At 40.3% G+C, this 122,668-nt stretch overlaps 5 protein-coding genes across 7 annotated transcripts in view; 2 read left to right on the plus strand and 3 right to left on the minus strand.

Annotated features, from left to right (window-relative positions):
- LOC121383927 overlaps positions 1-5,535 on the minus strand; it is a 43,240-nt gene extending 37,705 nt beyond the window's left edge. The window contains exon 1 of one of the 2 annotated variants that reach the window (XM_041514024.1): positions 5,402-5,535. The gene's annotated coding sequence lies outside the window, so the exon portion shown is untranslated. The remainder of the gene's footprint in view (positions 1-5,401) is intronic. The other variant, XM_041514026.1, reaches the window with a different exon arrangement.
- Positions 5,536-15,416: 9,881 nt separating this feature from the next.
- On the plus strand, positions 15,417-20,505 carry LOC121384133 (mannosyl-oligosaccharide glucosidase-like). Of its 2 annotated transcripts, none has more exons than XM_041514378.1 (3): positions 15,417-15,919; positions 16,424-16,650; positions 17,484-20,505. In XM_041514378.1, the coding sequence occupies exons 1-3, from the start codon at positions 15,592-15,594 to the stop codon at positions 19,368-19,370; spliced, it is 2,442 nt and encodes an 813-aa protein (XP_041370312.1). In that variant the 5' UTR covers positions 15,417-15,591; the 3' UTR covers positions 19,371-20,505. The 2 variants fall into 2 exon arrangements, with proteins under 2 accessions (XP_041370312.1, XP_041370313.1); XM_041514379.1 differs by having other exon boundaries at positions 15,417-15,729.
- A 10,077-nt stretch (positions 20,506-30,582) lies between these two features.
- On the minus strand, positions 30,583-50,611 carry LOC121382906 (beta-centractin). The gene is made up of 11 exons (XM_041512588.1): positions 50,474-50,611; positions 44,174-44,238; positions 41,965-42,040; positions 41,132-41,257; positions 38,306-38,430; positions 37,066-37,282; positions 36,603-36,695; positions 33,713-33,887; positions 32,966-33,027; positions 32,594-32,634; positions 30,583-32,214 (listed from the first exon to the last, which is right to left on the minus strand). The coding sequence occupies exons 1-11, from the start codon at positions 50,519-50,521 to the stop codon at positions 32,112-32,114; spliced, it is 1,131 nt and encodes a 376-aa protein (XP_041368522.1). The 5' UTR covers positions 50,522-50,611; the 3' UTR covers positions 30,583-32,111.
- A 1,478-nt stretch (positions 50,612-52,089) lies between these two features.
- Positions 52,090-94,511, plus strand: LOC121382964 (suppressor of fused homolog). Its single transcript, XM_041512657.1, has 12 exons — positions 52,090-52,284; positions 76,450-76,584; positions 77,491-77,630; positions 84,645-84,787; positions 85,563-85,648; positions 87,067-87,139; positions 88,373-88,547; positions 88,703-88,793; positions 89,446-89,589; positions 90,262-90,400; positions 90,913-90,981; positions 93,016-94,511. The coding sequence occupies exons 1-12, from the start codon at positions 52,130-52,132 to the stop codon at positions 93,085-93,087; spliced, it is 1,422 nt and encodes a 473-aa protein (XP_041368591.1). The 5' UTR covers positions 52,090-52,129; the 3' UTR covers positions 93,088-94,511.
- A 1,732-nt stretch (positions 94,512-96,243) lies between these two features.
- On the minus strand, positions 96,244-120,009 carry LOC121382799 (serine/arginine repetitive matrix protein 2-like). Its single transcript, XM_041512416.1, has 11 exons — positions 119,847-120,009; positions 116,652-116,776; positions 116,113-116,345; positions 115,045-115,289; positions 112,017-112,788; positions 111,437-111,762; positions 110,429-110,585; positions 108,182-108,935; positions 107,036-107,179; positions 103,849-105,012; positions 96,244-101,448 (listed from the first exon to the last, which is right to left on the minus strand). The coding sequence occupies exons 1-11, from the start codon at positions 119,973-119,975 to the stop codon at positions 97,785-97,787; spliced, it is 7,713 nt and encodes a 2,570-aa protein (XP_041368350.1). The 5' UTR covers positions 119,976-120,009; the 3' UTR covers positions 96,244-97,784.
- Positions 120,010-122,668: the final 2,659 nt, after the last annotated feature.

Raw genomic sequence — 122,668 nt, forward strand, 5'->3', positions numbered from 1 at the left:
ACGGGCCTGTAATGGTATTGTTTTTCAATTGATTTAGTTATGCTTGCTGGCTAAACAAATGTACCAGCACGCAGCAAGAATTAATATTAGCGACATACGTGAAGAACAACAAATGAACAACAAAGATAGCGCGAAAATCCATTAACGCATTATGTTTAGTTGACTAAACTGTAAACATAATGAAGAACATATGAACCTACAGAAGATGTATCAAACCTGTGATGTGATTAATCGTCAATCTTGACGGTAAATTACAATTCTGTGATATCAGTGTAGTTTGTTTAATATAGAAGAACACGAGCTTTAAAAGATACTTAAATTAATCCTCTTACACTATTTCTGAACTACGAAAATTGGTCGGACACCCCCAACCTAAAACTCCATATATAAGCTACTCCGGTTTTGTGTGCATTTGTACGGTTTCAGGTGGGTCCAAAAACACTGTATGTAAACTACTTCAGTATCACGTAGGTCCCAAAACACAACATACGTAAACCAGTTCGGTTTCATGTGGATATGTACGATTTCATCTGGGTGATTACGGCTGTGGCATGGTGAAGTTTTAGTTTCAGTAGCTATAACCAATAACATTGTGGATGGCATCATGTGCAGTTCCTGTCTTATTTCTGGTATTTGATAATCTTACAATAAGCATACTCTTCACAGATGGTTAACGTAGACTAACACTTGTAAGGATTGTCTAACAGGTGAAACTGTTCAAACTTTATCTAAAGACCAGCAAATGCTTACCAACAAGAGTGATCCGAATTAACAAACATCCTGACGTGTGAACAGGATCTATTTTTAATAGGTATGCGACTTATACCTCCCCCTCCCCAAACCATCATCATCATGACCATCATCATCATCATCATCATTAATATATTACTGTGTGTGGCTTGCCCCAACAACCACACCACAACATTGTTTGACCTTCAGTAGACATTGGGGGCGGGATCTAGCTCAGTCGGTAGACATTGGGGGCGGGATCTAGCTCAGTCGGTAGACATTGGGGGCGGGATCTAGCTCAGTCGGTAGACATTGGGGGCGGGATCTAGCTCAGTCGGTAGACATTGGGGGCGGGATCTAGCTCAGTCGGTAGACATTGGGGGCGGGATCTAGCTCAGTCGGTAGTTTTCGCCCGAGGTGCTTGCGTCGTAGGATCGAATCACCTCAGTGGTCATAATATCTGACTGGGTTTTGCCCCGTCCCAACCGGTGCATCACGACTGGTATATCAAAAGTTGTGGATTGTGCTGTCCTCTCTGTGGGAAAGTGCATATAAAAGATCCATTGATACTAATGGAAAAATATAGTGTGTTTCCTCTCTAAGACTATATGTCATGATTAACAAACGTTTGACATCCAATAGCCTCCCCCCACCCCAGCTTTAATATTGTCTTTGTAACCATCAAACATGTTTTCAATGAACGCAGCCTTTTAAAACTAATGGCAATATTGTTAAAATATACTGACATTTTCTTGTTATAAACATCTCATGAATTTCACATCAACCTGATGTTTTAGGGCTGTAAGGGAACTTTTTAACTAGATTTAAAAACGATATATTTTTATGGGTAGTGGTGGTGGTCCGACTACCCCCACTGCGCCCTCCCTACTCCCTTGGGTGCGGCTCTGTATTTGTAATAATTCTATGTTTTTCTTCTTCCTAAAATAGCCAATCAAAATTTTAAATTATTGTGCTGAAGAAAATCTCAAATGTTTTATCTAAACAACTCTTTTTATTTCAAACTTTTAATTAAATAGGTTTAATTATCATTTTATCTTCGTTGACATTAGTTCAACATTATAACAATCATAATGTCATTTTATATGTTAATTATATCATTTTATATGTTAGTACATATATAACACTTGTCTGTTAGTGTTCACGGAGATATAAACGTAAAGTAGCGAATCCACCAGCGTGTATGGTTTCTAGTCATCCTAATGTTTGGAGTCATTCAAACAGGATTTTAGCTCTTAATATTTTGTTTAACACGTATGGAATAGAGGTATTTCACATTCCTATTGCGCATGCGCGCCAAGATAACGTCCCTTGACAAAATAGACTGAAACTAGTCTATTTACAAATTGAGGGGCGTGACAGACAGGTTGTTATGGGCGACTTGAGTAGCTTCGTAGGAGACTTTTAAACTTTGGCAACTAACATGTACATATTTCGAATTAGATGGTATAATGGCCGTAGAAAACGGTCCGCTGAAATTTACAGCGGAATGGTTCAAATTAAAAAGCAGTGCAACAACTTGGACAAAGTCTCTGCGACTCGTACCCGAGGGTTTTGATAACGCCAGATTAAAAGACTATCTCGTAAAAAGTATAAACAAAACATTTGACAGATTCCATAGGTTATGGCATCGATCGATATATATATATATATATATATATATATATTTGAGAGAGAGAGAGAGAGAGAGAGAGAGAGAGAGAGAGAGAGAGACAGAGAGAGAGAGAGAGAGAGATTGAGAGAGAGAGAGAGTATATATATATATATATATATATATATATATATATATATATATATATAGTCAAACCTGTCTTAAGCGGCCACACAGGGGAGTAGATAAACGTGGCCGCTTAAGACAGGTGGCCGCTGAGTACAGGTTGCCACATATATAGTCTTTAAAACATTTTTTGTTGTTTCTTGTTTTACCGTCTGTACTGCTAATTAACGGATGTGTGCTTCACAGTTGACTATAAATCAACTTTTGACATGTTGTCTCCTTCAGAAATAATGCAAATAGAATACATTAAATTAACCGTTCTCCACAAGTTTGTTTTCTTTTTCCATTTAATTATTTAATTCCGACTTCATGCGATGTATTGTTATAGTAAGTGAATCTACAAATGTCAAGCGTAGCCTGCCCAGAGGCAATTAGATGCATGTCAGATTCATACTTCCTTCGTTGATACACAGTGGAGATTTCGGGACTGAATGGGTACTAGTATTTCTGAAGGTGTGAAGATCGGTTATTTGCTGCACCTTATCGCTGTTGTTAAAATATCCCTTTTATAGAAGAGTAAAACTTTACTGTGGCCGCTTAATGCAGGTATGTGTCATTAAATAACTGAACTGTTGGTAGTAGTTTTATTATTATTATTATTATTTTTTTAAATGTAATTTTGTAATTTTGTTCCGTCACACACACGTTATATATTTTATTGAGTATAATCCGAAATGTACATATATTTTCTTTATATACAAAATATATATTTATTTTCTTTACTGTTAATGTGTTTTCCACCATATCTAAGTATACTAGACCGCCCTGTGTAGGAACGTCCTGTACAGAACCGGTAAGGTTTTGGTCCCTTATGCGTTCACTGGCTTCCCTCCTACAAAATGTGCCAAACAAACCCTCGTACTTAGAGCAACATTAAAATCGTTTTCTACGTGAAACGATTACCCACAAACGTTTCCGATATCCATTGGCTGGATATCGATAGAAGGATAACGAATTTCCCGAACATATGCGATTGGAACAGTTAATAATTGAACAATGGTCGTGGCCTCCCATTGCTTTTGCCCCCCAATTTGCAGATAGGTCTATTTTGGCGAGATCTCGCGAAATCTCGCGGTTTGCGTCCTCGAGTAACTCCGCAACGGGCACATGTGCAGTGGAATGAGAAAGATGTCTATTGTTGGGAGGCAAGATCCAGGTTAAACTACTACAAATATTACTTGCTATATACACGTGTTCCCATTACCAATAACACTAGTTATATACACGTGTTCCCATTTACAATATCACTAGTTATATACACGTGTTCCCATTTACAATATCACTAGTTATATACACGTGTTCCCATTACCAATATCACTAGTTATATACACGTGTTTCCATTACCAATAACACTAGTTATATACACGTGTTTCCATTACCAATATCACTAGTTATATACACGTGTTCCCATTTACAATACCACTAGATATATACACGTGTTCCCATTACCAATATCACTAGTTATATACACGTGTTCCCATTACCAATATCACTAGTTATATACACGTGTTCACTAGATATATACACGTGTTCCCATTACCAATATCACTAGTTGTATACACGTGTTCACTAGATATATACACGTGTTCCCATTACCAATATCACTAGCTATATACACGTGTTCCCATCACCAATATCACTAGTTATATACACGTGTTCCCATCGCCAATATCACTAGTTATATACACGTGTTCCCATCGCCAATATCACTAGTTATATACACGTGTTCCCATTACCAATATCACTAGATATATACACGTGTTCCCATTACCAATATCACTAGTTATATACACGTGTTCCCATTACCAATATCACTAGATATATACACGTGTTCCCATTACCAATATCACTAGTTATATACACGTGTTTCCAACACCAATATCACTAGCTATATACACGTGTTCCCATCACCAATATCACTAGATATATACACGTGTTCCCATTACCAATATCACTAGTTATATACACGTGTTCCCATTACCAATATCACTAGATATATACACGTGTTCCCATTTACAATATCACTAGTTATATACACGTGTTCCCATTACCAATATCACTAGATATATACACGTGTTCCCATTACCAATATCACTAGTTATATACACGTGTTTCCAACACCAATATCACTAGCTATATACACGTGTTCCCATCACCAATATCACTAGATATATACACGTGTTCCCATTACCAATATCACTAGTTATATACACGTGTTCCCATTACCAATATCACTAGATATATACACGTGTTCCCATTTACAATATCACTAGATATACACACGTGTTCCCATTTACAATATCACTAGATATATACACGTGTTCCCATTACCAATATCACTAGTTATATACACGTGTTCCCATTACCAATATCACTAGATATATAAACGTGTTCCCATTACCAATATCACTAGTTATATACACGTTTTCCCATTACCAATATCACTAGTTATATACACGTGTTCCCCATCATCCACACTTCAAAATGTCCCTAACAAACCTGTCAAATGAATGTTTTTGGTTCTTTTTAAAATACCATTAATGCATTCAGCAGATTTTTTCATTCGTATATAAACACAGTTTGAAACCTCCATTAAATCAATTGACCGCTTGAAGTAGAAACATATATACAGGACTTATTAAGTGTAAAATATTGCGACTGCAAGCGTGCTTTAGACAGCTGAATCATTCGATCAAGTTCGTTTGACGACTTAACCCGATTTACGAGTGCCGAGTAGGGCGCCTGCTATAATTTACACGAGAGAACATATCGGCTAGCGTTGCGCTGCCGTACCATCTTCTGGCAGTGTCTATCGATCGCAGAAACAAGGCCAGCGCTGCCAAACACAAACATGAACATATTTTCACTTCTACTCACAGTAACGATCTTTGCACATATCCTCTTCAAACATACATCTCTGTTTTCATTAAACGTTTATAAGCAGACGTCCATCCGGGTACTGTTAACGTTACCCAGATCATGGTACCACTACTACCAGTTCTGCTAGTAATATTTTTGGTCTACTCTTCAAGTAATCCGCACATGCGCACTGAGCCACGTCAGTGTTGATATGGTTACGGATATAAGGAATAGTAAGAAAAGAAGATAAATACGCATCAAGCAGCGTGAAATTATTTCTCTCTTTTCGAAACGAAGCTTGGCAGTTAAAATATGTTTGTCATGGAAATCATTCTCAATTAGTCATCAGAATATTATATTTTCACAGAAACAGTTGGAACTTGAGTTTAATTGTATCTACTAATAATTAAAGAACATTTTCTGGCTTTCATATATCTAGACTAGAAGATAACATGACCATTGAAATGTCTTTTCGTTAGCGGGCTTATATATGTACGTGTGTACCTGAGACGCTGGCTACACTCTCATGTAAAACTCTTACACTGTTTGCTGCTGTAGAATACTAACATAGCCATCAGTTCAGTAACATCCCGTGTTTTCCGTATCAACTAATTAACATGGTCACTATGTAAAAAAAAAAAGGTCCCCCACCCCCTTCCACCCGCCCATAAAACAACAAAGAAAACAAAACCGACTATTATATTAATGGGTGGACATCGAATCGTCATGCATTTTTTTCAGTGTTGAAATAGAGAATTAAACAGTTTTATGTGACCTTGTTTAGTGACTGTAGCGAAGGGGCCACAATGTACACCCAAGACTACAGCTTTAACCCAGCGTACGTCACCAGCAATGTGCACCCAAGACTACAGCTTTAACCCAGCGTACGTCACCAGCAATGTGCACCCAAGACTACAGCTTTAACCCAGCGTACGTCACCAGCAATGTGCACCCAAGACTACAGCTTTAACCCAGCGTACGTCACCAGCAATGTGCACCCAAGACTACCGCTTTAACCCAGCGTACGTCACCAGCAATGTGAACCCAAGACTACCGCTTTAACCCAGCGTACGTCACCAGCAATGTGCACCCAAGACTACAGCTTTAACCCAGCGTACATTCACCAGCAATGTGCACACAAGACTACAGCTTTAACCCAGCGTACGTCACCAGCAATGTGCACCCAAGACTACAGCTTTAATCCAGCGTACGTCACCAGCAATGTGCACCCAAGACTACAGCTTTAATCCAGCGTACGTCACCAGCAATGTACACCCAATACTACAGCTTTAACCCAGCGTACGTCACCAGCAATGTACACCCAATACTACAGCTTTAACCCAGCGTACGTCACCAGCAATGTACACCCAATACTACAGCTTTAACCCAGCGTACGTTACCAGCGTACGTTACAAGCAATGTACACTCAAGACTACAGCTTTACTCCAGCGTACGTCACCAGCAATGTGCACCCAAGACTACAGCTTTAACCCAGCGTACGTCACCAGCAGTGTGCACCCAAGACTACAGCTTTAATCCAGCGTACGTGACCAGCAATGTGCACCCAAGACTACAGCTTTAACCCAGCGTACGTGACCAGCAATGTGCACCCAAGACTACAGCTTTAACCCAGCGTACGTGACCAGAAATGTGCACCCAAGACCACAGCTTTAACCCAGCGTACGTGACCAGCAATGTGCACCCAAGACCACAGCTTTAATCCAGCGTACGTGACCAGCAATGTGCACCCAAGACCACAGCTTTAATCCAGCGTACGTGACCAGCAATGTGCACCCAAGACCACAGCTTTAATCCAACGTACATCACCAGCAATGTGCACCCAAGACTACAGTTTTAATCCAGCGTACGTTACCAGCAAGTACATCTAGGCACTTCAACAACCATTGTAACACATTTCCAAATGATTAATCATTTTTACAACTATAGTTATGACTTGAATGCAGTTTATTATTGTTGTGGATATCAGATTCTGTGAATCAAAGGTTTCAGGTCACCGTCCTAATGCGTGCAGTAACTAGAATTTAATTTTACGTCCCAATATATTTAGTTTTCGCACGTACGAAGTTATTTGGATGTAAAATCTAGTTTGGGGTACTATAAACATTAGAATACCAAGACATAGGCACCTACTTTGTAAAGCAGACACAATGTACTTAATATGTAATTTGTCTTGTTAAAGTTACTCGGTTACTGGTTCTCTCTCGGGTCCGGTTTCTGGCTATCCAGAGACGGGACCCGGGACGGATATGCTCGAAACCTTAGTGGTATATGAGCATGATAAAAATTATCTGCTCCGCTCCGCTGTTACTGAAAAACATGTTACGATGGCTGCAAACTCTGAACAACGTATCAGAGCAAATATACGCTTAATAAGACGAGTTGTTTCCCTTTACCAAGACCAAGCGTAACTTTTTGTTCACAGTCAATGTCACCATAAGAAATAATAAACAGATGTAAGCGTTTTTCGTTAGAATTACCCAAATTCAAGCACTTTTCAAATCTGTATGAACCTTAAGGGACTTTAGGGAAGGTTTTATTTTAATACTACACCGTCTGGGTACCGATATATCATCTGTTTACGGCAAATTACGGTAATTTTTGTAACATTAGTTTCCTTTATTTGACTCAACAGAGTGCATATTGTAAAATAATTGTGATATTAGCCTGGACTACAAATCAAGTTTGACTTCCATGGAGATTTACTCATTTTTGTCGGAGTTATTGCACTTGAAAATAGGCGATGTGGAAATTTGTTTTCCGGATTTTTCTTTTTTTTTCAGATGTCCCTGGGATACTGAGCTGAAAGTGTGTGTATAGCTTTATCATGTACTGTTAAAGAGCATGTTTAACATTTATGGCAATTTACCCATTTTTGACAGAGTTATGACGCTTGGAATTGTTTTTCGGACTTTTGTTTTGCAATGCCTGAAGATTTTGAGGTGAAATTTGGTATATAGCTTTATCATGTACTGTTACTGATCAAGTTTAACTTTCATGGTGATTTACCTACTTTTCACGAAGGTTTGGCTCTTGGAATTAAAAGATACAAACAACTGTTAGGTCAGGTAGGGGACATGTACTGCTTTAGCAGTACTCTCAAAATGCTTGTTGTCCCTGCGGTCCCCAACCCCGTTACTGGCATCGTCCACACCTATCAGACACTACATGATTATTGTAACGAAAGCCAGTACCTGTTACCGCGTAATTTGCTGATTTAAATTCTATTGTCATAAATCATTAGGAATGAACACAAATTGGCGTTGGCTAATATCTTGATTTACTAACGGGAACCAAGGTGGCGCACTACTAGCCTACTACTAGCCTACTAGTGTTGGCAAGCTGTCGGGTGAATTCACTCACTCGTTTTTCGCTACTAAAGTTTGCTACACTGGTCTTTACGCTTTACACATTAAAAAGAATGACTACTTCTGGAACCAGTCAAAACAGTTTTCAAAGTTTTGTGAAAACAATCTCTCAGTGAAAAGAAAGATGGAATGAATCTCGACACATTTTAAACTATAGCTATATATTAGATGTCCAATACGGTTACTGCGAAACTTAGTTTATAGGTTAATAGGAATACATGAATGGATTAATGAATGAATGAATGAATGAATGAATGAGGTGATGAATGAATGAATGAATAAATAAATAAATGTTGAAATGAATGGATGAATGAATATTTAACGAAACCCCAGCACAGAAAGCATCGACTATTGAGTATTAGGTTGAGAGGAGGCACCCACAAGGAATTTTTATATGCACTTTTCAACGACAGGAGAACACATACCACAACTTTTAGAATACCAGGTGTGGGACACTGCTAAATTTAACCCCAAACAAATATTAGCCCTAACAATCACTGGGATGAACATTCAAAGATGCAACTAAAAATCAAGATGGACTGGTCTAGGACGTTTAATTTGCGACAAATTGACCTAAACGTAAAAATGTAACGTTGGAACTAAACGTGAAAGTTGGCAATGTCGCCGTCGCCGTCCACGCCAAAATCACTATTTTCGTTCCGACTAACACAAGGGACGTAGCCCAGTGGTAAAGCGCTCGCTTCATGCGCAGGCAGTCTAGGATCGATCCCCGTAGCTATTTGGACTATTTCTCGTTCCAGCCAGTGCACCACGACTGGTATATCAAAGGCCGTGGTATGTGCTATCCTTCGCTACAAATGAAAAAATGTTGCGAGTTTTCTCTCTGAGACTATATGTCAAAATTACGACAAAATTCACATGTCATGTTTTAAACCTAATCGCAAGTTTCAGCAACGAAAACTGCATCGCTGAACGAGCTAGTCTACTAAGAGCCACCTCCAGACACGGTGAAATATCTGTAACGTAGGCCCGCTGATTAGATAGAATTAAAGACACGATTCCGTGACCGAGCATGTTGATACCCTCTGCACGTTCGTCTAGATGTCATTGAGTATCGAGTGTGTCCGGACATATGTTCCACTGCACGTTATACGCAAGGATATAAATGTAAACCCCAACGTTCGAATTGAACAAATAAATAATGGCAACCCAGTATATCTGCTGTAATGAAATTACACTGCCCAGTACAGGGGCGATATTTGATCCAATTGATGAAATTACACTGCCCAGTGCTGCGGGGATATTTGATCCAATTAATGAAATTACACTGCCCAGTGCAGCGGGGTTATTTGATCCAATTAATGAAATTACACTGCCCAGTGCAGCGGGGATATTTGATCCAATTAATGAAATTACACTGCCCAGTGCAGCGGGGATATTTGATCCAATTAATGAAATTACACTGCCCAGTGCAGCGGGGATATTTGATCCAATTAATGAAATAATTTATTTACTACGATTACGGTAACTACACATGGCACCGAATATATGGTTGAGGAATCACGCTGCCGCCACATAATGGTATACTCTTTCCGATTAACAGCAAGGGATCATTTATAAGCAGCATCCCACAGACAAGATAGTACATACCACGGCCTTTGTTACACTAGTTCAGGCGCGTGTACAGGAAATTGTACGGGGGAGGGGGTCAAAACTGACGAGCGAAGTTTTTAGGGAGTCTGGTCATGCTTCCCCGGAAAATACATTGAAACAAGAAAATCTTGAAGTAGGTAGGGTGGGGTGGGGGGTCGACCTTTGCACACACGCCTACAGTTGAGGGCATTGGCGGGGGGAAAATAGCCCTCACGTATAGCTTGTTATCTCAGGTCGACAGCAAATTTTATATTTTATACTTTGGTTATTTGTAAGACAGGGCCCCGTTTTACGAAACGATGTTAGCGCTAAGATCACCTTAAATGCATAACTATCGTATACACTTCAGATGGTCTTAGCGCTAAGATCGCTTCGTAAAACGGGACAGGTCGATTTGAATTAAATAATAACGGGCTATTTAACTGCAATAGGTTACGAGACCTAGATAGTGGGAAAAAAAAAGGAAACCCACGTAGGGAAACCAGTGGATCTTTCCATATACAGGACAGCACGTACCACGACCTTTGATATACCAATCGGTGGGAACGGGGATAGGATTAGGCAACATGCCCACCGCAGGTAATCGATCCTTCAACTCCTCGCTTGTGTTGTACGATTAAAAGGCACACTCGTAGTAATACACTAGTCACAACAAGTTACGGGCCACGTAGACACTGCGTTAGAGAGGGACCACACTCGTAGTAATACACTAGTCACAACACGTCAAGGGTCACGTAGACACTGCGTTAGAAAGGGACCACACTCGTAGTAATACACTAGTCACAACAAGTTACGGGTCACGTAGACACTGCGTTAGAGAGGGACCACACTCGTAGTAATACACTAGTCACAACAAGTTACGGGTCACGTAGACACTGCGTTAGAGAGGGACCACACTCGTAGTAATACACTAGTCACAACACGTCAAGGGTCACGTAGACACTGCGTTAGAGAGGGACCACACTCGTAGTAATACACTAGTCACAACAAGTTAAGGGCCACGTAGACACTGCGTTAGAGAGGGACCACACTCGTAGTAATACACTAGTCACAACAAGTTACGGGTCACGTAGACACTGCGTTAGAGAGGGACCACACTCGTAGTAATACACTAGTCACAACACGTCAAGGGTCACGTAGACACTGCGTTAGAGAGGGACCACACTCGTAGTAATACACTAGTCACAACAAGTTACGGGTCACGTAGACACTGCGTTAGAGAGGGACCACACTCGTAGTAATACACTAGTCACAACACGTCAAGGGTCACGTAGACACTGCGTTAGAGAGGGACCACACTCGTAGTAATACACTAGTCACAACAAGTTACGGGCCACGTAGACACTGCGTTAGAGAGGGACCACACTCGTAGTAATACACTAGTCACAACAAGTTAAGGGCCACGTAGACACTGCGTTAGAGAGGGACCACACTCGTAGTAATACACTAGTCACAACAAGTTAAGGGCCACGTAGACACTGCGTTAGAGAGGGACCACACTCGTAGTAATACACTAGTCACAACAAGTTAAGGGTCACGTAGACACTGCGTTAGAGAGGGACCACATTCGTAGTAATACACTAGTCACAACACGTCAAGGGTCACGTAGACACTGCGTTAGAGAGGGACCACACTCGTAGTAATACACTAGTCACAACAAGTTAAGGGTCACGTAGACACTGCGTTAGAGAGGGACCACACTCGTAGTAATACACTAGTCACAACACGTCAAGGGTCACGTAGACACTGCGTTAGAGAGGGACCACACTCGTAGTAATACACTAGTCACAACACGTCAAGGGTCACGTAGACACTGCGTTAGAGAGGGACCACACTCGTAGTAATACACTAGTCACAACACGTCAAGGGTCACGTAGACACTGCGTTAGAGAGGGACCACACTCGTAGTAATACACTAGTCACAACACGTCAAGGGCCACGTAGACACTGCGTTAGAGAGGGACCACACTCGTAGTAATACACTAGTCACAACAAGTCAAGGGCCACGTAGACACTGCGTTAGAGAGGGACCACACTCGTAGTAATACACTAGTCACAACAAGTCAAGGGCCACGTAGACACTGCGTTAGAGAGGGACCACACTCGTAGTAATACACTAGTCACAACACGTCAAGGGCCACGTAGACACTGCGTTAGAGAGGGACCACACTCGTAGTAATACACTAGTCACAACACGTCAAGGGCCACGTAGACACTGCGTTAGAGAGGGACCACACTCGTAGTAATACAGTAGTCACAACACGTCAAGGGTCACGTAGACACTGCGTTAAAGAGGGACCACACTCGTAGTAATACACTAGTCACAACACGTCAAGGGCCACGTAGACACTGCGTTAGAGAGGGACCACACTCGTAGTAATATACTAGTCACAACAAGTTACGGGTCACGTAGACACTGCGTTAGAGAGTGGCACACCATTCGCTGTGTCAGTGGTATGGAAACACTCTTGTAATTAAATGACGGAATGGTTCACTTGCAGGCATCTCGCTACTTGCCTCATGGATATGCTATCATTCAGACATGGCTCGACCACAGTCCAGAATGCTAAATTTACGTTTTGGTGGCATGGTTATCTGAAGCCAGATTGCCAAAAAATTTATACCTTCCCAACCCTAATCAAACTTAAAAAGTGTTATCGTAACAAGGAAATTTACGTGCATCATGCGCCTAGGCATCATATTTGGTAGAAATGGATAATTTATTCAAGCAAAAAGAGACGCTTATATCGCAAGCCAAAAAAGGAATGACTTTGTTAAAGATTAGAACTAGAAATTTAAATTTACCTATAAACTGTCAGTGACGCATTTTTGATAGTACTATTGTTCCAATTCTATTATTTTCTTCAGAAATATGGGGATTTAGCAATAATCAAAATATTGAACAAATACAGTTAATTTTTTTTAAACACTTATTAAAAGTTAGAAAAAGTACCCCACTACCTATGATTTATGGCGAACTGGGTGTTTCCCTCAGGATATTAATCAAAACCAGAATGCTTAGCTTTTGGGCCTCTTTGATTACTGAAAAAGCTTCTAAAATATCCGCAACATTATATAGAATTATGCTATATGAAACTGCCAAGAATGGATACATAGTTCATAGTGTGTCTCAAATGTTAAAAGATCAATACATACAGCTATGGAATGATAATTTAAATATCTATCCAAAATGTATTACCTATAGAATATTCAAATCAACACATTCATGCGAACATTATCTTTTTCACTTACCGGAGAAATTATGGACAGTCTACATTCAATTCCGGACTAGTAGGCATTATTTACCAGTTGAAACTGGCCGATGGCAAAACATTGAAAGACAAGACAGAATATGTCCTTTTTGTAAAATTTCTCTAGGTGACGAATATCATTATTTATTTCAGTGTCCTTATTATACAAATGAAAGATCAACATATCTAAACAAGTACTGCTAAAACAGACCTAACACTTTCAAATTTTATAAGATATTTAATTCTACAAAGTTATCAACCACAAAGAAATTATGTATGTTCCTTAATGCTATTGACACTGTTTTTAAAAACATGTATATGTTATAATTATATCCAGTGTGTTGTTATATCATATGTATCACGTCTAGAGTACAGTGCTGTCTTTAAAATTATTCTTGTCTAATAATTATACCCATTTATGTATTAGTGCTATTATTATATACCATAATTAATTATTATATAACATAAATTGTTAATAGTACACTGCAGCTGTCTACATATATGTTTGTAAACCACCTCAATGCATCACCGTTTGGTGATCGGAGAGAAATAAAGTTCTGTTCTGTTCTGCAGTTTTCAGGCAGGTGCCCTGTTTGGTCAAAAAAAGAAGTTTTAAAAAGTCAAACAATCTTGGATTTGTTTATGCATATGCCATACGCTTTCTACCGGCAACCAAACAAGCTGCGAGTAAAATGTTCATGTATATGTAATCTAAAATGCTTAATTCAAGTATGTAACCTACTTTTCAGTACATATCACCGCCCCTGATTGTTTAAAATAATAATCGAAAAAGTAAGGAAAACATTTGATACTGGCCCTTAACTTGTTGTGACTAGTATACAAAAGCACAAACTACTCTATAATATGTAATACATTCTGTATGTAAACACACCTGTACATTTAGTATTCAATGTATGCAGCATGTCACAAGACCAAATCTTCATGCATCCACACATTATTATCCCTACAAATAAAACTAAGTTAGCTGTATGGCTTTACTCTCACTTCCGCTTCACCTCCATTAGGCTTTGTTCACACTGGATGATGCGCGGCGTGCGGTACGGCTGTTGCGGCTGACACGTGCGTTCGAGTATTTACACCAGTTGCATACCAGCCATATTTAATAAACTTACTGCAATGCACGTTGTTCTGGGCACACACACCTCAGCTATCTAGACTGTCCAGGACAGTGATTAGTGATTAGTGAGAAAGAAGTCAGTGCATTAGCCTTACACCTACCCAATGAGTCGTTAAACTCGCTCTGGATGGGAGCCGGTACCTGGAGGCGAACACAGTACCTACCCAATACCGCATTTCGCAAGGATCGTTTTGCATTCAGGACAAGTCGACTACCGAAACTTGTGCTAATATTTATTATAAAGATGAATTCCATAAATACAACCGTAATGGAGGCAGCCATCTTTGTTACTTAACACAGTTCTAAGTTAATGAGGTCTAACTATATACCCTTCAAAACAGTTTCACGGGTTTCATTTAGCAAGAAATAATATATGCTGCCGGCTACTTCACTGCGACTAACCCATCCAGTGCAAATGTTCTCACTGGAAAGAATAATTATATTTAGCCAGACCGTACACGTCGCGCCTACTTAAATATCAGTTTTAACTTTTATTAGTAAACGTTAACATTATCGGCAATAGGGATTAATTTGGTACATTGGAACCTTACCGAGGTCTTCCGATACTTCTCTGGATGATTCGGAAAACCTCGGCCGATTACGGATTCCCCGGTGATACACTGTCCTTCCGGTTCCTCTTGTAACTTGCTAGGCTCAGTTACCGGTGATATCACGTTGCAATGAATTGGACATACTATGTACTGTAGACTTGATAGATGACTATTTCGTAATATTCGTAGTATAGTTTGTAGATTAGTATCTTTCATCTGTAGTTGCATTACAAGCAAATCCGGTTGTACGTTATTTAAAATCTGTGCCATGACCAAAGATCTCCGGAGAAGAATACGTCATCGAAACGGACCGGCATCTCCGCCAAGACCTGACGGCGCTAAACATCCAAAACACAAAAGTGACGTGGTCGTTAAAATATGTGTTATTGGTGTATTGATCACAGTAGTGAGTTTATTAGCTTATTACAGATACCAATCTTTTCTAAAACATATTGTCATAACTCCACTGAATTCACCGAAAATCGTGTCTGCCAACAGCTCAACCGCGACGGAAAATGCTGCGCGATTCTGGGGAACGTACAGGTCACAAACCTATTTTGGTTTGAAGACCCGGACACCAAGATCGCCAGTTGTAGGTTTGTATTGTTTGGAATATACATCAGCTTAAAGTCGGACATTAATGACCAGTGGTAAAGCACTCGCCTGATGGCCGATCAATCAACAATTCTTTTCTATCGGTGGACCCATTATACAATTTCTCATTTCACTGAGCGCTCTGTAACTGCTGTAACAAAGGCTTTGGTATACACTATCTTGTCACTAAAAGCTCTCTTGTTGCAAATTAAAAAGAGTAGCCCATGCATGGATTGATGGCAGATAGTTGCCTCTCACTATCTGTATGGTCCTTAACCACAATCTGACTCCATATAACTGTAAATAAAATATGTTGAGAGAGTCATTAAAGAATTTTTTTTTTCTTCTTCTGTTATAGATGATATCATTTTGTAAACTGTTTCAATGGGAGATTGGTTGTGAAATGTTTTGATCATGCACATTGCTACTTCTAGTGTGCATATTATTATACATGAATGTATCACTATATTTTGACTTTATTTTAAAATGTTTCTCTTGTATTTCAGGGTTGATGTGGTTGCCACAGTTCACGAGGAAGATGCCACCACCTGTGCGCCACTGGTGTGACCAGGCCGATGAGATTGGTAAATATGGCTGGCTGGCTCATGATGGAGTACATTTTGGTGTGCAGGAAATAGAGGAGAGTGGATTCGTCTTGAAAACAGAGTTTGTCAAGAGACCGGGAGGTGACCATGGTGGGGACTGGACAGCCAGGTTCACTGTGAAACCAAAGGTAACTGTAGAGTGATGTTTAGTGACACCCCGCAGCCGGTTTAATCAGATGTGGGTCTGATACATGATGCTTATCTTGAAAGCAGGCCATGTTGTTTGTAAAATGTAATACATGTATCTGGTGACATAAAACTTGACATACTGTTAACTAATTAATGGTTCTGAAAATACGACTGTTTCTACATACCCAGAGCCCTCAAAAGTACCCGGTCTCCGGCGGCAAATCGCCGCCTGAAACGGCTTTTGCCGCCGCCTACTTTTCGAGTAAAATTGTTCAGTTGCTGCATTTAATGGATGGTGACTATTTTGCGCTAACAGAGGCCATGAGAATGCATCTCAGAGGTTCGATTTTTCAAATGTTTCTAGGGGAGGGCCCCCAGACCCCCCGCTTTGCCCCCTGCTATCATCACTGTTGTAGCCTGCTACTTCTTAAACTATTGAGGGCGCTGCATACCTGTGGGTGAAGGGGTGTACTTCACACAGGAAATTTATACAAAGTAACAAAGTTGTTGGACTGAAAACAGGGTTCATATAGATTATGGAAAGTCAAGGAATTTGCAAATGTCATTTTCAAGGTCTGGAAAGTCATGAAATATTTAGTTGGGTCATGGGAAAATAAATCCATTGAAAATAAGTTTTTCCCACATTTAGAATACCACAGGAAGAGCGGAAATTTGTGTAAAAACTTTGTAATATCATGTCGATGATAGGAGAAAAATAATTAAAATCCTTTTTATAAATCTTAGTGATGAAATGTGTTTGATAAGGGTGTGTATCAGTTTAGTTGATAGATTGTGGCATGTTTATATTACTGTGTCTCTCTTGCTATTTTAGCTTCCTGACCGTCCGGTAGTGTTATCTCTGATGTTCTACATAGCTCTAGACGGTGACGGTCACCTTGAGGAGTCGTCCACTAAGAAGAGGCTGACGGGGATTCGAGGAATCACACCGGAACTTGGACAGTTTGAGCTGAAATTTCCAAAGAGTGTGTCATCAGTCCAGAAGTTCCACCACCTGATAACGCATGCTGACCGCCTGGATGAGCTGAAGGATGTCCTCGTCAAGTCGATGTCCCTCGACAACTGGGAGAAGTCGAGCAAACTGCCCTACTTCATATTCCATGGCCGCTACGTTCCCAGGGACAGGAAGGCCAACTACATAGTTCACCAGGTGACCGCTGTCTTGCCTCTACAGATGGAGGTGATATTCGAGTCTGGTAGCTACCACAACAGACCCAGTATTTTATCTGGTGATGTTTTTACTACTGAGCTGCACAAATACCAGACTGAGTTTGATGCTAAATTTGAGCGACTCTTTCCGCTGCATGTCAAAGGTTATGGAGAAGAAGATATCTCCTTTGCAAAAGCTGCTCTGAGCAACCTAATCGGAAGTATTGGCTATTTTTACGGGTCCTCGCTAGTTCAGTCTGTGTACAACGAAGAACCAGTGAACTACTGGGAAGCTCCACTTTACACCGGTGTGCCGTCCAGACCGTTCTTTCCTCGTGGCTTTCTCTGGGACGAAGGCTTTCACAATCTACTCATTAGCCAGTGGGATGAAAGTATTTCTGTAGACATCATCGGTCACTGGTTTGATCTGATGAATACTGAAGGCTGGATTCCAAGAGAACAAATTCTTGGAGTGGAAGCCCGAGCTAAGGTGCCTACCCAGTTTATTGTGCAGAGAAACAAAAATGCAAATCCTCCGACATTTTTCTTACCATTAAAAAGCATAATCAAACACAAGATAGAATCCAACACAGTAGAAGACAAAGCGTTTCTTAGTGCCTTGTACCCGAGATTAAAGGCTTGGTTCACCTGGTACAATGTGAGCCAGGTGGGCAAAACGTCGACCAGCTATAGATGGCGTGGACGAGACGAGAAAGCCGTCAAGCAGCTGAACCCGCTGACTCTGACGTCGGGACTGGACGATTTCCCGCGAGCATCCCACCCGAGTGACGAGGAATATCACATAGATCTCAGGTGCTGGTTGGCCCTCGCGTCTGGGGTCATGGCTGACATTGCTCGGTCTCTTGACAAGAACTGGCAGGTGTACGATGCCACACATCGGCGCCTGATGGACAACACCGCCCTGGATGAGCTCCACTGGTCGGAGAAAGGACAGCAGTATAGTGACTTTGGTCTGCACACCGAACGAGTGAGGCTGGAGCGACCAAAACGGCCAGAGAACCTCCAGCCTGGACAGAGACCGCCACCACAGGACAAGGTGCGCACTGTTCAGGAAGAGCCGCACTTACAGTTCGTCAATTCACTTGGTTATGTCAGTCTGTTCCCGTTCTTGCTGAAAATTATAGACCCAAAGTCTCCGAAACTGTACACAGTACTCCGCGATTTGAAAGATCCCGCCCTCTTGTGGTCCGACTATGGTTTACGATCGCTGTCGAAGAGTGCGAAGCTATACAACCGATACAACACAGAACACGATCCACCGTACTGGAGAGGGGCCATCTGGATCAACATGAACTACCTGGCACTCGATGCTCTAGACTTCTACTCCAGGGAGTCGGGACCGCACCAAGACACTGCACGTGCCATCTACAAAGAGCTCAGAACTAACATAGTGAATAACATGATAAAACAATACAGGAGAACTGGCTATATTTGGGAAAACTACAGTGACAAGACTGGGGAAGGGAAAGGCAGTCATCCATTCACAGGCTGGTCAGCACTGGTTGTACTCATAATGGGGGAGAAATATTAACGAATCATTCCAGTTCTAGTTTTAATGTCTTGTTTTATATCATGTGGCTGAACGTTTTGTCCTGTTAAAATCAGGGATGAAGGAAGGAAGGAAATGGTTTATTTACCAATGCACTCAACACATTTTATTTACGGTTATAGTGTCGGACATATGGTTAAGAACCACACTGATATTGAGGGAGGAAACCCACTGTCGGCACTTCATGGGCTACTCTTTTCGATTAGCAGCAAGGGATATTTTATATATGCACTACCCCAAAATCAAGGATGAGGTTAGGGTTTGAGTTGGAATATATTTGTAATAGAAAAATCAACCTTCACGGAGAGGATTCGAACCACTGATTCTCAGAGTGAGAGTCCAGCACTCTACCAACTGAGCTAATGGGGAATTTTCCACTAGTTACTGACAGTAGGAGCACTTTATACCAACACTACTACATATTTGTTCAGCGAAACACTTGTCTGCGTATCGTTATGATCATGTTTGAAATATCTAATTGCCATAGAACCCATATGTATCGGTTACCATCCCTCTGCAGTCAGTTGTAAAGTTAGAAAAGGTTAATGTTTGCATCATTGTGTTATATCATCATCGTCTTATCTGTTAAGTTTTGTTGTTTGTTTCTGTAGTTAGTTGTGGAGCTTAAAGTTTATATAAGAATTATGCAGTTTAATTAATTAAAGGCAGGTTTGTACATTTGATCTATTTAGTAACTCAAGAAGTTACAACCTGAAATTAAATCTAATTTGTAAATACAGAATGTCATGTCCTTTATTCAACCAACTGTGTAGTATTTATATCCCACTTGTTATTTTGATATACATGTATTGTAACTGAATTGTGGCTTCATGTATACTCATGAAAAAAAGTTCCTGTGTTCCAAAATAAAATGGTCTCAAACCAAGTAAATCTTGTAAACAGTTCAAATTTGTGACTAATCTGAACATAATTGCAGCAATCATCATGTTTACAAATGACAAATAAATCTTGAAACAATTTGATATATCCTTCAGTACTGATAAATAAATATATACATATATGTATGTGTGTGTGTGTGTGTATATATATATATATATATATATATATGAGAGAGAGAGAGAGGTTATTACCAGTGTTTTTTGTTTTTTTTAATCATCGGTATCGTATATTGGGAATAAAAATTGTATTATACGAGCATAATACATTACTTTTATTCCTAATAAATATATAATATTGACGATACTGAAACACACAAGTAATAATCTCTTTATCATATAATCTGAAACTTAATACATTTTTGTAAACTGTACATGCAACTTTAATTCCAGTCTGCCATTACTAGATATTCAAATGATGTGACGTGTTGTCTTTTTAAATGGAAATGACGTAATTTTGGATATCCTTACATAAAAATAAACTAGTCTCAACGTTTTTTGTTATCTGAACCCTGAACAGCTTTTAATGTAAGGTTGCTGTTCAAATGTTTTTGAATGGTGACCATGAATGCATACATCAATTACGGAGTGTCACTATAGTACATTTGCTTACATGTCAATAAACCTAGTGCCATGATATCAATTAATTTATATCTCCGTATCCGATCTAATATATGATATATACCTTGTGCAATACATGTACAGGAACCTCTTTCAATGAGTATACATCAATATATATTTATATATATTCATGTAAGCCATAAATCAGAAAGTAACCATTTTCATTTTTAGCCGATACTTTGTTTGTCACGTTAATGTATATTTCTGTGAGACTATCTTGAGCTTAACAAAGGTTATAAAATGGCCTCTTTAATGACCAAACATATTGTAATGTGCATATTAATTACCTTTTTTTTAGTATTGATGCATTGAATAAAGGTAATATTAATATAATAATGTACTACATGTATTACTTGCCACTAACTGCACATAATACTTGAGTTTTTACGAAAAATAAATGGCAGCAATCTTTAATTTCAGATTCCTTTTTGTCGTCTTCTTTTTTTCATTTGATACAAGTTTTATTAATTTTAAAATGAATGTTAAAGTTTGTTTTGTTTAACGACACCACTAGAGTACATTGATTTATAAATCATTTGCTATTGAATGGCTATGTTCCATTTTCTCCATTTAAAATTAATGTGGTCGGTACAGGATATCTGGTGTAATGTGGTCGGTACAGGATATCTGGTGTATAATGGTCGGTACAGGATATCTGGTGTATAATGGTCGGTACAGGAGATCTGGTGTAACGTGGTCGGTACAGGAGATCTGGTGTAAAATGATCGGTACAGGAGATCTGGTGTAACGTGGTCGGTACAGGAGATCTGGTGTAACGTGGTCGGTACAGGATAGCTGGTGTAACGTGGTCGGTAAAGGATAACTGGTGTAACGTGGTCGGTACAGGATAGCTGGTGTAACGTGGTCGGTACAGGATAGCTGGTGATCTGGTGTAACGTGGTTGGTACAGGAGATCTGGTGTAACGTGGTCGGTACAGGATAACTGGTGTAACGTGGTCAGTACAGAATAGCTGGTGATCTGGTGTAACGTGGTCGGTACAGGAGATCTGGTGCAACGTGGTCGGTACAGGAGATCTGGTGTAACGTGGTCGGTACAGGAGATCTGGTGTAATGTGGTCGGTACAGGATAGCTGGTGTAACGTGGTCGGTAAAGGATAACTGGTGTAACGTGGTCGGTACAGGATAGCTGGTGATCTGGTGTAACGTGGTCGGTACAGAAGATCTGGTGTAACGTGGTCGGTACAGGAGATCTGGTGCAACGTGGTCGGTACAGGAGATCTGGTGTAACGTGGTCGGTACAGGAGATCTGGTGTAACGTGGTCGGTACAGAAGATCTGGTGTAACGTGGTCGGTAAAGGATAACTGGTGTAACGTGGTCGGTACAGGATAGCTGGTGTAACGTGGTCGGTACAGGATAGCTGGTGATCTGGTGTAACGTGGTCGGTACAGGAGATCTGGTGTAACGTGGTCGGTACAGGAGATCTGGTGTAACGTGGTCGGTACAGGATAACTGGTGTAACGTGGTCAGTACAGAATAGCTGGTGATCTGGTGTAACGTGGTCGGTACAGGAGATCTGGTGTAACGTGGTCGGTACAGGAGATCTGGTGTAACGTGGTCGGTACAGGATAACTGGTGTAACGTGGTCAGTACAGAATAGCTGGTGATCTGGTGTAACGTGGTCGGTACAGGAGATCTGGTGCAACGTGGTCGGTACAGGAGATCTGGTGTAACGTGGTCGGTACAGGAGATCTGGTGTAATGTGGTCGGTACAGGATAGCTGGTGTAACGTGGTCGGTAAAGGATAACTGGTGTAACGTGGTCGGTACAGGATAGCTGGTGATCTGGTGTAACGTGGTCGGTACAGAAGATCTGGTGTAACGTGGTCGGTACAGGAGATCTGGTGCAACGTGGTCGGTACAGGATAGCTGGTGTAACGTGGTCGGTACAGGAGATCTGGTGTAATGTGGTCGGTATAGGATAGCTGGTGTAACGTGGTCGGTACAGGAGATCTGGTGTAACGTGGTCGGTACAGGAGATCTGGTGCAACGTGGTCGGTACAGGATATCTGGTGTATAATGGTCGGTACAGGATATCTGGTGTATAATGGTCGGTACAGGAGATCTGGTGTAACGTGGTCGGTACAGGAGATCTGGTGTAAAATGATCGGTACAGGAGATCTGGTGTAACGTGGTCGGTACAGGAGATCTGGTGTAATGTGGTCGGTACAGGATAGCTGGTGTAACGTGGTCGGTACAGGAGATCTGGTGTAACGTGGTCGGTACAGGAGATCTGGTGTAACGTGGTCGGTACAGGATAACTGGTGTAACGTGGTCAGTACAGAATAGCTGGTGATCTGGTGTAACGTGGTCGGTACAGGAGATCTGGTGCAACGTGGTCGGTACAGGAGATCTGGTGTAACGTGGTCGGTACAGGAGATCTGGTGTAATGTGGTCGGTACAGGATAGCTGGTGTAACGTGGTCGGTAAAGGATAACTGGTGTAACGTGGTCGGTACAGGATAGCTGGTGATCTGGTGTAACGTGGTCGGTACAGAAGATCTGGTGTAACGTGGTCGGTACAGGAGATCTGGTGCAACGTGGTCGGTACAGGATAGCTGGTGTAACGTGGTCGGTACAGGAGATCTGGTGTAATGTGGTCGGTATAGGATAGCTGGTGTAACGTGGTCGGTACAGGAGATCTGGTGTAACGTGGTCGGTACAGGAGATCTGGTGCAACGTGGTCGGTACAGGATATCTGGTGTATAATGGTCGGTACAGGATATCTGGTGTATAATGGTCGGTACAGGAGATCTGGTGTAACGTGGTCGGTACAGGAGATCTGGTGTAAAATGATCGGTACAGGAGATCTGGTGTAACGTGGTCGGTACAGGAGATCTGGTGTAACGTGGTCGGTACAGGAGATCTGGTGTAATGTGGTCGGTACAGGATAGCTGGTGTAACGTGGTCGGTAAAGGATAACTGGTGTAACGTGGTCGGTACAGGATAGCTGGTGTAACGTGGTCGGTACAGGATAGCTGGTGATCTGGTGTAACGTGGTTGGTACAGGAGATCTGGTGTAACGTGGTCGGTACAGGATAACTGGTGTAACGTGGTCAGTACAGAATAGCTGGTGATCTGGTGTAACGTGGTCGGTACAGGAGATCTGGTGCAACGTGGTCGGTACAGGAGATCTGGTGTAACGTGGTCGGTACAGGAGATCTGGTGTAATGTGGTCGGTACAGGATAGCTGGTGTAACGTGGTCGGTAAAGGATAACTGGTGTAACGTGGTCGGTACAGGATAGCTGGTGATCTGGTGTAACGTGGTCGGTACAGAAGATCTGGTGTAACGTGGTCGGTACAGGAGATCTGGTGCAACGTGGTCGGTACAGGAGATCTGGTGTAACGTGGTCGGTACAGGAGATCTGGTGTAACGTGGTCGGTACAGAAGATCTGGTGTAACGTGGTCGGTAAAGGATAACTGGTGTAACGTGGTCGGTACAGGATAGCTGGTGTAACGTGGTCGGTACAGGATAGCTGGTGATCTGGTGTAACGTGGTCGGTACAGGAGATCTGGTGTAACGTGGTCGGTACAGGAGATCTGGTATAACGTGGTCGGTACAGGATAACTGGTGTAACGTGGTCAGTACAGAATAGCTGGTGATCTGGTGTAACGTGGTCGGTACAGGAGATCTGGTGTAACGTGGTCGGTACAGGAGATCTGGTGTAACGTGGTCGGTACAGGATAACTGGTGTAACGTGGTCAGTACAGAATAGCTGGTGATCTGGTGTAACGTGGTCGGTACAGGAGATCTGGTGCAACGTGGTCGGTACAGGAGATCTGGTGTAACGTGGTCGGTACAGGAGATCTGGTGTAATGTGGTCGGTACAGGATAGCTGGTGTAACGTGGTCGGTAAAGGATAACTGGTGTAACGTGGTCGGTACAGGATAGCTGGTGATCTGGTGTAACGTGGTCGGTACAGAAGATCTGGTGTAACGTGGTCGGTACAGGAGATCTGGTGCAACGTGGTCGGTACAGGATAGCTGGTGTAACGTGGTCGGTACAGGAGATCTGGTGTAATGTGGTCGGTACAGGATAGCTGGTGTAACGTGGTCGGTACAGGAGATCTGGTGTAACGTGGTCGGTACAGGAGATCTGGTGCAACGTGGTCGGTACAGGAGATCTGGTGTAACGTGGTCGGTACTATACATCGAGTGAATAGAAAGAAGGAAATGTTTTATTTAATGACACTCTCAACACATTTTATTTATGGTTATATGGATTAAGTGAATGGGTCATTAAAAAAAGGTTGTAACTTGGCTCTACGCGTTCCCCACGGAATGGTTCAAAGTGACACTGGGTAGGTGCTACTGACATCATAGAATGGTTCAAAGTGACTCTGGGTAGGTGCTACTGACATCATAGAATGTTTCAAAGTGACACTGGGTAGGTGCTACCGACATCATAGAATGTTTCAAAGTGACACTGGGTAGGTGCTACTGACATCATAGAATGTTTCAAAGTGACTGGGTAGGTGCTACCGACATCATAGAATGTTTCAAAGTGACACTGGGTAGGTGCTACTGACATCACCAGCTTCAATCTAATGGCTTAACCAATGCACCACCAAGACTTTTCCTCCCCTTTCCATCCAGTGCCCAAACGAGTGTGGTATGCACTGTCTTGCTTCTCTCTCGGCAGTGTTCATATAACAACATTTTAGACACCAAAATAGCCAAAATGTGCTGAGGTATCTGTAAACAAAAATTCCTTTCCTTTAAAATACCAAATGTACAAAGACTGGTTGGAATGGAAAACAACCCAATGTGTCCACCAAAATGAAGGTGGGGGTGGGGTGGGTGTGGAGTGTGTGACAGTCCTGCAACCCACTACACTTAAAAGAATTTTGTGTGTGAGAAATATGGTTAGAAGCACACGAGAAAGCTGCTGCCACTCCAACGGTTATTCTTTTCTGTTAGCAGCAAAGGATCTTTTATTTGCACAAGCAGGATATTACTTACCACTGCCTTTGTCACAGTTGTTGAGAAATATCTCAATGTGTCCACTGACAGGGATCGACTGCATCAAGCAAGTACTTCAGCACTGGGTTCCGTCCCACCTCTCACTTCAAACAAGTGATATACTATTGTACCAGGTTACACCACCTTGTACCTCCATAACAACAAACCACAAATGGGTGTATTCCAATTTATTTTGTGTACAGCTCATAAATATGATACACAATTCAATAAAAGCCGGCTCAACATTTGCGTATGAGATTTGAAAGACCACCAACAGGAGCACAAGATGAAGAGAAAATTGACCTATGAGGAGCATGAAACGAGTATTTGTAGATAACACACAGTATACACATCAACAGAGTTGATTCTGTACGTTATACAGGCAGAATAGGGAAGTGAAAAAGGGTTGCTGAATTTTATTTGGTTTTAACATCACTAGCCCAATGTATTCCTGTTTTGGTTTTGACACTAAAATTATCATGTGAAGAAAACATATCACATTAACCCCCCTCCACTTTGTATACATACCAATGAAACAATATGCATTTATTAATATCTAAATCTTAATTCAAATGGCTTGAACATACTATAAGCTTTATTTTAACTATTCAGTGACAGGTCTATAAATAAAAATCATTGCCATGTTAGTATGTTAAGAACATGAAATGATCAAAATCTATTTCTGAGGTAGAAATGATAATGGTATTGTAATTTAATTAACAAGGGTTTCCCCATTTTATTAAACCCAATCGATTATGGGGACAAATGTCGGTGAACAGCTAAAACAGAATGTTACATGAATGAGATTCCAATGCTCCAATTGACACACAAAAAGAATAATGATCCAAACATGATTATTTGAAGACTAGTAATGTGTACAGGATTCATACAGATGTTCAGCAACTAAGTTCAGGGCCTTTTCAAGTGAGAAATTCAAGGTTTTTTTAATATACATGATGTATAATAATGACTAAACATCTTTACCTGCACCCTGTTCATATTCTGTAAGAAAACAATATTATGAAAAATATATTAATTAGTATAGCAGATAAGCAAGCTACCCAAACCATACTGATAAAATAGGCAATGTTTAGTTTAAAATATTAACATAATAGGCAAACCTTTGAATAAAAAGTGTAAATTCTTGAGTCAAAACTTACATTGACATATTTATGTATAGGGACGTTATCATCAAATGACCTCACAAATAGATTTCAGCAAAGAAACATCACCATCTGGCATCCAGAAATTAACATTTGTGAACACAAAATAGTTAATAAAATTCTTCTTGGGATGAGGACATTAATACAATTATTTTAAAACAAATATAATGTATTTCAATTGGCACAATAATTTTATATAACGATTGCTATTGTGTTCAAAATTAACTATTTAAGATTAACTCAAGTTAACATAATTTAGTGAAATCTTCTGATCCCATCCGAGCCAAGCCAGAGACTAATCAGTTGGCGATAACAAAGACAAGACAGTCTTATTGATATGTGTATGCTCGGCTTTAACACACGTTGCTGTTGACTGCTGAAGTGTTATCAGAGATCCCAAAAGATAGTTTTTCCAACATGCTGGGTTGTTATTTAACAACAAACACACAAGACGTTTCACGGGTAGACTTCTGGCCTCGTGTTTATGAAACTGTTAAAAAGTGTACAATAGAGTCTTGGCAACACCACACAATTTACCTGCATTTTATGTTATTACAGATTTCAGTCTAAGACTGGAGTTTTAAAAGCGTGGACCTTGCTTTGTGCTGCAAATGATGATTCGACTAGAGACAACACAATACACATTTGTAACAACACAACAGATAGCATACACCACTATAATTTTTTCTGTTTCTATTTAAACAGCTTTTCTAGATTTGCTCATCAAATATTACCACACAAGTGTATTATGTATGAAAGAAAAAGCACGATACATACACAGATGGAAGTCTTCAGGTTTTTTCAATCATTTAGGGGCAATTAAACAATTTCAGGTTTTTCTTTTTCATAGCCCACTTTCATCTCTGTACATAAAGTGGTATTAAACTTTGTTCCGACAGCCTTTTGCATAAAATTGTAGTCAATACAATAATTATTTTGCTTTAGTTCCATTTACATTTCAATAATCTTCCATGATCACCAAAATTATAAGGTTAATAACACTATGTCTATTACAATACATACTTATCCTCAACAATAACAAATTAAATTTTTCATATTCATTTTTCTAATACAATAAGAAGAGGTAATTATTACATTTATCTGGTACCGTAAACCGTTGCTATTGACAACACATGATGGTTAAGTAGTTAATGAATGGTAATGTAATACAGGTCACTTGTAAAGCTTGGGTAACAGAAGACGAAGTGGTGCTATATTTCTACAGGTGTAACGGTATGGATAGGTCACAATACGATATGTATTCCAATACCCGGGTCGTGATATACCAATCACCATACTTAATGACACGGATTATGGGCCCAATTTTACAAAACATATTAAGCCTACTTTTGAACATAAACTTAAATCTACGACTAAATGACAATTCTTATTACTATTAAAGAGTACACCAAACCATTTGAAATATACATTTTTCATTTTCTTTTGCCTTTAAAAAACTCCATTTTCCATAATGATGCATTTTCCTGCATGAAATAGATGTCAAACACATGAACGCGTATGACTGGTATATCTGCTAGTACCAAAAGTAAACTTACAATGTTTTGTGAAGTAGACTCCAGGTTATTCGGCAATACAAACACTTCTAGCAATTACATTTTATAAAACCAGTAAACGAAGCCGTTTCTTTTTTTCCCTTAGTCCCCCACAAAAATATTTTAGAATTTTCCCTTGATTAAATAATGTTACTTACACTATTATTAATTTGAGAAAATCCAGTGTTTTTCTGGTTTTAACAGCTTAGAATTAATTTTATGCAAAACAGAAAAAGTCATTACTTTGGGAACTTATTTAAGACATATGTATAGTAATGTAACTGCCCATAATCTATGCATTTATTATCGACTTCATATTACGATATGATAATGTATTGTCATATCATTACACCTCTCGACAAATGGTAAATCAATTTCGATGGAAGTCTACCAAAGTAAAATATAAAAAACACTAATAATCATCTAACAATGTTAAATTTAATACAAAACCAAAATTCCTGAAAAATAAGTTGCAAAAAAGATAAAAGTGTTGTGTGAAAGCTATAAGCTATTAGGTATTCCATCTACATCAACCCTACACCCATGTTGTACCGGTATTGTGGTTAGCAACCAACACAAACTAAACAACAAATATTTAGCACCTTCTATGTTAAAGATGGAACAAAATATATTGCACATAGCATTGTCTAGAATTAACTATACTTTCACAAAGTGTTATTATAATTGGTACGCATTCCACTTAAGACAGTTTGCTCACAAGGTTACGTATGTGTTGTTCAATTTATCTGTTAGTAGGTCATCAATAATCATAGAAAACATGCACATTTATCAAAATGTACTTGTTCTCTTTGAAATGAACAAAGATTTATTACACATATGGTTAAAAATATCTTGGTACATATCAAAGTGATACGTCCCACTAGAATGCCAAGTGTGACGTAACACTTCGACGTCATCGACTGGTGCACTACAACCTTACAGGAACATCAACCAAACGAGTTGAGTGATATAAAATAAGATCCATTATGGGTAATAAATAGGATATTAAACGCGTTACCATTTCGTATCATGTTTATGTCCCTCGTGAAATAATTTTCATTGTCACTCACTAAAGCTCGTGACAACTGAAAATTATTTCACTCAGGACATAAACATGATACGATATAGAAGCTCAATTAATATCCTATAAATATGAAACTTAAGAATAAATGGTCACTACTGGCATTGAATGGTCCATCATAAGAATACAACAGATTTCAAAGTAGAATAAGGGAAATAACTCTTTCTGAATGAACGTAATGTCGGACAGGCATTTTTATTTTCTATTAAATAGGGATATTTGTGCTTGACAAAACACCATATATAATTAGTCAGCAACATGTTCGTATCTTATACAACTACAATGAAGGATATTCTTGTCCACTTCGATATCATACATTCTGTAACAAAATAAAACAAATGTTATTTCATCCACTGGAATGAAAGTTTCTCCTTGCCACTTATTGAGTAGCATTTCAGGCCTTATTTATAGCTCCAACATGCATTGAAACAAGCAGTGTGCACTAATGTACACATAACCACAAAATACGGGCCTGTTAACCTATGGGTAACGTCACATTTATCAACTTTCACCTTACTTTATTTTAATACTTGTTAGTGGATCATATATTCAAATAAAATGCATACAAATGTATGCTGTGATTTCATTTAATAAGATTCTGTTAAGAATGGAGTACCACTCTTGGTTTCACTGACCGATCTCCTGGGCTAATTCACAAAGCTCGCTAAAGCTTTCTTAGTAACATCACATCATCCTTGCACGTCTTTTTGCACTACACTGTAAGATCACAGCATTGCAAGAGCTGCATGAAATAAGACATCTGGTAAATTAAGCAATTCTTAATTTACTTTGATGCCTGTTCGATGAAGTAATCATTAATATTGTTCAAACTGTCTCAGATAGTAAATAGAAAATTTAAGGTCCCCCAAAAACAAGAGATTGTGAAGTAAACATTTATATAAGACAAGTCACTGATAATTTAATACATTATTGAATCATATTAATGTACAATCCTCAACACTAACGTGTTATTTAAAATCACATTCAAGACTATCAAGTCTTGAATTGGGCCCAGACTTAATCTACATATAACACATTACATGCAGACTCAATCGGAGACTTGAGCCAGACTCAAGACATTTAAGAATGAGTTCCAACATTAACCAGTCACTGTTTTCACTCAACACCAGTATTTGCAATAATGTATAACTGGTTTTCAAAACCCGATATCTCCACTTATCATCCATTAAAGGCTTTGGTAGGAGATATCGCTGGCACTATAATTTGCATCTCTCCTAATCTTGATTGGTCAAATTTTAATCACAAGACAATATTTTGTTACGTCACTGTGTTGGTTTCAGAGCTAAACCCATCATTAGTGACGCACTACCATTCTGCTGTTAACGAGTCTACCACTGCCAAATATACTGACATTCAACCCACATTACTGACATTGTTTACAACTGTCGCAAATGAAAAGAATGATAATGGACGATAAAAAGAATACCCCCCTTGTGTCTTGTGATATAATTTATCAGCACTCGGATTTTATCAACTCGTGCTGATAAATTGAGATCACAAGATACTGGAGGAGTATCCTATATTTACAACCTTTTAAGACAATGTGATTTTGCTGCAACAGCATATATCACACGAAGCAGTTTTAAGATTCTGTCTAATTGTGTTTTGAAGGAACGTTATTGTTGTACTGCCAAGGTTTTGCCCATGTCTTAGTCTATCATTACTGTTTTTTGTAGGGTTTTAGTGTAGCAATGCCATCCATATTGAATATCATGACTCCTTGTGAATGCAAGCCCAGTTAATCCCATTAACCAAGCAATCAACTCTTATAGTCTGTGTCCTTATCCCTTCAAGATTCCAGCACATCTGTCATCCGATATGCCAGGGGCTTAGTACAAGAAAAACCAGTCCTCAGATTCAGGTGTCTCCATCATGAGTAGAGTGCCCTAACCCATCCCCCACCCCCACCACAACAATCAGATTCAGAACACATCTGTCATGAGTAGACTATGTAATGTGATCAGGGCTCCTACCATTACATCCCCCCACCTCCCACCCAGAAACAGCGCCCTCTATCCAAATATAATGTATACCCTGTAATCCTAGTTCTTCTTAGCTTGAACTTGCATGTTATATATATGTAATGACACACAGAAATAGGTCATTCCACTTCAAGTGAAGAGAAATCACTTTCATAAATGAAAATCGTCCTGTGTAGTTTCTAGCTTCATCATGATGGCTGCTGTATTATGACAATTATATTCAAACTGCAGCACACACTAACAATCTCCACCAATAGCAGATCGTATTACTGCGTCATGTCCTTTGTAACAAACACAACCATTGGTTGTTGGTATCACATGACTGAAACCATGGATACAAGTGCATGTTGTTGCAGCAGATGAAACATAAATATTATAGCATTAACATGTACAGAGACTGGGATAATTTAAAAAGTGTTTAAGTCCTAGAATGTCTTTCGGTGTATCGCCTTCACCCCTTCTTCATTGTATTCCCGTTTCGACACCCACATTTTCTTAAATGTGTCCAGTGAGGCAAGAATAGAACCACTGAAAATAACAAAGAGTACACTTTAACATATAAAATAATCACTTACAACAAGCATTAATTTGTCCCGTAAAGTTAAGCCAATAAAATATGCTTGACAGTGTTAACCCTGCCTCTTATAAACAGCCAAATAAAGAAATATTTTCAATGCCTGATATAAGCAGGCCGAGTCTTTACCACGAATCAATATGATTTGGGACAATAGTAAGATGACCTCTTCAAGACGATGGTTCCCCAACAATCAAAACACTGCTCTCAAATTGAACAACAATAGTTAATGGATCTCTTATGACTTGCACAATTAAACTACAACTACAAGTTGCAATAAGAAAGTGCTGTATTGTGTTCTATATCTTGAGTGTATCAATAGCCCAAACTCACCCTATCCACGTTGAATATAGCCTTTCTTGTGGTGCCGCTATCTGCAAAACAAATATTTAATTACATTTTAACACACTTACTAGTTAGATACAAAATAAGACCCTACTTGCCTTCTATCAACCATTTATTAAAATTATTCTCATATGTACCTGTCAGCTAGTAATACAAACGTATAATATTTTGAGCTAAATTTTCACCTTTAAGAAACACTTTTCCTAACCTTAGTCATGAAAACATTTCTAAAATAAGACAAAAATAGCGGGTGGTGGGGGCATGAGGTGATGGTGTGGGGAGTGGACTGAATTTGCCAATATAAGACTAAATAAATGTTTAAGAAATGGCTATTCTAAAACCATTGGTTTTTATACAAACCTTAATTTTTATATCTTTAGGAGCTTGTTTCTTAACTTCACTAAGCAGTCTATCACCAAAACCTGCAAACAAAACAAGATGTCCAAAGATATTTTAAAAAGAAACATGGAATTACAGACAAACTTTACTGTCTCTATGTTGATGAGAAGAGCTAAATATCAGTCTTTCAAGATAAACATCAACAGTTGAAGTTTAAAGTTTGTTCTATTAACGATACCACCATAGCATGCTGATTAATTAATTATTACCTATCAAACATCGGTAATTAATTATTACCTATCAAACATCGGTAATTAATTATTACCTATCAAACATCGGTAATTAATTATTACCTATCAAACATCGGTAATTCTGACAGTCTTTTGAGGAAACACTTTTTAAAATTTAGAAGCAACTCATTTATTATATGCACTTTTACACAAACAACATTCACTCATTCATTTCAACGTATTTTCATGCTTAGTTCTAATTATGGTTCAAGCATGCTATCCTGGGCACACCTATCAGCTATTTGTCCAGGATTAGATAGTGGTTAGTGAGAGAAGTGTGTGTGGTGGTCTCACACCTACACATTGAGTCATTAAAACACACTCTGAAAGGGAGACGGTACCGGGCTGTGAAGCCAGTACCTACCAGCTGTATGTCCAATGGGCCCACTGACGGGGATCGATCCCACACCAACCGCGCATCAAGTGAGCGCTGTACCACTGGGCTACGTCCTGCCCCTTGAGACTAATTATAGCCTACCTTTAAATAATGTGGATCCTCCCGATAAAACAATGTTATAATAGAGAATTCTCCTAAGGTCCATGTCGGACTTGTTTATAGAGAAGATGAGGACGTCTTGGATTCCCTCAGCTTCATCTCCTACCAGGTCTGGTCGGAACAACAGCTCAGGGGCGCGGAATCTCGCTGGTCCAATCTGGGAAAGAATTTAAATTAAAGAAATAAATTCTTTCCATGTGTCTTTCTTCTATAGTCCTTCTCACGGGGAACACATTTTTTCAAACTATGGAATTTACTACAAGTTATTTATTTGAGCAGATTGCTTTCTAAATTGCACTCAAAAATAGTATTTTTTTTTTCTTTCTGAAACACTTTTACTTTTCTTTTCACGTCAAACCGAAGTGAAATTATTCACAAAAAGTTTGTTTTTATAGGAGAATGGGACGGACTATAGATGGCAGGGCTAGCTGTGGCACTCTCAAAATTCACCATTTGCGAATTTTAAACACAACTGGCGAATTTTATTTTAATTTGGCAAAAGAATTTCATGCTACGATTGATATTTTGTTAAAAATAATGGTGTGTTTCTGCAATTTATTGGAGTTCATTAAATAATTTGGTGAAATTTTCTACACACACAGAACTAGCCCTAGATGGACATTACATATTTAACGAGTCACATCAGGAATTAAGTCTTAGAATTGAAGAAACAAATATACCTGATTTTTGCACAATGTTTTCTAATAATATCCATCCTAGTAAGCCAGCAATAAGTATATATTATTTTACAATACAGAATAAACCACCATTGTCAGTGTCAAAATAACTGTATCATGTTTTGTCCATGCAATAACCTACATATTGAAATGAAGTGTTTTCTTAGTTAATTAGTCTATATCGGTACTTTCAGTGGCCTCCTTGATTCCTGATTGGCAGATGTATATTTCATAGGTAGACAAGCCATTAATTACTGCCGTCTAGACACAAAATTATGTATAGGTGGTATTTTTATAACATCACAGGGTATTGGGATATACCTGCCATCCCTAAAATGGTAATGGACATTATCAGCCGTCATACTTTATTACTGTAAATCATTCTGTAAAAGTCTTGATTAAGTAGACTTTCCCATCTAAAATCACAGAACTGACCAATTACGTAGTCCCCCAAAAAAGAACATTATCACTTGGGTATCGCAAGTTGTCGTTTTTGCTCTAACGTACCATACCAATAGGCCTAATAGTAAGCATTTTTTCTTTCGATTTTTTAAGAGAAAAAAAATACTATAACCCCATTTTGTTCTGTTAATGCAAACTGAAATATATTTAGTTAAATAGTTTATTTTATTATCAAGTCACAAGTCAGATTGATAAAAGCGAAGCACCTTGTCGTCAATGACTGTGTTTGTTTACACTGTGCAGTTGGTAGGAGCTGACATCACTTCGCCACAAGCTAAAATACCGGACGCAACAAAAACAAAAGAAAATTTCTGCACCCAGTTATCAGGAATAATCATGTTTTTTATTAACTCTAAAATTACGTGTTATTCATTTGTTAAAGTGTCAGTATGTGTTGGTGGTCCGGGTATGTATCTTTCCAACACATAGGCTCCTATTCGAGTTTACCTTATACATACGGGCTACATGTGTAGGCACATACTATATTTCAGCAACTTCTTCAAGCATCTGTTTACTTACGGAGAGTGAAGTGAAATAAGTCCTGTTTGCCTTTACTCAATCTCAAGCCCTGTGGTCCTATCACTAATTTATCTCATATCAAGTTAAGTTTTGTTCTAAAAACATTGCTCATCAATTACTCATAACGTGATAATTTACTGCATAAAACCAAGCGTTGATATTGAAAAGGCTCTATAACATACCTCTATTATATTACCGTCTGGAAGCGTGTACTGATAATCTCCTACATGAAACCAAGCGTTGATACTGAAAAGGCTCTATAACATACCTCTATTATATTACCGTCTGGAAACGTGTACTGATAATCTCCTACATGAAACCAAGCGTTGATACTGAAAAGGCTCTATAACATACCTCTATTATATTACCGTCTGGAAGCGTGTACTGATAATCTCCTACATGAAACCAAGCGTTGATACTGAAAAGGCTCTATAACATACCTCTATTATATTACCGTCTGGAAGCGTGTACTGATAATCTCCTACATGAAACCAAGCGTTGATACTGAAAAGGCTCTATAACATACCTCTATTATATTACCGTCTGGAAGCGTGTACTGATAATCTCCTACATGAAACCAAGCGTTGATACTGAAAAGGCTCTATAACATACCTCTATTATATTACCGTCTGGAAGCGTGTACTGATAATCTCCTACATGAAACCAAGCGTTGATACTGAAAAGGCTCTATAACATACCTCTATTATATTACCGTCTGGAAGCGTGTACTGATAATCTCCTACATGAAACCAAGCGTTGATACTGAAAAGGCTCTATAACATACCTCTATTATATTACCGTCTGGAAGCGTGTACTGATAATCTCCTACATGAAACCAAGCGTTGATACTGAAAAGGCTCTATAACATACCTCTATTATATTACCGTCTGGAAGCGTGTACTGATAATCTCCTACATGAAACCAAGCGTTGATACTGAAAAGGCTCTATAACATACCTCTATTATATTACCGTCTGGAAGCGTGTACTGATAATCTCCTACATGAAACCAAGCGTTGATACTAAAAAGGCTCTATAACATACCTCTATTATATTACCGTCTGGAAGCGTGTACTGATAATCTCCTACATGAAACCAAGCGTTGATACTAAAAAGGCTCTATAACATACCTCTATTATATTACCGTCTGGAAGCGTGTACTGATAATCTCCTACATGAAACCAAGCGTTGATACTAAAAAGGCTCTATAACTTACCTCTATTATATTACCGTCTGGAAGTGTGTACTGGATCTTTTCCGTTTCGGAGCTCTCCTCTTTCAGTGGATTTAAAGACAGATAGCACAGTTTCTGAAATCACAACCATCAAGCAGCTGTTAAAGCAGTCAAAACATCTGCACATAACACACACCTTTAATTAACCAACTGTTATAATGTTAAACAATTCTACCTTTTTCAACCAACATGTCTGTAAACAGCTTCAATCAATCACATTTCGTATTATCTTAATAAAACATTTCAGAATACTGGAACAGACAGTTGCAATCTCACTCAGACATTTTAAACCTGCAATTAGTACTTAAAAACTAATAGTTTGACTTCCAGATTTTATTAAGTCAAAACAATTTGATTTTCATTCTTTTGTTACATTGAGTACATTTTAAAGTAATTTTAAACTATAATAAGCTGCCTGCTCTGAAACCTGATACACATCAATTACCTCTTTAATGACCTTCACTGCCTCAAACTCGGCTGACGTGTGGAAGTTGAAGCCCTCTTTCCTGAGGAGTAGGCGGAGGTATCGCGTGACGTCGCGGCCAGCGATGTCCACCCTCATGATGCTGTGCGGCATCGCGAAGCCCTCGCAGATGGGGACCGCATGGGTGACACCGTCACCAGAGTCCAGCACCACACCTGTCGTCCTGCCCGTCGCGTATCTGTAATACAGTTAAACCAGGCTTCTTTATTACTTTACAAGATGGCCTCAACATATTCAACATCATTTATTCACCCAAAATACAAACACAACTTCAGTCAGTTTCCAAAGTTATTTGTCATTTTGAACTTACATTTTGCAACCTCAAATTATAAAAAAACAACTGACTAACACTTTTTGTGTTTGATAAAGGTATTGGAAAATTAATGTTGTTGGTCTATCCTAAATGGTTATATATAATACAAATATACCCGGAACAATAGCTTTAAAGAAAAAAAGTTACAATCTTATTTTGTTTAATGACACCACTAGAGCACACAAATGTATTAATCACTGGCTAGTACTGGATGTGAAAAACATAGTCTTCAAAGAAAACCCACATTTAATGACACCACTAGAGCACACAAATGTATTAATCACTGGCTAGTACTGGATGTGAAAAACATAGTCTTCAAAGAAAACCCACATTTTTCCACCTGTAGCAAGGGATCTTTTATAAACACTTTTCCATAAGCTTATAAGCAGGACAACAAATACCATGGCCTTTCATATACCAGTTTTGGGCACTGGTTAGGACAGGAATATAATTAAGGAACACTATTAAATGCTATGGTTGGAATGGGAAAACCCCAATCAGACAATGAGTCCACCAAGGGGGTTTGATCCTACTACTAGTTTTAAAACAATGCGATGTTACAATCTACTGGCGACCATCATTTTCAAGTTACGTTTGAACAATAAGACTTCTTAAAAATAAGACTTCTTTGTTATTTTACTCTCAAAATTAATGTGAAAATATTGAACACTTCGTTTTTTGGAAGAAATATTTCATTTAAATATTAATAAACTGAACAAATTAAAAATATACTGTGAAGTTTGTACCCATTTTATTTTTGAGACTAAAAAGGTGTGTGTGTGTGTGTGCGCCCGCGTACTTAATATAATTTGAGTGAAATATATAAATATTTCCATATTAAAGACAATTTAAAACAACAAAGAGAAGAAAAATTATAAACAAACTTACAAACTTAAAACAGCTTGCATTGAAATAAATAAGGCTGGTACATTAAAAGTTTCAAAGAAGATTTCTGCAGCTTTTTCTCGATTTCTTCTTGGGTTGAGAGGTGCTTCTGTTAAAAGAACTGGATGCTGCAACAACGAAAAACACAAAAGTAAATTAATTATTAAGAAATGAGCAAAGACATGACTGATATATCACAAAGACAGTGTGGTATGTGCTATTCTATAACAAATCTATAAAAGATCCCTTGCTGCCGTTTGGTAGAGAAGTCTAATGTCACACTAGCGTGTTTTACATGTCATTATCTAGATCACAATTCAAAATAGCTATGTTAGACAACAACCAACCATTGTGCCGAAATGTCATTGGGAACAAATATTCCTTATCTTTCCTTATGAACACAAATATTCATAACATTTTAATACATATTTCTATGATTAATTTGGAGAGGGGTGTGTATGGTATGGTCATGAACATGAAGCAATGTGTATGCTTATGAATACACCAGTCAGTTGGCTGGATTGGAACCTTTATTTGTTATAAAAAACCCAATCAGTTGGCTGGATTGGAACCTTTATTTGTTGTCATTTAAAATAATAAGTCAGTTGGCAAGATTCGAACATATTACCCAACCTGCATAGCATTTTGACAATCCATTGAATTGCCCCATGCTTATAAACCTTAAAGTCTAGACTTTAATAAAGTCCAGACTTTAACGTCATGGCACCACCATTCAAATAGCATTACGTTAAAGTCTAGACTTTATTAAAGTCTAGATTTTAAGGTTTATAAGCACGGGCCATGGTATAAGAAATGGGTTCCCATAACTTGTTTTCATGGAACCTAAAAACAGCTTCCGATGGGTTCCCATGATCTCAGGGCACGGAACGCAAAAAGTGTTTTCCATGAAATTTGAAATCCTATGGCTTGGAAGTGATGTGTATGGTCATGAATATAAAGTATGTGTATGGTCATGAATATGAAGTATGTGTATGGTCATGAATATGAAGTATGTGTATGGTCATGAATATGAAGTATGTGTATGGTCATGAATATAAAGTATGTGTATGGTCATGAATATAAAGTATGTGTATGGTCATGAATATAAAGTATGTGTATGGTCATGAATATGAAGTGATGTGTATGGTCATGAATATAAAGTGTGTGTATGGTCTATGAATATAAAGTATGTGTATGGTCATGAATATGAAGTGATATGTATGGTCATGAATATAAAGTATGTGTATGGTCATGAACATGAAATGATGTGTATGGTCATGAATATAAAGTATGGATATGGTCATGACTATAAAGAATGTGTATGGTCATGAATATAAAGTGTGTATGGTCATGAATATGAAGTATATGTATGCTCATGAACATGAAGTGATGTGTATGCTCATAAACATGAAGTGATGTATATGCTCATGAACATGAAGTGATGTGTATGGTCATGAATATGAAGCAATGTGTATGATCATGAATATAAAGTATGTGTATGGTCATGAACATGAAGCAATGTGTATGGTCATGAACATGAAGCAATGTGTATGGTCACGAACATTAAGTGATGTGTATGTTCATGAATATGAAGCAATGTGTATGGACATGAACATGAAGCGATGTGTATGGTCATGAACATGAAGCGATGTGTATGGTCATGAACATGAAGAGATGTGTATGGTCATGAACATGAAGCGATGTGTATGTTCATGAAGTGATGTGTATGGTTATGAATATGAAGTGATGTTTATGGTCATGAATATAAAGTATGTGTATGGTCATGAACATGAAGTGATGTGTATGCTCATAAACATGAAGTGATGTGTATGCTCATGAACATGAAGCGATGTGTATGGTCATGAACATGAAGCGATGTGTATGATCATGAATATAAAGTATGTGTATGGTCATGAATATGAAGTGATGTGTATGGTCATGAACATGAAGCAATGTGTATGGTCATGAACATTAAGCGATGTGTATGGTCATGAATATGAAGCGATGTGTATGTTCATGAAGTGATGTGTATGGTTATGAATATGAAGTGATGTTTATGGTCATGAATATAAAGTATGTGTATGGTCATGAACATGAAGTGATGTGTATGCTCATAAACATGAAGTGATGTGTATGCTCATGAACATGAAGTGATGTGTATGGTCATGAACATGAAGCGATGTGTATGATCATGAATATAAAGTATGTGTATGGTCATGAATATGAAGTGATGTGTATGGTCATGAACATGAAGCAATGAGTATGGTCATGAACATTAAGCGATGTATATGGTCATGAACATGAAGCGATGTGTATGGTCATGAACATGAAGCGATGTGCATGGTCATGAACATGAAGCGATGTGTATGGTCATGAAGATGCAGCGATGTGTATGGTCATGAAGATGAAGTGATGTGTATGGTCATGAACATTAAGCGATGTGTATGGTCATGAATATGAAGCGATGTGTATGCTCATGAACATGAAGCAATGTGTATGGTCATGAATATAAAGTGATGTGTATGGTCATGAACATGAAGTGATGTTTATGGTCATGAACATGAAGCGATGTGTATGGTCATGAACATGGAGCGATGTGTATGGTCATGAACATGGAGCGATGTGTATGGTCATGAACATGGAGCGATGTGTATGGTCATCATACTAATGAACATGAAGTGATGTGTATGGTCATGGCCATGAAGTGATGTGTATGGTCATGAACATGAAGCAATGTGTATGGTCATGAACATGAAGCAATGTGTATGGTCATGAACATGAAGTGATGTGTATGGTCATGACTGTGGATTAGAAATGGCTGACAGTTACCTCCTCTGAGAATGTCTGTAGCTGGTCTTTGGAATAAATATACTGCCATATCCTCTCCATGTCATTCCAGTCCGTCACTATCCCGTGCTCCATCGGGTACCGGATAGACAGCAGTCCCTTGTGTTCCTACAGTTCACACATTTACAATTAGTAAGACAGGGTACCGGATAGACAGCAGTCCCTTTGGTTCCTACAGTTCACACATTTACAATTAGTAAGACAGGGTACCGGATAGACAGCAGTCCCTTGTGTTCCTACAGTTCACACATTTACAATTAGGACAGGGTACCGGATAGACAGCAGTCCCTTGTGTTCCTACAGTTCACACATTTACAATTAGTAAGTCACAGTACAAGTCATACACAATACACACAGCTGTTAGCCTAATTCAAATTATGTTGTCACCATACTTGGTTTAAACAATATTTATTACCACAAATCAAATACAGTAGTGTGGGATTGCCAACAGGCATTTATCTATATCAAGGCCTCTCCCTACATTTAAGGAAAACATATATTTTGTAAATCAAGATGACCGTGTGATTGTATTTCATAATACACAGCATTTATTGTGGTATATTTCCGAGTAGATGGCTGTTTTTAGACAATAGACTGATTCTTTTAAGTTTAGCACCTTCTTAACTATGTAATTATTAATCAATAAAGTTTTTAAGACATTTTACTGTAAAAATAAGCCAGAGCAGAAGTTACAATAGCTGATAAAATGTGCTGGTTAATTCAGTAGAACTGACTGACTGCACATCTCTATGACCAACATAAACAGTGATTGTATGAACATAAACACTGATTGTATGAACGTAGTAGAGAAATACCTCAGCTTCTGGTCCTCGGAACACATCCCCTTCAAGAGCTCCCGCCATCACTCGTACATGTTTGGGACGACCAACACTGTTTACAAAAAGAAAATGATACATGCTAGTAAGATATATTTCTTTACATGTCTGTTTTTTTATCCTGGTTGTAAAATTGTCTTTAAAAATTGTACAACGTGCAGATTGCTTCTGCAGTCATTGATTGGATGGCTTGAAAAAAAAAGAGACTTTGGTTGGGCATCCAGAAACCAAATTTTCATATCTCCTAAGTTCAAAAGCCATAACTCTATGAAAAATGGGAACATTGCCATTTAGTTCAAACTAGATCTGTAAAAGAAAATGATAAAGCTATACACAAAATTTCAGCTCAATACTTTGAGGTATTGTAACACCCCCCCCCCCCCCCCCCCCAAAAAAAACAAACCCACAAAACAACCACCACATTTTTGTATTTCCTAAGTTCAAAGGCCATAACTCTGTCAAACATGGGTAACAGAACATAATAAAGTTATACACAAAATGTCAGCTCAGTACCTCAAGGCACTGTCAAAAAACCATCCAGAACACTACGTGGGACAGACAGACAGGAAACCATAGTCCCATCCAGTAGGGGACTAAATACCAGTGGGTAAAAATGAGAATGACCAACTCCCTACATGGATTTAGAAATTATCTGTTACTTGAGAATGAATATTGTAAAACCTTCGCCAAAGGCTCAGATTTACATCATACTTCACTCGGGACAGATAATCTGTAAATAAACCAAATTCACTTTGCAAACTGATCATACTTTATTATTCATTCATATCACGGTTTAAAAAAAAGTATAATACTGTATAGTAACTAGTGATCAGGTATGGACATTAATAACTACTGGTCAGGTATGGACATCAGTAACTAGTGGTCAGGTATGGACATCAGTAACTAGTGGTCAGGTATAGACATCAGTAACTAGTAATCAGGTATGGACATTAGTAACTAGTGGTCAGGTATGGACATCAGTAACAAGTGGTCAGGTATGGACATCAGTAACTAGTGGTCAGGTATAGACATCAGTAACTAGTGGTCAGGTATGGACATCAGTAACTAGTGGTCAGGTATAGACATCAGTAACTAGTGATCAAGTATGGACATCAGTATCAAGTGGTCAAGTGTGGACATTAGTAACTAGTGATCAAGTATGGACATTAGTAACTAGTGATCAAGTGTTGACATTAGTAACTGGTGATCAAGTGTGGACATTAGTAACTGGTGATCAAGTGTGGACATTAGTAACTGGTGATCAAGTGTGGACATTAGTAACTAGTGATCAAGTGTGGACATTAGTAACTAGTGATCAAGTGTGGACATTATTAACTGGTGATCAAGTGTGGACATTAGTAACAAGTGTTAAAGTGTAGACACTGATAAGCGAGTGAACACACAAGTATAATGTGAAACAGCTGTCGGTTTCAGGTGACAATACACTAACAATTCAATAAACAGTTTACGTGTTACAAAGGACCACTGCTCTGCTATGTGAATCAATCAATGTCCTCCACCAACAAACTCGCTCCACAACCAGTTGGGTAATAAGTAACAGATGCTGTTACTTCATTCAAAGCTAAAGTTGTGTAGCTATCTAACACCAGTAAATTTGTATTAAAGCTTGACTGTTATATTCATTATATAAATAATGGACATTTCCAGTACTCATCCATGTCCGATATACCTGTACATCGAGGTTTTCTCTCATTTGTTCACAGTACATACATGTTAATATGTCAGAATATGTCAGAATATCAATCAACTTGCAGCTTTTAGTATTACTAAACGCAGTGAATCAAATATGCAAGAGGCAACATGTTGTCTGTCTATTTACATCTTTTGATGTCCATCACTTTGATATATACGACCCAACAGGCTGAACTGCTGATCTCGCTAGCTACCTGTAAATTCAGGACTAGTTCTTCCTCTTACCAAATTTGCCAGATGCAGATGTTAACAAAAGTACCGGTCAGGTACATGTTCAACCCATCAGGAGTTTGATAGAGAAACATATACATTAAAGAATGTGTTACTTGTACATCCCTGGCAATTAAAAACATTTATCATGGCAAAAAATATGACGTGGAAAAATAATCTGCACTTTATTATAAAGTTCATGAGAAAGAGTTTACTTTGTCAGTATTATACAAAATAAAAAATAATTTAAAAAATCAATACTTACTAGTTCGGAAAGATGTACTTTGGTACTTGGTCCCCTGCAAAACCTGCTTTGATAACACCAGACCCCTAATAAAATTAAACAGAAATACTATTTGTCTTGAGAAATTTAAACAAACTGCCCAACCTTTACAGAGTTGTGATATACAAACTCATGTATGTACCACATTTTACAGACTATACAATGCACCCTTAAATAACCTGCACTTGTGCTTTAACACATTTTACAGGTACCATGAATATAACTTTTAAGACACTCTTGAGGTATTTACAGTGAACTCCGACATTCATTAGCAAACTGGCAAGTTACATGTTACCAAACAGATATTGATATATATTATATATATTGTCATAGATATTTATTTTTCAAAGACAATGGCTTAGGTCTAAATGTGTCTGTATAATAAAATGCTAATTTTATTATAAGTTGACTCTTTTGAATAATTTTCAAGAAAATATTCTACATCAGGGCTTGACCTTAGCAGTAACCTGAGGGTATTTTGACTACAGATAGACTACCAGTTGTCTAAACCAGGTAGTCAGTCGGGCTACTAAATGTTTTGGCATGTCCACAGGGTTGAAAATTAGCAGTCACCCGTGGCGACCTTTATTGGTTACGGGCGACTTAAGAATTTTACAAAGGTAATCCTTTGGGTGACCATCGATTTTAGAGTCAGGCAAGTATGGTACTACCAGTTAAAAAAGAAACGCACTGACACTGAATCGAATGACCAATGTGACAAAAGACACTGCGTCTCTGCTAGTGCGAACAACAGATCTGGCAGGAGATATTATTGCACGTTCTATATTTTGACAGCGCAGGACTGACCAGACTCAGTCTCAGCTTCTACGATTTTGGTCTGAGGCTGTAAACAAATATAGCTCAAACAACTGCAGACAATTGAATTTTGTTTTTTGAATATGTCGGATTATTGTAATGGCCTGGATACGCCATAAATATCTAGTAGACCTACTTTTTGACATTATTAAATGTTATGGAACAAATGAATCCTATTTAATTAGCTCACTAATATTTTATTATAGGACAAAATCAAAATTTATCTTGTAGTTTTAACTCACACTAACAATGAAATTTTCCAGTAAACATAAAATTCATATAAAAACATTAATCTATTAAATTGTAAACCCATACCATCTGAAATAACCTTTTAGTGTAAATAATAATAAAAAAATTATTTATAAAACTGCATAGGTTAAATTTGTTCTGATACAGGTTTTAAGGCAATTGATGGCACATCCAAAGTAATCTAAAGGACAAAACCATAATACGAGATCAGGGCCGTATCTCTGCACGATGCAGAGTCAAATGGCAAAATAGTGGATGATTCCATCAATGTTTATCTAGTGCCTCGTCTATAGGAGGACAGCCATCCCCGAAGAAATCCTTTACTGAAGAATTCATTTCTCTTGCATTGCCATAAAGAGGACTGCCACTCAGAGTAATTTACTAAAACACGTGCAGTTCTATTTTTTAAGGCTTCAGTCTTTGTACTGCATTATCGATTACTTCAGAGACATGGGCTGTTCTAGCATATTTCTTTACACCTGTATTAAAAATTATATTTAATATGTATCATATAATGGTACCGTATTTGACCGGAAATAAGCCCATGTCTTTGAATAAGCCCCCCTCCGTTTTGATAGCATTTAAGAAATTAGGCCCTCATTCGTAAATAAGCCCACCCCAACTTCGTCACCTTATAAATAACATGAAATTGCAAGTTTGCTCAAAGTTCATTTAAAAGGTCATACCTCCTGCAGATAATTAAACACAAATGTAACACAATATTTTACCACCAGTGAGATTTAGCAGTCTAACAATAACAGTGTGTAACATTGTTTTCAATTTCATGCCTGCAGTATTTCTCTGAAGTATCCAAGCCCAAGTATGAACTAAAAACCAATGTCTATTTTTACCACCACACTGGGTTCGCAGTTAATGATAATTAAGCCAATACCGTATTCTGATTGGCTAAGAACAATGACCTTAGATTGACAATTCTTTGTAGTGTAAGCTGGCTGCCTGTGTCAGAAACGTTTGTATACCCTATTGAGTTTGTTGTTAATTGCTGTTGTTTTAAGTCTTCTCAGCATTAAATTTTGGATGTAAATAAACAGCACTGGTAAGTAATTGTAACATAGAAGGTGTGTTTCTGATAATTAGATACTAGTAAAAAACCCACAATATAATTAATAAACAATTATTATTTATTAATAACAAATGGAACACTAATTAACAGATATGCTACTGAACGTTTTTTGTTTTCTTCCTAGTTCATTTAAGTATTGTTATTTATTTTAATTATTATTATTAAAAAAAATTTCAACAAAACTGGCCCCATGTCTGGGAATAAGCCCACCCCATGCTAAGCTCACAATGAGTTGTCTTGGCCCCCTGGGCTTATTTCCGGTCAAACATGGTACTAGTAATTTGTGAAAAAATATTTTTTATTTATAATAGATTTCTTTTTACAAAATGTTTATTTGGGTTGGTATGGGTTTAAAACTTAATATGTTTTTAATATGAACGCCAATTCTTCGTTTTTCTTGACGCAAATGACTATATACATGATTATTATACATGGTTGTTATTCAAGTTTTGATTTTCGCTGTGTAGTTAAGTTGGAGGGCTAGTTGAATTTGAGAAGGGCCAGTAAGATTGTTCGTCAACTGGCCCTGCTGGCGACCATGGTTTTCATGTTAATTTTCAACCCTGTGTTCAGTCACTCCACAATACAAGAAGACGTTTAATTCATTGGTGTCTAAATTCCACCTTTCATGTGTGCACTCTCTGCTGCCAGGAGTCACTGTAACTGCTAATTGCTCCCCTAGTCTGACCCACAGGAGACAATTGCAATATATGATTTAGTGAAATAAAGGAGTATATTTGCCAATGGTAGGATTTTTTAACATAATGGACTAATACAAATAATTTGATTTAATTCAGTGGCTAGATATACAGGGTTTGTAATGGGTCATGGAAATCCTGGAAAGTAATGGAATTTTCATTGGGTCATGGGTTATCTATTCGTAGTCATTTATGACAATCAACAACACAGCCTGTTGTTTTGACGCCTACTTATAACTAATGCCTAAGCCCTTGTATGATCAAGACTATTTGCTGCTAGCTAAAGTCTAAACTAAACCATAACTTAATCGCCATTTATTTCCTTCCAGGCTACCTATGCAAATTGTCAGATTATTGTTTTCAAAATTAATATATTAAGTTAAAGAAATGTATAAATTGACAAATATTTTCAATGTTAAAATTATGAATCTTTCTTACAAATTATTTTTAATTAAATCTCTCATTGTTTACTGTAGCTTTGCACAAGAACCTCGCTCAAAACAGTCCTTGGCTTTGAAAAACAAAGGCGAGTGAAAAATCGCACACCTCAAAATGCTTAGGCGAGTGAAAAATCGCACTCATCAAAATGCTACGGTGAGTGAAAACCAGGTATTATTAATTTATTAATTCATGAAGTAACTGGTACATGTAAATGCAGACATGTTGCAAAAATTAACCAATAAACCAATAATGTTTTTTTCTAATTTTATGTTGTTTGGTTCATTAGTGTAGTCAGACTTCTTTTCCCTTTCAGGAATGGAGTTATAATTTATTAAACAGTTTCAGGAGTAGTACTATAGAAATATAATTATGACATGCATACACTGATGCAGACAATTTAATTTTTAAGTTACAATATGTAATATTCAGATAATTTGATGCACACAATTATTTATATATATATATATATATATATATATATATATATATATATATATATATATATATATATATATATATACCTTTTTAGTGTTAGATGATATAGGAATCAAGTTGTCTTGAATTTCATTATTATGTACAACGAACATGATTAGGATAGTTGGGATGGAAAAAAGTCCCACTGGTTCCGAGGATGTGGTTCATGAACTACGACCCAAGCATCTCAGGTGTGCACTACACTCACATTATTAAAACCTTTTTTTTGGAAGAATTTGTGAAATGTAGGCCTACAATTACTTCAATTGATAGTGTTGGTTGGGACATTGACATTTACGTGGCATTTTTAATTCAACAATTACGCAACCAGTCTCCCTCCCTCAACATTTTGTAACACGTCATTTGACCTACTGCTACAAGTTACGAACAGCTCTGACAGCGTTACGTCATTGATCTAGAATGGCCCCAATATTGTTGATAAAAATATATACAAACTCTGACAAAATCTGTCATTACAAAAGATTTTATTCCAAACGTGGAATGCCAGAATAAAGATAATAAAAAACACCATAATTTTAGACACCATCAATGCGTAATAAGTTGTCAAGTAGACCAGCGTGTGCGTGAAGAATTCCAAGAGTAAAAATAATCTGATCTCGATAGCTCTGATTGGTCAATATGCCACAGAGGACTGCGCATCAAATCATGTTCCAGACACACGGTCTGTGACTTTCTAACATACGAAACAAAAATTAAATAGTATCAATGATCATTGATTAGTTACTGTAGTGTGTACATATATACATATATAAATAACATATGCACATTCATTAACCTCTGGCTGAAATACAAATATTTAAATGAAGTTTTATTTATGGGTTTTTTAAAGATAAAAAAGAAAAATAATAGATGTAAAAAAAATACCTAGGCTTATTCCTACATACCTATTATCATTTCTTTTCCTTCTTTTTGTTATTCCTGTCTAAATTTCATTTTTTTTTTTTTTTTAAAGAAAGTATAAAATTATACGATTGCCATTTTTGCGACCTCACATAACTTTGTATGCTAACAGTTATGAACTAATTGAGGCAATTTTACTGACATCGCTGATTTCTGTAACACGTTCATTTATGTAGGCTACAGAAGCCACTATTTAATTCAATCCCTTTTCTCTTTTTGTCATAACTACATGTATATGAACAGTATAAATGAGTTATTCTTATGAGACGTTGTGATCTATTACCATACGAAAGTGGACTGTTTCTAATTAATAATAAATTAAATAGGCAAAGAAGTTTTGATCGGATTGGTACATCTTCGAAGATGTCTATTAAACCAGTGTTTTCCAATTTGTACAGCAAAGATAAGTACCAGTCATATATTAAAATCTTGCATGTACGCTACCATTCTCGTAAAAAAAAAAACAATTCTGGTATTATTAAATGGATCTTTCTATCAGCTAGCCTACATACGGTAAATAGTGGCAATTAATATACACAATTATTTTATCTGTGCTGTTTGTGAAGTGTAACGTCTGGGGTCGAATTTTACGCTATTCTGTAAATAGTAAATTTCTAAACTGAATAGTAAAACAATTCTTCTAATATTCCGTCATGAAAGTGAAAATAAAGCATGGAATACCGAAAATCGCCTGTGACTATTCCGCATTTTTCTGCAAAAAAAATCCTCGCGCTACTAAGACCTTTCTCATGCACTTACCAGTACAAAATAAACGTCTTTTTGATCGAAACTAATGTTTGGAGCAAGTTCATTTGTAATTCCAGCCAGTACGCAGTAATGCATAGACTGGTATATAAACAATTGTTCGTTACGCAATGTTGTACAGGGCGACGTAGCACAGTCAGGAAAACTAGTGGTACATTAATAATTGAAGGGATAGTACATTTTTAGATGGAATAGTGTTTTTTTAAATTCACTATTCCTTTGGGATAGTAGTAAAAAAAAAAAAAAAATCAAACCCTGAACATGCATTATTTTTCACACTTGCCAGGTTGAAATTACGTGCACTGTACTAGTGCGATCGCACCCACGCACCTTAAAAGGCAAGGTCTATCAAAATGGCATCTAACCTTATCACGTGATAACACACACACACGACATGTGACTTGCATAAAATAACATGACAATAAAATTGTATTTTCCAGTTTAGCATAGAAAAGGGTACTATCACCCCGATTGGGATTTCTCACAAATTCCATTATGTGTTGAGCAAGCCACCAGGTGGTTGCTACCCAATCACCCAATTCCAATCATCCAATGTGACCATCTACAAGCACAACATTGATTAGCCTATGCACCTTCTCACAAGGCAAAGCAGCACATACCACAGATTTTGTGCACAGGTTATTTAATGCAAAATTAGATCCTGCATTGAACCAATCTATCTATCAGAGCTTCGGCCAATGCCCTATGTGTGGCTACTATGAGTCATACATCCCACATTCATTTGGCCACAGAAATGACAGATTGCTCCGGCAGACATCAGACGGAGCCAACGTTACCGTACAAATGCAATATGGTTTTATAAATTAAACTCACATTGTCTATTACAACGGGCTGATTTGCAATTACATCATAGGTCTCCATACAGACAGTAAATCCTGTCTATTTGAATCGATTTTACATAAAGTTATCTATTTCACTTTTGCAACATTAACTACTTCCGGTTTTGGAAAGCATGATGGGAAAATATCAAATAATACCTTCAATATATTATTTATATGTTGCAAAATGAAATAATCCGCTAACGATTTGCTTATTATATATTCATTTAAAAAAAAGAAAAAAGAAGAGAAAACGATTATTGTTAAATGAAAGTGTGCTAATATGATTTACAGGGACCTTTTTATAGTTTGTTTACATTTTGTACTATTAATATAATATTAAAATGGTGTTTTTAAAAAGGAAGCAGATCAACTCTTCTCCTCAAACCCCACCCGACCTCGGCCGGCTTTTCTGTCCAGGACAGGAAAGGTGGAGGTGGGAAGGAGGAGGGACCGCCTGCACTGGCAGGTGCAAGGGAGCACCAGCAGCCCGACCGTGGTCGGTAACAGGCTGATGGGGTGGGGGGGGGGGGGGGGGGGGGGGTTGGGGGGAAGGGGTAATGGTGCTATGGAATTTTGAAGGACCGGTCAGACGTAATTAATGTGCATTTTTTAGCTGTTCAACAGTTCGCAACGCTCTGAGTAGGAAGATCAAGTGATGCGGTACATCAAACGTTTTCTTGCCCTCTGGCACCGGGCTGAATTAGCCAGCTTTTGCACTGTGCTAGATCAATCTGCCTAGCCCCACGTTAGTTCCGTGACGCTTTCAAAACAATGTCTCAGTTTCATTCATAGAATTATTATTACACTTAGAATAAAATGCTGCCATTCGTGAGCATTTTGTTCTTAACTTTTTATCACGGTAGTATAAATTTATTCCAAACAAACATACAAAATCCAATCAGGGTCAATCCTCGTCAGTGGGACCATTGGTTTATTTCTCATTACAGAAGTCTTGAAGCTGAGAAGTGCACTACGACTGGTATATCAAAGGCTGTGGTATACATGTACCATCCAGTCTGTGGGATGGTGCAGATCCTGTGCTACTAACAGAAAAACGTAGCGGGTTTCCTCGGTAAGCGTTAAATAACCAACTGTTTGACATTCAATAGTCGATGTACTCTAGTGGTGCCGTTCAACAAAGGAAACTTTAACTTTCTTCTTCTTTTTTTCTTCTTCTTTTTTTCACACGGCTGAAACGGTATTGGCCTATGAAAGCACATTTTCACACAATGTTCATAACAAAATATTAATAGGTTTATAGAAATCATTATATGAACAAAATATATAATAAAATATGAAAAATAAATGCAATTCATTATACAGACTTAAATACAATATAAGCATGGAAAGTATATAAATATAAAAGATGAAAAATATATTTCAAATTATAAATATCTTCTTGGGTGGTCACCACCGGCGTAAAATGTTTGTGCTGTTACATCTAACTGACACACCCATAACAATTATATAACATGCTAATAATTATTATCTCCCAACATTATTATAAATACATTTCAACATATATGTTATTATGCTTATATTTTTATTGCAGGAAATGAAAATTATCTTCAAATGAAACAAAATCGAGCATGTAACAATTATTGTGGGAGGAAAACGTAATAGCCGTAGATGCCACAGTCAAGAAAACATGGAGGAGCGAAGAAATTTTTACTCTTCTAATTATTCGTCTCAGCCCACAGTTCCCATAACACCGCCCGGATTAGAGGCAATTTATTCAGCATGTCGAAGACTTTATCCCAACCAACCGAACCCGTTACAGGTTACAGCGTTGGTCAAATATTGGTAAGACTGTTTTTAAAGTTGTCAATTTCAGCGGTGAGTTGTCAAAACTAAAATGAAAACAATGGGGATGCTGGTTCAGAACTTCAGTGCTACCCAGAATGGCAGGATCCAGTAGATGACACGAGTCGGTTGTGTGTATTTAAAATATGCATATACAATACTATAGATAATGTATGTTGGAGTTCTAAAGTAGTAATCTGTAATGACATCCAGGGTACTGGGTCTGGCTGATCAACTTCAAGTTATGTGTGATGCCATCATGTCAAAACTGCTCATCCTCAAATAATTATATTTTCCGTATATTCATTACAGTTTAAAGTCATCCTATTATTCTAGCCGCAGCAATGCAAGTTTATTAGTTTTTCGATGAACGTAAAAATGTCATCTGATGACGTCAATTTATTTTGGTACTTTATTATAATGAGCATTATTGTTTATGAACCAAAAGAATATTTTAAAATAAAATATCAGGCCTCGAACTTAAGAATTTATTGTCCATGGCAATTTTATATTTTATTTACTGTAGGTGATTTTGAGCAGTGCCTGCCTATAGCGGCTTGCGGTGAATTCGTATGGAAAACGTACTCGTATTGGGGGAAAATGCAATGAACTCGTATGGAACTTACAAACTGGGGTGGGGGGATTGGGGTGATAATTTATCTATTCAGGCAAAAATTGTCTGGTCATTCGGGCAAGGATGCTCTTAACGTCACATGCCATTTGGGAAAAATGTGCCCATACGCCTATGCACGAAACAAAATATATAAGTATAATAGGTTACAACAGGTGACACGAAAATAGGTGACTGCGGTTGACACGCAAATAGTTGACTGATGGTGACATAAATAAGAAGCATGTATACAAAACAAGTGTCAAAATACACATTTAAGAGAAATATCAAAGTATATATCTGCATATCCATACATCCCCATACGAATTCACCGTTATTTTTTACATACGAGTTCGTTTTCCATACAAGTTTTCCGTTCAAACGAGTTAGTTTCCATACGAATTCACCATATCCCCCTATAGCAGTGTTTTTTAAAGTGATTTTTTGCAGCATTTTTGACTGAAATATTATTTTCTTGTATGTAAACATATTTCATATTTACAAATGTTAAATATTGGCAGATAATGTACATTAGATATAATGCTGTCATTGAGGAGCTTTACCTACAGCAGTAATTTTTATCCAGCGAGACAGACGCATCATCGGTGATGCTTTTGACCTTCGCCAATTTATATCTCAACAACGGCAGTTGCCAGTGGTGCCGTCGTTAAGTTCAAGCCCTGAAATTACCTTTTAGTGTTATTAGTAAGTATGTTTTGAATTTGAACTCTAAGCCTTTAGGACTGGATCATAAAAAAAACCTCTGTATTAATTTACAGATTACGACCAGTAAAGTTGTTTTCAGTGCATTTGGACCCCATAAATGTGACCACAGCATTTACTTGTTATGTCACATAAGCAACAAATAACACAGTAAAATCTTGCCTAGGTTGTCCACACTATGGTGTTAAAGTTAATTGCAGGTATATGTGTTGCACACGCTACAAGGGATAAAAAATCCCATCGTCCGTGCCAAGTGTAATTTTCATGTCATGTTAACTGCATATGCCCGACGACAAGTGTCTAATGTAACACCTAAAACTTATTTTCATTTTGTTACAAATCTCAGTAAATCCTTTGGAAAGAGTTCTGATCATTTGAGCATTTACATAGCTCTAAGAAGAAATAACCCTAAATGCTGGAACGATCGGAACTCTTTTTAACTGGTAAGACACCAAAACGGAAAACAATAATTTCCGCCACTGAATGTTAGATTGAATTCACTGAAGTAATCGGTTTGATGATCTTCAAACTTGGAATTTATAGCATCCAATATGCTTTACAGCTAATATAAAAAGTAAAGTATACCTGACCTGTGTGTGCAATCAAATTGTTAAATCGTTGCATACATGATATATGAGGTGGGATACAGTTTAAAATTGTCATATTAAAATTAAATTAGACGTTATTAATGCACGTAGGGCTAATAAAATCTAACTTGTCATGATTATGCAATGGGGCTAATGAAATCGGACTTCACCGTAGACATTCATATACACGAGTGTATTTCCTGCAGGAAACCCCAATGCCGCAGGCAGAGGGGTTTCCGGTAGGAAATACACGAGTGGAATACAGAAATCAGAAAACCACATATATGTAGTTTTGTATTTATTACATACCCTAAATTGGAAATTTTTTTCCAAATAATAATTCAAAAATTGTAACACTGCTAGCTAATGACGGGGATTTCTAAATTTACACAACTAGGTCAGCTGTGTTACTACACGGACCGAAGAACCACCAATTATTACACATAGGAATATAGTTCTATTTAAACAATGAAAAGTTACCTATAATTTTAATGATATTGTTTGAAATGCCTTTTAAAGACAATGTAATAGCTAAAATTCACGAACAATATAATATTTAATTTGCTCGTAATACGTCAGAAAACCTTCAGCGTGCCAGTTTCATCAACGAAGAAAAATGTCAAGAATTATTCACTCAGTGTCTGAGGAGTTATCGGTTTTATTGCTGTTCATGGAATTATTCGTTGCTGAAAAGTTTAAGTTTATATTAAATGTGCCTCCATAAATCATCGCTCCACTGAATAATCCGGTTGACAGTTCATTCAAGTTTTCTATGTGAGGATACGGTGCATGCGACGGCATTGTTGCTAAAGTCGACGACAGTCACTTTTCGCACCCTTGTTTTGGCTTCATACACAATAAATATAGCATATCTTACCATAATTTCACTAGAAATCCATATTTCATAAAAGGTGCAGTTTTTTAATCACAAGATTTTGTTCAAAACATCCAGGTGCATTAGTAATGTTAAAAAAAATAAAAATTCAATAGCAATTTTACATTGGAATTTTTCGAAAAAGGAAACGTCATGTACCCAGTTTATGGTTATTGTAAGGAGATGCAAAGTGACATCATTGGAATACTGACATCATTTAAATTCAAAATTAGCTGTATTATTACAACGCTGCGCCACATTTAGAGGCACTGATTTTCCGCGATCGCGGAATCGCGGACGGAATCGCAGAAATACCTATCTGAAACAGAATTCCCGATTTTTTTCCAAAACATTATTTAACTTTAAATAGCGCATTTGATTAATTAAAATTAATTTTTTCGAAGTAGAAACTATGGACACCGCTATGACACTAGTACCTTTGTATGTTACGCCAAATGTTTAATGTAGAGTATCTAGACGTTTTACCAGTCGTGTTTTCTTAGCTTATTCCCGGCGCTTTAAACCGAACATTGTGAGCTAAAATTGTCTGATATTTACTCAAGTGAAAGATATATTATGTTATGTTTGCTTATTAATTTTTAACATTTGCGTCATTGCCATATTTCCGATCTCACAAAGGAATGCAGTAATTGCATATTGTATGCCAGGCTTTGTTCAAAATAAATTATACACAGGCAGTGGTTTATAGTGTGATCATTTGTAATTATTTTCCCGATCATATCGTAAAGAAAACCGAAAATGTCTGAAATCTGTGTCGTGGCGTATTCGTGTTTAAATTTAAACCAAAAATAAATACAAACTACTGACATGTTTTGCCTCATTGCATATTTATTTATTTTATACCAGCAATTAATTGTGTGTGTGTGTGAGTGAAACAAAAACAGAATTTGTTTAATACTGAAATGGAAAAAAACGGAATTTGTAACATTATGAAACGGAAAAGGGAAAAATCTGAAACGGAAAATCAGTGCCTCTACACATTAAAATAAAAACTAGTCTACTAACCCAGGCATCGAAATAAGCATTGTGTCTGGTAACAAAATATAACCTGGTAACCTATAGGTTTCCATAACAATATGAAAGTTAGAATTGAATTCCTGTTACTACTACGCGGTCGTTCTGAAATTGTAACGGTGCACGTGAACATCGATACGAGAAACGAAATACGGAAGTAAATTTATCTAGTGGGCGCTGCTTAAACGCGGATTACCAAAATTTGCTTTACAGGTGCGCACAAACATCGGTGCAGTTTTGTATGAGAAAACAAAATGTGGACATAAATTCATCTAGTGGACACTGCTTAAACGCGGAGTGACTTGCGCGCGAACATCAATGCAATTCCTGACGAGATAATGAAACGCATAAGTCCTGAATGCATTGCCGTTCGTTGAAATTTTTGTCTTCTCTAACATGTGGTAACCTCCCGGTAACCTGAACGACCGTTCTTGACTTATTTCGATGCCTGTAACCTTGACTCCTGTCAAATTCCAATAACAATCAGACAACGCTGTTTACAGGTCAGTACTTTTTTTTTTTTTCCCCATAATTCTGGACAAAATATTAATTTGAAGTTTTGAAAGATGAAAGAAATAAAACGTACCTTTTGTCAAATATATCATATCACAAAATTACGGTTGGAGATGTTTTATTTATTGAAAAAGAATAAGAATTGTGTACGATGTAACGAAGCCAAAACAAGGGTCCAAAAAGTGACTGTCGTCGACCTTAAGTTAACTATCGTGGATTAAAAGCTCGTTGGTTAGTAGTGTTCTCGTCTCAAGTTTTGGTATCGCGCTCATTAAATTGTAAATATTTGTCACTGTTTTCGTCTGTTTTCAGTTCAAATTTTCCACAAAATAACATTTTAAACAAACCAAGCACAAACTTTGTTTACATATCGCGAAGGGAATTCCCGGTAACCATGTGCTATAAATAGTAGCGTTGAATACGGTATAGTTCCGGCAGTTGAGTTGAATACTTGACGTCCAATAGCCGATGATAAGATAAAAAATCAATGTGCTCTAGCGGCGTCGTTAAATAAAACAAACTTTACTTTGAGTTGAATACGGAAAGTTGTATTCAAAGCTCTATTTATATAGTAAGATTTAATGGGTATGTAATAAATATATATAAATATATATATATATATATATATATATATATATATATATATATATATATATATATATATAGTGAAACTTCGTTAACTCTACCTTCGATCTCTTGAAAACTTCAATCTCTCGATCTGAAGCGACGATCCCGGCCGAGTTGCTATATAAACTAGTAATAACGGCCTTCGAAAACTCAATAAACTCAATCTCTTGACCTAATTATTTGGTGCCGCCATAATGATTTTAAGAGTATGCACCTCTAAAACTCGACGCTTGTGGATTGATCAGTGTTCGTGATTAACGGTATCCCGATATCCCAGGGATACCAGAATTTAATTTTGGATACCAGACTTCAACAACCCAGAATCCCACTGGGATACCATATAATGGTTTTTTTGTGTTTTTTAATCCTGCGTTTTTATTTTTCGCTGAAACAATGAAAGTCGTCATTTACTGGTGAAGTTAAGTAACAGTATTTTCGATCTCATACCCAGTCTAATGCTATGTCATAACAACATCTACCCCAACTCGTACCCAGTCTAATGCTACACTGGAGCAATAGCGGCGTAGCAACAGACAGAATTGCTAAGTCGCTATTGTTTTTGTTGGATGTTTCCTCCCTTCAAATTTTATTTTGGATATTGATTCCACATCTGCAGAAAATTGATACAGGCAGGTTTATCATTAGTAAAGTCAGAAACACTTATAGATTACTGCTAACTATTAATTTACGTCAGTATTACATAAAAATAGATGCACCAGATCTTTTTGCCAATTCCGCGATTTCGATTGCAGCATAGCAGTATAGACTGGGAACGAGAACAGTGTCATCCAAGTTTGTTACGATGTTATTTGTGAATTTAATTTAAGTGGGATCCTAAATTCTCAGGTGGGATACCAGATTTTGAAATGTTAGTATCCAAATGGGATACTGCCCAAATTTTTAAATCTACAACACTGATTGATCAAACGGTCGTTGCCGATAGTATTTTAAAGACAAATGTATTGTCAATCATGTCAATGAAGTGAAGCGCACCTGTCTCGGGTGGTCTTTGCTGTCGAGGATTAAGGTGATAATTACAAAATAATAGATCACTGACTAAGCGGAACAAAGTGATCCTGTGTTTGGTTGTCGGTGTTCGTAGGTGGTGGAGAGCCTTGCTACATTATACATAATTATAGAGTCTGGTTAACTTCAAAGAGCATTTGTAATATTTGTACTGAGATGTTTCCTCGTGCCAAATCCCATGTTTGTATATGCCATATTAATGACTTGATTGATGTTTCCTTCTTCAGACGGTGAATACAGATTTCGTTATGTGCAGTCCGAACGTGAAAAATGCGATTTAAAAAAAAAAAAAAAATTCCTACATTTTATTTTACATATTTAAATACATCATACCGAGGTGTATCTTTGTGCTAAATATGAACAGTATACACATCGGCTCACTATCTGTTTCTTCTTCGGTATCACTGTTGTAAGTAAATATGTCTTTCTTCATTTACCAACGGCTCATATTGATACGGCAAAACATTTTGCGAATGAACACTCATTGTTTTGGTAAGCTCTGCAAGTCCTAGATTCTTTTTGAGTGGTACCGACTGATGCTTAAGTGTAAGGCTTCAGATCAAGTGATGCGTGACTGACGTCACAGACCACGTGATCGCCCGGCTCATTAAAGATCGGCAGTTTCCGCTAAGAGCTCGTATCTGGGTTTTTTATGGAGCAATTTTAAATAATTAATTTTTATTTATTTATTATTATTTATTAGGTGATTCAATTTATAATTAATTACAGGCCTCGGTGGCGTCGTGGCAGGCCATCGGTCTATAGGCTAGTAGGTACTGGGTTCGGATCCCAGTCGAGGCATGGGATTTTTAATCCAGATACCGACTCCAAACCCTGAGTGAGTGCTCCGTAAGGTTCAATGGGTAGGTGTAAACCACTTGCACTGACCAATGATCCATAACTGGTTCAACAAAGGCCATGGTTTGTGCTATCCTGCCTGTGGGAAGTGCAAATAAAAGATCCCTTGCTGCCTGTCGTAACAAGAGTAGCGGGTTTCCTCTAAAAACAGTGTCAGAATGACCATATGTTTGATGTCCAATAGCCGATGATAAGATAAAAAAAATCAATGTGCTCTAGTGGCGTCGTTAAATAAAACAAACTTTACTTTTATAATTAATTTTACATGGTTGGCGCCAAATATAGGTCATGTGGCATGTTTCCTTTAAATTAACCACATTTTAATAATTTTCAATGAAATACTGTATATATTTGAAAATTGGTTAAAGCAAACAATTTTCCATAATCGTTTTTTGGGGTCAATAAACATTATTAATTTTTTTTTTTATAAAAAATAATAATTCAGACATATTTCTTTAAAAATTATTTAAGGAGTGGCTAATTGAAAGACAATTTTGGTATTCAAATCAAGGTCGAAACTGTTTGAAATTCCTGCTGGATATTTGGTATGGCAAAATACAAATTGTGCCAGACCAAAGATGATTGACTGAAACTGCTGTGTGAATATAAACATAAAATAAGTGTGGTCCAATGGCATGACAGGCAAACAAATCTCCCGGCTCGTGGTGATGTGGCAAAAACCAGTGGGCATGGTAGTATTTTGACCCTGCTAATACTAACTGTGGTAGCCACTTTGTATAAACATTTGGCAGTGGACAGGTTGTCACAAGTGGATTGAGTGGGTGATAGGTTTTCTTGCCTTCTTTATTTAGTAATACAGTAAATAAAGACTGCTCGTGTTTTGGACAACTAAATACATCGATGCAAGTGTTTTGATTTTGTGATACCCCGTGTTTCTTTAATAGTATTTAAATACAGCTGGAGACTGGGTATGTGTGTGCAGTGTTCATGACAGCTAAATACACCGATGCAAGTGGATTGATTTTGTCATTGTTAAGCAGCACTGAAAGCCTCTGTCTGGGCTATTGGCACTATTACTGTTTGTTGAAGTGCTATCATTGAATCCCCCACACAGAGTCTGCATGGGGTGGTCGCACCAACAACTCCTGGGCTAGATCCCAGCAGGTATTGAAGGCACTGCCAGCCCAGTTACCACATGAAAGCTGATCATTATGGGAGTATGTTGGCAGGGGGTGGGTCATTGTTTTCAGCCCTGTCAATGAACACCAAGCCACTTTGCAGGGGGTCTGCAGACCTTGTGTTGAAGATAATGGCCATTAATAAGAAACATAGAGGGGAACTGTTCAATATACACTATACTGGGTCAGGTATACATGCGTATGTAGATAAGGAGGGACTTTATGGATTATCTGTGGAACACTGAGAGGTAAATGTACAAACGGTGATCATTATTATTTCTAAGTGTTTAGGGATGATCTAGGTAATTTGACAAGTAGATTTTGTATTGAAGGTAATCAACATTAATTAGCAATCAGTCAGACTTTATGGCAGAAAATTATTTGAGGGTTTGCAATAAAAACTAAATAGACCGTAAGTACCTTACTAGGTGATGATGGATTTGAAACGTTTTCAAACTGGATACTACATTTTGCAGATTCGCTAGTATTAAAATTTCAGAATTAAAATAAAAACTATTTTCTAAACTTGAATGTTAGTTTGATTAAAGATGTATATTTTAATATAAAATTTTCCCAATATTACATTCCAGAAACCGTATGCCCTCAATTCAAAGAAGGCAGGACTTAGCCCAGTGGTAAAGCAGTCGCCTAATGCACGATTGGTCACGGTCAATCCCTGTCTGTGTGCCCATTGGGCTATTTCTCGTTCCAGCCAGTGCACCATGACTGGTATATCAAAGGTCATGACATGTGCTGTCCTGTCTGTGTAATGGTGCATATAAAAGATCCCTAGCTACTAATGGTGAAATGTAACAGTTTCTTCTCCATGTCTCTATGTCAAAATTACTTGGCTAATTCCAGAAATTAGATATGATGAGTTCTGATTACTTGATTATGGAGAAATGTTTAAGATATTATGTTGAGAATTGATACTTAATCCTTTATTTAAAACTGTCATTGATCCCCATCATTGGGCCAATTGAGCTGTTTCTTGTTCCAGCCAGTGCACCACAACTGGTATATCAAAGGCCATGGTATGTACTACCCTGTCTGTTGGATGGTGCATATAAAAGAACCTTTGCTGCTAATTGAAAAGAGTAGCCCATGAAGTGGCGACAGTGGGTTTCCTTTCTCTGTCTGTGTGGTCCTTAACCACATGTCTGACGCCATATAGCCTTGACTACATTGTTAAATTAAAAAAATAAATCTTTCCACCTGCATGCTAAAAGGAACGTAATAGCTACTTAATCTCTTTGTCTACTGGGAGTGATGGGGAGGTAGAATGATATATGTAGCTCCAATTAAATGATGACATTTGACCTTGGTAGATCTATTGAGTTTTTTCCTGTCCCAACCAGTGCCCTACGACTGGTGTATCAAAAGCTGTGGTATGTGCTGTCCTGTGGAAAAGTAGATATAATGGAAAAATATATTGAGTTTTCTCTTAGATGTTAGAATTAACAAATGTTGACAGCTTAATAAATCCATGTGCTATCACACTAATGATATGGTTAAACCTTAAACTTTACTTTAATTAAAATGTTATTTTGTGATGGTAGGGGTGGAATGTAGCCCAGTGGTATAGTGCTCGTCTGATGTGCAGTTGGTCTAGGATTGGTCCTCATCGGTTGGCCCATTGGGCTATTTCTCATTCCAGCCAGTGCTCGACAACTGGTGTAACAAAAAGCTGTGGTATGCACTGTCATGTCCATGATATTTGTGGAATGATGCATATAAAAGATCTCTTGCTGCTAATAAAAAAAGAGAGCCATGTGGTAACAGAAGGTTTCCTCTCTAATTATCTCTGGTCCTTAACGGTATGTCTGACACGGTAAAACTGTAGTTAAAATATGTAGAGTACATTGCAAGGTTTCATTGTCGTTTGGCAAATCACCAAATGCAATTTAAAGTTTAATTGGTTGTATGATCATTGATGTCATTACCAGTTCGCAGAAAAGCTAATTTGAAAACTATATGTCCTTTGTATACATGTGTATAACTATTTTTAAAAATAATTTTGTTTAGTAAATATTATTTTAATTTGGTTGCAAACTTTTCTGATCAAAATCACCAAATTGCTATTAATCAAGCTTAAACCCTATATGGCTAAATAAAACATTTCTTTGATTCTTTCTCCCGGACTCGTGAGTTTGCCTTCTGCTTTTCCCTGTCAGTCCTAGAACAAGCGCAATGTTGATCCCTTGACAGGCTGCAGTCTATAACAACAATCAAATTCTGTTGGTGATGTTACTGTCGGTGGTGTTACTGTTGATGGTGTTACTGTCGGTGGTGTTACTGTCGGTGGTGTTACTGTCGGTGGTGTTATTGTTGGCAGTGTTACTGTTGGGCGGTGTTACTGTTGGTAGTTTTACTGTTGGTGGTGTTACTGTCGGTGGTATTACTGTTGGGCTCATTCCATGTCAGATCACCCAATGGGTTAAACCCTACCCTCTCCAATTTCAATGAAATTTGGTATATAAGGTTATTTTGGCCAAAAAACCTGAAATTCCAAGTTTCAGCTTAATCGGACCAACAGTTTCCGAGTTATGGCCGTTCCTTTTTTTTTAATTTTGTCAAAAAAGGGCGTGGCCACCCTTTTTTAAATTGCCATAACTCAGCAACCAATGGTCCAATTTTGACAAATGAGGTATCATTGGAAAGGGGGAATTACAAGGAATCCAAATCTGGCATTATTCCTGACACTTGGGTTACTTTTGGGCTGATGACCTTTTGACCTATATTTTGACCTTGAAATTTACCTTGTGAGACAGGTGACTTTGAGATGACCTTTGATTAAAATTATAGCCCAACATGTTATCTACAACATATAAAAAAATTGGAGGTGGAAAATGTTTCATTAGTTAGCAATTTCAGATTGAAATATGTTTACCTGCTGTTGTTCTATGCTCTCTATATAGACTGCATGCATTTCACTATTAAATGTATATGTGTCAACACTGTAAATGTCATGACTGTTAATGATAGTGTGGCAACCAGGCAACCAGTTGATTAAGGAAAATAGAATCTATAAATCACTACTGGTAGTTTCCTTCATCTTTTGTTAATTTTATATATTATTGTATTTCTGTTTATTTGAGGAGTGACTACTTGATTGAAGTCACAAGCTTTCTAGTCTTTAACTATCCATGTTGAACAGACTTTAGAAATTCTGACGAGATAATTTTGGCAGATACTGTAATTCCTGGATGAAGATGATGTCAAGGATGGGGTGTTTATAATACAAAAGTATATCCCTTTCTGGAATCCAACACCTGTCTGCTTTTGAAGGCCAGTGGAACTGCCTTGAAGGTCCATGAGGGTGCATGAACTTGACGTTATAGTCACCAAATTCCTCTGAAACTTCATCCACCAAACCAATCCAAGGAAGACCATCATAGAGGCTGCAGACAAAGTTCTGCGCCTTTATTTCTAGTGGAATTTGTGAATCGTCATTACTATCATCGAAATTGCTAGTATCTTGAATTTGTACCAATTCGGGTGGATTGGATTGTAAACTCAGTTTGAAAACCTGCATTGTAGACTGATAATGGGACAAAACGATGGTACTGCAGGGTTTTGTTTAACGACACCACTAGAGCTCATTGATTTATTAATCATTGGCTATTGGACGTCAAATTTGACATATAGTCTTAGAGAGGAAACCCGTTATGTTTTTCAATTAGTAGCAATTGATCTTTTATATGCACCATCCCAGAGACAGGATAGCACATACCATGGCCTTTGATATACCAGTTGTAGTGCACTGGATGGAGCAAAAAATAGTCCACTGACAGGGATTATTCCCAGACTTGTCAGCGCACCAAGCGAGTGCTTTACCACAGGGCTACATACCGCCCCTGCCATCTATTTAACTATGTACAATGAAATAGCATTTGTTTGGCATTTTAAAAAAGTTCCATATATACACCTCGTCATAAATATCGCACCACCCAATTTTGTTCACTAAGTAAAACTGGATCTTCAGCCTCATAAAAATGGTGCTTAGAAAAGCACATTAAACTGTTTATATGGCCTCATGTGAGCGTTCAGTCAGAAAATTTACAACACAAGACCGAATTTGAGCACTAAATGAGGGTTTAATTGTAGCAAAGTAAAGTTCACTAAAATCACCGTAAAATACGGTGAAATAAGTATGGCTGCCGGGGTCGTTACAACAGACACACAACACAGTTCACATTTCATTAATGTCAAACACACTAGTAAGGTCCACAATGACTGGCTAACTCAGTATCTGGTGTAACCGCCTCGCACTTGGATAACATGTTCTACACGCCTTCTCATGCTTGTCACCAGACGTCTGATGCTCTGTTGAGGGATCTGCTGCCACTCATCATGCAATGCATGGGTCAATTCCTGAAGGTTCTGAACTGGAGGATCCCTTGCTCTCACCCTACGTCCCAAAATGTCCCACAAATGCTCAATAGGATTTAGGTCTGGACTTCTGGCAGGCCATGGTAGTGTCTCAATGGCGTTGTGTTGGAGATGCTGAACAACAGCTCGAGCACGATGTGGTCTGGCATTATCGTCCATGAAGACTGGACGTGTGGCGAGAGCATGGTTATCGAAATGAGGCACAACAGCACCGTCCAGGATCAAGTTCTGGTACATCTGTCCATTCAGTATTCCGGGAACTGTGATGAGGTCAAGTTTACAATCATAGGAACAACACCCCCACACCATGACGGATCCACCCCCAAATGGAACCTCAGCTTGAATGTTCCTCTGATCATATGCTGTGCCTCTCTGCCTCCAAACTCGTGCCCTCCCGTCTGTATGATGCAGCAAAAATCTGCTTTCATCGGACCAGTGGATCCTTCTCCATGTCCTCGGGTTCCAGCGATTACGTGCTTGGCACCAGGCTAAACGGGCATGGCGGTGCTGATTTGTGAGGAGTGGACGTCTGATTGGTCGTCTTGCTCTCAATCCTGCAGAATTTAGGCGTCGTCTGATGGTGCTGCTGATGGACACTCTGTTGTATGGATGCCATCCATGTCGCAGCTGTGTACAAGTAGACTTTGGGCTTCGTCTGGCTTGGCGTACGAGAGCACGGTCTTCCCTGTCATTGGTTTTTCTGGGACGTCCAGACCTCGGTGCATCCTTCACTTCACCGGAAGCAGTATGTTTATGTATTAGCCTGCTGATGACAGTGTGATTAATGTTCAATTGTGTTCCAATAGCACGACATGACATACCAGTCTGGTGCATACCAATAATTTGCCATCTTTGGTTCAGAGGCACTGGACGCTTGGGCATTTCACTGGTTGGTCAAAATAAAGCTTAATTTATGCCTAAAATCAAATTTTAGCTGTGTCTGCCAACATAACATACACCAAAAGAGGCTATGTGCATACTGCATTGTTAGCAAACCGACCCCCGGATCAATCATGCTCGACTGAGCATGCACGTGCAGCTCGGAACAGAGTGTGTTTGTGATATTATGTTCACAGATGTTGTAGTATATTAAATATATACTTGTAGTTTAAAAAACCGAAACTTATATTTTCTAATTTTACTTTAAAATGTGTGGTGCGATATTTATGACGAGGTGTATATATGACTATTTTTCTGCCATTTATTGCTGAATTGTGACAATTCCATTTTTTAAAATTCTTTATCCATTAAAAAGATTTGTTTTACCCTTCATTATTTATACATGTACTACATTGTAGGCCTGTCACTAAGTGCTATAAGTAACTTTTTCAGTTGGATTCTCTGCTGCTTACGGTACAGGCCTATGCTTGAAACCTTAGAAAATAAGTGTCAAATTGTGATGCAGTACCTATGGTGAATAAACAAATTATTATTTAGCAATCTTACCATAATGACTTGCTCAATGACGTGATGTAGACTCAAAATTTTAAAGTACAAACATTCTTCACTTCATCAATAAGGATGTAAATGTACACACATAAGTGTGCCAGTAGGCCTACAGACCACAGATAGTAATTAATCTTAAAAATAATTATCAATACTAATTACATATATAAGTAATAAGGATCAATTAGTTCTTTTGTTTATCAGTTACCTACTAGAGATTTTCTGATACTTACATATTAATGGATCTTGGAAATGGAGGGAAATCCGAGATCTAATGGATAAACATAAATTTCTTCGATTTTAGATATTCATGCAGCATGCTCTGAATTGGGATTGGGGGGCTGCAGTTTCCTCCACATGGGTCCAAAGTCCATTCAAGGGGCCATAACTTCCTTTCAATGTAGTCCCCATGGTAATATAATTTAGCCTGTTCTAAACAATATGAGATGTTGGCACAAGATGTTTTTGATAATTAGGCAATATTTCAAAAAAATAATCTTAAATCTGTTGGATGCTGGACTATATTGTTAGAACATTCATGACATTTACAGTGTTGATGCATGTACATTTAATAGTGCTTAAATACATGTGCAGTCTATACAGAGAGCATAGAACAACAGCAGGTAAACATATTTCAATCTGAAATTGCTGACTAATGAAACATTTTCCACCTCCAATTTTTTTATATGTTGTAGATAACATGTTGGGCTATAATTTTAATCAAAGGTCATCTCAAAGTCACGTGTCCCACAAGGTAAATTTCAAGGTCAAAATATAGGTCAAAAGGTCATCAGCCCAAAAGTAACCCAAGTGTCAGGAATAATGCCAGATTTGGATTCCTTGTAATTCCCCCTTTCCAATGATACCTCATTTGTCAAAATTGGACCATTGGTTGCTGAGTTATGGCAATTTAAAAAAGGGCGGCCACGCCCTTTTTTGACAAAATTTAAAAAAACGAAACTGCCATAACTCGGAAACTGTTGATCCGATTAAGCTGGAATTTCAGGTTTTTTGGCCAAAATAACCTTATATACCAAATTTCATTGAAATTGGAGAGGGTAGGGTTTACATTTCCTTTTTCTTTGGGTGATTTGACACGGAATGACCCGTTGGTGGTGTTACTGTCTGCAGTATTACTGTCGGTGGTGTTGCTGTAGGTGGTTTTACTGTCGGTGGTGTTATTGTCCGCAGTATTACTGTCGGTGTTTTTACCTTCGGTGGTTTTATTGTCGGCGGTATTACACAAGAGTAGATAGATCTGTGCTGTGTTTGTCTGGGTTCTGCTGATGGGATCAAATTGCTGAGGAAATTGGGGACAACTCTCAGATGTTTATCATGTTTTTCTGATGTCTGATCTGCCACAAGTCATGGGTGACTGGCAGCACACACAGCATTTTGTGTCTGTCTTTGTTGGAGGTGAATTCTCCAGTACACTAATCTGGGGTATAAAACACACCTTCTGTCCACCATTGATAAGACTGCTTGATAGCGTATGACTTACATAATCATCTAAACCATACATGTATGGGGCTTTTTTATTCTTTTCTTGTGTAAAGACTAAAGATAATATCAAATTGCTAAATATGTCTATCTGTATTGGTTGACATGCTACGTTCTAGGTGGTGTTATAACTGTCAATATACTGATTTGTCTTATTAATAAGTTTATATTTAATTATATTTATTATAATATTTAATTATAGGCTTGTATTTAATTAATATATATTTATGTCATTCTGTTTAAAAACCTTTTAACTCATGGGTGTCAACAGGCATTGAAAGGAGTAGGTTATATTTAATGTTTTCCAAATGTAGAACAGCAAAAAAGCCAACGAAAAAACAAAAATATGGATTTGCCTACACTACATTTTTCATTAGCAACAAGGGATCTTTTATAGGCTCTTTCCTAGAGACAGGACAGCACATAGCACAATGAATCTACATAGGGGATTTGATCCTATGACCCAGTCATCTGAAAAGAGTTCTCTGCCCTGAACAAAACAATACAAGCTATAAGTAAAGCTCAAACATAGTACTGTTTCTGTTTGCAGGTGTTTTCAATAAGTACATGTAACAATGGAATAAGGCGGCCGTTGTCAGTGGAACATGGTGGAAACTACTAATGGCACTGCCATACAACATTCATTTCTATCTAATGCACAACGATGAAATGAATTTTAGGATGTGCTGTTGACGCACCGACTTCTCAAAGTAGTTTGAACACTTACTGGCATTATATTTGCATAACATCGCGTCTCGATTTGAAAGAATGTTTAACTTTAAAGAATTATATACTTGTGTGTTGTTTTTTTATGTATCTATTTTCATGACAATCTATTTAATATTATTTAGCTGTTACAGTGTATTTTGTAAAAAAAAAAACCTCTCAATTATTCTTTCTTGTTGGTTTATATAATGGAATGTCTCCCTTTAAGTTGTAAATATTGCGTCAGCCAGACCCACAGTGTAGTGTTTTCAATTTGGCCACAGTGATCTTTAAGTTGTAAACATTGCATCAGACAGACCAACAGTGTAGTGTTTTCAATTTGGCCACAGTGATCTTTAAGTTGTAAACATTGCATCAGACAGACCAACAGTGTAGTGTTTTCAATTTGGCCACAGTGATCTTTAAGTTGTAAACATTGCATCAGACAGACCAACAGTGTAGTGTTTTCAATTTGGCCACAGTGATCTTTAAGTTGTAAACATTGCATCAGACAGACCAACAGTGTAGTGTTTTCAATTTGGCCACAGTGATCTTTAAGTTGTAAACATTGCATCAGACAGACCAACAGTGTAGTGTTTTCAATTTGGCCACAGTGATCTTTAAGTTGTAAACATTGCATCAGACAGACCAACAGTGTAGTGTTTTCAATTTGGCCACAGTGATCTTTAAGTTGTAAACATTGCATCAGACAGACCAACAGTGTAGTGTTTTCATCTGTGGATCTAGCTCGGCTGGTAGATCTGTCACCGAGAGGCTTGACTTGTAGGATTGAACCACCTCGGTGCGGGTGGATCTAGCTCGGTCCGTAGATCTCTCACCTCGGTGCGGGTGGATCTAGCTCGGTCCGTAGATCTCTCACCTCGGTGCGGGTGGATCTAGCTCGGTCAGTAGATCTCTCACCTCGGTGCGGGTGGATCTAGCTCGGTCATCTTACCTCGGTGCGGGTGGATCTAGCTTGGTCAGTAGATCTCTCACCTCGGTGCGGGTGGATCTAGCTCGGTCAGTAGATCTCTCACCTCGGTGCGGGTGGATCTAGCTCGGTCAGTAGATCTCTCACCTCGGTGCGGGTGGATCTAGCTCGGTCATCTCACCTCGGTGCGGGTGGATCTAGCTCGGTCAGTAGATCTCTCACCTCGGTGCGGGTGGATCTAGCTCGGTCAGTAGATCTCTCACCTCGGTGCGGGTGGATCTAGCTCGGTCAGTAGATCTCTCACCTCGGTGCGGGTGGATCTAGCTCGGTCCGTAGATCTCTCACCTCGGTGCGGGTGGATCTAGGTCGGTCAGTAGATCTCTCACCTCGGTGCGGGTGGATCTAGCTCGGTCAGTAGATCTCTCACCTCGGTGCGAGTGGATCTAGCTCGGTCATCTCACCTCGGTGCGGGTGGATCTAGCTCGGTCATCTCACCTCGGTGCGGGTGGATCTAGCTCGGTCTGTAGATATCTCACCTCGGTGTGGGTGGATCTAGCTCGGTCCGTAGATCTCTCACCTCGGTGCGGGTGGATCTAGGTCGGTCAGTAGATCTCTCACCTCGGTGCGGGTGGATCTAGCTCGGTCAGTAGATCTCTCACCTCGGTGCGGGTGGATCTAGCTCGGTCATCTCACCTCGGTGCGGGTGGATCTAGCTCGGTCATCTCACCTCGGTGCGGGTGGATCTAGCTCGGTCTGTAGATCTCTCACCTCGGTGCGGGTGGATCTGGCTCGGTCATCTCACCTCGGTGCGGGTGGATCTAGCTCGGTCATCTCACCTCGGTGCGGGTGGATCTAGCTCGGTCATCTCACCTCGGTGCGGGTGGATCTAGCTCGGTCATCTCACCTCGGTGCGGGTGGATCTAGCTCGGTCCGTAGATCTCTCACCTCGGTGCGGGTGGATCTAGCTCGGTCATCTCACCTCGGTGCGGGTGGATCTAGCTCGGTCCGTAGATCTCTCACCTCGGTGCGGGTGGATCTAGCTCGGTCATCTCACCTCGGTGCGGGTGGATCTAGCTCGGTCCGTAGATCTCTCACCTCAGTGCGTGTGGATCTAGCTCGGTCCGTAGATCTCTCACCGAGAGGTTTGACTCGTTGGATTGAACGACCTCAGTGCTATGTCTCACTGGTATAGCAAAGGCCATGGTGTGTGCTCTCCTGTCCGTAGATCTCTCACCGAGAGGTTTGACTCGTTGGACTGAACGACCTCAGTGCTATGTCTCACTGGTATAGCAAAGGCCATGGTGTGTGCTCTCCTGTCCGTAGATCTCTCACCGAGAGGTTTGACTCGTTGGACTGAACGACCTCAGTGCTATGTCTCACTGGTATAGCAAAGGCCATGGTGTGTGCTCTCCTGTCCGTAGATCTCTCACCGAGAGGTTTGACTCGTTGGACTGAACGACCTCAGTGCTATGTCTCACTGGTATAGCAAAGGCCATGGTGTGTGCTCTCCTGTCCGTAGATCTCTCACCGAGAGGTTTGACTCGTTGGACTGAACGACCTCAGTGCTATGTCTCACTGGTATAGCAAAGGCCATGGTGTGTGCTCTCCTGTCCGTAGATCTCTCACCGAGAGGTTTGACTCGTTGGACTGAACGACCTCAGTGCTATGTCTCACTGGTATAGCAAAGGCCATGGTGTGTGCTCTCCTGTCCGTAGATCTCTCACCGAGAGGTTTGACTCGTTGGGACTGAATGACCTCAGTGCTATGTCTCACTGGTATAGCAAAGGCCATGGTGTGTGCTCTCCTGTCTGTAGATCTCTCACCTCAGTGCTATGTCTCACTGGTATAGCAAAGGCCATGGTGTGTGCTCTCCTGTCTGTAGATCTCTCACCTCAGTGCTATGTCTCACTGGTATAGCAAAAAGGCCATGGTGTGTGCTCTCCTGTCTGTAGATCTCTCACCTCAGTGCTATGTCTCACTGGTATAGCAAAGGCCATGGTGTGTGCTCTCCTGTCTGTAGATCTCTCACCTCAGTGCTATGTCTCACTGGTATAGCAAAGGCCATGGTGTGTGCTCTCCTGTCTGGTGAAAAGAATTTTGTTTTGTTTAACGACACCACAAGAGCACATCGATTTATTAAACATCAGCTATTTGATGTCAAATATTTGGTAATTTTGACAGTCTTAGATTGGAAACCTGCTAATTTTTCCATTAGTAGCAAGTTATCTTTTATATCCACCATCCTACAAACAGGGTAGTGCATACCATAACCATTGTTGTACCAGTAATGGTGCACTGGTGGGAATGACCATCCGCATATCAAGCATGCACTTTACCACTGGACTACACCCCGTCTGGGAAAGTGCAAAAAAAGAAGAAAAAAAGAAAAAGATCCCTTGCTACCAATGAAAAAATATAGTGGGTCAAAAATTAAAAAATGTTTGACAGATGATTAATAAATCAATGTACTCAAGTAGTGTGTTAAACGAAATAAAACTTTAATTTTTATTATTTGCATATATGGCAACCATCTTTGAGATAAAAACAATGGGCATTCTCTTAAAATTGGAATGAGAAACCAAATTGGTGGTGTTAAACAAAAACAAAATTAACTTTATATCCATCTTTAGTGTTTTTGTACTCCACTTTTTATTCCATGTATGCTTTATACTTAAACCATCTAAACATAAACTGTGGGCGGGACGTAGCCCAGTGGTAATGTGCTCGCTTTATGTGCAGTTAGTTTAGGATTGATCCCTGTTGGTGGGCCCATGGGGCTATTTCTCGTTCCAGCCAGTGCACCATGACTGGTATATCAAGGGCCTTGGTATGTGCTATCCTGTATGAGATGGTGCATATAAAAGATCTTTAGCTACTAATGTAGCCAGTGTTTCTGCCAGAAAGGAAATTTTGGGTATGGCGCTGTGGAATTGAATGCAACCACAGTCAACAGGGCGTATGGGTGACCTCCCCCAGAAAGAAAATAGGTTAAGTTTAGGGTTAGGGTTAAGAAAATCATAGTGTAGTGATAAAAGTAAGTAATTTTGTCAAAAAGTTAACTTAAAAAAAATAAAATTTTGGATATGGCACTGTACCCGTTTTACCCTCTGGCAGAAACCCTGGTAGCGGATTTTCTCTCAAAGACTATATGTCAAAATAACCAAATGTTTGACATCCAGTAGCTGATGATTAATAAATCTGTGTGTTCTAGTAGTGTTGTTAACTTTCTGTACATGAGTTGTGTACGTGTGTGATTGAACTGGTGTGTTCTAGTAGTGTTGTTAACTTTCTGTACATGAGTTGTGTACGTGTGTGATTGAACTGGTGTGTTCTAGTGGTGTGATGGAACTGTTGTGTTCTAGTGGTGTTGTTAACTTTCTGTACATGAGTTGTGTACGCGTGTGATGGAACTGTTGTGTTCTAGTGGTGTTGTTAACTTTCTGTACATGAGTTGTGTACGCGTGTGATGGAACTGTTGTGTTCTAGTGGTGTTGTTAACTTTCTGTACATGAGTTGTGTACGCGTGTGATTGAACTGTTGTGTTCTAGTGGTGTTGTTAACTTTCTGTACATGAGTTGTGTACGCGTGTGATTGAACTGTTGTGTTCTAGTGGTGTTGCTAACTTTCTGTACATGAGTTGTGTACGCGTGTGATGGAACTGTTGTGTTCTAGTGGTGGTGTTAACTTTCTGTACATGAGTTGTGTACGCGTGTGATTGAACTGTTGTGTTCTTGTGGTGTTGTTAACTTTCTGTACATGAGTTGTGTACGCGTGTGATTGAACTGTTGTGTTCTAGTGGTGTTGCTAACTTTCTGTACATGAGTTGTGTACGCGTGTGATGGAACTGTTGTGTTCTAGTGGTGGTGTTAACTTTCTGTACATGAGTTGTGTACGCGTGTGATTGAACTGTTGTGTTCTTGTGGTGTTGTTAACTTTCTGTACATGAGTTGTGTACGTGTGTGATTGAACTGTTGTGTTCTAGTGGTGTTGTTAACTTTCTGTACATGAGTTGTGTACGTGTGTGATTGAACTGGTGTGTTCTAGTGGTGTGATTGAACTGTTGTGTTCTAGTGGTGTTGTTAACTTTCTGTACATGAGTTGTGTACGTGTGTGATTGAACTGGTGTGTTCTAGTGGTGTGATTGAACTGTTGTGTTCTAGTGGTGTTGTTAACTTTCTGTACATGAGTTGTGTACGTGTGTGATTGAACTGGTGTGTTCTAGTGGTGTGATGGAACTGTTGTGTTCTAGTGGTGTTGTTAACTTTCTGTACATGAGTTGTGTACGCGTGTGATGGAACTGTTGTGTTCTAGTGGTGTTGTTAACTTTCTGTACATGAGTTGTGTACGCGTGTGATGGAACTGTTGTGTTCTAGTGGTGTTGTTAACTTTCTGTACATGAGTTGTGTACGCGTGTGATTGAACTGTTGTGTTCTAGTGGTGTTGTTAACTTTCTGTACATGAGTTGTGTACGCGTGTGATTGAACTGTTGTGTTCTAGTGGTGTTGCTAACTTTCTGTACATGAGTTGTGTACGCGTGTGATGGAACTGTTGTGTTCTAGTGGTGGTGTTAACTTTCTGTACATGAGTTGTGTACGCGTGTGATTGAACTGTTGTGTTCTTGTGGTGTTGTTAACTTTCTGTACATGAGTTGTGTACGCGTGTGATTGAACTGTTGTGTTCTAGTGGTGTTGCTAACTTTCTGTACATGAGTTGTGTACGCGTGTGATGGAACTGTTGTGTTCTAGTGGTGGTGTTAACTTTCTGTACATGAGTTGTGTACGCGTGTGATTGAACTGTTGTGTTCTTGTGGTGTTGTTAACTTTCTGTACATGAGTTGTGTACGTGTGTGATTGAACTGTTGTGTTCTAGTGGTGTTGTTAACTTTCTGTACATGAGTTGTGTACGTGTGATTGAACTGGTGTGTTCTAGTGGTGTGATTGAACTGTTGTGTTCTAGTGGTGTTGTTAACTTTCTGTACATGAGTTGTGTACGTGTGTGATTGAACTGGTGTGTTCTAGTGGTGTGATTGAACTGTTGTGTTCTAGTGGTGTTGTTAACTTTCTGTACATGAGTTGTGTACGTGTGTGATTGAACTGGTGTGTTCTAGTGGTGTGATGGAACTGTTGTGTTCTAGTGGTGTTGTTAACTTTCTGTACATGAGTTGTGTACGCGTGTGATGGAACTGTTGTGTTCTAGTGGTGTTGTTAACTTTCTGTACATGAGTTGTGTACGCGTGTGATGGAACTGTTGTGTTCTAGTGGTGTTGTTAACTTTCTGTACATGAGTTGTGTACGCGTGTGATTGAACTGTTGTGTTCTAGTGGTGTTGTTAACTTTCTGTACATGAGTTGTGTACGCGTGTGATTGAACTGTTGTGTTCTAGTGGTGTTGCTAACTTTCTGTACATGAGTTGTGTACGCGTGTGATGGAACTGTTGTGTTCTAGTGGTGGTGTTAACTTTCTGTACATGAGTTGTGTACGCGTGTGATTGAACTGTTGTGTTCTTGTGGTGTTGTTAACTTTCTGTACATGAGTTGTGTACGCGTGTGATTGAACTGTTGTGTTCTAGTGGTGTTGCTAACTTTCTGTACATGAGTTGTGTACGTGTGTGATTGAACTGTTGTGTTCTAGTGGTGTTGTTAACTTTCTGTACATGAGATGTGTACGTGTGTGATTGAACTGTGGTGTTGTTAACTTTCTGTACATGAGTTGTGTACGTGTGTGATTGAACTGTTGTGTTCTGTCACAGGCTGGGTGGGTGTACGTGTGTGATTGATCTGGTGTGTTCTGTCACAGGCTGGGCGGGTGTACGTGTGTGATTGATCTGGTGTGTTCTGTTACAGGCTGGGCAGGTGTATGTGTGTGATTAAACTGGTGTTTTCTGTTACAGGCTGGGCAGGTGTATGTGTGTGATTGATCTGGTGTGTTCTGTTACAGGCTGGGCAGGTATATGTGTGATTGAACTGGTGTGTTCTGTTACGGCTGGGCGGGTGTATGTGTGTGATTGATCTGGTGTGTTCTCTTACAGTCTAGGCGGTGTACATGTGTGATTGAACTGGTGTGTTCTGTTACAGGCTGGGCCGGTGTACGTGTGTGATTGATCTGGTGTGTTCTTTTACAAGCTGGGCAAGTGTATGTGTGTGATTGATCTGGTGTGTTCTGTTACAAGCTGGGCAGGTGTACGTGTGATTGATCTGGTGTGTTCTGTTACAAGCTGGGCAGGTGTACGTGTATGATTGAACTGGTGTGTTTTTGTTACAGGCTGGGCAGGTGTATGTGTGTGATTGATCTGGTGTGTTCTGTTAAGGCTGGGCGGGTGTACGTGTGTGATTGATCTGGTGTGTTCTGTTAAGGCTGGGCGGGTGTAAGTGTGTGATTGATCTGGTGTGCTCTGTTACAGGCTGGGCAGGTGTATGTGTGTGATTGATCTGGTGTGTTTTTGTTACAGGCTGGGCAGGTGTACGTGTGTGATTGATCTGGTGTGTTCTGTTACAGGCTGGGCGGGTGTATGTGTGTGATTGATCTGGTGTGTTTTTGTTACAGGCTGGGCAGGTGTACGTGTGTGATTGATCTGGTGTGTTCTGTTACAGGCTGGGCGGGTGTACGTGTGTGATTGATCTGGTGTGTTCTGTTACAGGCTGGGCGGGTGTACGTGTGTGATTGATCAGGTGTGTTCTGTTACAGGCTGGGCAGGTTACGTGTGTGATTGAACTGGTGTGTTCTGTTACAGGCTGGGCAGGTGTATATGTGTGATTGATCTGGTGTGTTCTGTTACAGGCTGGGCAGGTTACGTGTGTGATTGAACTGGTGTGTTCTGTTACAGGCTGGGCAGGTGTATATGTGTGATTGATCTGGTGTGTTCTGTTACAGGCTGGGCAGGTGTATGTGTGTGATTGATCTGGTGTGTTTTTGTTACAGGCTGGGCGGGTGTATGTGTGTGATTGATCTGGTGTGTTCTGTTACAGGCTGGGCAGGTGTATGTGTGTGATTGATCTGGTGTGTTTTTGTTACAGGCTGGGTGGGTGTACGTGTGTGATTGATCTGGTGTGTTCTGTTACAGGCTGGGCGGGTGTATGTGTGTGATTTATCTGGTGTGTTCTGTTACAGGCTGGGCAGGTTACGTGTGTGATTAAACTGGTGTGTTCTGTTACAGGCTGGGCGGGTGTACATGTGTGATTGATCTGGTGTGTTCTGTTACAGGCTGGGCGGCCCGGACCCTCTCGACTACATCAGCATGTACTCGAACCCCGGTGACGATCAGCGAAACATCCCTCCTCACTGGCACTATATCAGCTTCGGGCTTTCCGATCTCCATGGCGACGGACGAGTCCACGAGTAAGTATGAATACATGCCGGTTACAGTACAAGACACAATATTGAAATCAAATGAACATCCCATAGGTGTCTTAATTTTTCATAATTTTAACCTGTCTTAAGCAGCCTCGTCATTATGGTGACCTGTTGACCGTAATACAGGTCAGTTTCTACCTGAAGGCACTGACCCTAATTATTAGAAACAGTTATTTATGTAGCTATTACTATAAGTAAGTATTAGTGTTTTTAATAATGGTATTACTTACAATTTGCCTACAGGTAAATAATTACTTTTAGTAAAATATAATGTGTTTTTCATCATTTGTCTCTGTAGTAACTCCAAAATTGTTTTTTGTGTAAAACAGTATTTGTATGTAATAGAGATGGCAAGTGTAGCAAGTTCAACTGTAGTGAGAATAATGTTTTACATATCTGTATGTAATAGAGATGGCAAGTGTAGCAAGTTCAACTGTATTGAGAATAATGTTTTACATATCTGTATGTAATAGAGATGGCAAGTGTAACAAGTTCAACTAGTGAGAATAATGTTTTACATATCTGTATGTAATAGAGATGGCAAGTGTAGCAAGTTCAACTGTAGTGAGAATAATGTTTTACATATCTGTATGTAATAGAGATGGCAAGTGTAGCAAGTTCAACTGTAGTGAGAATAATGTTTTACATATCTGTATGTAATAGAGATGGCAACTGTAGCAAGTTCAACTGTAGTGAGAATAATGTTTTACATATCTGTATGTAATAGAGATGGCAATTGTAGCAAGTTCAACTGTAGTGAGAATAATGTTTTACATATCTGTATGTAATAGAGATGGCAAGTGTAGCAAGTTCAACTGTAGTGAGAATAAAGTTTTAAATTGTTTATGTTGTAATTAATGTGTTTTTGTTTCTCTCTGTCACTCTGTTTAGATCTTCAAACAACAATGATGGACCAAGTGGTTTTGGTTTTGAGTTGACCTTCCGGTTACGCCGAGAGCCAGGGGAGACAAATCCCCCGACTTGGCCAGCAGCTTTAATGCAGTCACTAGCTAGATACGTCTTCCAGTCTGGTTAGAACTGCTTTCTAAATCTCTATCTTAACACACAGATGTTTATGTATGCTGTATGCCACGGCATGTGACAGTATCTGCAGTTGGGTCTTACAGTCTGCTTCGTAATGACAACTACATTGCTATGGTCTCACTTCACATTTATGCTTGATATTAAACATGTGTAGTGGTGGCATGTTAAATATACTTGTATCTGTGTTTATAACGACTGTGTTACTATTTCAGAGAACATGTTGTCTAGTGGGGACGACATGTTTAATACATGTTCATAACAAGTGTGTGACTATTTCAGAGAACATGTTGTGTAGTGGGGACCACATGTTTAATACATGTTCATAACAAGTGACTATTTCAGAGAACATGTTGTGTAGTGGGGACCACATGTTTAATACATGTTTATAACGACTGTATGACTATTTCGGAAAACGTGTTGTGTAGTGGGGACCACATGTTTAATAATGCTTATAACGAGTGTGTGACTATTTCTGAGAACGTGTTGTGTAGTGAGGACCACATGTTTAATTAATGTTTATAACGACTGTGTGACTATAGTCTTATTCAACTTACCGTACTAGCACAACAACAATGCTATACGACCCTGAGTTATAACCTCCACTGCAGAATTATCTCCCCTTGCCGGATGTATAACCTGCACCCATGCATGGGTAAACTGTATATCCTCATTTTTGATTCTGCAGTCCTCCATTGCAGTCGTGTTCGAGTTCTGTAGTAAAATTTTTGTCAAATTGTCAGATTGTTTATTAATTTGTAATTTTGTTTTACTCTGTCATATGAGGTCTTTTGGGTAATTTACACAGGGGGTTTATGTCTGACACAGCTTCCTCGGGCTCCAACCGGTTGGTTGTGTGTGCCGAGGGGGGTTGTCTTAAACGACTGCCCCAGTTTGATCAGCATTTGTTATGTCAGGCATGTCGTTCTTGTTGTTTTGAACGCCAGTGTCATATCTGTGTAAATTGGTCCCCCTCCACGTGGGGGAAGGCTAAGAAGCTGTCAAAAGACGCCGAACGAAAGAGGATGATTAGATGTGAACGGGACGGGCGGAGCACAATGGCAACCTCCGGGGTCGTGCTCCATACCGATTTGCCGGCGGTCGGCAAGTTGGTGTCCAGTTCAAAGAGCTCGCGGACAAGTGGTAGGCGCAAGGGTGCCTCCTCGTCTGTTCGCCATCTTCATGGTGATACCAGTATACCCGAAGCGCTGCTTGGTGCGGAGGGGGCGCTGTTGCTCCCTGTTTCGGCTGAAGCAGGGAAGGTTTCTTCCAGGTCGGGCTCCATTTGACCTGGGGATTTGCTTTTGCCTCCGTCGGTGGAGGTGGCGCTGGTTACGGTTGTAACGGGGGCGTCAGTCGGAGGGAGTGCAGTCGTGGCAGGAACGACTGTCTCTCTCAGTTCCGACTCCCATCTTGCTGATGGGGGCAGGGTTATCGGTCCTTCTGTGGAGGGGTCGATTAGCTCTAGAATGAAGTCCGCTTCGCGGCGCCATTTGGCTCACCAGATTTCTGGTGCAGGGTTGGTCGTGGCGTCCGAGGGCGCCGTTTCGGCCAACGCGTCTTTCGGTGATCGAGCCACTTGGCGAAATCGCGAAGTCTTACAACGTTGTCTCGGTCACGGAGCCGGGTGGCGTTGTTTCGGGTGCGACGCCAGTAGGCGTCCCTTCTGTTGTTGGGGCGCCTGTACAGCGTCATCAACTTTTAGATCATTGTTCGCATGTGGCTACGTCAACTGGGTTGGCTAATCCACATGTGGTACGTTGGGTTCAGAATTCGGTCCGGTTCAACCGTTGTCTGTTTTGGCAGGGATCAGGGAAACTGCAGCTTTCTTGGGTGTGCCTGTTTCTACACCGATGGTCAATCCGGACCTGTCAGATCGGGGTAGAGGTTCCAGGCGTTATCCCTCGACTGCGTGGGCGGAACCTTTCGTTCAGTGTCCGATGGTTTTGGGTCGCCCTCAGGGGCGGACTCGGGGGGACTATGTTTCTCTTTTTGAGAATTTCATGGCCTGGCTAGGGGAATCGCCTCCACCAGTCCCTCCACCGCCGGGGTTTCCAGCGAGACCGGGGTTGGACCAGTTTGCAGATTCGGCCGGTCCGCATCGTCCTGCCCATGCAGTTTCGTTTCCGTTACGGTCAGCGCATGGCACGTTGTTTGAAAACATTTCTTCTTCGGAAGACAATTTTCCCGCCGAATCAGTGTGTGGTTCGGGGGAAGGGTCGGCACCAGGTTCGGTGCTTGATGAGATTCTCTAATTTGGCCGATGGTACGCCAGACGGCGATTATGATTACCAGGCGGTTCTTGGTTTTGTACGGGAACAGGTCCGACTGGTGTGCGCGGATGCAATTCCGTCGGAGGAGGCTGTTCAGTCTTACAAGGGTGTTTCGTTTGGAAACCGGCCTTTAGCGACGGACGCTCCGTGGCAGGATTTCGGCTTGCCGTTAGCGCACGGGGCACATGAATCTCTTGCGGAGATTGATGCTTTGATTGTGGGTAGCGATCGTATTTTGGGGGCGGTGGTGGAAGAGTTTCCGGCAGCGTTAGCTACCGGGAAACTGTTGTCTGCGGCAAAGGTTTTGTCCACGTCTTCGTATAAGACATTGGGAGCTTCCTTCCTTTCACATCCAGTGGTCGTTTCCGCTAGGGTGAAGGCAGACTGCCACCCATCTCCTAATGTCAGTGTGCCACTCACGGATTTAGAGACTTTGGAGAGGTTATCTAAACTTCTTTTTCAAGTCAATAACCATTTAGGTACGTTCCTATTTGGGTTAGATAAAGCAGTCACGGGTCTTCCGCTGATGGCTAAGGGTTGTTTGTTGGCGGCTTCTAAAGCCTCTCATCACGTCGCTCAGCTTGTTTGACGTGTTTTTGCAAACAGTCTAGTTCTGCATCGGGATCACTACCTGGCGGGACTGAGAGCGACGGGTGTGGTTAAAACCTACTTTCGTTGTCGCTCAGTAAGGGAAACCTTACTTTTTGGGACCAATTTTAACTTGGTCATGGACCAAGAAGCGGCGAAATTCGTCCCTGCTGCTCCGTCCCGAACTGCTTGTAAGCGCCAGGCGGCGTCTACTTTTAAGCCTCCACCTGTTAAGAAATCGACTTTTCTTGACAGTTATCAGATCCCTGTGGTGTCTGATTCGGGCGTGCAGTCTGGTAATGCCCGTGGTTCATCGAAACAGGGACGTTTTCGGGGGAAGAAGGCACGTTTCGTGGTTCCGCTCGGGGCAAGGCGCCCAGGGGTGGGAAGCGGCCGGGATGAGGGTGCGTGGACAATCGTCATCTGCTTACAGAGGTTCCGTTAGCAGATCTTCCTGTGGTGGGCAGATTGCACCATTTTGTTCAAAGTTGGTGCGAACTGCCAGATCTGGACCCGTGGGTTTTGTCGGTTGTCCGCAACGGATACAGAATTCCGTTTTCTTCACCCCCTCCACTGACGTCCTCCCCCCGGTTACCTGCAGTACCGCCTGTCGACAAACGAGTACTGGTGGCGAAGATGGTTGTCGAGTTTCTCGACAAGAAAGCCATCCAGGAGGTGGATTTGGGCACTCCGGGATTTTATTCCCATCTGTTCTTCGCCCAGAAGAAGAATGGCGAGTGGCGACCAATTCTAAACCTGAAGCCACTGAATTATTTCGTCGTTATTCCATCTATGAAGATGGAGACGGTTCAGTCTGTTCACGCTTTGCTTCAGGTGGGGGAATGGGCGGCGTCCATCGATATGAAGGACGCTTACCTGCATGTTCCAATCCATCAGGATTTTTGGAAGTACTTGCGGTTCCTCTACGACGGCAGAGCTTACGAGTTTCAAGTTCTGCCGTTCGGATTGGCCACAAGCCCTCACGTCTTAACTCGGGTAGTAAAGGCAGTGGTGGGGCGTGTACATCTGTTGGGTATACGGATGCACAATTACCTGGACGATTGGTTAATTCCGGCGGCGTCACAGACGGCATGTCTCATGGGCGTGGAGTTCGTGATCGACATGATTCTCCGATTGGGGTTTATTCCCAATTAGGTCAAGTCGGAATTAGTGCCAACGCAGGTTTTCACTTATCTCGGGTTGGTTTTCAACCTTGTGGAGGCGTCTATTCTTCCGACGGATTCGCGACTTCACAATTCGCGACTGTTATTCGACATCGTCGGATTTTGTTGAGGTCGGACAACACGTCGGTTGTTGCGTACCTCAATCGGTGGGGAGGCGCCAAATCCCTGTCATTGAGTCTTGCGGCTTTGGAGATTCTGGAATGGTGCGACGATTGGGGAGTGGTGTTATCGGCCAAACACATTCCTTCATCCGTGAACGTTGTTCCCCGGTTCAGATGGAGTGGATGTTGCACCGGACGGTGGCTTATCGAGTTCTTCAGTTGTGGGGGAGTCCTCAACTCGATATGTTTGCCACTCGCCTGAACAGTCAGTTGCTAGTGTTTGTATCACAGGTACCAGACCCACTGGCACTGGAGTACGATGCGTTGAGCATGGACTGGACGGGACTGGATTTTTACGCCTTTCCCCCTCCGGTTCTGCTTGGCAAGGTTCTGGCAAAGATCAGACAGCAACCTTGTCGTGTCACGCTCGTAGCCCCGAGTTGGGCAGCTCAAGCCTGGTTTCCTCCGCTCTACTTTTAGTGCAGGAGCCGGTGCGGTTGCCGTTGATACCCGATCTGCTCAGTCAGAGACTGCGTCGGACAGAGTGGCATCCGAAGCCGGAGGTTTTCCGACTTCACGCATGGCGGTTGTCGGGGTTTCCCTCCGAAACCGAGGCTTTTCTAAACGGGTTGCTGAGCTCGTCTCCTCGTCGAAGCGCCAGTCTACGGAGAGGGTCTACCAGTGTCACTGGCGCGCTTGGGTTCGTTGGGTGACTGAGAGGGACGTGGATCCCTTGTCGCCTACTGTTAATGATTTAGCTGAGTACTTTCTGGCTCTTGTCCAAGAAAGACAGCTGAAGGTTCAAACAGTGAGAAGTCACCGGTCGTCCATTTTCACTACTCTGAGGCAGTGTGGACGTCAAGATTTCTCAACGAATCTCGTGTTGCATGACTTGCTTAAGTCGTTGCAAAACACGGTTGAGAAGCCTTCCATTTTGTCTAAATGGAATGTTTTTCTGGTTCTGCATGCACTCAAAGGCAAGCCCTACGAGCCTTTGCAATTCGTCATTTGACGTGGAAAACTTTGTTTCTGGTCTCACTAGCGGCTTGCCGTCGTATTAGTGAGATTCATGCTTTTTTGCATGATTTGGTGGATTACAATACGGACGGGTCAGTTACATTACGTACTGATCCTGTTTTCGTGGCTAAGAACCAGGTGCCAGGGGAAGAGTTTCCTCCGGCAATTATTCAGTGTTTATCTCGTACGCTTTCTGTGGATAATTCTGATAGACTTCTTTGTCCGGTGCGGGCTTTGAAATTCTATTTGGAGCGTACTAGAAATCTCCGGCAAAACACTTAGGGACTGTTTATCTCTTTCACACGCCAACCAGGAGACATTACGAAGAATGCTTTGTCGAGATGGATTGCTGCAACCATCAAACTGGCATATGAGAAGGCGGGTGATCATGTTCTGCGGAATTTCTCCGTTCGACCTCATGAGATTCGGGCGATTTCTGCTTCCCTTAATTTCCATGATTCTTTGGACATTTTCAAGGTCATGAGTGCGGGATTTTGGAAAGGTCGACACACGTTTGACCGGTTTTATTTCCGTGATATGGCTGTTGGTCCGGACGGAACTCGGCGGATTCAGTCAGTCATTGCAGGGCAGCAACTCATTTCGGTGCGCAGGGTCACGAGTAGGGGGGCGACCCTTATTTCGTCCGGTCGCTAACCGCAGTCTTTCTGGGAGATGGTTCTCCACCTTCTGTTTGGAGAGTGGGGGGTGGATGGTTGACTATCTGGGGCAGTCGAGTGTCTTTTACCATTACTTGGTGTGCGGGTTTCCTCACCTTGTTAACTTGGTTTACTTTTAATTGGGGTTGTAGTTCTTCAATTTAAAAGTCACTGACATTTTATACCTCATATGATGTGGGTTGCTTTTTCACTGTATCATTACTTGAGACGAACACTACTGGTTGAATGGGTAAGTCCTCCTTGTTTTCTTACCTCCTCCCTTTAATGTTAAATTCTCGTGCTTTAACAGTGTTATATCACGTCTGTTATAGCATTGTTGTTGTGCTAGTACGGTAAGTTGAATAAGACTATTAGAAAATTTGTTTCTAATTTTCATTATTATTCATACTTACCTAGTACTAGCACAACAACAACCGTTACCTCCCACCCGCCTCGAGAGAGGTCTTTTTTGATTCAGTCATTCCGGACTTTGAATCGATAACGAGGATATACGGTCTACCCATGCGTGGGTGTAGGTTATACATCCGGCAAGGGGAGATAATTCTGCAGTGGAGGTTATAACTCATGGTCGTATAGCATTGTTGTGGTGCTAGTACTAGGTAAGTATGAATAATAATGAAAATTAGAAACAAATTTTCTAATTTTGGAGAACGTATTGTGTAGTGGGGACCACATGTTTAATACATGTTTATAACGACTGTGACTATTTCGGAGAACGTGTTGTGTAGTGGGGACCACATGTTTAATACATGTTTATAACGACTATGACTATTTCGGAAAACATGTTGTGTAGTGGGGACCACATGTTTAATACATGTTTATAACGAGTGTGTGACTATTTCTGAGAACGTGTTGTGTAGTGAGGACCACATGTTTAATACATGTTTATAACGACTGTGACTATTTTGGAGAATGTATTGTGTAGTGGAGACCACATATTTAATACATGTTTATAACGACTGAGACTATTTCGGAGAGCGTGTTGTGTAGTGGGGACCACATGTTTAATACATGTCTATAACGACTGTATGACTATTTCGGAGAATGTGTTGTGTAGTGGCTACCATATGTTTAATACATGTCTATAACGAGTGTGTGACTATTTCAGAGAACGTGTTGTGTAGTGGGGACCACGTGTCTATAACGAGTGTGTTACTATTTCAGAGAACGTGTTGTGTAGTGGGGACCACGTGTCGTGGCACACGCCACTGGATGGCAGCGAGTCGCGTGTACAGCACATGCTGATGACGGAAGACGTCCAGTTACAGCCCATCACGACCTCGTTCGGGGTCGTCAACTTCGTGCAGGTATTTCACATAGATAACCTTACAAAGAAACATTTCTCCTCAAATAAAATACAGCGAACGAGTCGTGTTCTGGTTACCAGCCCAGCAGCATTCAGCAACAGCTGGCAATGCTAATGTCTGCAGGTGATTTTAATAGGTAATGCATAGTGATGGGTATTGCCTAAAGCTTCGTATTGCAATATATAACAATACATGAATCACAATATATTGCACTACAATTTTAACTTACACCAGTCAGTCAAGATTCGTTCGGAACAAGTGAAGCTGTTGTTTCTTTTCTTAAACTGGTTGTTTTTGTAAGAAAATATAATAAGAATGATTAACACACGTACAAAATATATGAGCGCAATATACCAGAACGTTAGAAAAATATTGTGATATGTATGGTTTGAAATTTTTATTGCAGTATACCGGTAATACTGTGCATCTCTAGTAATTTGGATCGTTAAACCAGGACATTGAAAGTTTTTTCTTATCTGGGAACACAGCCCAGATTTATTAGCAATTGTGAAAGAGTTACTGAATTATTCATCACCCATTCCTGCTAGTAAAACATTAAACAGCCTGTTGTGGTCACATGCTTGTAAGACTGTCCTGACTAACTCAACTAAAACAGTAAATCCAAACGTTTACTCTAGGCTGTTTGTTATTTGTATGGGTCTGACTATTAAAGAGTCTCAATTTTAAATTCTTATAACAAGCCAGAAAGAAAGATGAAATGTTTTAAATAATGACACAAGTAATGACTTATGTGTAATGTTGTTTGATGTTCCAGATTGTCGGCGTGTGTAGCGAGGAACTGAAGGCCGCCCAGCACTGGAACGGGCCGGGCGTCATCGAACTGCTCCGATCAAAGGCTGTGTAAGTTTTATACAGAGATTATTACAAGAGCTTGTATGTCATACTGATTTTACGAAATGAGTGTCAGGATTTTTGTATTGCCCGAGCAAGAGCGAGGTTAATACATGAATCCTGACACAAGTTTCGTAAAATTAGTACGACTCGTACATGAGTGTAATAATTTCTTTATTATCCATATTATTAATATTGTTTTCTTTATGAATAACAAGACCCAACTCAAAATGTTTCAGCCACAACTAGAAGGAGACAACGAAATGCCATCATATGCACAGTATGAGCTTAGGACTGGACAAGCAATGTCATGTTATGATGTCGCTTTCCAAAGTTATGTCATTACACTTGTTATTACACACGTGCTTCGTATGATTATTATTAACTCGGTTTTGTTGAACCATATGGATAATAAAATGTCATCTCGTACTCGGTCACTGGCTTTCATGGTCAGAAGATTAATTGTTTCCTGTTTAAGACAGTTGTCTAAACACAAAGAAACAGTTATGCATTGCAGCCATTTGTGGGTTTTGCTTGCTGTGATCTGAAACTGACTTTGAAGGCCCAACATCTTGTCATGTTATCATCAGGTGATATTTACAATGAATTCAATTTGGTTTTGTGTGGGTTTCTGTTTATTGAAAGATGTGTTAATAAGGTAATAAAGAAATATATTATGTTGTCATTTTTAACTTGTAGCAAACTCACTGTATTATTGCGTGAATAAAGTATTATGATTTTTCACAGGTTTTGCATTACTTTGTTGTGTGCAAAACATTTATGATCTATACTATTTTAAATATTACAGTTAAAACGTTAAGTTTGTTTTATTTAACAACGCTACTAGAGCACATTAAGTAATCATCGACTATTGGATGTCAAACATTTGGTAATTTTTACATATAGGTTTAGAGAGAAACCTGCAACATTTTGCCAAATATATGTTAGTAGCAAAGGATCTTATATATGCACCATCTCACAGACAGACATACCAGTCATGGTGCACTGGCTGGAATGAGAAATGGACCAATGGGCACAATGTCAAGGACCGATCCCAGATCGACTGCTTTTACCACTGACCTACATTCCGGTCTTAAATATACACAGATTCGGAGGAAAGTAACACAGTTGTAAAGCACTTGCCTGATGCACAGTCCTCTTGTTGACCCATTGGGCTATTTCTCATTTCAGCCAATGCTCCACATCTGGTGTAACAAAGGCCATGGTATGTACTACCCTGTCTGTGGGATGGTGCATATAAAAGATCCCTTGCTGCTAATGGATGAGAGTAGCCAATGGAGTTGCAGCAGCAGGTTTCCTCTCTCAACAGCATGGCCTTTAGTAATATATCGAACACCATATAATCTTAAATAAAAATGTGTTGAGCATGTCATTAAATAGACATGTCTCTTTCTCTCTTCTTACAGAGCGGGTGGTGCATGGCTTGTAACTGACATGAGGAGAGGCGAAACCGTCTTTGAAATGGACCCAACACTCCAGGTGTGTCTCTCAAAACACAACACTTGTCAATAGTCTGTTTATGCCAGTTATATTTGTTTATTCTGCAAGTGATGGTAATAGTCTGTTTCTGATACTTCATACAAAGTGTGACATCTACTGGTAATGAATGCTGTGTAAACTATATATACTGCACTGTCTTGAAACACCTTTCTTTTAAGTGCATGGCTCAAAACTTCATGTGAATAGTCAGTCTGTGTGTTGGTTATGTTCCTTTAAATTGTGACAAATCACTAATCAGTTACATATTAAACCATTAAACATTCTGAAATTATGTTACAATAAAAACTCTTCACAGACACACTACTACTTTGTTAGTCAGTCATAAAAACTCTTCACAGACACACTAATGCTTTGTTAGTCCGTCATAAAAACTCTTCACAGACACACTAATGCTCTGTTAGTCAGTCATAAAAAAACTCTTCACAGACACACTAATGCTCTGTTAGTCAGTCATAAAAACTCTTCACAGACACACTAATGCTCTGTTAGTCAGTCATAAAAAAACTCTTCACAGACACACTAATGCTCGGTTAGTCAGTCATAAAAACTCTTCACAGACACACTAATGCTCGGTTAGTCAGTCATAAAAACTCTTCACAGACACACTAATGCTCGGTTAGTCAGTCATAAAAACTCTTCACAGACACACTAATGCTCGGTTAGTCAGTCATAAAAACTCTTCACAGACACACTAATACTTTGTTTGAATATGATCATTATGTGGTGGTGGTTTTGTAACGACCTAGTAACCTGGATGATTGTTCTTGACTTGTTTTAAAGGTCATCTAATGGCCATAGTTTAAGCTATACTGATGTGTTTGTTGAACAAACATTCCTTGTAGTGACTTTCCAATTCTGAGACTTTGATCCAATTAGTCTTGAAAGTACAGTTTTCATGATCAAGTTGGACTGAATCCTATACAGAGTTATTTCCCTTAGTGTGAGTGTGAATAATTTGTACATGCTCATATACCACTAGAGTTTCGAGCATCTTCCCTTAGTACATGAATAATGCACACAGAAAGGAAATAATATTGGCCTGTGATATAATCTGAGATGCGATAGGTCGTAAGTTATGGATTCGGGTATTAAATGTCCCAACCAGTGACTAGTACCCCAAAAGATGTGGTATGTACTGTCCTGCCTATGAATAGTGAATGTAGATCATGTGCTGATGTGTCATTAAAGATTGTTTTCCTTTGTTGTTGTCAGGACCGCGTGGACCATGGCATTGAGACGGAGGGCTCTAATCTGAGTGGGGTCAGCAGCAAGTGCTCATGGGAAGAGCTCGGTGACCCAGAGCGTGACGACGACAAGGAGAACCGCTACATAGACAGGGAGAGGCGTGGCAGCAACAACATGGAGAGAAGACACATTTCAGACTTCGGTAAGAGGCCGTGCTGAATTAACAACTTTATCGCAGGCATACTAACTGTATGTTAATTCTTGCTTACACTGTTAAAATGAGAAGAAAGAGAAATAACTCACAAGAACTTAATGATGATGTTTGTAAGATCTTAATGCTGGTGTTTGTATTTTCAGAAACGGAGCAGATCAAAGCAACACTGAAGAAAGGTCTCAGCAATACTCGACTCAATGTGATAGCCCGATCTGACAAAGAGGAGGAGTCTGAGTGAGTTTTACTCTCTATTCTATAACATCTATTCTTTGTTTGACACCCAGTAGTGGAGGTGTTATTCATACAGTGGTGTTAGTAAACATATTAGTTCATTCTGGGCAGGATACAGGTCGAGTGCTCACTTGAAGCAATTTATGTAGCTGACTTAAAGCACTATGGGTCAGATTATCAATTACTCTCAGTGGACTCAGTGTGTTTTCCTCACTTAATCTGGGCTCCATGACGGGCACATCAAAGGTCTTGGTATGTACCGTCTTGTATATGCGATCTCCTGCTGCTTTATGTGATGGCAGCATGGTTCCTCCTTTCTATGTTGAACAAAATATCAACTAGCTATAATTTAAGATGTGTTGAGGTAGCGTTCAATAAATAGCCTTTGTAGCATTCAATAAATAGCCTTTGTAGCGTTCAGTAAATAGCCTTAGTAGCGTTCAATAAATAGCCTTTGTAGCGTTCAGTAAATAGCCTTTGTAGCGTTCAGTAAATAGCCTTTGTAGCATTCAGTAAATGGCCGTTGCTTTTTGTCTTAGAGTTAACATACATTTTTATATTGATTTTGTTACCTTTGTTTAGCACCCAGTAACCAATGTATTTTTGTGTTGATGTTGTTATTAAGCATTGATTCATTGATTTATTCATTCTCTAGCAATCAAAATGCATCTCGGAAGGAGTCCTTTGACAGCACGACAAGTTCGGAGGGCCCCACCGAGTTGATACGAACCAGGTCACTGGATGCCGTCCACATGAAGTTCAACTTGGAAGCAGGATCCTTGCTTCCTCTTGCCTTAAGGTACTGTCGTACGTACATGCAGGGCTAGGACATGTATAGTTCTCTTCTGTACTCAGGGCCTTGCCTATTCTGAAATAATGGGGAGTTGGGGGTAGAGATTAAAAGCAGTGGAGAGTTTTTTTAAAATTGGTGGAAAAAATTAAGTCAGCTACATAAATTGCTTTAATGTAGGGGCAACATCTCACTTTAGGTAGTTGGACTGAAGGACTGAATCCCCGTGGTGGATCCATTCTCTGCTTGGTTTCTCCCCCCCCCCCCCCCCCCCCCCCCCCCCCACACACACACTTTTTCAACAAGTGCTCCATGACTGGTATATCAAAAGCTGTTGTACATGCTGTTCTGCCTGGAAAAGTGCATATAATAGATTCTTTGCTGCTAATGGAAAAATGTAGCGGGTTTCCTCTCGAGACTCACAATTAACAATCTTTTGACATCTAATATCCAATGATTCATTAATCAGTTTGCTTTGGTGGTTACAAACAAACCGTACTTTCTTTTCTTCCATCTCCGATGTTAAAAGTGTTTTAGAAGAATCATTCAAATGTTTTAGTTCTCGTACTGGTGTGTTGTTGTCTTTCTCAGAGGCAAGTTAAAACATGGCTGCCACTTCACACTGAAGAATGTTTACAATGATGTTTCAATTCTTACACTTATGTTTATTTGTTTTTATAGAGGTAGGTTAAAACATGGCCGCCATTTCACATTCAAGAGTGTTTTGAACGATGTTGCGATCACTCTGGTCTCGTCCAGTGTGATTGGTTCAATAGCAGATGAGGAACACCCGTTCGCTGCACATGGCTCGTGGCTTCAGGTCAGTGTCTACATCCTATCCCAGCCTTAGCTTTTATCAGTTATTTCAAGAACAAGAATGTTGTATTTTTATGTGCAGTTTGTAAAAACATCTACAAGATATAAATAAAACAACAATATTTCTATATTGAACATCATTGGATTATAGAGGTGGAAATAACATTTTCTTAATGGGTTTTTTATTCTACATACTTGTAAAACAAAACACCAAATAACAAAGACCAATTAACAAAAGAATCAAATATAGAGTTTAGCCAGATTAAAACAATCAAGAAAATATAACTCTTGGAATATTTTTTTCTTATAAATTTAAATATATAGGCAAGACAAATAATCCAGCACTTATGTCAGTTAAAGATGGAGGAAAATTCCAACCCTTGAATTAAAACTGTTTTGTCTGCAACTCACCACGACTGGTTGAAACAAGTAATTGTATCTCCTGGGTTGGGAGTTCCCAGTCTTCAACACACTCCGGACAGATTCTCATGACACTGCATTTTATTCTGTTTTCAGATCCTAGTCGAGGATGAATTCATCGACGATATGTTGCAGGATGTGGAGGAACTTGCCGTACCCGATGATGTAAGTAGATTCTCTTGTCAGATTACTGTGAATACGTACAGGTCATCTCCGGCCTTAAACTCTTCGCCGTACCTAATGACGTTAGTAGATTCTCTGTCAGATTACTGTGAATACGTACAGGTCATCTCCAGCCTTAAACTCTTCGCCGTACCCAATGATGTAAGTAGATTGTCTGTCAGATTACTGTGAATACGTACAGGTCATCTCCTACAGGTCATCTCCGGCCTTAAAACTCTTCGCCGTACCCTATGATGTAAATAGATTCTCTGTCAGATTACTGTGAATAAGTACAGGTCATCTCCTACAGGTCATCTCCGGCCTTAAACTCTTCGCCATACCTGATGACGTTAGTAGATTCTCTGTCAGATTACTGTGAATACGTACAGGTCATCTCCGGCCTTAAACTCTTCGCCATACCTGATGACGTTAGTAGATTCTCTGTCAGATTACTGTGAATACGTACAGGTCATCTCCGGCCTTAAACTCGTCGGCGTGCCCGATGACGTTAGTAGATTCTCTGTCAGATTACTGTGAATACGTACAGGTCATCTCCGGCCTTAAACTCGTCGCCGTGCCCGATGACGTTAGTAGATTCTCTGTCAGATTACTGTGAATACGTACAGGTCATCTCCAGCCTTAAACTCTTCGCCGTACCCAATGATGTAAGTAGATTCTCTGTCAGATTACTGTGAATAAGTACAGGTCATCTCCTACAGGTCATCTCCGGCCTTAAACTCTTCGCCATACCTGATGACGTTAGTAGATTCTCTGTCAGATTACTGTGAATACGTACAGGTCATCTCCGGCCTTAAACTCGTCGGCGTGCCCGATGACGTTAGTAGATTCTCTGTCAGATTACTGTGAATACGTACAGGTCATCTCCGGCCTTAAACTCGTCGCCGTGCCCGATGACGTTAGTAGATTCTCTGTCAGATTACTGTGAATACGTACAGGTCATCTCCAGCCTTAAACTCTTCGCCGTACCCAATGATGTAAGTAGATTGTCTGTCAGATTACTGTGAATACGTACAGGTCATCTCCTACAGGTCATCTCCGGCCTTAAAACTCTTCGCCGTACCCTATGATGTAAATAGATTCTCTGTCAGATTACTGTGAATAAGTACAGGTCATCTCCTACAGGTCATCTCTGGCCTTAAACTCTTCGCCGTACCTGATGACATTAGTAGATTCTCTGTCAGATTACTGTGAATACGTACAGGTCATCTCCTACAGGTCATCTCCGGCCTTAAACTCTTTGCCGTGCCCGATGACGTTAGTAGATTCTCTGTCAGATTACTGTGAATACGTACAGGTCATCTCCTACAGGTCATCTCCGGCCTTAAACTCTTTGCCATACCCGATGATGTAAGTAGATTCTCTGTCAGATTACTGTGAATACGTACAGGTCATCTCCTACAGGTCATCTCCGGTTTTAAATTCTTCGCCGTACCCGATGACATTAGTAGATTCTCTGTCAGATTACTGTGAATACGTACAGGTCATCTCCGGCCTTAAACTCTTCGCCGTACCCGATGACGTTAGTAGATTCTCTGTCAGATTACTGTGAATACATACAGGTCATCTCCGGCCTTAAACTCTTAGCCGTACCCGATGATGTAAGTAGATTCTCTGTCAGATTACTGTGAATACGTACAGGTCATTTCCGGTCTTAAACTCTGAAATCCGAAACCTGCCAGCGGCTACACTGTAAGTGCAGACCGTTATGTTAGATTGTACGAAAATTGTGACCATTAAAAAAACATGTAAGGATATTACTCTAAATCTAAATGCATTGTTTGAGAGAGAGGGAGGGAGGGGGAGAGAGTGAGAGAGAGAGAGCGAGAGCGAGGGAGGGAAAGGAGGGAGACAGACAGACAGACAGACAGTGTGGGTGAGTGAGTCTTTTTAGCTTGCATTATGCAATGTCTGTCAAAAATAGTATGATCCAGTGTTTTGCTCAAATTCTAGGCCAAATAAAAAATGATATCATATTGATAACAATGAATAACAGTATGATTTGACATCTCTTTGCAGGTGATCTGTCCTAAAACCTACAGCTGGCCTGAGAGACGCCTGTGTATTACCATTCTTCCTGATGAGAACTAGTGTCTGTTCGTATCAACACTTCACTGGTGATAGTCAACTCTCAGCCTCTGTTGCTACACACAGTTTATCGGAAACACAGCAACACAGGTTGTCGCGAACAGTTTAACGACAACCCACCATGGCCAATTGCAGGTCGATTAATAGGATATACCGGCTACTGGCTGCTGAGAAACACTGACGGGAATATACTTAAGTGTGATACTGATGCAGTGCCTGTTGGTGCAGTGGTGCTGCTACTGCTGCAATATGGTGGAATTTACAGAAAATAATGTTTGTGAAGTTGACAAGTTTAGACAATCAACTTCCAGATTTGTGTCTGAAGTTGAAGGCATGTGAATGGAAATGTATATATGTAAACTTTGACACATATATAAACAGATTGTCCAAGTTCAACAGTGATTACTTGGGACTCTTATTCAGAAGTTACGTTTGAATCACTTAAAAACTAAAATAATTGATCGCAACTTGTTGTTTGGAAAGCATCATCCATCCAGAAGGTCATGGACATCATTGATGCTTTATGGAATACTAGAAATAAAACAACAGTGTGTTGTTCTCACGTATGATTTTAAAACAGACTGTTGTCCAAGTGTTCAGCAAACTGAAACGAGCAATATGTTTTCTCATAGCAAAATGTTTCGGATTTAAAATGCTAGAAATACTTGGGACTTGATGTATTGTTTATGGTTGTGTCTGGGCAGTAGTATCATTAGTTATTGTCTGCAAGTCATTATGAATGCATCCCATTTAAAAGGTTTCATGGACTGTGTGTGAAAGACTTACTCATATATGACAGTTACGTTGTCTCGAAACATTAACTTGATATATTGTGTATAATTTATCAACGCATTATGCATGATAGTGCTTTTAGTTATTATATATATCTATTATAAAATATATCTTATTCTTATCTTCAGTGATGAGATCTATTATAAAATATATCTTATTCTTATCTTCAGTGATGAGAGTTTGTATAGTTCATACATGGCCAACCCTTGAGGTTGAAGAGATTATCCCAAGTTTGCTGCAATGGCAACACATTTTCCCGTCAGTTTTTTTAGTGACTAACATTACACATTAAGACAGTTTCTGGTTCACACAATCACTGCATGGTAAATGTAGATAACAAATTGTTACGCCCTGCGGTTGTGTGAGGTGGGATGATAAATACTTTAAAAACTGCGGTAGATAACAACTTGTTACGGACCAGCCCTGCGGTTGTGTGAGGTAGGATGATTAATACTTTAAAAACTGTGGTACATTTTTAAAATTGATTTTATGTATCTGGTTGTAAATAATTGTCATGTCTCCCATTCATTTCATGCATGTCTCGGTAGCCATGGCAACATAATGTGACCTGTTCATTACAGGTTCAATATCACCAATTATTCAGCTACCTTGTAATAATAAATATATGTACATGTTGTCTGGTTTTTTTAAATTTTTTATATCCTCTGAACTGACTGAATGCACACACTTCTTCTATTTCCATAACACATGAAAATATTAAGTATGTTTAATATTTTAATGTTATTTAAGTAATTTAAAAGAAATAATGACAATAGCCAATATTGATGTATGTCACAAAAATGCTTTAGGCTATCCCAACTTTCTAGTACTTGTGGAATGTTTGTCGTAAAAAGCTCGCCTGATGTACAATTGATCTAGGATCGATCATGGTCAATGGGGCCATTGGGCTATTTCTTATTCAAGCCAGTAGTCCACAACTTTATGCAAAACTTGAAAAGATCCTACAAAGCCGATTTGAACTAGCATTCAGTCTGTGTCCTGAGCTCATGCAGTCTACACTCAAAGCTTTGCCCTTTCAAACAGATTATTTTCCTTAATATCGTTGATTAATGGTTGATAATTCTGAGAGAATTAAAGGAAATTTGACATATTTTTCCATTAACTGCAAGTTGTTCTTTGTATATGCAGTTTCCCATAGACAGGACAGCACATAACCGGTAACATAGCCTTTGATATACCAATCATGAGTCATTGGTTGGGATGGGAATAAACCTGATCATAGAGGAGGGCCACCAACACTGGGGACCTTTTGGCCATATTTAAAAAGATTGTTAATCCTCTGACACACAAGTGGAGATTTACTTGTTTTTATGGGTGAATAATTTTTCTTGTACCTACTTTGATAACATCACTTTTTATCCACAGTGATCAAACTACATCATGGTCCTGTATAATTCAAAAATAAAAACTCATGAATCCTTGGTATAAAAAAGTTGATCTATATTGGTGAATGTCATGTGATTTTGTGATATCCCCCAGAGGTACACTGGCCTCAACATCTTTTTAGGAGTTTGACCCACACATGCATATGGTACACACACCCCTCCCCCCACCTTGTACAGTAAAGCAATATTGGTATAACAATGGCACAGCATATTTGAAACTAGTTATTTGTTATCTAACAAAATTGGTTAACTGGTTATTTCAACACCTTGTGAGAAAGGGAAGTAAGGAACTGTTTTATTTGACAACGCACTCAACACATTTTATTTACGGTAATATGGCGTCAGACATGGTTAAGGACCACACACAGGAGAGGAAACCCGCTGTCGCCACTTCATGGGCTACTCTTTTTCGATTAACAGCAAGGGATCTTTTATATGCACTATCTGACAGACAGGATAGTACATACCTTTGTTACACCAGTTGTGGAGCACTGGCTGAAACGAGAAATAGCCCAGTGGGTCCACCAATGGGGATCGATCCTAGACCGACTGCATCAACTGAACGCTTTACCACTGGGCTAAGTCCCACCCCTGTGAGAAAGGGAGAAGAAACCTGCTGCCATCACAGTCTGATCCTACCAATAAAGCAGCAAGGAATCTTTTATATGCACTTCTCAGACAGGACAGTACATACCGAAACCTTTGATAGTCATGGGATACTGGCTGGGATGGGGATCTGGCAAGTTCTTTACTGACTGAATTAAGTCCCTCCACCCTCCACTTGTGTACATACAGGGACTGTCAGCAAATTCTTTGGACTCTTCTTCCCTGTTCCGTGAATACACGCTTTGTATACGGCCCGTTAATGCCATGCTAAAAAAAGTCTTATCAGTTTTGTATCCATGTATTTAAAAGAAAAGTATCCGATGTCACTGCACATCAACAACAAATTCATGCAAAATAATGTGTGACATTTTATTTGCCACCATAACTGTTAACAGCATGTACATAATTTCATTGAGTACTTCATGCATGTTGAAGTTGATCCATCAAATCAGTCATTAAGTCAAAAGATTTTCAAAGCTACCTTAGTGCTACGTATCACAAAACCATAATAATAGGTCACTATGGTATGGGTTGTAGTGACATCATGGTATACAACAGTTTTATGATATCGTAGCGTTAAGATAATTTTGAAAATATGGGCCCAGGTTCAAAGGAACCAGGGAGGGGAACATTTGCCACCCACTTGAGGCCCAAAATAAACCATTTTTTGTCCTAAGTTCAGGGATGAAAGTTGGCCACCTTTTGACAGAATTCCGCATTTTTGGTGCCTCCCCCCACCCCCCCCCCCATAAATAAATAAATAAAATAAAGGTGCATGTCCTCAGCTGAAAAATATATATTATATAAATCCCTGAACATGAGCTTGTGCCCCACTTCATATACCGTTTCTATGGGCCTGCCACCACCTTTGCCATGGAGCGAGGGGGAAGAAATCTAACGAGTCCACAAACGAGGATCGATCCTATGACCCATGAGAAGAATGAATAATTAATCATTGGCTACTGGATGTCAAACAGTTTATAATTTTGTTTCGAGGAAACCCGCTACAGTTTTCCATTCGCAGCAAGGGTTCTTTTGTACGTACTTTCCTGCAGGAAGGACAAAATATACCGCAGCCATTGATAAAGTCATGGAACAATGGCTGTGATAAAATGAAACAAAATCAGTTGGGATAGGATAAAACTCAATTGGAGAATAGTTCCACTGTTTGAAGCCAGCACCTCATGCAAGTACTTTAATAACTGATCTAGTTTCCACCCCATAACTGGAATGAATGCTGTAATGATGAAAATTTCATTCTGTATTTATAATTACTGTGACTCTAAAAACAAAATCATAACTTGATAGGTATATATAAAGAATAAAATTACTTCTGCCTTAAAACACACCTACAATGTAGCTCGATTGACCCCATCATTTGGCCATTTGATTAACCGACTGGTTTGATGGAATAACTAACATCTACACATTCTGCATCTGGTGATACATGTCATTAAGAAACAACAACAAACACATGCAGCAACAATGAGAAAGTGAAAATAGAAAATGTCTCACAAGCAAATCACCGTTTCTTATTGCTGGATGTCCAAATCACTCACATCACATTCTGTGGAACAAGCAATTTCATCAGAGTATGGATCCAATACTTTCTGTCTAAAACATCCAATCCACAACCTTTGGTTCAACTGACAAACACATATTTCTTCAGGTAAGAGCAAAACTGCTCTGTAAATCTGACTTTCTTTGAACACTGTATCAGTTTTATGACCCCTAATAAACATGATTTTTATCTTAATTCAACTTATTAACACACAGGGCAGCACAAATGAATTTGCTTTTTAGCACTTTGTTCACTGATCCCAGTTATGTGTTCAGTAGGAGATAATTTGTAAATCTGAACATACAGTACTATTTGCACTACTTTACATCTTAATTTCACCTCTTTATTCTCTTGGCAGGAGGACTTTTTTCGCGTCTGCTTCTCATTTCTCTGGCAGGAGCAGGAGCAGTTGTAGACCTGGTGGCCCTGGTCTCCCGCGGTGAGGCAGGACGTTGTGCCACCTGCTTCTGTTTTCTAGTCTCACGCCCTGCAGATGCTGTCGAACCTTTACGCTCCTTCACCAACTGAGGTGACGTCTTCTGACGGGATGGAGAGAGGCGGTCGGGCGACTTCCTGTGACGTTTTCCGCGTCCCAGATCTCGGCTGGAGCGAGGGGTATCTCCACCCGATGTCTCTGCAGCTGATGACCGTGTACTAACAGCATCAATATCACTTGTCGAACTCCTGCGACTGCTCCGACTACTCCGAGCCACCGATCCTCGTCGTGTGTCAAGAGACGGGGAATTGGATACCCGACTACTGGCGTCCGTGTCTTCCTCCGTGGTCACTTCCCTCTGGACGGCTGGACCACTAGCCCGGCGCCATCGCCCCGTGGAGGCTGGAGACAGTGAGGGAGGACTTTGATCGCTGCTGCTTTCCAGGGACGACCGTTCAGGAGACTGGTGCAGCTTGTGATGGACTCGGCCCAGGTTGCGGTCTGTCAGATCCTGTCTCCTCAGATGGGGAGGCGAAGGTGTTTCAGGCTGACAAGAAAATAATGATGGCACTGGAGAGTGGCCGTGTGGTAAAATATCTGGAGGACTCAAATCGGAAGATTTCTCCTGTGACAAGGCTGGTGGCGACGAGGATGGGAGAGTGGTCAATACTTCAGAACATTCATCAGCTAAGGGTTGGGGATTCTTTTCTTCAAGGGAATCTTTGGGCAGTGAATCTTCAGGGTTTTTCTCTTTCACATCTGTACACAATGTTTCTGAAGGACATGACTGATTTGTAGAAAGTGGATGAACCTGTTCTTCAGAAGCAGCTAAACTAGGAGGAGATTTGGATTCCGACTCACAAATTGGTTTCTCTTGTTCATTAGACACAGACTCTCCTCCATATGGTTCAGCTGCAGTAGTTTCACTTCCTTCAACTGAAGCACCAGATATCTCTTTTGATGTTTTACTGGCAAGGGGTGATTTTTCACCCTCTTCAAAAAGAGGAGCATTTGGTTTTTCCTCAGAAATTGATAGTTCATTCTCTTCAACAGAAAGAATACTAGACATTTGTTTGGATGTTTCACTGGCAAAGGGTGACTTTTCACTCGTATCAGCACAAGAGGCACGAGATTTATCTTCAGATGTTTCATTAACACAGGGTGATTTTCTATTCTCTTCCAACACAGGGGACTTACTTTCTTCTTTAGATGTTTTGTCTGCATGGAGTGATGTCTTATGCTCTTTGTCTAATGGGCAACAAGCTGGTATTTTTTCTGCAAGAGGCAGCTCTTTGTTCTCTTTCCCTGCAGGAGAATGATGTGCTATAGATGTTTGATCTGCATGTGTTGGTGAGGCCGAATGTTCTTCAGCTGTTTTTCCTACCTGATGCTCAGATTGTTCTAATACTTCTGTAGGAAGCTGAGAGGATGACTCGGATATTTCCTCTGCAGACAACAAAGACAATTTCTTTGACGTTTCCCTGGAATGACTTGGTGTCTGAGCATTTAATTTTTCAACAGTCTCAGATTCATCACATGAAGATATATTTTTGGATGATGTCACTAAATTTAATAGTGGTGACTGTTTTGTTTCTTCTGGTAAGGTAACAACAGATGATTCTTGAGAATTGTTCCCTAAATTCAAAGACGATTCTTCAATTTTTTCATAAGAATTGGAATAAGACAGTTCATCTAGACCAGCTGATCTGTGCTCTTCAGCTGTAGATTCTGAATGCACCTCTTCAGCTGTAGATTCTGGATGCACCTCTTCAGCTGTAGATTCTGAATGCACCTCTTCAGCTGTAGATTCTGGATGCACCTCTTCAGCTGTAGATTCTGGATGCACCTCTTCAGCTGTAGATTCTGAATGCACCTCTTCAGCTGTAGATTCTGGATGCACCTCTTCAGTTGTAGATTCTGAATGCACCTCTTCAGCTGTTTTATCAGAAAGTTTTTCTTGTGGTGCTTCATCAGAAGGTAATGGTTTTGAGTCTTTCACAGCTTCCTCTAGTTTGACAGCAGATTCAGATTCTGTGTCTGGATGAGAAAGTTCATTTGATTCTCCATTCTCTGGTGTCAGTACCTGATCAGACACTTCCATTGCCTCTTGATCTGGTGTTGAACATGCCTCTCTGTCAGCTCCTTGTGAATGTTCCGTAGATGTTTCACCCGAAGAAGATTCTAAAGCTGGTTGCGCAGAAGAATGTGTAGAATTTGATACTAATATTTCTGTATCCTCTGGATCATAAGATGGTTTTGTGGAGGGGGATGTAGGACAGACATGCATTTCTACTACTACCTCTTCATCTGGAACAGGCTGAGAATTCTCAGTTTTTGTTAACATTTCAGTTTCAGTTTCAAGTGACAATGATTCCGTGTCAGATACCTCTTCCAAGTCCTGGGCAGAAGACAAAGGAGGTGGAGGTGAACCGGGTAATGAGTCTGTGTCGTGTATAGGAGAATAAAGACTGCTGTCAAACACCACTTCCGGTGCTGACTCTCTATCTCGGTGTGGTGATGGAGATGACTTTTTCAGCACAGATGATGAAGACAAATCTTGTGATGTAGAATATCTCTGTGAATATGAAACAGATGACCGTTGAGGTGATACAGAAGATGACCTGCCTCTTGGAAGAGGTGACTTTCTTGATGAGGATGAATATGAAGAGTACTGTTTTCGTAAGTGAGTGGAATGAGAATGTTTTCGACTGGGAGATTCCTCACTAGAAGCCGGAGAACGCGATCGTCTTCGTGACAAGGAATAAGAGCGTGTGCTGGGAGACAGCCGTCTAGACTTGCGAGTTGGAGAAGATGTAGAGTATTTTCTTGAACGAGGGGATGACGAGAGTGAACCACTCTCTGATACCGAAGAAGTGGAAAGTTTTCGACTTGGTGCGGGTGGAGAGTGAACTGACAGAGGTGTTGGTGATCGACTTCGTCTCAGTTCCGGTGGTGTGTCAGGACTAACGGGCTCCAACTCAAGAGATGACAGTGGCAGGGGCAGAGGTCTTTCATCCTGTTCATCTGACGAATTGTCGACGATTTCCCCCGAGGACAACGAACCTTTGCTGTCCTTTGATCCCCTTCGTTCTGGAACTGTAGAAGCAGCAGCAGCAGCAGCAGTCTTCTTACCCTGAGGAGGGGAAGCTCTCTGTCTGGAGACTGACGACAGAGGGGAGATGCCTCTCGATCCAACAGACGTCTGGCTGTGTCTTGATTTGTCAGGCGATGGTGAATGACTGCCGTCGGACGAGTGATGTCTTTTTATCGGAGTTCTGCGAAATCCACCTTCAGGTGATGGAATCCGCTTCATGGGCGACTCAGAGCTCTCTCGGCCGGAGAGTGACCACCGGATGTCATCGCGCACAACCCCAGGGGCCGACCGCGTCACCGTGCTACTGGACCCCCATTCTTCTGTAACCCCAGTGTATGTACTCGGCTTGCCAGTCCAGGTAGCCTGCCAGTCGGATGTTGGGGTCCTCTTGAAGTGACTGGGCGACTGAAACGGAACAGGGGCCGACTGAAAGGGAACACTTGGTGGCATGGGGTAGTAGTTCTGGCCCCTGGAATCAGAGTTAAATACACAGGTTTAATTCAGTGTACACACAAGGAGAGTAACAAATATAAGGTTTTATTACAGGGCTCGAACGTAAGAATTTATTATCTAAGGCCATTTTTACATGTCTTTGCTGTCAACAAACTACTCACCTGTGACAATTTTGAGATGCACTACATCAATTTTAAACCAGTAACTTTTGCAAAAAATAAACATAACTTAAAAAAACAAAAATGATCCCATTCTGCAGCAAAAAATCCTGCCATTGGTGAAGTCCCTGACCTACATTAATTCAAATGGCAGCTACGGTAATCGCCATCATTAAGTTTGAGCCCTGCTTTACCTATAGGATTGAATAACTACATTTAATCACTGTCACAAAAACTAACTATTTATCTAGAAATATTAATACTGAACTTAAACAATATTTAACTCAAAGAACTTTGACTATTTACAGTTGAACTTCAAACAGTATATATACTCTTCAAAAAAAGAAACGCAAAAGGGTACAAATGGGTTATAACTCCGATTTTATGTTTCCTACCGGTTCATGCTTTGTGAATATAAGGTCATTGCATGTCCCAAACACATTCCCACGGTTACATTCGATAAAACGCAGCTACTGTACAATAAAGTTCCAAAATGTGAATATTCGTAAAAACGCAGCCACGTGCAAACCATGTCACCACTGCACGTGCGTTGTCTGCACGTGCAACATGAACACCGACAGTATAAAAGTGCAGGGTGTTCGCTTGCCTGGCCTCTGTATCTGGCCGACAGTTGACAATCCAGGACATGCCACGTCTCAGTGAACCGCAGAGAAACAATGCCATCGGCCGACTAGACGCAGGCGAATCCAGAACGGCCGTTGCCAGGGCATTCCATGTGTCCCCAAGCACCATCTCCAGACTGTGGGACCGTTACCAGCAACATGGATCCTGTCAGGACCGCTACATCCGGGTACGCCACCTTCGGGAACGATTGACTACTGCCACCTCCACAGCCGCAGCAATACCAGGTTTGCGCAGGATATCCGACCAGACCGTACGGAACCGCCTACGTGTCATCTTAAAACCACAACACCGTCGACTCCGACTGCAGTGGTGCCAGATTCATCGACAATGGCCTCAACTGCGATGGAGACAGGTGTGGTTCAGTGACGAGTCCCGATTTCTGCTCCGACGTCATGATGGAAGATGTCGCGTGTATAGGCGTCGTGGTGAACGTTATGCGGCAAACTGCGTGCAGGAAGTGGACAGATTCGGCGGGGGTAGTGTCATGGTGTGGGCAGCCATCTCACACACTGGCAGAACTGACCTGGTCCACGTGCAGGGCAACCTGAATGCACAGGGCTACATTGACCAGATCCTCCGGCCACACATCGTTCCAGTTATGGCCAACGCCAACGCAGTGTTCCAACATGACAACGCCAGGCCTCACACAGCACGTCTCACAACGGCTTTCCTACAGAACAACAACATTAATGTCCTTCCTTGGCCATCGATATCACCGGATTTGAACCCAATTGAGCATCTATGGGACGAGTTGGACCGACGCCTCCGACAGCGACAACCACAGCCCCAGACCCTGCCCGAGCTGGCAGCAGCCTTGCAGGCCGAGTGGGCCACCATCCCCCGGGACGTCATCCGTTCTCTGGTTGCTTCAATGGGCAGGCGGTGCCAGGCAGTTGTCAACACACGCGGAGGCCACACCCGGTATTGACTCCAGATGACCTTGACCTTGGTGGTGTGTCCTATCACTTACTCACAATGGACTAGAGTGAATTGTGAACAATCCTGCAACATTTGGTAATTATCGGACTCACCATTCAATAATTAAATCAATTCTCCAAATGTTACGACAATGTGATTTTGCGTTTCTTCTTTTGAAGAGTATATATAGAAATGTAATGTGAAATATAAATAGTTGAAAGAAATATCTTTTCATGTATATAAACTTGCATTTTGACCAGAAATATTTTAGTGAATATGATCGTTATTTTCCACAAGCAACTGAATAAAATTATTTCTTTCCTCATGGGTCTGGATAGAAGATGAAAGGGAAATGAATTCAGTAGAAACTGTCTTCCACAAAGTGACACTACTGGTCTTAATTTGACAATAACTAGACGATCCTCTAACCTACAACAATTACCAGCTGAGTGTGTGTAAAAAAACAATAGCAAATGTGAGTATCCATTGCCATTATGTAGTAGCAAAAAGAAAGAAATATTTTAATAACGATACATCGGCACATTTCCATTTAAAACTACAGCCATTTAGTGTCCAACATGATGATGTGACACTTGGCAAAGTCCCCACCTAGGCTCCTCCTACTGAATATCAGCAAGAAATAATTCATATGTAATTTCTCATGTACAAAGTACATGACTACAATCTTTACTTACATCTGTCCGCGTCTATGCTGGAAAGTCTGCTGTCTCGTCTTCTCATACACGGATATCTGACGAGAGTGCCGCTCTGCCAGACCGAAATCGACTCTGTCAATGGCCCTCTTGAATCGCTTCTCGGCCTCCCCGAACGAGACCTGATCAATGGGCGTCTTGTCCCGCGCGTCCCTCAAGGCCTGGTAGTCGTGTCCCGCCTCATCAGGGAAACACTGCAGGTAGCCCTCAGCAGGCTTGTGATCCTCGAAGTCGGAATACAGCTCCGAGTCGGAGCTGATGGGCTCCATGGCGATGCTTCCCTTCTTGATGTTGAGGGAGTCGGTGGATGAGATGCTCTGAGTGCGGGGCCGGCTCCGTGCCGAGTGTCTGTAGGTGTCGGCGCTCTCCGGGGAGCTGTCGGTGGTGTGACGCCGATGATGCCGTGATGGATTCCGGTAACTGTGTTCGTCCACACTGTCCACAGAGCTGCTCACAGACTCCGCCCACGTCAGAGACGAAGGTCGGTCTTTGGGCTTCACTCGTCCAAACTCGTCAAGGCTCTCCGAGGAGCTGGTCGACACTTTTCTATTCCGTGAGTGGAACTTCCTGCCCCTGGAGTGAGACCCACTGGACGACCGAGACCGACTGTCTGATCGGTGGTGCCGATGTGACCGTCTCGATTTGCTCCGTTTTCTGCTCCGCCGCGCACTGTTGTCAGAACTCGACACCGAACATCTTCTCTTTCTCGAGTGCGACCGTGACCTTGACCTGTGTCTCAGTGAATGTGATCTAGACCGCGACCTGTGTCTTGACGAATGCGACCGTGACCTGTGCCGTGACCTCGTGTGGTAGCGCCTGACACTGCCGGATGACTCGGACCTGTAGCTGCGAGACTGTGACAGGGACCTCCTCCTGGACGATGAGCTCTCAGTGTCAGACACGACCACCTCCACAATGATCTTCTCCTCCTTCACGCCCACACCCACTGTCCCCGGGACCTCGCGCAGGCCTGCCAGGTCCGATCTGCCCGATGACCCACACGTGTCAGGTGCTTCCTGCTTCACCTCTTCTTTCACATCAACGGTCTGTTGGTTTCTTCCCGACACTGAGCTCGAATAATCGCACTCTTCTTTCACTGCTGTCGAGACGTCATCAGAACTTGTGAATGGAGAGGAAAGCTGTTTCCTGAAAAATGACAAAATGTAAAAAATCCGACATAAGCCAAGGACATGGATATTTGTTACTACAGACTTAAACTAGGTGTTCATTAGGAAAGAAATCTTATGTAAGCCGACACCATTTCAAGTGCTGAACCTAGGGATGTGTGTGTCACTGAGTATTATGTCCCCTACCGGGCCCAACATTGTTTTGTATCTCCTAAGTTTCTAAATTGAAATGAAAGTCAAACTTGATTTTTAACACTACATGATTAAGCTATACACAAAATTTCAGCTCCATATATTGAGGCATTGTGAAAAAAGAAAAGAAAAAAAGTTTGTTTTATTTAACGATGCCACTAGAGCACATTGATATTTTATCTTATCTTCGGCTATTGGACGTCAAACATATGGTTATTCTGACACTGTTTTTTTAGAGAAAACCCGCTGTCGTCCACCCTGGATGGGGACTAATAAAGGGACTTACCCACTCCTCAGCCCGGTGGAAGGTGTATATAGGGGAGGGTTTGTCCTGGTTTAACAAAGGGACTTACCCACTCCTCAGTCCGGTGGAAGGTGTATATAGGGGAGGGTTTGTCCTGGTTTAACAAAGGGACTTACCCACTCCTCAGTCCGGTGGAAGGTGTATATAGGGGAGGGTTTGTCCTGGTTTAACAAAGGGACTTACCCACTCCTCAGCCCGGTGGAAGGTGTATATAGGGGAGGGTTTGTCCTGGTTTAACAAAGGGACTTACCCACTCCTCAGCCCGGTGGAAGGTGTATATAGGGGAGGGTTTGTCCTGGTTTAACAAAGGGACTTACCCACTCCTCAGTCCGGTGGAAGGTGTATATAGGGGACTTACCCACTCCTCAGTCCGGTGGAAGGTGTATATAGGGGAGGGTTTGTCCTGGTTTAACAAAGGGACTTACCGACTCCTCAGCCCGGTGGAAGGTGTATATAGGGCAGGGTTTGTCCTGGTTTAACAAAGGGACTTACCCACTCCTCAGCTCGGTGGAAGGTGTATATAGGGGAGGGCAGGGTTTGTCCTGGTTTAACAAAGGGACTTACCCACTCCTCAGCCCGGTGGAAGGTGTATATAGGGCAGGGCAGGGTTTGTCCTGGTTTAACAAAGGGACTTACCCACTCCTCAGCCCGGTGGAAGGTGTATATAGGGGAGGGTTTGTCCTGGTTTAACAAAGGGACTTACCCACTCCTCAGCCCGGTGGAAGGTATATATAGGGTAGGGCAGGGTTTGTCCTGGTTTAACAAAGGGACTTACCCACTCCTCAGCCCGGTGGAAGGTGTATATAGGGCAGGGGAGTGTTTGTCCTGGTTTAACAAAGGGACTTACCCACTCCTCAGCCCGGTGGAAGGTGTATATAGGGCAGGGCAGGGTTTGTCCTGGTTTAACAAAGGGACTTACCCACTCCTCAGCCCGGTGGAAGGTGTATATAGGGAGGGTTTGTCCTGGTTTAACAAAGGGACTTATCCACTCCTCAATCTGGTGGAAGGTGTATATAGGGCAGGGCAGGGTTTGTCCTGGTTTAACAAAGGGACTTACCCACTCCTCAGCCCGGTGGAAGGTGTATATAGGGCAGGGCAGGGTTTGTCCTGGTTTAACAAAGGGACTTACCCACTCCTCAGCCCGGTGGAAGGTGTATATAGGGGAGGGTTTGTCCTGGTTTAACAAAGGGACTTACCCACTCCTCAGTCCGGTGGAAGGTGTATATAGGGCAGGGCAGGGTTTGTCCTGGTTTAACAAAGGGACTTACCCACTCCTCAGCCCAGTGGAAGGTGTATATAGGGGAGGGTTTGTCCTGGTTTAACAAAGAGACTTACCCACTCCTCAGACCGGTGGAAGGTGTATATAGGGCAGGGGAGAGGTTGTCCTGGTTTAACAAAGGGACTTACCCACTCCTCAGCCCGGTGGAAGGTGTATATAGGGCAGGGGAGAGTTTGTCCTGGTTTAACAAAGGGACTTACCCAGTCCTCAGTCCGGTGGAAGGTGTATATAGGGAAGGGTTTGTTCTGGTTTAACAAAAGGACTTACCCACTCCTTAGCCCGGTGGAAGGTGTGTGCGGGTCTCTGGCGACAGGCGGTGACCTGTGACTGATTCTAGGTTTGTACAGATCCTCTGCGCTGTATCGCTTGCTGGTCTTCGTCTTACATTCAGCCTGTTCAGGTGATTTTGTGCTGAAACAACAAAGAACACCTTCACTTGATTGTCACTAACCAGTACAGGTATTTAACATGATATCACAGTGTTGCTAGCAGGCACAGATTTAGAAGGGGCCAAATGATACCTCCCCACACCCCATGACAGACTTTGTCAAGTATTTAATTTTGCCTTTGTGTAAGACGAGCAATCTGTTGTCCTGCCCATCAGGGAATGTCCTTCTCTTACTGTCGTATTTACTACAAGTTATTCATTTCCCAAGCTTATTGTTTTCTAAACTGCACACAAAAATAGTGTGGGGGGTAGCTTTCTTACACCAAATGAAATTGAAATTATTTACAAGAACCAATGTTCATGGAAGCTGGAAAGGACTACAGTTTACAGGACTATTCATCTCACTAATCTGGACTGATTTTTTTTAGTGTTCTAAACACTGTAAGGTCTTATCAAACTGAACTGGCAGAATTGATTTAAATGAAGAAACATACACAAACATTTCAGGAGTGGATTAAGAAAGACAGTGCTGGGATGTGCACCTTCCCCTAAGTTGAAGCAGTATGAAAATCATCTCCGTAATGCATGTTAGTGCTGTGCCCTCCCTAAAAACGTTGTGCAGCTACTCTGCTCTACTTTCAATTACAAACAGTTTCCTGATACAGGGCTCAAACGACAGCACCAATGGCAATGGCCATCAATAAATAGCCATAGATTGGGAGCATAATTGGCAAAATGTATACACCTGGTATATATTATATGCCAAAATTTAACATTTGTACATTTGAAATATGTCTACATATAGCAAAATAACCTTTCAGTCATGTTTATTCACTGTAAAAGTAACTTTGTAAAACATTGCCATAGGCAGACTCAAAATTGCAAATTAAAAAACAAATTGTTGTGTGAGAAAAATTCTTAATTTCAAGCCCTGCTGCAAACAGTAGTTATTTAAACAGTTTTAACAACACTAAAATTGTACCAAACAATAGAATAATAAAACACATTAATAAGACAACACCAACCTGGTTATGTCCTTCTTGCTGCGTGTTGCAACCTGTCCTGTGGGACTGACAACTCGTGGCGACCTTCGCACTGCATCGTGTTCTGCAGGACTATTTCCCGAATGTTTCCGTGTCTTCCTCCCGTCACTCTTATCACTGGAGGGGGAAACCACCTGACTAGAGCTTGTTGATTCATCACAGGGTATTTTCGCCCGGGACCGTGTATTGTGTACGAAAGGCTCCACGGGTACTGTCCCGGCCACTTTAACAATGGGAATGGGTTGTTCAGGAAGCGGGATCTCGCTCAGCTCCACCATGTATGGCTCTTCGTCCATGGTGGGCGTGGGTGGCTGTTTCTCGTCGAGGGTGGGCGTGGATGCCCGTTCGTCCTGTGTGGGCGTGCCGGGGTTCTCGTCGAGCGTGGGTGTGGGCGGAGACAGCGTGTCGAGGGCCTCCACGTAGGTGTACACGACGGTCTCCTCCACCTCAACGCTCTCCTCGATCACGTGGTCGGCCGCCACGTAGCTCTGACTGCTGAACGGCTGCTTCTTCTCTGTGAACACCGACTCAAACTCACCCGACGTGTACCGCCGGTTGCGGGTGCGCTGACGACACAACCGCCGCTCCATCACCTTCTGCTGCTTCAGCTGCTCCTTCATCTCTTCCTTCGTCTTCCGCTTCCTGCGTTTCAGACGAGTCCCCTCTGACTCATCTTGGGAGGTGACCGATGTCTGTGAAACAACGGACGAATTCAGTTCTTCCTTCTTGGAGTCGGCTACCAAAATATCAAATATCATAAATATTATGGCCTGAATAAATTAATATGTTGGTTTTGGCTGAATTAACTTCTTCCTTTTCAAAGTCGGCCAAACAAAATTTTAAAAAATCAGATATATTTCTGGTATGACTTTTACTATTGATGTGAAAATATTTTCATGATTAACTGTTCAAACCAAAAATGTGAAAGAAGAGGACAACACCTCAACACATTTTAAACTAAAATCTTGTAAGGGATCTTTTATATTCAGTTTTTCATAGACAGGATCATACCAACCATGGCCTTTGAGGGCTCAAAAAGAGAAAAGCAGTAAATTTTTCAAGACACAGAGATATTTCGCCCATAATTGTGTTATATTTTAATAGTCTAAAATACATCTTTTCCACACATTATCCCAAACACTCAACTCACCCATGCTGTCTTATTTCAAGCAGGCAATATTTTTTATTAGCAGGACACATGGATTGTTTTGGCCTGCTATTTAAAGAAATAATAACAGCAGGTCATATTTATTTCCTATTTCCAGCCGTGAATTGTGGGTATGAAGGAAACAAGCCACGTCCACCAAGGGTGATCAATGTTACAAGCCATCACAACCTACAGCTCTACCGCTGAGCTACACGTCAACTGTGGGTGATCGGTGTTACAAGCCACCACAACCTACGGCTCTACAGCTGAGCTACACGTCGAGTGTAGGTGATCGGTGTTACAAGCTATCACAACCTACGGTGGGTGATCGATGTTACAAGCCATCACAACCTACGGTTCTACTGCTGAGCTACACGTCGACTGTGGGTGATCGGTGTTACAAGCCATCACAACCTACGGTAGGTGATCGATGTTACAAGTCATCACAACCTACGGCTCTACCGCTGAGCTACACGTCGACTGTGGGCGATCGGTGTTACAAGCCATCACAACTTACGGCTCTACCACTGAGCTACACGTCGACTGTGGGTGATCGATGTTACAAGCCATCACAACCTACGGCTCTACCGTTGAGCTACACATCGAGTGTGGATGATCGGTGTTACAAGCCATCACAACCTACGGTGGGTGATCGATGTTACAAGCCATCACAACCTACGGCTCTACCGCTGAGCTACACGTCGACTGTGGGCGATCAGTGTTACAAGCCATCACAACCTACGGCTCTACCGCTGAGCTACACGTCGACTGTGGGTGATCGGTGTTACAAGCCATCACAACCTACGGCTTTACCGCTGAGCTACACATCGACTGTGGGCGATCGATGTTACAACCCATCACATCCCACGGCTCTACCACTGAGCTACACGTCGACTGTGGGCGATCGATGTTACAACCCATCACATCCCACGGCTCTACCACTGAGCTACACATCGACTGTGGGCGATCGATGTTACAACCCATCACATCCCACGGCTCTACTGCTGAGCTACATGTACCCTGCACAAATTAAAGCAACATCAACAAAGAAGAAACCAAATATCCACGACATATTATTTTACCAGCGTCATCTGTGGTTTCAGATTCATGTTTCTTTCTTCCAGATCTCTTTTTCTCATCTCTCACTCTCGCCTTTTCTTCCTCCCTTTCTTTCTTCTTTGCTTCCAACTCCGCTCTTCTTTGCAGTCGTTTTTGATAGCGTTCTTCCTTCTCTCTTGCCTGAAATAATATAGATTTATCAATTACTGGCAACTAGTGAAGAATTAAAGCATTGAGATGAGACCGATATGATCTTTCATAAACCAAAAAATCAAAATACAGAGTATCTTGGCCAGAGGTCGAGACTTTTGTTTTGTCTTTTTGTGACCCATAAATAGATAATAATAAACAAGTTGCTGGTTATCAAATTTATAGCCACAGTGAAATAATTATCAGGCATCACAAGCTATGGTGAGTGAAAATTAAAATGATTTCACATGGGACAATATTTGTGTAACAACGGCTACCAAGTTTATTATTCTCTTTATTACTGCAGGTATAGTTTGTGCTCTAAAAACCTTTAATTTTCAATATCCTTACATGAAGGATAATAGAGAAATGATTTAAACCAGTTTACAAACTATTTAGAGAATTGCTATAACTTGTATTTTATTTACCATCACAAATCGAAATTCTATTTATGTCAAACATTTGGTAATTCTGACACTTAAGAGGAAACCTAGTACATTTTTCCATTAGCAGCAAGAGATCTTTTATATGCATCCCACAGAGAGGCCAGCACACACAACATCTTTGATATACCAGTCATGAGGAACCGATTGAGACAGAACAAAATCAGAGAATGGGTCCATCAAAGGGATTTGATCCTTTGACCCAAGCAAACTCAGGCGAGAGCTCTACTAACTGAGCTAGATCCTGCCTCTCGATGATAAGACCATCCCATAAAAAAGGCAAAATTTTACTGCAGTTTGACCACATCAGGCAGGTGCTATACTACTAAGCTACATCCCATAAAAAAGGTAAGATTAGGTAGAAGTAGTTTTACTGGGGGTTTCACCACTGCAACGTACAATTCTTGTTTTCTTCTCCTCCCTCGACTCCTCCTCATCACTGCTGTACTTGTATGAGTACGTCAGTAACTTCTTCGTCCTACTCGGCACCGGGACAGGGGGCATATCCACACACTCCTCCTCCTCATCCGCCCTCGGCCCTGGGGCTGGGGGGATCTCGACACACTCCTCTTCCTCATCCTTCCTTGGGGTGGACGGCCGACTGTCTGATGTTTCACACGGCCGGTCCAGGCTGAAGTTCACCTCGGGCAGCTCGTCTGGCCGGATCGGGGATGATATCGGGGTCACTTCAGGGGAGGTAATCGAATCAGAGTCTGAATCGGCAGCTGAAGAGAAGTTTTAAAGAAAAAAAATTAAATACTTAATTATTGTATACATTAATATCTTTTCATAATTCTACTTTCTGACCGTACTCAAGACAACTGAATCACTTTACTGTTTCTACTTCTAAGTCTTACCATGTTGCTCAATTCAAATACAATTACTGCTGGTACAACTACTCATTCTGAGGAGTATGATTTTTCACACTCCTGGGTTTTTTAAAAACAGAAAGTCTGTGATATTTCACCCCAGACTTTACCTGTAGTTTCTTGCAGCTCTTCAACAGTTATTGCTTTCTTAGTTGAGTCTTCTTCAACACCATGGACCTTGTCGACTTGTCCACCATTCTTTACCTTGTCCACTTCCCCATCACTCTTCTCATCCTCTTCATCCTCCTCGAACGACGACAAATCGCTGGTGTGTACCGAGCTGATGGTTACATCTGACACTGCATCCTCCTGAACGGTGGCGATCCGGTCCCACGCGAACTTGAAGTGAGGCCGGCCTTCATCACTGCCGTCGACAACGGTGTCCGCCGCAAGCTCCAGCGTCACGCCCTGTGACGCCGTGGGGATCGTAAAGTCGGCAAAACCAGCCTTTGACTCGAACGACTGAGTCATGTCGTTAACGTCAGAGTCTTCGGTGGAAATCTCAGTGGGCACTTCGGAGGATTCGGGGGGTGGGGGTGGTGGAGGCTGGGGGGGTTGTGCCATGTCAGACGAACCGTCAGCAGATGTGTCCAAGCTGCTGGCGTAGCTGCTCACATTGGCCAGTAAGGAAAGTGCTCCAGGGGAGGACACGGTACTGGGGGAGTACGTGGGTGGTGGTGGGGTGGTTGAGGGCTTCACATGGGTGGAAAAGCCAGGATGTGGGGTTAGCTCCACAGTTCCTGGAGGTGGGGGAGTCCCTGATCCGGCAGATGAAGCAACAACAGTGGGGGGTGGCATGCTCAGGTTGGGAGGGGGGATGTTGGTTGGATGAGGGAAAAAGGAGGAGGAGCCGGTAGTGGGAACTGTTGAAACGGCTGTCACCTGGAAATAAAAACACTGAAAAAGATTTAGTTTTGTGTAACCATTAGAGCACACTGATTAATGAATCCGACTTTGAGACATGAACCAGTTGATACGTTCACCACCTAGTCTTCAGAGGGAACCCAATACACGTTTCTACTGCAGGCAACAAAACGAACCGTTTATAGGTACTGTTCTACACACATACAGCACATAATGGAGCACTGATGGGAAAACACCAATGGGTAAAAAGAAAACAAGTTGGCCATACTATTTAAGAAAATAAAGCACATGGCACACTTCATGAGATGTAATGTAAATAAAGTATTTTGCACAGATTCTGACTGGAATTTTTATTGTTTATTAGGCACAATAAACAGTTACTGACACAAAAATAGTATAATTTCTTGCATCATCAGTTTCATTTCATTAACTCAAACTTAAGTCATTGAAAGAAATCAAATTAAAAAATAATAAAGTAGAATAATAATAATAAACACATTTAATTTAATGTGAAAAAAACACACACCAACAAATTAAGGTCTAAAGGAAGCAGATGGAATTGCCTTCTAAACTGTAATAATGGTAAAAACTCTGGGATAGTATTATGTGTGTTATTAGTTCACCAATCACCATGGAACTACAAGGGAAGTAACTCTTGCAATACTTGACATTTAAAGGAGAGGACAATTAAGGCATTTGGCCTGGTATGCATATTCAACGATATATAATGCACATTATTGCTTAATATCAACACGTATAATCGTATAGTTAATTAATAAAATGGTTAAATGTGACGGCTATTATATACAACGGGCGCAGCCATTTTGTACCATCTCAGTGAGTACGCCCTCTGGCGAGCTGGTGGTTACGTAATACTTGACACGTAACGTCAGGAATAAGCCTTAGAACTAGAGAAACACAATCTACCTGGTTTTTGGGTGATGATAAATAGTCATACATTGCAATGTTCTGTAATAATACACATCCCAGTAAGCCAGCAATAAGTATATCCAGCACTATATTTATTATTTTTCAATACAAAATAAAATACCATTGTCAAAGTGGCTACACAACAAGTCGAAACAATTAACAATGTTTTGCCCATGCATTAACCTACGTACTGAAATGATACATGGAGTGTTTTCTTAGTTAATTGGTCTATGCTGTTAGTTGCTTCTACCTGTGATTCCTGATTGGCAGGTGTGTATTTGATTGGTAACCAGACGAGCCAATTAAATGACGCTGTCTAGACACAAAAATACATACCGGTATTGTGGAATATTACTATTGCTGTAAATAGTTCTGTAAAACTATTGATTAAGTAGACTTTTCCATCTAAAACCACAGAACTGACCAATTACGTAGTCCCAAAGAAAAGAAAATTATCACTTGGGTATCGTGGGTTGTCGTTTTTGTTCCAACGTAGCATATCAATAGGCCTAATAGTGTATATTTTTCCTTTGGATTATTAAACAGAGAAAAATACTATAACCCCATTTTGTTCCGTTAATGCAACTTGAAATATATTTACTTAAATAGTTTATTATATTATTATGTCATTTATGCTGTTTTACAAGTCAGGTTGATCAAAGAGAAGCGCCGTGTCGAAAATTACTGCTTTTGTTTACACTGTACATACAGGAGCTGACGTCACTTCGCCCCAAGCTATCCCACCGGACGTCACAAAAACGAAACAAAATGGCTGTCCCCAGTTAGCAGGAATAATCATGTTTTTTTATGAACTCTAAAATTACTTGTTTTTCATTTGCTAAAGTGTCAGTATGTGTTGGTGGTCCGGGTATGCATCTTTTCAACACATAATGCTCTTGTTTGAGATGACCCTACCTTTAAACGTACTCGATACCCGCCTCGGTCGTGTCATGGTTAAGCCATCGGACATAAGGCTGGTATGTACTGGGTTCGTAGTCCAGTACCGACTCCAACCCAGAGCAAGTTTTAACAACTCAATGGGTAGGTGTAAGCCACTACACCCTCTTCTCTCTCACTAACCACTTACAATTAACAATTAACCCACTGTCCTGGACAGACAGCTCAGATAGCCGAGGTGTGAGCCCAGAACAGTGTGCTTGAACCTTAATTGGATATAAGCACCAAAATAAGTTGAAATGAAAACAATGTACTCAGTAAATTGGCCAAATAGTTCAAGTGAGCAACATTCAAGCAAATGTGATTAACTGAAATATCAGTAACCCACCCCAGCCCTCTGTAGTAGTTTGTGGAACAGCCCTACACACCTGTCTAGCTTAACCTTACCACTTGCTGGCCCATCATGCCCGACATGGAAGTATTCTGACCAAACATGGCCGCCTCAGAGTATCCCGGCGTCCAGTTGTACTGGAACTGTGGCATGTCAAACGATGTCGGGACTGTTAGTGGCATGGGGTAACTGGCATTGGGCGGGCTGAGGAACGGTGCCCCTGCGCTCGGCCACATCCCCCCGGCTTGATACATTGCACCGTATCCCCCCATCATCATGTTGTTATATTCTGGAGAAGCACCTGAAATGCAGAAAAGAAAGGAATGAAGATATTTTTTTTTTATTATTAATGACACCACCAGAGCACATTGACTGCTATTGGATATCAAACATTTTGTAATTGTGACATAGTCTTGGAGGAAACCCGCTACTGTTTAGAGACGTGTGACTTTGTTTTTATACAATTTAGAAGTGTATTTGTTTTTATACTGTCTAAGATTTGCATACCGTTTGATTTTATACCATTTAGAAAAATGTGAAATTTTGTTTTACACTGTTTAGAGAAGTGTGCATTTGTTTCTATACTGTTAAAAGAAGTGTTTGTATGTTTTTACAGTTTAGAGATGTGCGTTTGTTTCTATACTGTTAAGAGAAGAGTGTTTGTTTCCATACTGTTAAAAGAAGTGTGTTTCTATACTGTTAAGAGAGGTGTTTGTTTGTTTTTACAGTTTAGAGATGTGCGTTTGTTTCTCTACTGTTAAGAGAAGAGTGTTTGTTTCTATACTGTTAAAAGAAGTGTCTTTCTATACTGTTAAGAGAAGTGTGTTTCCATACTGTTACGGGAAGTGTGTTTCCATACTGTTAAGGGAAGCGTGTTTCCATACTGTTACGGGAAGCGTGTTTCCATACTGTTAAGAGAAGCGTGTTTCTATACTGTTAAGAAAAGCGTGTTTCTATACTGTTAAGGGAAGCGTGTTTCTATACTGTTAAGGGAAGTGTGTTTCTATACTGTTAAGGGAAGTGTGTTTCTATACTGTTAAGGGAAGTGTGTTTCTATACTGTTAAGAGAAGTGTGTTTCTATACTGTTAAGGGAAGTGTGTTTCTATGTCGAAGCCAGCCTCACTAGTGTGGATGCTCATCAGTGGCTGCAGTGCTTGCTGCGCAGCCTGCTGCGCGACCTGCTGTCTGTTCTGCTGTTGGACCTTGCGCCGCTGCAGCTGGTCCTGGTACTGCTTCAACTCGATGCCCATGAAGCTGCACACAGCATCGTCAATCTTCGGCTTTATCACCTGGAAGATCTTCGGGTTCACCACCTGGTCGATGATTCGCTCCACGCCCTGGTTCAACATGCCCGACCTGCAAATTTAAAACACTAGTGTAAAATACACATGTATAGTATTTAGTAACCCACAGAAAAACAACAACAACCTCAAAACACACATCTGGTGACCTGTAGTAAGTTACAACACATTTACAGCCATCAGAAATATATGTAAACCTTGTAGATAGCCATCTATTCATAGTTCATTGCAAAAACTGGTTGGGACTGCCTGACTGCATAACCATTTCTACTTACTGGTTGATTTGCTTGTGGAGATTGTTTCTCAACTGATTTTTTGTTTAACCACTGCTATAACTGACTGCATAACCGTTTCTACTTACTGGTTGATTTGCTTGCGGAGATTGTTTCTCAACTGGTTTTTGTTCAACTTGGAGCTCCATTTTTGTGTGGAAAGGAAGCGTGCCACGTAACTTTCTACTCTCTGTCGCAAATTCTGATAGGCTGGCTGAAATGAAAAATGAATTCAAATGAAATAATTTTCATTTAAAAATGTGACTGTTATGAACATTCAGTTAAAAATTATCAGAAAGTATATTGCAGTACAAAGGTAACCATGAACAGTATTTATGAACATGGTGCACTATAAACTTAGAGGGAATGATTTTCCATTTCCGAATGTAAAATAAATTGAAGTGTGTAAAATTGGATTTTCATGTGTGGGCTCCCATAAAACAGTGATTCCGGCGGTGTTAATTGTTCTCCTACTCTCAACTGCACGTGTAAATTGAACAGCATCATCAGGGGTCGAAATTGGTTGATATTCGGTCTGATAATTGACAAATTCTGTCAGCCCGAATCAAAACCTACTGGACCAAACTTTGATCGACTCAAACTAATGTGTGAATATAAACATAAAAAACTGCTGGTCCTTCTGGAGGACAGGCAAAAAACCCAACCCTATTGGTAAAATATTCAGTTCACAATGTAGCCAAAAAAAGATATATTTCTTTTAGCCTGTTCTTTTTACTTTAAAAAAGTAACAACAGGCCATATTTTACTTCCATTTTGTCATGTCAATGTGTCAGTGTTGGGGTATATCCTTGAGTAACCGTGAACCGGCCTATTGTAATGTAGTTGATTTGATGAAATAATGTTTTACCTTGTTCAATTTACTGTCAAACTCAACCAACAAATTTTAATACCCATGCCATTTTCTGTGGTGGAAGAGATTAAATGCATGTCATAGTCTAATGTTGACATTCTTCAGACACTCCTGTAAACCGGGCTATTGTTTTTCAAGAGTGACGCACGTCACGTGACGTCACCAAAACTCTTATGTAATGAATCTGCGAAGCAGACGAGACTGACAATGACAGCAGTGTAAAACTGTTGTCTATTTAGGTTTGTTTACATGTCATTTAATATAGCATACTGTGCAAAATGGAGGTCGTGTATACATTCCTTATGCACAAAAATATTTTGAATGTCTACTGGTCTTTCAGGCCTCCCAGCCACTTGTACATATTAAAATACAGGGAATATAGGAATTTGCATACCAAAATATAGGAGTTTTATAGGAATTTTGAGGTCAAATATAGGAGTGTTATAGGAAAATTTGGACCAATTGTCACAATTATAGGCATTTTACACGGATTTCTAAAGACATTTACATTACTAATCAGGGTTAGATCTTTACAATTTTTTTCACAAGACTACCTGGCTTTCATTTCAGATAGTCCCTTGAAGTTTCAGGTGGTCCATATTTCTAAACTATTTGTTTTATCTCGAACAATCTCTTATTCATTGTGATCCATTATTGATAAACTGACTTACATTTGTTTAATGTTAGATAATAGATTCAACATAATAAATATTATTAAATGATGTAACCTGAGATGAATAATTGATTGAAACATGCAAGCAGTTTTGCGTTAAAATGGATGGGGGGAGGGGAATGGCATTTTTGTAACTCAGTGGAAATTAATATGCACTGTATCGGAAATTCCACATCGGCATTTCTATTGGCACACCTTGTCTAAATTTAACTCTGATGACGCGTGTACCATTTTACGAAAACCTGAGACAACTGCCAATCAATATATTATTATTGTTTTGCTGAGAATGGTCAATTCCATAGTTCTTTCATTCTGACGTGATGTTGATAAATTAAACTACCATTCTATGAAAATGTGTGAGGAATCCAGCGGTTATGTTCTGAATTCAAGATGATTGTATTTTGGCGGAAGACTGCATCGACTACAAAATGTGTAACTCACGCATGTTCATTTTAGACCGGATGTGGTAATAATTTTCATCGCGTACTGTACATGAATGTGATATGATGGGATCCAGTAAAATTATACTCAATATAACTGTTTTCTGAACAAGCCTGTTTCTGCTGTTTGAAATAGGTCAGGAGATCCACAAAACGTTACATCTGTGCTAAATAAATTTTAAAATTCCAGGTGATCCAACAGACTATGTATTTGCAGCTTCAGGTAGTCCTGTTAATTTTCAGGTAGTCTCAGACTACCGGACTTCTGTTAAGATCTAACCCTGCTAATGGTATGTTCTTACCGTGCGTATGTATACAAGATACAATCTACTACATCAACAATTATATACCAAGGCTTGCCAGCAGTCCATGCCCATATCCAGGATACTTATAAAGTTGGTGCATCTTGTATCAGTAATACATCCTCCTCACCTCATCAGGTGAGCAGGATCTTGATTGGCACTTGATACAGATCTCCCACATTCAAAGTATCTTCTGAATTTTTGACAGGGTGGCTACGTTTCACTGCGAATATAACTCAGTAACATATTTTATTCATCGGCATTTTGGCAAAGCATGAGTCAAATATAGGAAATCAATCGTAAAGAGTACCGTATTTTCCCCCCTATTGGGGTATTGAATTAACCATATGAACTGGGTATTGCATTAAACACTACAAACGATGTAGTGCTAGGCCTGGATTCGAACTCCAGACCATCGGGACTGTAGCCGACCACTGTATCCACTCGACCATGCAGTGTATCAACAAGTGAAACTGCATTTTAATACTTATAAATCTCATAGGGTGTATTTTGACGGAATGAACCGAACGTCTACGGAATAAAACGAAGATTTAGTCCCATGATGCCTCATTCTGTCTTCTATGCTATATTTCTTCCAAAAGTACCATCAAAAGCAACCGTGTGGAAGAAATTTTATACTGAATAGTCAAAATGTCTAATTTTTCAAAGGCAAAACATAGGGATACTGGATTACGAAATATAAACTTCATGTTGGTTTTACAGAACAAATTGTTTAAAAATATATTGTATATAACTATCGCTAACCCTAAGTCTAACCCTAACCTTAAACTAATTCCAAGAAATATTTCTTTAAAATAGGGGGGGGGGGGGATACGGTACTTTTGCCTAGCCTGGTTGGTTCACGGTTTTTCACGATACTGTGTGTGTGTGTGTGTGTGTGTGTGTGTGTGTGTGTGTGTGGCGGGGGGGGGGGTATCGACGGCGCTTTGTGCGTTTGCAGGTTGCGGCGCAAAACGTCAGGCATTCACTAAATCTACCTTTGTATCGACATCGGCCAAGCACTCTTTTCGGAACTGGTCAAATATGCCCTGCGATTTAATCTTGCTAACAATTTCCTTGACACTCCCTGTGGAGTCTGTGGCATCATCAGATCCACCTGAATTCATGATGGCAAACAAAAAAAGTTACAAGTTGTATTCCATTTTGTTTTTCTGTGTCTGATTTCCGTTGAATTAAAACGGCGCACACACTTCCGTTTTAAACGCAGTTGCTAGTGGTGTAGTGGTTAAGGAATAGTAGGTACTGGGTTCGCATCCCGGTATTTACTTTAATCCAGAGTATATATGTGGGTATTTATTGTAGCACTGATAAAGTAGACAATGTACTAGTCCATATGGATCGGTGTCACTCTCACTCCACCACCTAGGACCACTGGTGATCTACGTAACCCTCTATCAACTACAAAAACAACAAAAATCAACGTTTTCCTTTCAAAATATAAGATTCCCAGTCTGGAGCTCCACGCGGTAAGACGTGTTTGTTTCGCTTGTGCACACTGCACGTGCTTTCGTGTGCTCGACTTGGGGTCCTTCATTTCGTTGTTTTTGTCAGCGAAATGAAGTTTTCTACTGGGATGTATGCGGCCATTGGAACTGATTGAACGCTGGAACGCTTCTCGTTTCGACAGTCTGCACCACCAGGTTGGATTCTTTTTCAGCGAGATTCCTCGCCTCCACGTTTTTCTCCGTCTGACTATGTTGACTTGTTTTTTCGTGACTCGTATGACGGCCATTCTGTAGAACGCCACGGTTGTTCGCGTTTAGTCTCTACATGTCCGAGCCTGTCCTAGCAGCATTGGAAGATTGACCGCCACACTCTAAGAAAAAATAGGAAGCGGGGTCGGCCCCTACTACTCTTTTTCTAGACTACATTGTTTTATAGTGATACCATCTCGTATCCTCCGGAGTCGGGCCCGTCCGCACCACTATACCAACCCATGACGACTGGACTATACCCTAGTCTGATACTCTACTCGTTCAGACGGATCCGGCTTCTCAAGATCTGTATTTCAGCACAGCACTACACCTTCAACGTCTATCGACTGTCAATCTAGGGGTTTTCTTGACGGGATGCAACCCATTTCGTCCCTTTAAGCTGTGCACCCAAACGGCCTTAACGAGGCCACTCGCGTGAACATATCGGTCGGACTTTAAACGTTTAGATCTGCGTTCAAAATTTTATGTCAAAATTACTTCTTTTTTGTAATATTATTAAATAGTCCGATCCTCTCTTCTTTCTCTTATTTAATTTTGGACTGTCCTTCTAAAATGCTCCAAATTATATAAATATTCGGCCGAGCAGTCAATTCTTTTTTATTTTTGGCTTGTAACCTTTTTCTTTTTTTTCTTTAATTTATTAACTTTTTTACTAATTGCTATTTTCAAAATTCTGCCCATTTTCACCCCCCCCCCCCCCTCCATCCCGAGTCAGGCCACCGATCTTATCGGAGGTCGGACTCGGGATGGGCGTGTTCGAAACCCTAGTGGTATATGGGCACGTTAAACTAGTTATCATCATCATCATCATCAAAATATAATATAAATATCAAAATCGGAGTAAGACAACCTAGAATAAGGGTTAATTAAACGATTCGGGGTGTGAACAGGTTTTTAGGGAAAAACGATTCCCAGGACAGCGTACTTGAACATTGATTGAGCAGAAGTACAAAAATCAAGTTAAATGTATAAAATGCAATGTGTAGCATGGAGATCATAAACCGGCCTCGGTGGTGTCATGGTTAAGCATCAGACATAAGGATGGTAGTTACTGGGTTCGCAGCCCTGTACCGACTCCCACCCAGAGTGAGTTTTAACGACCACTATGTACACCGACTTGTCTCTCACTAACCACTAACCCACTTTCCTGGACAGACATCCCAGATAGCTTAGGTGTGTGCCCAGGACAGCGTGCTTGAACCACACTTGGTTATAACTTGAAATGAATGGATGAATGGAGATCACCAGGACATGTGGTCAACCATAGGTAATAGTTATAGACCAGTGGGTCTGGTTTTAACCATATTGATTGTAAGTTGGGATTTATGGAGGGTACTAGTCATTTCGTACCATCCATTTCATACCATAGTTTATGGTCATTTCGTACCATAGTGCTTTGGTCATTTCGTACCACAGTCATTTCGTACCATAGCCATTTCGTACCTAGTTTTTACCATCTCGTACCATAATGTTTGGTCATTTCGTACCATAGTCATTTCGTACTCGGTATCTTATTTTTGTCATGGTATGTCACTTCTTATTTTTATTGTCGACGAATAAACGTTGACGTGTAAACATACCTTGTAAAGTGAGCAAAGGTTTAAATGAACATATGTATATTGCCACTGATGATCATTTCATATGATACGAGATCCCCCCCCCCCCCCCCCACCATCTTATATAGGCTTACGTCCTTAGCTCACTGTCGACAGATTATCTGCCTATGCTTGCCTTATTGCTGTTGGATAAACAATCGTTATAATCAACAGTCATATCAGTATCGTTTGAAGATAAAAGTAATAAAAATAATATATAATCTTTTTCTTGTTATTTGTTTGTTTGTTTCTTTCTTTCTTAAGGGTGGGCTTCAATATAGCTGCATTAGCCTAATGTTTATTTTTTATATCAGTAATTCGACATTTTACTATCTGTCAGTCAACTAAACTGCATAATAAATGATTGAGGTACGAAATGACTTTGATATAATATGACTAAACAGACATGGTACGAAATAACCATGTTATGAAATGACTATGGTACGAAATGACCAAATAACTATGGTACGAAATGACCAGTGTACGAAA

This window comes from Gigantopelta aegis, chromosome 10 (genome assembly GCF_016097555.1).
Source record: "Gigantopelta aegis isolate Gae_Host chromosome 10, Gae_host_genome, whole genome shotgun sequence".
Lineage (NCBI taxonomy): Eukaryota > Metazoa > Mollusca > Gastropoda > Neomphalida > Peltospiridae > Gigantopelta > Gigantopelta aegis.

Bases quoted from the DNA above. Each gene is read 5' to 3' on its own strand.
- LOC121384133 (XM_041514378.1), top strand. From the start codon at position 15,592: ATGACCAAAGATCTCCGGAGAAGAATACGTCATCGAAACGGACCGGCA. The intron at 15,920-16,423 runs GTTTGTATTGTT...CTTGTATTTCAG, and splicing joins ACCAAGATCGCCAGTTGTAG to GGTTGATGTGGTTGCCACAG. The intron at 16,651-17,483 runs GTAACTGTAGAG...TTGCTATTTTAG, and splicing joins GGTTCACTGTGAAACCAAAG to CTTCCTGACCGTCCGGTAGT.
- LOC121382964 (XM_041512657.1), top strand. From the start codon at position 52,130: ATGGAGGAGCGAAGAAATTTTTACTCTTCTAATTATTCGTCTCAGCCC. The intron at 84,788-85,562 runs GTATTTCACATA...TTGATGTTCCAG, and splicing joins GGGTCGTCAACTTCGTGCAG to ATTGTCGGCGTGTGTAGCGA. The intron at 90,401-90,912 runs GTCAGTGTCTAC...TTCTGTTTTCAG, and splicing joins CACATGGCTCGTGGCTTCAG to ATCCTAGTCGAGGATGAATT.
- LOC121382906 (XM_041512588.1), bottom strand. From the start codon at position 50,521: ATGGAGACCTATGATGTAATTGCAAATCAGCCCGTTGTAATAGACAAT. The intron at 38,431-41,131 runs GTAACTGTCAGC...TCGTTGTTGCAG, and splicing joins TACAGACATTCTCAGAGGAG to CATCCAGTTCTTTTAACAGA. The intron at 36,696-37,065 runs GTAATTGATGTG...TTGTGATTTCAG, and splicing joins CAGTGAAGGTCATTAAAGAG to AAACTGTGCTATCTGTCTTT.
- LOC121382799 (XM_041512416.1), bottom strand. From the start codon at position 119,975: ATGAATTCAGGTGGATCTGATGATGCCACAGACTCCACAGGGAGTGTC. The intron at 116,346-116,651 runs GTAAGTAGAAAC...TTAAATTTGCAG, and splicing joins CTCCGCAAGCAAATCAACCA to GTCGGGCATGTTGAACCAGG. The intron at 108,936-110,428 runs GTAAAATAATAT...ATATTTTGGTAG, and splicing joins TGAAACCACAGATGACGCTG to CCGACTCCAAGAAGGAAGAA.